This window comes from Myxocyprinus asiaticus, chromosome 10 (genome assembly GCF_019703515.2).
Source record: "Myxocyprinus asiaticus isolate MX2 ecotype Aquarium Trade chromosome 10, UBuf_Myxa_2, whole genome shotgun sequence".
Lineage (NCBI taxonomy): Eukaryota > Metazoa > Chordata > Actinopteri > Cypriniformes > Catostomidae > Myxocyprinus > Myxocyprinus asiaticus.
Window position 1 is genome coordinate 30,379,042 of NC_059353.1, and position 123,513 is coordinate 30,502,554.

At 37.4% G+C, this 123,513-nt stretch overlaps 7 protein-coding genes across 14 annotated transcripts in view; 3 read left to right on the forward strand and 4 right to left on the reverse strand.

The window, feature by feature from the left end:
- Positions 1–95, reverse strand: part of LOC127447656 (discoidin, CUB and LCCL domain-containing protein 2-like) — a 32,023-nt gene extending 31,928 nt beyond the window's left edge. Inside the window, exon 1 of the mRNA XM_051709626.1 lies at positions 1–95. This exon is cut by the window's left edge and continues 191 nt beyond it. The gene's annotated coding sequence lies outside the window, so the exon portion shown is untranslated.
- Positions 96–20,857: 20,762 nt separating this feature from the next.
- Positions 20,858–36,910, forward strand: LOC127447654 (collagen alpha-1(VIII) chain-like). The gene is made up of 3 exons (XM_051709624.1): positions 20,858–20,970; positions 33,596–33,815; positions 33,898–36,910. The coding sequence occupies exons 2-3, from the start codon at positions 33,599–33,601 to the stop codon at positions 35,820–35,822; spliced, it is 2,142 nt and encodes a 713-aa protein (XP_051565584.1). The 5' UTR covers positions 20,858–20,970; positions 33,596–33,598; the 3' UTR covers positions 35,823–36,910.
- Positions 36,911–40,620: 3,710 nt separating this feature from the next.
- LOC127447664 (protein jagunal homolog 1-A) lies at positions 40,621–43,779 on the forward strand. Its single transcript, XM_051709644.1, has 3 exons — positions 40,621–40,732; positions 41,936–42,040; positions 42,137–43,779. Exons 2-3 carry the CDS (start codon positions 41,952–41,954, stop codon positions 42,597–42,599), a joined length of 552 nt encoding a protein of 183 aa, XP_051565604.1. The 5' UTR covers positions 40,621–40,732; positions 41,936–41,951; the 3' UTR covers positions 42,600–43,779.
- A 4,722-nt stretch (positions 43,780–48,501) lies between these two features.
- LOC127447659 (protein TFG-like) lies at positions 48,502–65,174 on the forward strand. 3 transcript variants are annotated; one of them, XM_051709631.1, is made up of 8 exons: positions 48,502–48,622; positions 51,778–51,965; positions 52,240–52,323; positions 57,852–57,998; positions 60,190–60,339; positions 60,558–60,710; positions 63,820–63,903; positions 64,258–65,174. In XM_051709631.1, the coding sequence occupies exons 2-8, from the start codon at positions 51,782–51,784 to the stop codon at positions 64,641–64,643; spliced, it is 1,188 nt and encodes a 395-aa protein (XP_051565591.1). In that variant the 5' UTR covers positions 48,502–48,622; positions 51,778–51,781; the 3' UTR covers positions 64,644–65,174. The 3 variants fall into 3 exon arrangements, with proteins under 3 accessions (XP_051565591.1, XP_051565594.1, XP_051565593.1); XM_051709634.1 differs by having other exon boundaries at positions 64,261–65,174; XM_051709633.1 differs by having other exon boundaries at positions 48,519–48,622; positions 51,781–51,965.
- On the reverse strand, positions 54,544–57,814 carry LOC127447661 (uncharacterized). Of its 3 annotated transcripts, none has more exons than XM_051709638.1 (2): positions 57,400–57,814; positions 54,544–57,109 (listed from the first exon to the last, which is right to left on the reverse strand). In XM_051709638.1, exon 2 carries the CDS (start codon positions 56,319–56,321, stop codon positions 55,380–55,382), a length of 942 nt encoding a protein of 313 aa, XP_051565598.1. In that variant the 5' UTR covers positions 56,322–57,109; positions 57,400–57,814; the 3' UTR covers positions 54,544–55,379. The 3 variants fall into 3 exon arrangements, with proteins under 3 accessions (XP_051565598.1, XP_051565599.1, XP_051565600.1); XM_051709639.1 differs by having other exon boundaries at positions 54,544–57,196; XM_051709640.1 differs by having other exon boundaries at positions 54,544–56,423; positions 56,670–57,814.
- A 2,405-nt stretch (positions 65,175–67,579) lies between the features above and the next one.
- Positions 67,580–112,511, reverse strand: LOC127447651 (target of Nesh-SH3-like). Of its 4 annotated transcripts, none has more exons than XM_051709616.1 (22): positions 112,233–112,511; positions 107,814–107,993; positions 107,673–107,741; positions 105,422–105,554; positions 103,336–103,517; positions 98,579–98,628; positions 97,943–97,988; positions 97,764–97,847; positions 95,413–96,609; positions 94,964–95,038; positions 94,363–94,521; positions 92,124–92,192; positions 90,575–90,616; positions 90,307–90,432; positions 89,598–89,669; positions 89,211–89,420; positions 88,246–88,351; positions 87,804–87,883; positions 82,406–82,435; positions 82,112–82,270; positions 81,891–82,013; positions 67,580–70,011 (listed from the first exon to the last, which is right to left on the reverse strand). In XM_051709616.1, exons 1-22 carry the CDS (start codon positions 112,306–112,308, stop codon positions 69,896–69,898), a joined length of 3,384 nt encoding a protein of 1,127 aa, XP_051565576.1. In that variant the 5' UTR covers positions 112,309–112,511; the 3' UTR covers positions 67,580–69,895. The 4 variants fall into 4 exon arrangements, with proteins under 4 accessions (XP_051565576.1, XP_051565575.1, XP_051565578.1 ...); XM_051709615.1 differs by having other exon boundaries at positions 89,598–89,687; XM_051709618.1 differs by lacking the exon at positions 94,964–95,038 and having other exon boundaries at positions 89,598–89,687; positions 94,363–94,517; positions 96,024–96,609.
- Positions 112,512–122,868: 10,357 nt separating this feature from the next.
- LOC127447572 (interphotoreceptor matrix proteoglycan 2-like) overlaps positions 122,869–123,513 on the reverse strand; it is a 15,422-nt gene continuing 14,777 nt past the window's right edge. The window contains exon 17 of the mRNA XM_051709523.1: positions 122,869–122,997. The gene's annotated coding sequence lies outside the window, so the exon portion shown is untranslated. The remainder of the gene's footprint in view (positions 122,998–123,513) is intronic.

Below are 123,513 nucleotides of genomic sequence, written 5' to 3' on the forward strand. Positions count from 1 at the left end.
ATGTGTACTAACGGGATGGTTTTACTGACGCTTCCTGAACTCTTCTGCGGCTCACCTTTAGAACAAACACGGGCTCTTCATCCCCCAATTCTATTGCACGACTTCCTCAACTTCCGCTCCTCCCACCACACAGCGGCCCCTAGATGGGAATTCTGTGGTATTCCATGAATTGTTGTGGATAGGGAAAGATCAGTGGTTTGTTTTTGTTTTACTGAAAGATATACTCTGAACATTGGACAAAAGTTCAACATTATGCAAGAAAACAAATGTGTCATTATCTATTATAACAGAAAAGTAATTTTTGTATGTAAAAAGTGCATAAATAATCTATTTTTATGGCCTTGTTAGATAATATATATATATATATGCAAATTTAAATCAAATATAAATATAAATGTCACATTTCTCTAAAAACAACAGAAGGTTTTTGATTGTATAATATAATATACTATAATATACTCTGAACACTGAACAAAGATTTAACGATATGCAACAAAACACATTTTCCATGGTTTAAAAAAATAATTCTAATAGTAAAGTAATAATGTATGAAGACAAAAGTTGTACATAAATGATCAGTTATTATGGCCTTGTTATTGATATAAATGTCAGAAGACATTTTTTGATCGTTAAAGCCACTGTAAAGAACATGATATTTCAAAAGATTAATATCAGAGGTTTGTTTTTGTTTTAATGAAAGATGTACTCTGAACATTGGACAAAAGTTCAACATTATGTGAGAAAACCAATTTGTCATTAGCTATTATTAATAGCGAAGTAATTTTTGTATGAAAAAATAATTTTTAAAAAAGTGCAAAAAAGAATATATTTTGATGGCCTTATTAGAAAAATAAATAAATATGCAAATGTAAATCATCATCATCAATCATCATACAAGAAAACAAACTTGTCATGGGTTAAAAAACAAAAAACAAGAATAATAATCATTCTTGGCCTATGAATACTTTAAAAGCTGTGCATGTGTTCTTATGCCCTTTGTATTCGTGCTTAGAATGGTGGATGTATGATGTCCATTTTCTCTTAAGAATCACTGGGGGAAAAGTTTTGTGATTGGTAGTTCATGTCTTTGAATATAACATTTAGCTAAAATAATTATAAGATTTATTATAAATGGGATCAGTGCTTTGGTGAGTCCTTGTCACATTTCCTTGAAAAGTGTAAAGAGAAAAAAGTGCAGATGAAAAAAAGAAGGAAAAAAAAAGAATCAGATCCTTCCAATCAAAGAACCCTTGAGTAGTTTCAATACATCTGCATGGGCTTTGATTGTTAACACATCTATTATTTTAGTGCAAATTCCAAGTTACGTTCCACTTATATACAAAAACTCTCAGCCACAGCACAGATTCATGATTTTGGCCACATCTGATACAGTATGTTCAGAAATTTCTTTTGACAAACTAAAAAGTCAAGTAAGATCAACAGAAGAATATTAAAACGAGAAGGTCATTTTTTTTCTCTCTCACACAAAGACAAGTTTATAATAGTGGCAAACATTTCACAATTTCTTGCTGTTACAATTGTGCCATCCTTCAAAGAATCAGACAGTGATGAACTTCTGTTACTGGTATAAAATGATATTATTTCTCCTCTAAACACCTCATATTAAATGAGTTTGTTCATAGTTCATGAGTTTGTGCTAAGGCCTAAGATGTTTGACTTTAAGAGGTGTTTAATTTTTGTGTGTTTCTCTCCCTTGGACCAAAGGAAGGCCTTTTCCTTTTCTCTCTTTTACTCAGTGCCCACTAATTCTTTCTGTCTACTAATTTCCTTTCAGTATTCTGACCTTGGGATAGCTCTGTGGTGAATCAGAGTCCTTCAGCCAAGGCTGTTATCTTATCAGTCTTCTCTCTGTACGTCCACATTTTGTGTGTGTGTGTGTGTGTGTGTGTGTGTGTGTGTGTGTGTGTGTGTGTGTGTGTGTGTGTAGGGCGTCATTAATTATAAATCCTTACACTATGACGCCATCTAGTTGTATAAGTCTGCTTGTCACCTTGTTGAATTTCAAAGAGAATACGACTGCCACATAGTGGAAAGATGAGGTAAGGCAGACAGTCTGTCAGTCTGACATGTTGTACACATTAAATATTTCAGCAGATCTTCTATTAAAGCAAAGCAAACATTAATGTTTTGACGTGCGACCTTTCCATACAGCCAAGATAGCTTCTCCTATATGAAATACAGCCCAGATATTCTGAATATGATCTGTCAATACTGAAAACTCATTTAGTAGCAGAAACAAATAGGACAATTATTGTATAATTAGTGTACATATACAAAAACAACACATTTAAATAAGTTACAAGCATTTTATTCCGCAAAACTATTAGGACCCTTATGCCAAGCCTAAAGTAAGATAGCTCAAACATGCTTTTCAAGCAAAACATTACACAAAAAGAAATGAGTTGGGTTTCAATTTATAAGAATAAGTATAGACTTTGGTTACACTTGGTTTGATGTTTTATTATCTAATGCACATGACATTCATTTATGTTCTGGTGTGACGTAAGTGTCCAAATATTTTTATACTAAATACACATCTTTGACAGTTTTACTTCAAGCACTCACACACATACACAAATAGACTGTTGCTATGATCTTTGTGTTGTGGTACAGTAGCTTACAGACACATTATTGAAATAAAAAGCTCAGTTTAGAGTTTCCCTTGTTCTTTGACAGCACTCCTTGATGTCTGCTGTAAAGGACAGAGCTGAAGAGCACAGACATGTCACATTACACTATCCTGCTGTGCATGTCAAATATAGATGAGCAGACTTTCCATTAATCTTTTTCTCTCTCTTTCACTTGCTAATTCAAGTTCTTTTTGCTTCAGTAGCTCCAGGACACCATAGAAGCCATTCAGTCAATGAAAAATCTTCCAAAAAGTACCGTTTTAGACATATAATACCATGTTTTTGGACATGTACCTTTGTAATACAGTGGTATATTTGGAAGTATCTTAGAGTATCAGGTAAACATCATGTTACAAGAATAAGTGTCTTGATATTTCTTAGAGTACCAAAGTATTTCCATCTGATACCATCACTGTACCATGGTCCCGCCACTGCACTTTTGTTTTTTTGTTTTTTGTTTTTTTTTGGTTAGGCAGGCCTATCTTACTCCAAAGCATTAAAAAAATATCATGTTTTTCACCAAATTAGACAATAATAGAAATTGCATTTCCTACTGTGTAATCACTTGTGACCAGTGATGAGAAACTACCCTCTAGTGGACAAGTGGACAAATTACTTAAACTTCTTGGAATCTTAGAAAGTGGATTCATCGCTGCAGGCTGGGGAAACACTTAAGAGATTTAAAGCATTAAAATTGTGATAATGTAAAAAAAAAAAAAAAAAAAAAAACCGTTTTAGTTAGTGGTGCTTGGTAAATGAAAGCATCACTATTCCTAATCCTATTGCTATTGCTATTACAATTACTATTACTATTCAGCTTTGGCACCACTCACAATTACTTTAGAGAATCTTAAATTAGTTTTAAGTTATTTTAAAGGTTAAGGTTGGAGTTCTTAGCAAATTCTATCATGTGATGAGATACTGTGGGGTATATACACTACCGGTCAAAAGTTTTGAAACACTTGACTGAAATGTTTCTCATGATCTTAAAAATCTTTTGATCTGAAGGTGTATGCTTAAATGTTTGAAATTAGTTTTGTAGACAAAAATATAATTGTGCTACCATATTAATTTATTTCATTATAAAACTAAAATGTATTATTTTTTATTTATTTATTTTTTTTTTTTTTGAATTGATGACTTGGACCAAATAATAAAGAAAAGCAGCCAATAAGTGCCCAACATGGATGGGAACTCCTTTAATACTGTTTAAAAAGCATCCCAGGGTGATGCCTCAAGAAGTTGGTTGAGAAAATGTCAGAGTACATGTCTGCAAGTTCTAGGTAAAGTGTGACTACTTTGAAGATGCTAAAATATAACACAGTTTTGATTTATTTAGGATTTTGTTTAGTCACAACATAATTCCCATAGTTCCATTTATGTTATTCCATAGTTTTGATGACTTTACTATTATTCTAAAATGTGAAAAAAGAAATTATAATAAAGAATGAGTAAGTGTTTCAAAACTTTTGACTGGTAGTATATTTCATTATGTGCTTATTATGGCATTTGGAATCCACTGTTTCATATTTTGTTTGTAATTTGTACTGAATGAATACAGTATTAATGTAATCACATGGTACTTTTAGCTGCTTTAAAAAATAACATGTTACAACCACGGTACATGTCCAAAAATTAAAAAAAGAACATGGTATTGCCATGGTTCGTGTCAAAAAATCAAACATTTTGATATGATAAAAACCATATTATTGCCATACTTTTTGGCACTTTTTGTTTGTGGAGCCATTGACCACATGGCATCATAAACTGCTCTCCAATCTCTTTAGGCACTCTGCCTCATTAGTTTAGAAGAGATAGAATGAATCTCTTCTGCTGCTCTGACCTCTAAGAGTCTAAATTGATAATCGGCACCATGGTAGCTAACTTATGGAGTATTTCAAAACAAAGAGTTCAGCAGAGCAGCACAAAGCATGTAGATCAAGCAGTCTGTTTTTCAGTGCTGCTCTGCAGCTGGGAGACACTGAGTACATTAGTCAAATGACTTAGCTTTGAGCGTTCCATTGAATAGTACACAAAAGGTCCCAGAGTATATAATGTGCTCCTACCGTGCTAGATATGGCTCATAATCTCAAAGAATTCTGTCTCAATTTTAAAAGGTTAAAAGTAATATTCCAAGTTTAATACAAATGAAGTTCTATCAATTATATCTTAACCTTCTATTTTAAAGCTGCACTATGGAAAATATTTTTAGTTAAAATGAACAAAAGTCCATTACTGAGCGAGCACATAAAAAAAATCTGTGTTAAAAACCCTTTCCTTTCCTTACCCTGATTCACTACTTTGTCTACAATAATGATTTTTATTCTGAGCTTTTGAGTCGAATTTGTCGCGAAATCACAGGCTTCATCGTCATTCATCCATGCATAGTTACGTAATGTCCATGAGTACAGAAAACAAGAGCCTGCTACTGTGTGGCATGTGTGTGGTGGCTGGGGAAGATACGGCTGTTCAGTCAGTCACAGTTCAGGACAGCAGCGACAGTACAGCAGTCTCTGGATGGATGTTTAATTGTTAGCTGTTTGGCGAAGTTGCTTGTTACACTGCTTGAATATGTTTTCTGGTAGGGCTGTTGAAGCCTACAGTATATTGGTTGTCATGCTTAAATTACTCAAACATTACTCGGGAGATATTGTGTTTAATAGTTTTAGTTTTCAGGTTACGTTATGAGGTTATGTTAACATGTTTACTAACATTCCTGACTTATGAGTATTTTATAACATTACTGTATTATCGAGGTATGTGCTGCTGCTTTCTCATTTCTCAGTCGCAGAAATGTACATGTAGTTCTATCACTTTCCATTGCCTTTTTAGCAAAAAATGCAGAATGAGACTTTTTTTTCTGCAAACACTTTTCATGTGGAGTTCAAAGCGGCCCTTGAGGCTGGTGCTCACGCCCTGACACGAATCATGAACGCGGCTTTACGATTGCGGTAACAAAGCGGATAGCCACAGTCTGCAAGCTGATTAATATTGGAGGATGAGAGTTTAAGAGATTTAATGCGCATTGCAGTGAATATGCAACCTATGTGGGGACTAGTTTGTTCAATTAGTCAAACTCCCACTAGACTTTGGGAAATGTTTAATGTTACTCGAATTGGTGCTATTTTAGTCCATTTCTATCTTTATAGTGTGGAAGGCCTTGTTTGTAAAATGTTAATAAAGCATTATATTGTTACATATTGTTTTGTTTTCTTTCCTAAGAAGGAAATAAATGCATTTTGATAGGAAAATACGTATATTTAGAGTCAAATTTCAGCCTTTTCAAAATCTGCGATTAAGCGATTTCAGCGTTCTGAAGCTTTCACGTGACTGAGCTGTTGAATTAGCCATGCCCCCTCATTCGTAGGACAATTTTTTTGCATACTTTTCCATGAAAAAATTGCTTACAGCACTTTTAATCATGATTAACTGTGAAAAATTATGCAATTAATCGTGATTAAAAATTTGAATCGACTGACAGCACTAGTTTAAACAGAGTGGACATGTTTAAACACAGTATCTGCTAGGAGGGCAATGGAAAGTGAAAACCCCTCAATATCTGAGCAGACAGTGGTCACCTGTGGACACAAAAGTGGTCATTGTGGTATATGTTTCTGTATGTGCATGTTCTTTACTGTCAGTTGGGTGGCCCCTCGACTGCTGATTGTGCATGCTACATTTGTATTTATTTATTTTTTTCAAACCAAATGAAGCCCAGCATGGTGGGTGATCCGAAGTTCATTCATTACTGCCACACGCATGCTTGCACGCACACATACACACACAGCCATCCATGCATACATCTGTTTAGTGCTGTCTTTTAGAAGGAGCAACAGATGGTATGTGATATTTGTGGCAGGGCCGTCACTTAAATTCATATGGTCCAGGAAAACATTTTTATGTTAGGGGTGCATTGAGTCGGCTATACATTTACACTAATGCATTTATTGCAGGTAACACTATCACTATTTCTCAAAAGTTTAGGGATTTGAACAAACCCCCAACCCTAAGCATTAAACTTCGGCACATAATTTGTCCTGCAATCTTTGTGCTAAGAATATAAATGATACAGTACCTCAAACTGTGCGGCTTGTTGAGGAGAGAAGAGCTATTACAGAATGCTATTTATTAAGTGATCAGACTTATGATTTTCATCTGTCAGATGATGAAACAGGCAATAAACGTCCCATTGACTTTTGACTTCCATCCAAAAGCCCCTAGCAAGCAATACCCTAGAAATCCCCCAGAAAAAAATAAAAATAAAATCCCCCTTAGAAAAAACTCTAGTAAAAGTTCAATAAAAATTCTAGTTTCCAAATGTGATTTTCTCTCAAACAATATCATATAACATGAAATACTCCAGGATTTTCAATGCAAGCTTTAACAAGGGCTTTAACATCTGTTGGGGAGGCCCAGGCACAAAAGATCTTTTCACTGCACATATGGAGAACACATACATACACAAACAGAATACAGTTCACTAATATCAATACATAAACACAACAGAAGACATACACATACACACAAATCCCCAGTAAGTTCACAATGGGCGTGGGAAAAATACAATCATTAATCATTCTTATATATTTCTTGCTCTGTCTCTTTTTCTCTCTATATGTGTATGAGGTATGTATGGAACAGCATTTCTGTGTGTGTGTTCCACCTGTATGTGTGCTTGTCCATCACTGCTAAAAAGGACTCTCCAACTGTCACTCGCACAAAGAGTGTGGTCCATTTCAGAAGTTCATGTGTCACAGTATCTTCTTTTGCTCTCAGGGAGAATATTTATTGATTCTGTCTGTTCTGGAGGATAGACTCAGATGATGTCTAAAACACTTCCGCAGCAGTATTAATCTAATTCACATAGCACGAGTAAGACATCTCACATGGAATTTTCACTGATAAAGGGTTCAAGTAAGGATTCATAATTGTGGTGTAAAACATTTGATTTTAGAAAAGTAGACCTTATTGAGGTTAGCCGGCATATTTAATTTGCTGCAAATAATAACAGTTTGTTCTTATATTTCTATTAATCAAAAACAGTGTCTCAAAATGACTGGTTTTGGTATCCGCTCTAAAGTGACGACACTTTAGAGCAGGCCACGCCCACAACTGGTGACGGACTCCACCCTATAATCATAGATCCTCCCCTGAGTGATCGACACACAGTCCGCCATTTTTTTCCACGCTGGAGCAGCTAAAGTGAGAAGAATAATGTCTCAGCTTCGTAAGCGTCATACGTGTTCTGTTATAGGCTGTAAAAGTGAACATAAGAGTCTTCATGTACTCCCGGCATCAGAGCCACTGAAGACGCAGTGGACAAGTTTTGTTTTTGAAGAAAGTGTTCCCCAAAACATACCAAAATTCGTGTGTGTTTGAGCAAATCATTTTACACCAGACTGCTTTGTGAATGAGGGTCAATATAAAGCAGGCTTTTCTAAATATTTGATTCTCAAGCTTGAATCAGTACCAACTGTTCGTGTTCCAGCTTTATATCCTGAAGATGTAAGTATCGCACTTTATATTTTGTGAATGTTTGCAAATCGCATGATGCAAGACAACCCCCTAAAATATCATGTCTCGTTATAGCGCATAGCTAACGTCATTAGAGTATATTTTGTGTTGCTCATCCATCGTTGCTAAATGGCTGAAAAAAACTCTGGTATTTATGGTGTCAGTCATATTGGTCCTGATTTGTTGTTGCTATAGTATTCGAAGCACCAGCTGTAAAGACACAGCCCTGTTCCGCAAAGGGGGCGGGAAGCAGCAGCTCATTTGCATTTAAAGAGACACGCACGAAAACAGCATGTTTTTGATTCCACCCAAAAAGAGGCATTTACAACATGGTATAATAAATGATCCGTGGGGTATTTTGAGCTGAAACTTCACAGACACATTCTGGGGACACGTGAGACTTATATCACATCTTGTAAAAAGGGGCATAATAGGTCTCCTTTAAAAAAAGCAAAAATCGAAATTACAGTGAGGCAATTACAACAGAAGTAAATGGGGCCAATATTTGGAGGGTTTAAAGGCAGAAATGTGAAGCTTAAACATTTTAAAAAGCACTTACATAGTTAATCTGTTAAAACTCATGTATTATTTGAGCTGTAAAGTTGTTTAAATTGTAATTTTTACAGTCATGTTAGGGTTTTAGGATTTGTTGACATTACATCGTCATGGCAGCAAAGTTGTACAATTGGCTATAACAAATTCGCTGCAAACTTGCCACAAATTCGCCACTGATCATTTTCACATGCAAATGAGCTTTGCTGCAAATTTGCGGCTAGTTTAGATTTTTTGTAAGGGTAAGTATTTTCAGTAATTTTCTCGTTTTGAGTAAATATGATAAAAATTCTAAAAATGCCTCAATTGTACTATACCTAATTTTTTGCTAAATAATTTTAACATGATAAAAGTAAAACTACAGATTGTCAGTTCATTAACACTTACTTTTCACCCTAATCCTCACACAGCGTTATCTTATGACATCTAAACACTTTCATTATAGTGCATGATTTAAAAAGCAATATATTTTAACATTTGGATTACATAAAATGTACACTAACAAGCTTGTTCTCGCACAGTTAAATTGTACAGTAGCTCAACTGAAGCTTTTGCCCTTTTTAACCTTTAACCTTCAAAATCTCATCAGTTTTCTATTTCAGATTAGCTTTTTAAAACTTGATAAGAGCATAAACCTTAAAACCATCATCTGATTTGGAGAAAATGTTACTTTTTTAGCACCACACAGTCCCACACCTTGGAACTGCCGTGACATGAGAAATGAAGCAAGTAATATCATTATGCAGAAATGTCGCCACAGTCACTTAATTTTCAAGAGAATAGGCTGAAAGTAAGTCTTGAGGCACAAAATGTTTCAAAAGTCAATGGGTAAGACAATATTCTCAGTGCTCTGGACATCTGTTGATTCTTATTAGTGAACATGCATGAATACTACATGTATAGACTAAATACAGCACATTCCCTCTGAACTCCAGGCTGATGTGAACATTCTCTATATGCTTACATTTCTGATAGAAAGTCCAGAGACTTGGAGCTCACACTTTCACATACGCCCAACAAAAGTTACCACTTTGGCCACTGGGGGCATTGTTTCGCCTTTTGGTAAGCACAGACCAATGAAAAGTCAACCTATTTTTTCCAAAATCACTGTGAGATCAGTCTGCTTGTTTCATATTATACTGTCACAATGATTTTAGTATTTATTATAGGGGTGTGTATATTTGAATTATAAATGAAGGTTACTTAACATATTCATTTCGTTACATTTGATAAATATCAAACAAAGTGGTTTCTGCAAACAAATGATGCCATTGATAACTTTTTCTCAGCCATTTTTGCAGTTACTTTTAACCAACTGGTCCCAAGGTAATTTTTAGTGGATGTATGAAGTAAGTTGCCCTCAAGTTCTCACAGGTGTCCTAGCAGAGTAACCACAGGTGTAGTTCATCTATGGACATCTCCACTAAGCTTGACAGCCAGAAAGTGTCCAAATCCCCTTTGTCTTAATTTTGTACTGTATATATTGTTTTACATTTTAAAACCTAACAAATGTCATTTGGTGAGATGTTTTGCTTGAAAACTGTGTGTGATTTGATATTTTGTTATTTAATGCAATGACATTCATATAGTTTAAGCGTGACAAACACATCAGCCACTGTATGTGTATTGTTACGTTTAGAAATAAAACGGCTAAAGTTTTCTTGGCTAATATGGATGCTTAAAGTTCAGGAAAGGGATTTGCTATAGTGTATGTATCAAGTCAATTCAAGCCAAACATTATTTATAAAGCACATTTAAAAACAACAAGAGTTTGTGTGCATGACATATGAATTATGACTAAGTGAGAGCATGCGTCTGGTGGTATTTGGTTTCAGTGTCACAGTGGTTATGTCTGATTTGTTTTTGGGATATGTATGTGTAAAAGTGTATGTATGTGACAGCAGTTTTCAGGGTGATTACATTAAGGGCTGAAAAAATATGTAAGCTGTACAAAAGGGTTAAGGTCACCCCAAGGGATTTCTCTGAGGCACAGAAATTCAGATTCAGAATTCTGACAATTGGCATAAATTCTGGTAGGCCCGCCCACTTGGAGAGCAATTGACTGTCTGACTGACATGAAAAGTGACCGACCCCAGCTCGTTTTGTTTTTAGATTGTGTTTAGGGGTAGGTTCATCTGAAACAGATGACACCACAATGAAAGATCGAAGTGGAGAAAATTATGAAAACAAATTATGTCATAGCAGTTTCTGAGAACAGTTGTGAAAAGAAAACACAGGAGAAATTAATGGAAAATGTGTGTAGCCAAAATCCTTTGCAGTCAAAATCTCTGCTCATCCAAAGGTAATTAGTATTGATTATTTCACAGAGAGTAAATAGAAAGATTTGCCAAAATACCAAAATCAGCAATCAAAAGTCAATATGAAATCAAACATTCTTCATGAAGTTCTTCCAAGACCAAATTATCTGAGATATATCAAAATTAAAGGAATAGTTCACCCAAAAATGACAGTTCTTTCATCATTTACTAACCCTTATGCTGTCTCAAACTCATATGACTTTCTTTGTCCTACGGAACACAAACTAAAATATTTTGATGGAGCCATGAAGGTTTATATCTATACAGTGCAAGTTCTGTCAAGATGTCAAGATTTATAGTGAAAAGGAGTTACGTTTTGGTTAGTTTCACACCCCAAACTGATCGGATCGCTTCAGAAGACATGGATTAAATCACTGAAGCCATATGGATTACCTTTATGCTGCATTTATGTCCTTTTTGGAGCCCACTGACTTGCATTGTATTGATATATTCACATCATATCTCCATAAAAATGACTTGTTAGTGTTCCGCAGAACAAAGTAAGTAATACAAGTTTGTGATAGCGTAAGGGTGAGTAAATGATGAGAGAGTTATGCTGCTTTTTACGCTGATATTTTTACTTAGTATCTATGATCTCCGACCACAAAGGCATTCCATTCTCCGATGCTCGAAAGATGACGTGCAAGGACACAAAACTGCAATGCTCCCGTGAGCTTAGCAGGTGTTTGACTGTCACTAGAGATGAAACCTAGCAACCCAATTGACGAACATTGGTTGCATTTGTGCTACAGGTGTACGCTTATCAAGAAAGTATAATTTGGGGCCTGGGTAGCTCAGCGAGTATTGATGCTGACTACCATCCCTGGAGTCACGAGTTCAAATCCAGGGTGTACTGAGTGACTCCAGCCAGGTCTCCTAAGCAACCAAATTGGCCCGGTTGCTAGGGAGGGTAGGTCACATGGGGTAACCTCCTCGTGGTCGCGATTAGTGGTTCTCGCTCTCAATGGGGTGCATGGTAAATTGTGCGTGGATCGCGGAGAATAGCATGAGCCTCCATATGCGGAGTCTCCGCGTGATAAGATGTGCGGATTGGTGGTCTCAGAAGCAGAGGCAATTGAGACTTGTCCTCTGCCACCCAGATTGAAGTAAGCAACTGTGCCACCACGAGGACCTGCTAAGTAGTGGGATTTAGGCATTCCAAATTGGGAGAAAAGAGGATAAAAAAAAAAGAAAGTATAATTTACTATGTTTTGTACACCTGTCTCTGCAAACGTTTGTTAAACAAGTTTTAATATCATACAATGAAGGAACTTTAACTCAATGATCAATATTATTTAATTAAAAGGGAATGTTTATAACTCATTTTGTACATCTCCCTGGGTGCCGACATGTTTGTGTGACGTCACGCACTTGCATCTCGGCGAAATTGGAGATGAAGATTTCCGCACTAGTTTCCAAGTTGGAAGTCTAATTTCAATTGCCGTTCCATTGCACTTTTCCTAGTGGAAAGCTGGAATTTCCAAAGTTGAATGGAATGCAGCATTATCATTTTTGGGGGGAATTATCCCTTTAATTTTTATAGCTCTATAATCTTACTGGATGTATTACTGTATGCCAACAATTGTCTCATTTGTGTCTATTTTTGGATGAGAATCATCTGATACAAATTTGATAAGTAAATAATTTAACTGTGATCTCCATTAAGTTGCCTGAGCTTTGAAATAGCAACATCTGACCAAATATTACCCTAGGCACTGGTTGGGCAACTTACTCAAAAACAAAGAGCACACTTTACCTGGTCATATAAACACACTAACAAAGCAGAGGGCCGATAAGACCAAACACACCGTTGTCTTCTGTCTTTTATATTCTTTGGACAGACAATTATAAACCAGTTATGACATGAGAATGTTAGTAAAAAAGGTTCACTATTTAGATTTTGGTTATATTGCTGTTGCTATGCAGGATATTTCTGAAATATTCAGTCAATCACTATCACTAATCCTGAATACTAAAGGCAGCATCTACACACAGTAAGGTGTGCGTGCGTACGTGGGTGTGTTTAAGTGTGTGTATGCGTGTTTGTTTCAGGTAAACATGCTGGACATTCTCCACATTTCTGCACCCCAGTGTTATTCAAAATCGTCCTTCTCTTCCAAATGAACATGTTTATTATTATCCACAGAGTGTGTGTACTTGTGTACGCACGTGGGTGGGTGGTCATGTGTATGTGTAAATTAAAATGATTAAGACGTCTGTTGCTGAAAGTAGCTACCATTATTTAGAAATGTCAAATATAATTTAATCATACAATTCATAGTATCGGCATGTAAACCACATAAATGTCTAATAAAAATATTATATTTTGTAAACTACATATAATGCTTCATTTAGATCACATATTTATTCATTTTATTCACAGTCAAAAGGCCTAAATTTTTAGGTCTGTTTATTTTATTAGTGTTTTAAGCACCAGTATTATGGTGTTTGGATTGTCCAAATATTAGATAATGTGCGTGAGCATAAGTCATTTTTACTTGTCATTGCAGTTCAGGATTCTTGTTAACATTTGCCCTTGCAGTCTAGCATCATACCAATGGGTCATGCCATTTCATTTCCAACTTTCTGCAGTGAAGAGCTAAGGTCCAATCCAATGAATTATCAGATCCAAGACACCACATCAGTCTAATTAATACACATGCTGTTTTTATGTATTTCTTTGTTCTACCTGTTTCCTCATTGCAGAAAATGGCATTCTTAAACAGTGACTGTCTTGTTTTCCAGTAAAACTAAAACTAAATCTAAATGTCTTTAAAACCTGAGAAATCCAACTGAGAAAAAATGGTCTGGATTATGAAAAATTGTCTGGATTATGATTTATCAGAGAATGTATGTTTTAAGCACCAACCTCACTCAGTGTATTATTATTATTATTATTATATTTCAGAGTTACTTTTGAAGTACTTGTTTTTCATTAGGCTATGCCTTAAATGTATTTAATAAAATCTGGTTATAAATATTTGGCTGATAGGACGGTCACCACTCATGAAACAGACCCAAGAGACTTAGGTGTATCTGTGTATTCAAAGTTACACCCTCTATATACTGAGAGTGAATGAGTTAAGACTTTATGAAGTTAAAACTCTTCCCACATCACGTCAAAATGCCACATCTGTCACACGCTTACCAAAGCACTGAATCAGAGGAGTTGCACAAATATTATGCAGCAAATCTGACATCAACCATGTACTCAGACTGTAACATGCTTCTGCACAGGCATAGTAACTTACACACATATAGAACGATACAGACAGACAGGAGTCCAAGATGTACAGGTATGATTCTGTGTGGGAGAGGTCATTCATGTTATCACAGATGGCTATAGGGTGTGAAACTACAGCAGAGTGTGCTAGATGTAGTTTTGAGTCATATTTCACAGTGACTGCAAGTCCATCTGAGAAGAGAAGGCCAAAGGGTATCTTCCCTTACCTACTTCTAACATAAGTGATAAGGCATCAATAATAATGAATAATGGTTTGAGCATTGTGAGCAGCTAAATATTATAACCCTGGATCTGAACTTTAAAATAATACATTAAAAGAAATGTCAAAACATCTTCAAACTAAATAATAATATCCATCTCTATCTTGAACTGTAACGATTCATAATGAAAGCCTGTTTTTGATTCCCGGTCTCTAGTGTTCTAACTCACATAGGAATATGTTATAAACAGATATGATGTTTAGCATATAACATTTTTAAAACTTGCCAAAGAAGCATGTGGCTCCATAGTGTGGATACATTACCGAGTCGCCATGACCATCTTTTGGCAGTGCCTCACCCGTCAAAGTGGATGAGTGGGTGGATGATGTGAAGCTATGGGCCCAGTTTAGTAATGTTAATAGCATAAAAAACTTTGAGTTGATAAGGCAGCCAAAAATGAGCCTGAACTCATGTTTACTCCCAACAAACATGTATTGTTGTTGTTCTCCATTTGGAATGCTCGCATTAGTAGTTTTTATATTGCTTCTTGTGGAGACCGGAACCAGAAAACAGTCCAGCGGCAATTAGAATAATCAAGGCACCGCCTAGGTTGGTCAGGAAAACTGTGGATAAGATAGAAAAAAACAACAGAATATGAACTGAGGCCGGCTGGAACTGAATATGCCAGCTGGTAATGTTAAATGTTCCTTATAAAAAATTTAGAGTTCTGACAAATTTCCAATTCATTATTTTCACTTATTATTTTCACAAATGAGCTTGCGATTCACAGCGAATGTTTGCCAGAGGTTTGCAGCTCTTCACTGGTAGTGGTGAACCTGCAGCAAACCTTCGACGACAATGAAGAGTTTGCCGCAAAGCTCATTTGCATGTGAAAATAATGAGTGGCAAGTTTGTGGAAATTTTGCAGCAAGTTTGCCAGAACTCTTGATTTTTGTAAGGGGTGGTATATCACAAATATATTAATTTATTACACAACTTTCTGGAGTACTTGATTCTGACTGGCAAATCAAGGTATTCTAATATAATCAATCAGTTTGATCGAAATGCTGCTGTTGTTTTTAGTCAATAAAAGGGAACAGTATAACTTTCTTTACTTATGTTTTAATGCTTTGATCGGCACCTGTTGAAAATGTTTTAGATGTACATGCAGTTTCCCTCTTGTATTCAGTCATGGCATTCTGCCATCATATCTAATGACAACTAAATTGTATGATTAACCGTTGTCCCAGGCAACCGATTCCGTACATATCTGTGCCTCATATTATTTCTATCAGTATGTCTATTTATTTATTATTTGATGAGTAGCCATGTAATAAGCAGGATAATGTATATTCAGCCAGTCATTATCACAAAATAAATTCTGATCACCCTGTCAGGGTTTATTTTGCACTTATGATCGCTGACTGATTGTCTCTTACATATACAGTATTATTGAGATATTACATTGTATAAATATAAATATGCCAAAAAATACATGTGAAAGAGATAAAATATTGATTTTACACGTCATCTGCTAATGCTATATTCACATCTTGATATTGAAGGTGTGACTTTTCATACATATGTTAAACATCATATGGCAGTATTACAACATCATGAAACCTGACATGTCCCAATTTTTTGTCTGAATGTGTAAAAGTATTTAGGGAGGTGTGAGGGGTTTGCCTGTCCAACCTAAATGAAGCATGGCGGCCATTTCCACGGTTCCCTGAGAGCCCTGTGGCCACACACACACACACACACACAAGCACACAATCAAACACAAAGTCACAAGCTTAGGAAGTGTGTGTTGCTTATAACATGAACATGTTATTTGACTTTCTAAATTTCTTTGTCAAAATATTATCTGATGACTTTGTCATTTATCTTGTGCAAAATGGCTCCAGCACTATTAGTAGTAGCTTTTCACACATGTGTGAGCACAGACACATAGACAGCGATGTCTCACAGGGCAATGAGGCCCTTACATTTACTCACAGAGGCAAAGATGACAGCAATGGGAGAAACTGTGGAAGCGTGTCAGTCGCCCATCTGACGGGCACCAGGTGGTTTATTCTTGGTGTGTTACAGGGCCAATGTATGGTTTAGCAAGAACGATAATGCAATTATTGACACTTGTTTCATTCAACAAACATCAATACAAATACAATTTTTATAATGGTTAACATGAAACATTATACAATAAAGTATTAAACATCTAAAACAAAAACAAAAGAAAAAATGCCATGTCAGGCAAAATACAAAAAGTACATATATAATTCAAATAAATAAGGTGGTGTCAGATCCAACTGGGCATTTCCAAAATGATGATGTCACCTTCTCCATGGCTGGGCTCAGTGCTGGAATGTTACAGGCTGTTGACTGAGGCAAAGGAGTCTGTGTAATGTGTACGGAGGAACATGAAGGTGAAAGGGCTCGGCCATCTGCCTCACACTCACAGTAAACTCGTACAGCTAAACACACAACCTACCCACCTACTGCACACAGTACACACATACTCACACACAGCAGGCAAACATGATGGCACCAATAATGCTTCTGTATTGAAGCAATTTAAACAATTTTGTTCCTTGGTGATACCACACACAGGGTTGTACAATAACTTAATGACAATGGAGGATGCAGTTATTACTAAAGGTACTGTATGTCTACACTGTAAAGAAAATTTGTAAATTCATAGAAAAATTCTAACAGCAATCTGCATTTCTTAAATACATTAGTTTGCTGTCAAGAGCAGGCTCAAAAGAAAGTGATTAGTTTTACAGTATATAGCTGTTATTTGCAAAGCATTTTGGGAAAATTAATAATAAAAATCCCAGTTCCATCTTGGCGAAAGCTAGTGACGTTTTGAACCATATATTTTAAAACCCCCAAAGATTAATAGAGCTGTGGCACATTGTTAGTAGCTGTTGGCACATAGGGACAAAACTGGTTCCAATCCAGCTATTCCGCAGGCGTCATGTGTCTGTCTAAGTGCAATTAAAAAAGGACAGTTCAGTCTGTGGAACATTGTTAATTCACTGTAAAATATTGCCACGTTTTAACAGTTTTTTTTTTCTCTTCAAAAAACACATACTGCACTGCAAGATGGACAGTGAGTGTGCGGTGGAGGAAGACAGTAACACGGTAATGTAAAATACATTAGTGTGTTCCTCTGTACACATCCAAAAATATATAAAATAAAAATAAACACACATACTCATACAGACACGTTATTATAACATTTAACTTCTAAAATGTCTTTTTCATATAGCTGTGCCAGACACAACAAATAAATAAATGTTTTGTAACAACTTGTAACGATTTGTTTGGATTTGATTTTGTTTACAAAATCTTCCTCCTTATAGGAGATTATTTTAGTCATAAATTATGTATAATGTAAGAAGAAAATCAGAGAAATACTATATAAATACCAATATTATATACAATTTGGAAATATGGTTGTCTGAGTGATTTAAATGTATAAAAAGATATAGATTATATACCATGTGCTGTGTACAATTTTAACTAGACTTCTGTGATTTTACTAATGGGCAAGGTTTACAACTTTGAAAACTGTCACCCAATTCTTAAAAAAGTATAAAAATACATTGTTGTTATAGCTGTACAGCTACAAATGGCACATGAACAATGGTAAATTTTTCTCAAGCTGGTTTTATGAAGACAGTGTGTAATAATGTATGTGTTATCAAGTGTGTGTGTGTTTTACCTGTGCAATATGAAGTCATTTCATTTAATTTTTTTTTTATTTATTTTTTTAAAGGGAAACTTTTAAAACAACCACTGGGACCTCTAAATCTTACAAGTGACAGGTTAAGGTCTCCATGGTGATGGTTTACAAGTCCCAGAAGGGGCAGCCAATCAGACACAGTTCTGCAGAGCTTGAACAGACTCAGGACAGGTCAGCATTTTAGGACAAGGGGGGTGGGTGGTGGTGGTGGTTGGGGGGTGCTTAGACCCCTCACACAATCATTCGAATGCACACACAAACACACACACTCACACTGAAATTATTATTTTTTTTCATTTCCAAGTAAAAACTGGGCCTGAACCACCTGCACTGGACTGATTTTAATGATGTGTACGGTGTCGGGTACATTTAAAAAAACTGATTTTTCAGCCACGAAACTGATTTGCGCTCTGTGATTTGCCATCCCATGACAGGTTTCCGTGGCAATGACTGCATACTTTCTGCATTCCGAGGCCTCAATACAGAACAACAGCAGCTGTGGGAAAGTTAACATTTTTCAGACATTGTTGACTATACAATCTACGAAGACCCTGTCACCTTGGCAACGTAGCTTACCAACAAATTTAACATAGCTAATTGTAAAGTGTACAAATATTTACACATGATTATGAAGCTAACCAGCTGCATTGGCAAGCTACACTTTAAATAATTTTGCTAATTTTTCATGGAAAAGCTAAAGAAGTTTTAGCATTTGAACAATATGCTTACAGGATGCTATTAGCATGAAAGGCTAAACTTTTCATGAGGGCCATGACCATGCTGTCAGGGTTTATTTCACGATAATGACTGGCTGACATGTTAATTATCACTTACAAAACTAATGCCATTAAATTATGTACTCTTTTATTTACTACCTGCTGTAGTTCAATTATGACGCAAAAGAAGGCTACATTTGACAGAAAAATTTGGAGACTTCACTTCTGAAAGTCTCCTAATCTTTTGTTCATGTCTACATACTGTACACTCCCTGCACTCTCTTTCTCAAACTTATTTTCCTGAGGCCAAACCGTAAACAGATGCCAGGACAGTGTGTGTAATTAGCAAACATGCTCACAGCTAATTGAGTTTTGCATCTTTGTGAGAGAGTGTGTGTATGTGCACAGTACCAGGTAGAGTGCTATCCTTAGAAAACAGACATTGTGGCAATTGTATCTAAGTGATCATGTTAAAAACTTAAAGACCATCAGAAGGGGTAAACACAATTAATTTTGAAGTCATCCACTTGAACTGTCAGTTAAAGATCTGTTTCTGAAAGGGTCCTGATTGTCTATTTGAGTGTTTCTGATATAATTCACATGTAGGAAAAGGCATGTTGCATACATTAGCACTTCATAACACATTTCCTGCAGGTTTGCTTCATACAGCTGTCATAGCAAAGTTTAATGACGTGTTAGTTGAAAAACATACTAGGCAGTGAATGAATGAATGGAAAAGCTAGGCATGACTAAAATACAGAAAACAGACTACAAAACTACAACAGAGTCCTTCCTGCAAGGCTCAGAAACCAACTAGTTTTACAAGGCAGCGTCACAATGGACGCACTCTACCCCCGCCTTAGTCTACAGCACCATATTTCACTGTTCATTAACACAGTGTTGAGGGCAATATCAGCCTGTTTCCCGCACTGTTTACCAGAGGTAGGCTAAGTACACTGATTGTACCCGTCCCCCTAAGCAGCCCTAATATGCAACCCTAATATGCTTGACTCTGTGGTGGTTGCTTGCAACTTGATTCTGCCAAGTTGCAAGAAAACCCCTTATAAATAGAGTATAATTGTCAGCTTATTGTTACTCAGGGTTTTCTTACCTTAAGGAGTTTCTTGCTTCTGGGTCCAGATAACTAAAGAATGAACTCTGTTCACTCAATACTGCATACTGCAAAAGTACAGTATCAATATTAATGATGAAATACCATAAAATGAAACCATTTTCCTGTTTAACCCCTTTAAGGCACCATCCAATGCACAAAATCATATGCCATTGACTATGCCATTGACAAAAGATGAGGAGATATCAGTAGGTCAATAGAATGAAAGGAAGGCTATATTGGTCAAACAGATAATGTGACTATACAGTATAAACACATGATTATATAATAGCTAAGATTTAGCAATTTATTGAATGAACAAACAAAAGCTATAGAAATATTCCACTTTTAATCTTAAACTCATCATTATTTTAGTGGACTACTATAGCCGCTACACTAAACTCAATATTTCACTCATCCTCCAATCCTTAAGAAATAGCTGTTCCAAGCTTCCAATCTGGAATCTTATAACTGTCCAATTACAGTATATCCCTAACAGTGCAGCCCAACTTCAAATGAGAATGTAGTGACTAAGCAATGAACAGGAAAGGCTAGACATCTTGTACCACAGTAAGGGTGTAGCTGTCCTCACTAGACAGTGATTTTGGAAAATCAAACAAAATCTCAGTGTCTACCCTGAAAAAACTGCACCTTTATACAGACACATGTTCATCCATACTGTAGCAATCTCTCCCTCTATCTGTCTCTCTTCCTCCCTCCCCTGCTCTCTGGCTCCACCCTGCTGTGGATAAAAGGTGGCCATCTCCAGGCTGTTTCTTGTTTAAGTCTAGTTTGCATCGTTCAGTTGGTGAAGGTGTGTGTGTGTGTGTGTGTGTGTGTGAGTAAGGAACTTTCTGTGTGTGAGCTTGAGAATCCTGGAGACTATCCCCTCCCACAGCCACTCAAAGGAAAGGTAAGCAGAATAAACTCAAATTCATTCATCATTTCATTAGTCTATCAGTGTATTCTGTGATTCACTCTATAGTTTGCAAAACTGTTGTAAAAGTGATGATCAAGGCAAGTAATGAGAAATGAGGAAATTGTTGGGCCTTCACTTAAATTGAGTAAATTTACACAATGAAATAGCCTTTCCTAGTTATTATTAGAGTGCTTCTGCTAAGTGTCATACTGTATCAGTGTTTGAAAGAGTTAGTCTGCATTTAAAATCAAAATGTTACTTTATTAGAAACCACCCAACTGCATTCATTGTAACATGCATGTGAAGATGTGAATTTGCATATGATTTCAGGATGCAAAACAAATTAAGCTTATGAATTTAATGAAGAAAATGTAATGTGAATGATGTAAAAAGAAGCTGCCTTTTAGTTTGTTTTATGCTTTTTTGGTGATTTATACCAGCGATTCCCAACCTGGGGTATGTGCACCCCAGGGACTCCCATAGACAATTTTACTTTGTTAAACTTATAAAACAGAAACAATAGAGTAATATAACTAATTGCTATGAATCTATTGATTTTTCTGTTCACAAAAATGTGTGTAATATGTGCAAGTTTTTTTAATTTTGTGTTGATTTTATACCTGTAGCAGAATATATGTGCTACTATGTGAATCTGGTTTTCACCCAGTATTGGTTGTCTTTTTGTTTAAAGGTAACTTTAATAATTTAACTGATGATAGGATAATCAGTGTAATATGAGTTAATAGGAAAACATATCTGGCTTATGTTGATGAAGGGGTACAGTACTTGAGCCTTACTGATAGGGTTGTGGGTAGGGCTGTCACAATCATGAAATTTGGCTGACAATTCATTGTCAAACAAAAAATTGCAATTATGACAATTAATTGTCTGTTTTAGGGCTTTCATTGTCTTACAAATTGTCATACTTGGTGTGCTTCATACACCTTAAAAAGTCATTTATTCATATTTAACTTGGAGCACATTATAAAAAGGGATATATAATTTCCTTTAAAAACTTGTGTGAAATGAAAAAGAAAATTTTAAATATCAAAATATTTCCAAATACTTTAAATATGTCTTTCTTTTTTGGAAACTTTAGTCTTGGTCCAGTTTACACTGTAGTTTTTGGTACATTATATTATATTACTTTTTACACGTTATTTTAAGGCTCTCTCATTAAACCCATGAGCCCTTAATTCACATTAAGTGAGACGTTTGAGATTCTGTGTATTTGAATATTTTTCTTCAGTAAGCAGGCGTCTCCTCCTCTGTGTCACTGCATGTCATAAATACTGCGCGTATGAACCCGCAATGACCAAGAACATTTGCTTTCACTATCAAAATCTTGTTTATTTTTCGCTGTAGTTTGGTGTGAACCAACGCTGACGGCGCATGCATCAGCGCTTCAGAATCGGTTTATCTTCAAGTGCTCTTCAGGAGCTGCTCTCAGTGCGGTCTGCAATGTGACTAGACGGTGGGTCGGAGTTCAATTGAATGAGATACTCAAACCGTTCATTGCATCTATATATTAGCTTACAATTCCCTTATTTGGACAGTAAAATGTGATTGGAATTTGAAGTGCATGATCAAACGATTATTTAATAATTACTACAGGCCTAGCTGTGGGGTTATATGACAAATAAGGCTGAGAAGCATTGGTATATACAGTGTCAGAAGTGTGTTAGAAGCAAGTAGTTAGTGTAGCAGCATTGTGCTGTTGGGGAAATTATGCTCACATACAGATATTATTTTTGTATTATACAATACACATATTTTACGTCCATATTTTATACTCTGACCAATTTTAATACAGAAATACTGAGCTTTACATCATGTTAGCGTAGCTTTAACAATTTTGAAGGGCACTGTCCAGAACAATTTGTTAGCTCCCCATTCTAGTGAAAGCCACACAGGGTCTTTGCAAGTATGTGTGATTGTGATAGTGTTTCTACAGAGCACTGTTAGTTTAACTCTCAGCTGTAAGAGGAAGACAAAGCAAACAACCATTAGTGGCGCAATGGGATGTAGAAGGCAACTCTGTCATTGTCTGAATATTCATATTCAGAAATATATATATATATTTTTTGTTGCTGTATGCAAAATCATAAACACCATACAGTTCTGTTGTTGAGACTTTTGAATATTTGAGCCAGGCCAATTAATCAGCCAATTTTTACAGTGGGGTTCAAAAGTCTGATTTACAGATTATACGAATTATATTATCAGCATAATAATTTGAGTGGAAAATTCAACAATAATTAAATTAACATTAATTTAAGTATTTCCCTCTTTTGCCTTAACCTTTAACCTGAGACCCAGCCATTCATTTTTGTCCTCTCTAGAGGATATTTTGGTTTATATATATATATATATATTATATGGAGACCATACATGCCACAGTTGTACATCTTAGGGTCGCTGTCATAAAGTGGAATACCTGGGCTGTTCAGAGTTACCAAATGTTTAGGGGTTTGGCCTCGACAACTTCCTCTGCTTGGTCTTTAAATATGTCACAGTTCAGCAGATTTTATGGAAAGTATTTCTCTTTACTTATAATTCATGTTTGATGGATTATAAAATTTTTTGCAAATAAACACCTCAAGAAACATTTGGTGAGTTTTCAAAGCAGGATACAATTTTCTTTGAAAGAAAGACATTGATTTCTTCAATGTCCTCTGTAAGGAACATCAGGACTTAGTTCATGTGCTTTCACTTATTGGGTGACACATGACACTGCAGGTGAATAGGGTAAAACAAAAAATATCACTATATTTCTGTGAAATATGAAGCACTTCCGAGTGAAGTTCTAGAGTGAAGTCAAACACTCATAATTAAACATTGCTGAAATGCTGGTACTGCTAATTCATTTGTATCAAGGTGAATAATTAAAATTTGGCTGACATTAAAATATTTTTTTTTTTTTTTTTTTTTAAAAAGACAAAATATAAACATCTTATATATACACATTTGTTTTTGTTTTGTTTTTGTTGTTTTTATATATAATTTTCATTCAAGCGGTGTTGCAGAGTGTGTTAAAGAAGAAAATTAGCTCAAAACCTAAAAACTGGAAAAAACATTCCTTTATTTAGGATAGGAATTTAGTTCCTGATGATTTGTACAGAGGACATAAAATATATATATATATATATATATATATATATATATATATATATATATATATATATATATATATATATTGTGATATGTTTTTTATGCACCAGATGTAAATTAATTTACATTACATTAATATTTATGTAAAAAATAATAATAATAATTTGAACTGCAAAAACAAAAATTTGCTGGGTCTCAGGAGGTTAATGACATAATTCTCTCAAGCTGGCATAGACTCCAACAACATTTGAGAATGTTCAATAGAGGCAAGGAAATCTGAACCTTTGTCACAATATCACAAGTGCTAGATCCTGAATATACTGTATTCATTCATCATATACGTATACATAAATATACTGTATACATCATAACATTTCTTTATTAGCATCAGCCATTCAAAAACCAATAATAGTCGACCACTAGTTGAAAGTGGTGCCTTTGGTCGTTTGATGTATAGTATTCGGCACCCTTGTTCTTTCTCTCTCCTGTCAGAAAATGTCAGAGGCAGGACCTAAACGCAGAGTTGAAAATAAACAGGGAATTTATTAATACAATTTAAATAAAAAACAAACTAAAACTCCTACAAGGGGGAAAAAACATACATAAACTACCCCTTAGGGGGAAAATGTATCCAGGTTGGGGCAGAGGGTAGCGGAGAATAACAGGACCGACTGGACTGGAAACAGAAACAGGGAATAACAAGAACACGAACCAAGACACCGACCAACAGACCGACTGGAAACATATAAGCACACAAGACTGGAAACAAGATGAACTGGCACCGTACAGCAAACACGAGGAGACAAAAATAAGGAGAGAAATCAACAGGTTAACAAGAGAGGGCAGGTGTGACTAATAAACTAATAATAGGCAAACAAGGAGGCGGGGTATGATGTAAGACAGAGAGACACGAGACGATACAGAAACAAAACAAATCCACGTGCTCTCACAAGACAACATAATACCCGACACCTTAGAGCGAAGTGACAGAACCTCAGCACAACATGAAAACAGCTCACGACCCGTGTTCGCGAGAGACAAACTACTGACGCGAGTGCATGCTGCCAAGATGACGTAAGCGCGATGCGCCCACGTCAAGACAGACATGGAGCAAGATCCTGACACAGACCAAAAACCGAACCAGACAGGAAGTCTGGATCCAGACACTGTGCTCTCAACATGAAACAAGACAGACTGAAGAGCATCACTGTCCTGTCACTCTGTCAGTGTGGGGTTTTGTCTGACAGGACCGTGGCATCATCGTCCCATGTCTGTCTTGTGTCTTTGTGTGAGTGCACAGTTTCGGTTGTATTCCCTGCCATGCGCTCACACAAAGACAGACACCGAAAAACAAGACAGTCATGGGACGATGATGCCACGGTCCTGTCAGACAAAACCCCAGACTGACAGAGTGACAGGACAGTGACACTCTCCCACAGACATTCTTCCGCTTTCTTAATCTCACTCCCTCTCTCCTTAGACATGCACACTGAGGCTAGCAGGCCCTTGCTGTGTTTCTGCTGTTAAAATGCTTCTAAGTGACCCAACAGATGCGCAGAGAGAATGAGCACCTTGTTGTACTTCAAAATGGCCTGTCTGTTTCACAGCTGGGCAGCTATGTATCCCAATGCACTATGATCATCTTCAACAACATACAAATCATACAAAGCCACATTCTCTTGAATTGCATGGATTCTTTGAGCATCCTCTAATTGGTCTGGTACAACACAAGAACAAGAGATTTTACAGGTGGCCCAGAATTCATTTTCTCCCAAGATACTGAATGACCAAACCAGTTAATTGCAAATGGACATTTTTCAGACATCCTAAACTATTAACTGTGATTTTTTAAATTTTTATTTTATTTAAACCCTTCAACTCTGGTGCATTTTTGGGCTGCTGCCTGCAGTTTTTCACACTCAAATTTAAAAGCGCACTATTCACACATACTGTGGACTAATTGCAAAAAAGTTGTCTCACTTTTTCCGAACACCTTCCAAATAAAAAAAGAGACTCCAATTATTCATTAAAAAAACATTGTATATGTTTACAATTTTATGATGAAAAAAAAAATCTCAGCCAGTAGACTAGAAGCTCAATCTAGGGGGTCATTAGAAATGAGATTCTCCCCTTTGCGATGATATTAAACATTTTATCACCAATAGTTGATTGCATATTTTTCAGATGATTTGTTTAGCATGCTTTTCCTGCTGAACTGCATATTTTGTTCTGGACATCTTATATTTAACATTGGATTATTCACACATGCAAGCTCACAAACAAGTAAAAAATGGCTCATTTTTTAGAAAGCAGATATAAAGTTTTTGGCTACTTGGGGCTTACTGTTGCCTTGATCGGTGCGTAAAAGAGTGATTTGTATTTGATTTCTTACAGAAATAATATTTCATTGTATGATTTTTTTAAAAATCTTTTAAACTGTGGTATTAGGGCAACTAAATAAAGATGGTAATTTTGATGGTATTCTATGAAAAGTTAAGATTCTAAGCTTTCAAATGATCCCCCATATGCCTGACTTATGTATCCAAGGACTGTAACGTTTTAAGCATAAACTTATTTCACGATATAGTGCCCCGAGCTGATCCGAAGAGTTTAAGGGGTTTGAAATGTCTTTGCCTCAATATAATCCACTATTTCTATTAGAGTAACATCTAAATGAACCTGCTGCTAAAAGCTTTAAAGGGTTTTCTTTAACAACTCTCAGTAAAAACAGTCAATAAGTATTTTGCTCTATTGCCATTAATGTGAGTTGCAAATAACCTAACTACCATGAACATTATAACTCTTCATTAAAAGGTAAATTACAAGCCAGATCGCAATTACAAACAACAAACTTTAAATGTGGCCAGTTGATCCAATTAGATTTCTTTAGTTATTTGCAGTATCATAATGGAATAAATAGGCTTACTGCATTTTGGCCTCTTAAAGTCCTTCCATTGTGTGCTCCAAGGATCACCCCACTATCTCCTTTTCTTCCCTTAGAGAGCCAGAATGAAGGTTTTGTCATTGCTGATTTATGTGTTTCTTTGTGGACCCCTTGCTCTGTAAAGATGGGAGAGAAGAAGTGTGAGAGACACAATAGAATGAAAGACAGAAGGGAAGAATGAGGAAATAGATGGACAAGAGTATGGCAGGGATTTCTGTAAACCGTGGTCAGCTGTGTCTTAATGGGATACTGTGTATGTGTGCATGTTAAACTTGACTTATTTGTTATGTTGTTTATTTTATAAGGTGCGATTAGTTACGGCAATATTTGAGATTCCAGAAGAGCTCTCACAAACAGCACATAAGAAGTTTTTACTAGGGTCAGATGTCACATTTAAGAGTGGGCTAAATTTAGTCACTTGAGAAAGTCATGTCATCTAATCTTGTTTGAGTGAAATGTTTGAAGAAGGCTTGAGCAGAATGCCCAATAATGGAACGTGATGTTAATAATGCAATTGATTAGGGCTGCACTGACAAGTTTAGTTGCACATAGAGTGCAGTAATTTTTGTTTTTAGTATTTTGTAATGGATAAAATTGTATTTGTTTGTAATACCAGCCGTCAGGGGTGGACTGGGAAGAGAAATCGGCCCTGGATTTTAAATACATGCATTTAAATTACATGCATATCATTTATGTCTTGTGGCTATACTTTTGAATGGTGAGTATTTTAATGTTCAAAAACTGGCCCCAAATTTACTTCCATTGTAAGTGCCTCACTGGGACCAAGATTTTTGCTTTTTTAAAAGGAATGGAGGGATGAGTAAAAATAATGGGATTGTTTGGGTAACATTGCTCAAGGCCCAGACATTAAAGTTGACCCATCTCAGTTATAGTTCACAAAGAATTCCACAGCCACTAATTCCACTAATCTTCCCAATCACAGTCACATCTCTAAGGACTGAAAATTGGGATTCATGGAATGACAGATTCAGACACCTAGTGTGTGTGAATGGGTAACTACTCCGGCTTGAATGTTGTGACCTTTCTAAAAATACTGAGTGAGTGTTAAGGACTGGGAGAGCATGTGAGAGTGAAAGAGAGAAAAGAGGCCAACTGATAAGGTAAAAAGGTCAGAGTGTTTTACTGACTGCAGTTGTAGACTTTATTCTCTTTCATCAACTGAGCTTACATTCCACTCTCTATTTTTTCTCTTTTGCTCTCTCTCTCTCTGACGTGGGAATGTGCATTATAATTGGCATGAGCATGTTCACAGGAATAACATTCCTCAACTCAATATCACATCCTTGCAGACCTGAACTAGAAATACTTTATCATAAAATCCCATGTTAGCAGTCACATGCACAAACACACATATGTCTGAGAATGTATGTATATGTATTATTTGTAAGTTGTGTGTGCTGTGAATGATTATGAAGCTCTTAACCATGTAACATAACATTGTCATATCTTCTGATATCAAACATTCCATGGTACTGTAAATGTTTTTAAAGACTTGCTCATGTTGTTATCAACTGACAGATAGACATGCAGACAGACAGGCAGACAGATAAACAGATAGATAGATAGATAGATAGATAGATATTGATCACATGCAGTCATTTGGCATTTGTGAGCACATTCTGATTGGTCTTTAGCCTGAAACTATATTTCTACATCTCAAAGTGTGGAAACCTAGAGTGCCTATGGCATATCTGTGTGAAAATCACCATCAGTCTGAGAAAAGGCTAAAGGTCAACAGCGTTACATCCCATCATCTTCATCTTCAGATTCCAACATCTTTGTCTTATTCATGTAAAAGTTGGTATTGATCTTCATTAAAAAATGAAAGTATCAAAATACTGTATTCTGTAACTTTTTGGTAATTTAGAAAGGATTTGGACCTTTCAAAGTAAAAAAACAAAACAAAAAAAAAAAAAACATGAAATACAATCACACAAATGTACACATACATGAACACACACTGTTTACTGCCTGTGATTCCAACATATCCCTGCAGTGTCAAAGGTAAGTTGCTGTAAAGTTGTTCCAGATACTAACAATAGCAGACATTCTTAGAAGTGAGACATTCCCTAAATACAAAGTACCTTTAAGACAAGTCAGCCTACTTGGCAGCCATCTTGGCAACGCCCCTGGGAAATCTCCAAAACTGTTGGAAAAAACTTAACGTTATAATAATATTTCGAAACACCCCAAAAATCTAACAAAAATGGTATTATAAATGTTGTTTCTTTAGCTGAAATCAGGCTGTATAACTTAAACATTGGCCCTCCATTCCTACAGCTGCCAATTTTAACATTGTGATTTCCCCCATTAATTTTTCTACAAGTCGCCATTCTCCTAATCCTTGCAGTCTCTGCAAAATATCTCTGTCCAGTCCACCTGATGTATACATACGTAGTTAACGCAAACAATACATATACATAAATGCATACAGGATAGGCAAACATATATTCACATACTTACCAACTCTTTTTAAATGAAAAATTTTGTTTCTGGAGTTTAATCATGACTAGGCAAACTATTGTGTTTATTTAAATACAATGAATATGTAACCAGTCCTGCTCGACTCACTGCGAGCAGGATTCAAACCAGGGTCTCCAGCATGGGAGGCGGATGCACTAATGAGAAGGCTAAAGGCTACAACCTTGTCAGTCACTAGTGTGCATCTTGAGGCCAAGGGAGTGAGGTTTACACACTGCACAGGTCTGCCAGCTGGCTACCATTACAAATACACTGAAAAACTAGCCTCACAGTGACTACATTTACATGGACACCAGAAAGCGGCTTATTACAAGAAAGTGGCGTTCCCATTTACATGCATTGTATAAGTGGCATACTCTTTAATACCGTATACACCAGTAAGCAGCTTTCTCCACAAAAACATAATTTCCCTGCGCACATGTGTAAATAAAAAACAAGGCATCTGAGGAAGACTTCGCTATTTTATTCTCCGTTGCTTCGCTTTATTTCCAGATGTTCCAGAGTTGTTGCTGTGTTTGTTTCCTTAACTTTCCATTGCGACCTGCAGCCGAAATACGCTGCAATAGTGAGGTTTCCCTCACACGTAAAACTAAAAACAAAAAAAGCACATATATACGTGAACATGAGGGACAATTGATATTTTATAAGCAGTATTTGCTAAGTGTAAATAGCAAAAAAAAAAAAAAAGCATCTTCGCACTAAGTGCAATTAGTGTTAGATGCTATTTACACCCTGGTACAAATAGTGGCAGATACTATTTGCACTTCTAATTAAATACTAACATACAGTATCACTGCAGTGTGTTTATTGTGTTTATTTAGAGTCCCACAGCCACCCTACTCCAACCCGTACCCCAAACCTTACCTTACAAAACTGTACCATCATTTTACTACAGTAATCATAGTAAATCATAGTAACCACAATATTAAACATGGTTACTATATAAACACCATATTACTGTAGTAACACCATGGTTAATTGCATTACTACATTATTACTATAGTAAAACTATGGTTAATTTTACCCGGATCAAACCTTTCTCTCAACTCCCCGACCGTCACTGGACTAAATCACTGTGAGGAAATCTTTATATCCTTTTTTAAACATTATTATAAGTGGTATTAAAGGAAATAATAAGAGTGGAAACAGAAAGCAGTTTGTCTTAAATTTCTGTGTTTCCATCAGACTATTTGAGTGCAAATAGCTGCGCTGTGTGGCAGGTGTTATTTACACCCAGTGCAAATAGTCACTCCGTATTTTATATTGGTGTGTATAAATGGGTATAGTTTATAATGTATGTACTTTTCCACTGTACTCCAAAAATTTTTTTCATTCTTTCCGCTGTGTTGACTTGTTGTGGGGCTCCATTTACAACCCCAATTCCGAAAAAGTTGGGACAGTATGAAAAATGCTAATAAAAACAAAAAGGGATGATTTGTAAATTATATTCACCCTTTTCTATATTGAAAGCACTACAACTACACATTATATGATATTTAATTGTTTTTTGAAAATGTACAGTAATTTCAAATCAGATGATTGCAACACGCTCCAAAAACTTTGGGTCAGTCGAGTGTTTACCACTGTTTAACATCACCATTTCTTCTAATAACACTTATTAAGCATTTATGCACTGAAGACACAAGTTTGTTAAGTTTAGAAAGTGGAACTTTCCCACATTCATCCATTATGTAAGTCTTTAGCTGCATAATTGTTCGGGGTCTTCACTGCCATATGGTGTGCTTCATAATGTGCCACACATTCTCAATTGGAGATGGTCAGGACTGCAGGCAGGCCAATCTAGCACCCACACTCTCTGCTTCACAGCCATGCACTTGTAATCCAGGTAGTATGTGGTTTGAAGTTGTCCTGCTGGAAAATGCAGTGATGTCCCTGGAAAAGACGGTGCTGTATGGCAGTATATGTTGCTCCAAAGTTTTTACATATCTGTCTGCATTCATGGTGTTCTCACAGATGTGCAAGTTACCCATGCCATGGGCACTGACACACCCCTGATCCATACATACACTGGCTTTTGGACCTGATGCTGATAACAGTTGGATGGCCCTTTTCCTCTTTGGCCCGGATAACACAACAGCTTTGTTTTTCAAAAGCTTTTTGAAATGTGGACTCTTCAGACCAAAAAAACACAATTCCACTATTCTACTTTACATCTAAGATGAGACCAAGCCCAGATAAGTTGGCAGAGCTTCTGGACAGTGTTGATGTAGGGCTTCTGCTTTTCATAGTAAAGTCTTAACTTGCATCTGTGGATGCAGCGGCGAGTGGTGTTGACTAACAAAGGTTTACTAAAGTTATCCCAAGCCCATGTTCATGATATCCATTACAGATGAATTATGTTTTTTAAGTCAGTGACATCTGAGGGATCGGAGATCACGCATATTCAGAAGTGGTTTTCATTTTGCCCTATACGCACCGAGATTTGACAATATTCCTTGAATCTTTTAACAATATTGTGCACTGTAGAAGGTGAAATGCCCAAAATCCTTCCAATTTGTCTTTGGGGAACATTGTTCTCAAAGTGCTGGATTGTTTACTGAAGAATCTGTAGGTAAATTGACAAGTCTCGAATGATCATTGCTTTTGAAGGACTAGGCTGTTTTTGGAGGCTCCTTATATACTATGACATGATTGCCTCACATGTTTAACATCTCTGATTTCACATCACCTTGTTATTTTAACTTGTCAAATTTGTATTAGTCTTAAATTGCCCGTCTCAACTTTTTTGGAGCGTGTTGCAATCATCTGATTTGAAATTACTGTACATTTTCAAAAAACAAGGAAATTCACAAGGAAAACCTTCATATAATGTTTAGTTGTAGTGTTTTCAGTGTAGCAAAGGGTGAATATAATTTACAAATCACTCCTTTTTGTTTTTATTAGCATTTTTCATACTGTCCCAACTTTTTCAGAATTGGGGTTGTATGACATTAGTTATCCAGTCTGTTTACACACATGTGCACTCTTTAAAAACCTGTAAGAGCCCTTCTTATGCATTTACATGTCCACTAAGTTGCGTTCTCCGGGAGAAACCTGGGTGTGTTAAAAAGCATTCTCTTAATCCCTTGAGTGGCATGAGGAAAATGGCATTCTTGTTTACATGAAGTTTCAGAATGCCGCTTTCTGCAGAAAAACCTGAAATGTACACATGGTCAGTCTTGGGAAACAGAATTCATAAAATATACAACAGACAGGGCTTCATCTACTGTAAATAGTGTGATTGACATTAATGGACAACTCTGTTTAACCAAAACTGCTGCAAGTATTTTTCCAAGATTTGATGCACTCTGCTTCCTGCCCTTTGACTTTTAATATATATTATAAAATAAATGCCGTGGTTCTCTAGATTTTTTTCTAGTTATCTACTAAAAAGTGGCTTACATTTAAAGATCAAGGTTTTATTAGAGTTTATATAGTTTTATAGGGTAAATATTTTTTGTTGTTAAACAAAAACTTGATTATGAAAGATACTTGAGCTTGATACAATCATTCTATCTGAAATGCTTTCATATGGGTGACTGACAGCACCGGGAGATTTTGGTTGGAAGAATACAAAATTAATTATTAAGCATATAATTCTACCCAGCAACACATCTTCATTGCCCTGCTATCTTAGTTGTGCCTGCTGAATTTCTGTGATTGGATGTTTCACCCAGCTGTTCTTATGTTGCTGAATTTAAACCAAACTCTTTCTAATAAACAAATGAAAACAAATTAAATAAACAAATAACAAAGATGACATCCTATGGTCAGATTTATACCTCAGTGCACTCAGGCTCTATTGGACACTTTGGTAGAGTTTTGGTGGTGTAATGTAACATTGTAGACATTTTTAATATTATTATTGTTTGAAAATCTATTTATTTTTTGGTTGTTTTTATTTAATATCAGACAGCAGAGTGTACTTTAGTAAACATAATTAGTTGAAATGATTAATCATTTAGATGATAAAGATGATTTTTTTTATTTATTAATTACTTAATTAAATAACTGATTGTCTGAACAATGTTTTTGACCCCTAAATTGATTGATTTTTTACAGGACATGGCCATGGCTGCTTTCCTGATAGCTTTAGTGCAAATGGCTCTGTTGCCATCAGCTTTTGGAGGTGCATATTATGGGCACAAGCCACATCCTCAGCAACACAAACCTATACCACAGATGACTCACCTGGGCATGGGAAAGGATATACCACACATGCCATATCCACACTACAGAAAAGACATACCTATGCACCTAAACAAAGGCAAGGATGTCAAAGGTATGAATGATTTTTGATCTTAGAACATCTGGGTCCTGTTTCTTTGTTTACCTGTTTCTGACCCTGCTTTTCCTTTGCAAAGGTGAGACCATTCCCCAAGGTGAACAGAGTACTCCAGGGGAAATTGGACCTCAAGGGCCCCCTGGCCCACCTGGACCCCAAGGACCTCCTGGGCCAAAAGGTATTGGTATGCAAGGCCCTCCTGGAAAGCCAGGGCCTTCTGGTCCTTCAGGATTTCCTGGAGTTGGTAAACCAGGAATGCCAGGTATGCCAGGAAAGCCAGGAGGTATTGGGCAGCCTGGGCAGCAAGGTGGACAGGGACCCAGAGGTGCAGAGGGACAACCAGGCTTGACTGGGCCACCTGGCCTCCCTGGACCCCCAGGCCTGCCTGGAATAGGAAAGTCTGGTGTGCAAGGATTACCTGGACAGCCAGGAGGTAAAGGAGAGTCAGGACATAAAGGTTTACCTGGTCTACCAGGGTTACCTGGTCCTAAAGGAGACAGGGGAATAGGACAACCAGGCCCACTAGGGCCCAAAGGGCCAACTGGACCACCAGGACTCCCAGGGCAGGCAGGATTACCTGGATTAGGTAAAACTGGTCTTCCTGGTGTGTCGGGTCCACCTGGTTTGCCAGGAAAAGCAGGACATCCTGGGGAGCCAGGTCCAGAGGGTCCACCTGGTGAACAGGGGCCACAAGGGCAACAAGGGTCCCCTGGTATTGGAAATCCAGGACAAAATGGATCCCCAGGCCAGCCAGGTGTGCCTGGTCACAAAGGATTAACAGGACCACCAGGGTTACCCGGAACACCTGGATTACCTGGATTTGGCAAACCTGGATACCCTGGCCAAAAGGGTGACAAAGGGATTGGAGGACCACACGGTGTTCCGGGACCAAAAGGAGACAAAGGTTATGGTGGTCAACCTGGCATGATGGGTCCACCAGGTCCAACTGGTCCATCAGGCCCTCCAGGACCAGTTGGGCCCCCAGGTGAAATTGGCAACCCAGGACTAAAAGGAGAAGGAGGTGCAGAAGGAGCCAAGGGAGATCCAGGACCTATGGGGCAACCAGGTCCTCCAGGTTTTTCTGGCCAACCAGGCCTCCAAGGTGAGGATGGAGAATCTGGGCCTAGAGGGCTACCTGGACCTATTGGTCCCAAAGGAGAAGGAGGACAAAAAGGTCTACCTGGTCCTCCTGGTCAAACTGCCCTACCTGGTCCGAAAGGAGAACCTGGTAAGTCTGGCCTCGAAGGGCCTCAAGGTCCTAAAGGAATTCCAGGACTTGCAGGGCCAGGAGGACCAATTGGACCTCCAGGACCCGCTGGGCCAAAAGGAGAAGTTGGTCCACCAGGTCAAGCTGGTCCACCTGGTGAAGGCAACTCTGGTGTCCCTGGTCCTCTTGGTCCTCCAGGTCCACCTGGCCCAAATGGCCCCCCAGGTCAACCAGGAACTCCAGGTCTTCCAGGACCTCCTGGACCCCCAGGTCCACCCCTTTCCCCTGATCTGATGGGTGTTCTTCCTGAGATGGGCCCAGCCCTGGATGGTATGAAAACTGGTGGGTACAAGAAAGGGAAGTATGCAGGTGGAGGTGATATGATGGGTGCCAGTGGTTTGGAGATGCCTGCTTTTACTGCCCAACTGACCACACCATTCCCTCCAGTTGGCACACCAATAGTGTTTGACAAACTGCTGTATAATGGGCGTCAGAATTACAACCCTCAGACAGGTGTGTTCACCTGTGACCTCCCAGGAATCTACTACTTCGCCTATCATGTGCACTGCAAGGGTGCCAATGTCTGGGTGGGGCTCCACAGGAATGGGGAGCCAGTCATGTATACATATGATGAGTACAAGAAGGGAAACCTGGATCAAGCATCCGGGAGTGCTGTAATTCCATTACAACCAGGAGACACAGTTTACTTACAATTACCATCTGACCAGGCAGCTGGATTTTATGCAGGACAGTATGTCCACTCCTCCTTCTCTGGCTTTTTACTATACCCAATGTAAACAGCAAGAATAAATGAGAAGTAAATTGAAGGAGAAATTGTAAAGGATGGACTAGCATTGAAATGTTTGACTTTTATAAAATGTCAGTATTTTTGGTACACTCTCACAGGAAAGAAAGAAGATGACCCATAGAAACAGCTTCTTTAAATGCAACCCAACTATATTTATATACAGGCTGTACGAGTATATGAAATGGTAAATAACAGAGTTCCGTATCTATAAAGATACGACTACCTGCACAAAGATGTGTAAAACAAAAATTCATTGCACCACCACATTTAAAGAGAGATTTTTGAAAAGATTGTACTTGCAATGTATTTGTTGAATTGATGGTATCCAACAGGTATACATGCTTTAAAATGTTTAAAACACTTTATTGTATGTCACTGTGACATTTAAATGATAACAAAACTAACATATATTATTTCAGAATGACATGAAAAATGGCGGTTTTAAAAAATTTTCACACATTAAATTGTTTTAAATGTTATAGGGTTTTCACACCTGTAATACTGTAACACAAGCTCTGCATGAACTGCAACCAATTTGTGATTAGAGAAAGAGTTGTGTGTGTGTGTGTGTGTGTGTGTGTGTGTGTGTGTGTGTGTGTGTGTGTGTGTGTGTGTACATGTTTGTGTGCTCAATCTGTAATACTCTGTTATTTAATTGTTTTATAGTAGATTGTCTTTCTCTCCCACCCCCGAAATTATTACAGTTTTAAACTCATTTATTCGAAAACCACTTCTGTTTCTAGAATGACCAATCATCATAATGATTATTCATTAAATAAAAAACAAAAATAAATGAATATTTTTGCTTAGTTTAACATAGTCTCACTCACACATTTAAATCTCAGTCATGAGCTGAATTCAGTGGCTAGCTTTTCACTTGAAAATGTACCTTTATATTTCATAGCTGTTGTTTGACTACTAATTGTCTTGCAGGCAAATCTCTGTTTTAGATATGTTTGTCACTTTTACAGCAACAGTACTAAACTTGTAAAATACAATGAAAAAATATGTTATGAGACTATCTTTTTTATTTCCCTTTATTTTTTGTGTCTTTTTCTGTGATTTTTTTTTTTTTTTTTAAATAAAGCTGGTTTACATCCAAACTCATATGTTAAATTCTTGCATTAAATATTCTAAGTACATGAAATAACAGCATATTTATAAATATATATATATATATATATATATATATATATATATATATATATATATATATATATATATATATATATATATATATATAAAATCACCTAATTATGATTACATCGAGTGTCATGTAACATGACCAAAATAATAAGGTAAAATATACTTAAAACCCTCTTTAAAGGAATAGTTCACCCAAAAATAAAAAATTGCTGATAATTTAATCACCCTCAGGCCATCCAAGATGTATCTGAGTTTCTTTCTTCATCAAAACAGAATATAAGATTTTTAGGATTCCATTTCAGGCCTCCTCCAAACAATGCAAGTGAATGTACTCCATTTTTTGATGGTCCAAAATGCATATTTAGGGTGCATCAAAATAATCCACACGACTCCAGTCCACAAATAAAGTTCTTCTGAACCCAAACGATTGATTATTTTGAGAAACAAAACAATACTTATATACTTTTTAACTACAAATATTCGCTTCCGTACATCTCTGTGACGTGCACTCATGAGAGGGATGACGTAAGTTTGTTGGTAAGGTCACGCATCACGTGGAGGAGGAGGCAGGAAGCGCGTCACTGTTTACAATAGAAACTTGCAAAGACCACAGACCAAGCGCTGTTCACAAACCAAAACAATTTCAAAACAATATCAAATAAAATAAAAAAGTCATTTCCAAATAATAATAATAATTTAAAAAACATTACTGCAGTAAATAACCATCCTTTATTTCGGAGCAATGCCATTGCATTATCTACTTGTGCTTTTTCTTTAGCAGAACTATATAGGCTATATGATTGTCAAGAATTCAAGCTACACAAGTGTGAGAGCGTTTACTGAGATTCACAGGAATTACAGGGTTTACACAGTGAGATCAATGGTACAGGTGATATCACACAGAACAGAAGCTTCACAAACTTATTTATGCAGGCAGTGATGAGTGAATGAATTGAGTGCAGGTGCGGTGAATTAGAAATCGGGTGATGAGGAACAGAGCGCTGAGGGAGTTACAGAGCCCGAGGGAGGCGTGACAATGACAACGTTTTCACACATACCTGAGTTCGCTGGAAAAACAGCACGGGCACAGCCGATGAATTCAGATATCGACCCTTTGTTTCTTTCGATGGTCTGAAATCCTCAGGGGTAAAATGTTCACTGCACACGCTCCATTTGAGAGAATGTAGGGGTGTACTGATATCCAGGTTCAGCGCGATAAGCCAGAGCTTCAATTGCTCATGATCATGTATAAGCAATCGATGAAAAGTTAATATTTTTCCCGGTGTGCATTTTCTTTGGGGTTTCTGAAGGTTGAAGCATCCAGGTTACACACGCCAAAGGACCATTTTGAACAATACACTTACACAAATACAAATCTACAGCAAAGACAATTAAACTTTTGTGGCATCCAGTGACCTTACCAACGAGCTTACCTCATCCCTCTCATGAGCGCACATCACAGAGATGTACGGAAGCGTTAAAAAGTATATAAGTATTGTTTTGTTTCTAAAAATAATCAATCATTTGGGTTCAGAAGAACATTATTTGTCTACTGGAGTCGTGTGGATTATTTTGATGCACCCTAAATATGCATTTTGGACCGTCAAAAAATGGAGTACATTCACTTGCATTGTTTGAAGGAGGAGGCCTGAAATGAAATCCTAAAAATCTTAAATTCTGTTTTGATGAAGAAAGAAACTCAAATACATCTTGGATGGCCTGAGGGTGAGTAAATTGTCAGCAAATTTTCATTTTTGGGTGAACTATTCCTTTAACTCTACTCACCCACCGGCAGGTCCGTGGGTAGTGCCAGAAGCATGCAATGAGTCCCCATTCACAAGTTACTCATATGTGGTACCATTTAAAAGCTTATAATCTGAATTATATTCTATTTCATAGAATACCAACATTTGTAAAACTTTTGTTATTTATAAAATAACAAAATAAAATCAGTAAACCTCCTTGTCGCAAATGAGTGCCACCTAGATGTAGAAATATGAATTAATTTTTTTTTTTACACATAGCAATTAAATAGGCAAGTCATATATCAAATGAAAGCTCTTATTCTCATGAATGTGACTATACTGTTGCCCTAACAACATACTGTAGTTCGAATGATTATCAAAATAATCATGAAGTGAGATATGATCTCTGTATGACAACAAATATAACTGTCTCATGTCTGCTCCGATCACTGCTTCTGTAAGCCACAAACTTCATATCTGCTCTTACCATAGGTTGTTTTCTTCAAAATGAGCCATTTTTAACTTGTCTGTGTTGATTAAATAATCCAATGTTATATCTCAGATGTCCAGAATAAAACTGAAGTCCAGTAGAAAAAGCATGATAAACAAATCATCTGCAAAATATGTCAAACATAATAGCTGTGTCTCATTTCGAAGGCTGCGTCCTTCGCATTTGTTGGACACATAGGTCATTGAGGCTCAGTAGACGGGTGCAGAGTATATAATATGTGTAATTATAGTAATATATAATTAAAATAAAGTATTATAGACTAAAATTACACCTGTAAAATCTATTTTCTTTTCTCTCTACATAGTTATACTCACCTAAAATGTACCTCATACATTGTTCCCTTTTCTCTCAAAGCGCTTTTGCTTGTTAAAGAGTGGCGATCCAAAATATACTGGATGTTTATTGTGTGAGTGCTCAGCTGCATTAGAGCGCCACCTACATTCAGATCTGTATATTCCTAGTACTTGTTGCCATCTAGTAGAATGAAATAAGACTTTCTGTTGGTAGACACAGCAATCAGATGAGGAACAGAGCGCTGAGGGAGTTGATGATAGCTTTTGACAACTCTATAACCTGTAAATCCACTTTGCTAGCTAATTACACTTTGACATCAGCATCATAGATATCTATACAGAGCCGCCTGAACGGAAGTTCCGAGACAACATTTTCAAGATGGCTGCGCACTAGTTTCTCTGGTGCATAAGGCTAATATCAGACTTCCTTCTTGTACACACAGGGACTGTATTAAGCAGCACATAACATTTTCAAATAAATAATGTTTCTGGATATTATATGTAAAATTAAAACATCTGTCTATCTTAATTCTGTCTACACTTCATCTGCCATAAAGGGAGCAAACATTGCGCGAGATGCCGTGACTAATGTAGGTACAGCACACAGATACATTGGGTGATTTGTTCATCATATATACATTTTTGTAGAAAAGCAACATATTTTAATTACTGTCCAACTTGACAGCACTTATTTCACTCCTTCCCTGACTGCAGCGCTTACTCTTGTCTACTCTGACATCTCAATAGAGCATATTTATTCTTACTATGGCGAGGGCTTGGCTTATGAATATAACATTTTATCGAGCTGACGTACCTTGGTAACCTTCCTGTACTGTCCAGTCACCTATCCTAATTATTCAATATTCTAATTATTCATGAGTCAAGATTCCACCAGCCTGGCTTTCATTTAGCAGCCTCTGCGTTTCAGCAAAGACTCGGTGAACGTCCCAAACCTAATTAATATTAATTAGCCAAGCCTTCGCGCACTGCTCAGATGCTGAGGATGCGCAGACTGAGATGCTACGCTGTCAAATCTCATCCCGCGAAGGGGCGGAGAGATTATTTTATTGCTCTGTATTGCGCATGAGCAGCATCTATTCCATTCATTGGTAAAAACAAAAACGGCTTTGTGTTTTAACATTTCCTCCCTAATCTAGGCCGAATCACTGTCGCTTTTGGCCGCATATCATCCATCGACAGTACGGTAAGTTTTGTCTTAAAAGGCGCGTCGCATGAAATAAAACAGACTTGTCTAAAAGTCCGTCTGCCGGTCAAAACGAATGTATCATTCATCAGGAAGCCGACAGGCAAGATTTGCCGATATTTTCTTTATATAGACCAGCTCTTTGATAATCTGAGCCCAATAAGCATAGAGGCTACATGTATTTGTTTCCAATACGTTTCACGTTGCATGTCTATGTCAGAGCATATGAAATTTATAAGCGTATAATGGAGTGTGATTGTGTGTAAACTGTCCTTGTTCAAAATATTTAGATGCTGTGATATGACAGGACTATGCATTCTCTCTACTAGGCCTCAACATTAAATAATATAGTATTTACCTATGTCATATATTATGGGATCCGATATACATTACCCGCTGAATTCTTTATTTTAAGGTTTGGGAATAATTCAATTTCCATTCAAAGATTAATCAAACTGAAGGTCCTTAACTGATTAATAATCTTTTGTATGAAAAGGTCTGTAACCGTCTTAAAGGGATAGTTCACCCAAAAATAAAAATGTTCTCATTTACTCACCCTCATGCCATCCCACATGTGTTTGACTGTCTTCTGCATTAGAGAAACAAAGATTTTTAGAAGAGTATTTCAGCTCTGTTGGTCCATACAATGTGAGTGCATTGTGGCCAAAACTTTCAAGCTCCAAAAATCACATAAAAGCAACAAAAGTAATCTACATGACTCCAGTGGTTTAATATATGTCCTCTGAAGCAATGCAGTCACTTTGGGTGAGAAACAGATCAATATTTGAATCCTTTTTTTTACTATAAATCTCCACTTTCACTTTCAGAATGTGAAAGTGAAAGTGGAGATTTATAGTAAAAATAGGATTTAAATATTGATCTGTTTCTCACCCACACCTATCATATAGCTTCTAAAGATGTAATTTATCCACTGGAGTCATATGGATTACTTTTATGCTGCCTTTATATGATTTTTGGAGCTTTAAAGGTTTGGTCACCATTCAGTTGCATTGTATGGACCTACAGAGCTGAAATAATCTTCTAAAAATCTTCGTTTGTGTTCATATATATATATATATATATATATATATGTATATGTAATGAGAGATTAGAGAGAATTTTTATTTTTTTAGTGAACTATCCCTTTAAACTGCTATGTCTTGCACTGGGGTCTGTGGGTAACATTTGGTTTGATGTTAGCAGTCATCTGGATATTGGCATGGCATCACGTGCAGGCCCTAGAGCTGCAGGGACTGATGGGAGTGACTTTAAACACAGAGAGAAAGTGACATCTCCCTATCAGATGAGGTAACTGTAACCCCATGCTGTTGCAAAATGTATAACATGACAAATAATTGCATTATCTATTAGAATATGTATTTGTAATTTAAATATGTCTTGCAGTGCTTCACTGAAATCAGAGATCAAGAAACTCACCGTAGTGCATTTCTTAATATGGGTACTGGTGGCGGCTCAGGTGGTTGTAAGTCACCTCAACCTAGTGTCACATGACCTGGTGGCCTTGCCCTATCAGTGGGAGTACCCATATCTTTTGAGTCTCCTGCCCTCGTTGATTGGAGCATTCTCCATGCCAAAGAACAACATAAGCTACCTAGTGATCTCCATGATCAGTGCTGGTTTGTTCTCTGTGGCACCCTTGATTTTTGGTGCAATGGAAATGTTTCCACTGGCCCAACAGCTATACCGGCACGGGAAAGCTTACCGCTTTATCTTTGGCTTCTCGGCTGTCTCTGTGATGTATCTGCTCATGGTGGTAGCTATTCAGGTACATGCATGGCAAATCTACTACAGCAAGAAGCTCCTGGATGCCTGGTTCAACTCAACACAAGAGAAGAAGAAGAAATAAATACGTTATTGTAGGGGGACTTGAATTTACCTATAAACATAATCTCTATTGCTGTTACTCTGCAATGCATGAGAATATACATAGATTAAAATATAGACATTTGTGAGCCAACAAGCATACCTCAATGTTGACATTTTACCTTTAACATTTATTTACGTTTTGTTTGAATTATCCTTTTAACGTGATTCAGTGCTTAACCTAAAATTCAGTTACACTACAAACTGCATCAAAAACTACATGGGTAGTTTGGACATTTGACATTTCTTTGTAATGTATTTCATTAATGTATTTCATACAGATTTCATCATAAGATTTTTTTTTTTTTTTTTTTATCTAGCAAGGTATAATATAGGCATATCTGTCATTTTAGCTAACATTATTAATATACATCTAAATGTGTAACCAATTTTCAATTATTCCTGCAGATAGAGGACTCACCTGATTTGTTTAAAAATACTGAGTTGTTCTACATTTGAACATATTCTGTTTTCCTATTAAGGAAGCACTATCCCTGTTTTTCATCTTTTTTTCTTATATATCATATTAGCTACATCACTCATAATGCTATTCAAATATGTTTTGTTTGCATCCAGAAGGCATATTAAAAGTGTTTTAGATCATATTGCTTTTCTCTTCACTTTATGTGACCTTGAGGTAACTAAAAGTAATTAAAAGTAATCCAATTACATTACGTTCTTATTGTGGTAATTGGATTAAGTTACTTATTACATTTTACTAAGTAATCAGTATTTATAACGGATTACATTTAAAAAAAGAACCCTCCCAACCCTGGTTTTCAATTAGCAATGCCAATGTAAAAATGTACTATTTTGTATTTTTTTTTACTATAGCAGTATCCTTGCGATCATGATTTCAAGCTTGGTTACATTTCCTAAATTCATAAGTTCTTTAACTTATTAAAGGTGTATTCAGTAACTTTTGTCTTTGTGTCATCTTGGACTTACTGACACCTAGCGACTTGGATAATTTAAAATCAATCGTTTTTAGTTTCAGATGCCATTGTAGAACTTAAGTATTCACAGTCAGCCATGATTGCTTTAATCAATGAGTGAATGTGTCAAATAACTGGACGGTTACTGAGATTAAGCAAGTAGTATTTGGCTGGTCATGTGATCCTAACATGGCGGCCCCCATGTGCAGACCTTCTCCATGAAGAATAAAACAGCTTTTATAAGAAATGATTTGACTTAATTTTAATGTGAGTGGTCATGACTTCCTACATACATTGCAAAATTACAATTCACGTCCTTTGAAGGCTGCAGTATACCGATTGTCCTCCTTTAAACAAGCCTAGTTCAAACGAGACGGCCTTCGTAGGACAAACAGAAACAAAACTTATCATGGTTGCTATGACAGCACGCCACTCTTTAACAAGCGCAAGCTGAGAAGGGAACAAAGTCCATCTGGAAGGGAATGTATGAGGTAAATTTTAGGAGAGTTATAATGATGTAGAGAGAAAAGAAAATAGATTTTACAGGTGTACTGGGGCCGTTACACGACAATGTTTTCAACTAAAAACGGAAAACTTTTTTTTATGCGTTTTGGCTGTTCGTATACATGACAACGGCGTTTTGGGGCCTGAAAACGCAAAACGGGTTTCAAAGTGCACGTTTTTGAAAACGATGCCGTTATCGCCTCCGTGTAAACGTACAAAAACACAAATTTGTGAAAACGATGACGACATGCGCACGTGTATTACATGTTATATAAAGAATGATGGATTGATAGGCATCAATTTGAGATGTGTAATTATCAGTATGAATACTGGTGTCTGTGCAAATAACAATAATCTAAAACTATTAATTTGGAATGTTTTGTATGGAGTGTGAACATTGTACAGTAGGCAGAACCTGCTATTTGAAAATCTTGAAATTAATGTATGGATTCAGATGGGAAAAATTTATTTGTATTTTAAATGTTATTTATTTATTTACTTAATTTTATTTTATGTACCTTTACCCTGCAATTTATTCACCCACCGCTTATGTATATAGCCTATAGACAGAGATGTGATGCCATGTACAGTATTCAATGATATGCTTAGAATATGAAAATATGAGGCAGTGAAAATGCATGTTAGATCCAGTCTCAGTCAGAAGATATCCATATATCAGAGTTCTGTCTGATATCCAAAACCAGTCAACATCAACAGCTTGTTATGTTAACTTACTCTCATACCAGCCCAAGAGTCAGCAGGGTGAATACAGAAGAAGGCAGGAGACGAAGTGGTGGTAAAAATAAGCAGAGTTTATTGAATAATCATGAGAGTTCAGTCTATAGGCACACATACACACGCACACGCGCGAGACATTCAAAACCACAATGGCGGACTACAGGACTGTGTTTGTACTGCTCAAGATTTTGAGTTTACTGATGCTTCTCCAGCAAAGTGAAGATTTACTGCATCACTACTACGACTAACAATCGCCATCTTCATTGTTTGTATTCACCGCTCTGTGGAAGAATGCTTATGTGCGCAGCCGTGTAGTGTTTCTTTACAAAGTGACATCGCCAACTACTGGCCTGGCATGCATAATACAGCATTTTTAGTAGTTTTCGCAGATTCGTGTGAACGGGCATCAACGTTGTCGTCTGTACGCGAAACTTTTCAAAAACGCAAAGGAAAAACTTTTCCGTTTCTAGTACATCGTTGTCGTGTAAACGTACCCATAGTCTATAATACTTTATTTTAATTATATATTACTATAATTATACATATTATTTCTCTGCATCCGTTTACTGAGGTACGTCAACTGTGTCTCGTTTGCAAGGCTGCATCCTCCGGAGGTCGCATTTCTCGGCTGCATACGTCATCGGGGCTGTCTCGTTTCATAAAACCGAGTAGGAACTTCGAATGCGACCTTCTTTCATGGGAATTCAGAGGATGCATGAGGCGTATCCTTTGTGGTGTCAGTGCTCGGATTCAAGCCTTCATTCATTGTTTTTTCCCGAAAATCGATATTCTTCGGATGTCGATTTTCCTAAGAAAACAATCTAATATTGAGACTGTTATACTATCTGGTTATTAGTCCCTGATTCCAGGGTGGTGCCCCGTCAATGTTAATCCTTATTAATATTCTATTGATTTTTGATAATTGATAATTATCTTTGATGATTGTTGAATTTGAATGATCAATAAGCTAGTGTTAATTTTAATTAATGTTTCATCGATGTTAACAATTAACGATTATCTTTGATAATTGTTGATTTAAAGGATTAGAAAAGCTAACATTGATTCTCATCAGTGTTCTATTGATTTTAATATTTGATAATTGTCTTTGATAATTATTAATTATTGCTAATAACCAAACCCGCTCCTAAACGTAGCGCACTACATTTACTGGAGCCCCATATGAGGTTTTAATGAGTTAGATTCAATTAATTAATTTAAATATTAATTAATAACTAAAGAAATATTATTAATTATTTCTGATAGTAACACTGATCTAAACAACCAGTAAATCCCTACATAATAATTGGTGCCCCTTGTGAGGCATCCTACGTGCCAGTTCTGTCACAGTGTGTATGCATAAGAATCCAAAGTAATAACTTGAATCGTTACTTCAAACTTTGGTTCTGTTTGACAATTGACTTCTCAAAACTTGCCAAACATAAGCCAGTGTGGTGTGAAAGTGCTCTAAAGAGAGAATTAGGGGTTGGTAAATTTACTATAGTCTGCTTAAAATCTGCTGTTGTTGTTATTTAACTCCTAATGCTTTCATCTAGATGTTACAGAGAGGTGCCAAGTCACTTCATTGACGTCCACCAAAGAGAGAACACAGTGAAATTCGCACATTACACAACAGTAGATCGTAAGCCACAGGTCGAAGCCTCTCACCTGTGCGTTCGTGTCAGCATTATAGAAACCGTAACTTTGATAATTATTAATTATTGCTAATAACCAAACCCGCTCCTAAACGTAGTGCACTACATTTACTGGAGCCCCATATGAGGTTTTAATGAGTTGGATTCAATTAATTAATTTTAATATTAATTAATAACTAAAGAAATAATTATTAATTATTTCTGATAGTAACACTGATCAAAACAACCAGTAAAGCCCTACAGTGGGCACTCACAACCCACAGTTCTTTGCTTCAACGGAAATGTCTAAAAAAAAATAACGGCAATTTGCCCATAAATATGATGTTCAAACAAGTAATGTCAATTCCCAAGTTGAAGTACCTCAGTAGATGGGTGCAGAGTATATAATATGTATAATTATATTAATATCTAATTAAAATAAAGTATTAGACTAAAAGTACACCTGTAAAATCTATTATATTTTCTCTTTACATCTTTATAACTCTCCTAAAATGTACCTCATACATTCCCTTCCAGAGGGACTTTGTTCACTTCTCTTCCACTTCAGAGTGGCATGCTGTCATAGCAACCATGTTACATTTCGTTTGTCCTACGAAGGCCGTCTCGCTTAAGATTTGTTTAAAGGAGGACGCTTGGTATAATGCAGCCTTCAAAGGATGCATCCTACCTAGCACACAGCCTTCGAAGCGAGACACAGACTAGGGAATTAATATTACTTGTGTTTGAAGGTCATATTTTCGGGCGAATTGGCGTTATTTTTTTTAGACATTTCCGTTGAAGCAAAGAGTTGTGGGTTCTAAGCGCCCACAAAGGATACACCTCATGCATCCTCCGAATTCCCAAGAAAGAAGGTCACATTCGGAGGTTGCATTCAGAGTGTCCTACTCGCTTTTCTGAAACGAGACAGCCTTGATGATGTATGCGGCAAATGCGACCTCCAGAGGATGCAGCCTTCAAAATGAGACACAGCCTAAGGCTGCGTCTCGTTTGGAAGAATGCATGCTAGGTAGGACACGTCCTTTGAAGGCTGCAGTATACTGAGTGTCCTCCTTTAAACAAGCCTCGTTTAAATGAGATGGCCTTCGTAGGACAAACGGAAACGGAACAGAACATGGTTGCTTACAGCACACCACTCTTTAATGAGCGCGAGCGCTTTGAGTGAGAAGGGAACAAAGTCCCTTTGGAAGGGAATGTATGAGGTACATTTTAGGAGAGTTATGATGTAAAGAGAAAACAAAATAGATTTTACAGGTGTACTTGTAGTCTAATACTTTATTTTAATTATATATTAATATAATTATACATATTATATACTCATCTACTGAGGTACTTCAACTTGGGAATTAACATTCCTTGCGTTTGAACATCATATTTATGGGCAAATTGGCTTTTTTTTATTTATTTATTTATTTTTATTTTTTTTTTTTTTTTTAGACATTTCCGTTGAAGCAAAGTATTGTGGGTTATGAGTGCCCACGAAGGATACACCTCATGCATCCTCCGAATTCCCGTGAAAGAAGGTCGCATTCGAAGGCTGCATTCGAAGTGTCCTACTCACTTTTCTGAAACGAGACAGCCTCGATGACGTATGCGGCCGACAAATGCGACCTCCGGAGGACGCATACTTCCAAACGAGACCTAAGGTTACTCAAAGCGTCTCACTGTGCATATTATCCGTCGTAAATAGTATGTGAAATGAGAATTAGTATGTCTCAAATCACTTTATGTTTAAAAAGGTATGCCAAAGTTGCGCGTATGGTCTACTATTTCCGGTAGATTTTCAAAGTGTGTGATTTTGAATCGTATATCCTAAACCTGTTGGAAAAACAATAAAGCACTGAAAACGTGAAGTTTAAAAGGAACTGCAATTTATGTAAAATATTGTTTTTTTTATGTCAATGGCTATCGATAACATCTTGTTCTAATGGCATTGAATAAAAAATAAATAAATAATAATAAAAAAACTCATCAGTTGTGATTACATTTCAAATATGTGCAAAGCAGTGTGTAGACACCGCGCATGCGGGTTTTTTTTTTTTTTTTTTTTTTTTTTTTTTTTTTTTTTTTTGCCACGTACAGTGTGAGGCGTTCCTGATCATTCAGTCAGTCAGGCGTCGTTTAGCTGAAGTCCAGGACACACAGGCTTGCTGCTGGGATTAACACGTCCAAACCACCAGGTAGAGACATGAGACCTCTCTTATAAACATTTATATACTTTATATGGTCATTTTAGATGTTTGTAGGGCGCATAAAAAAAATTAAGCATTAGCAGTTAACTGGATGTCAAGCTAGCTAGCATTAGACTAGCTTAGCCTGTTTGAAACTAGGGCAAGCTAAACAAAAAAAAAAAAAAGAGGTTTTGTCTACTAAAGTCATTGTTTTTAAATCACAGTATGACGTGCTACAATAGTAATCTGTAAAACAAGGGGAATGGTCGTTTTAATTATTTGCTTTAGATTTTTGTACAATCTTTTATCCTTTAACGCCGGTGTCATGACTTATTGTGCTAAGACCCTGATTTGGCAGGAAGTTGCTGCATCATCAGGTGCATGAGGCCTGTTGGTTTGTTTTAAATGGACCATCTTTTGGCAAGACTTTTGAACGGTGGCCTGATATCTGATGCAATCAGCTTTACAACCCAGAAACCACATCATCAGCCGGTCTAAAACGAATTTCAGTTAAAAAAATAAATAAATAAATCTGAAATAAACTTAAAAGGCAAGGTATCAGTGCAAAGGGCTGTTGGAAAAGCGTTGCGGGCATCATACAGTTTCTAATAGCATGCCAAACCAGATAAAACTTTCATAGATATTAATCATTATTTCTAGAAAGTGTTGTCTGCTAATACAAAGGCAAAGCAAGAGTGGTAATCGGGGAAATCTTGCTGCTTGTCTTTTTCTTTTTTGAGCCTTCATGTTATGTCACCAGTTGTTTATGGTTGTCAAGCAGACATTCTCTTTAAGGATTTGCAATTTTCTTGATCTATTCAGCAAAAATGGTCAAAGCACTTGGTTCAAATCATGGTGCTGTTATCAGTAACTTCCATTTGTTCTTCCAGTTTGGTTAAATACAGGCCTGTCTACAGGGCTAGGCTGATGCAATGGGTAAACTAATCAGAGGAAGACTTGTGTGTATTCTCCTGATAAATTTGTCCCTGATCGATCATGTACACACACTCACTCTCGAGTCTTTTGTATTTTAATTTAAAACACAATCTTTCTTTTACAGAAGCCAAAGTCTGTACTTGGCTGGCAAAGATATTGTGCCATCCACATGTGCCAAATTATCTTATCTTATGACCCTTAGACTTATATAAAGTCATAGTATGTCCCAGCACTGTACAGTAGCCGTACAGTGCTGGGACATGCTTACATTTTTATGACAATTAGTTTGAGGCTTTGCACAGTGCTTTTTTCTCACTTTATTATAATTTGGATGAGTACATCTTGCCTAATTAAGGTGAAAAGGTATTTTCAGAAGATCTCCCACATGATTGTATTATTCTAGTCGTAAGATCCCTCCCCACAATGTCATATGGAGAATTACATAATTGATTATTCACTTTGTAACTGTTGTGACATTTTTGTATCAATAGCAAAGGCATGAGAACTAGCTATGGGTAAAGAGACACTCATTGAGTTACAACTATCACATTTCATGGTTAATTGTAGCATGTGGTCTGGATGGAAGTGAAAAATCCTGTGCTTTAGGTAGAAGAGATAGTTGTGTCCTTACAGATCGTGTTATTGATTTTACTCCGAAGGGCTATTATTTCTATAAGCGTGTACATTTAATATACACCGATCAGCCACAACAATAAAGCCACCTGCCTAATATTGTGTAGGTCCCCCTTGTGCCACCAAAACAGCGCCAACCCGCATCTCAAAATAGCATTCTGAGATGCTATACTTCTCACCGCAATTGTACAGAGTGATTATCTGAGTTACCGTAGACTTTGTCAGTGTGAACCAGTCTGGATATTCTCTGTTGGCCGCTCTCATCAACAAGGCATTTCCGTCCACAGAACTGCCGCTCACTGGATGTTTTTTTTGTTTTTGGCACCATTTGGAGTAAATTCTAGAGACTGTTGTGTGTGTGAATCCCAGGAGATCAGCAGTTACAGAAATACTCAAACCAGCCCGTCTGGCACCAACAATCGTCCATGCATTTATCTAATCAGCCAATCGTGTGGCAGCAGTGCTGTGCATAAAATCATGCAGATACAGGTCAGGAGCTTTAGTTAATGTTCACGTCAACCATCAGAATGGGGGAAAAATGTGATCTCAGTGATTTGGACCATGGCATGATTGTTGGTGCCAGATATGTTTTATATTTTTATAGTATTTTTAATACAATAGTAAAATATTTATTTCCTAATTTCTTCATTTTCACACATTATTTTACTGCTCAGATTATTAAACCCACAAGTCTTTATTTGTCATGAAGCAAAACCTTTGAGATTTCGTTTAATAATTTTATTACTCCACAGAAATTGAGTAAGCGTGCAGTCTTTGTCACTGTGTGTCAACAGCTCATCTGAACCAGGAACATTTGCCATTACATGATCGTTTAAAGTGAAACCGGAGCACTTTGCATTCACTATATCAAAGTTTATACTTGTTTGTTTATATTTTCACAGGAGTTTGGTGCGAGACTCTGCTGACAGCATGCGCATCAGAGCGCTTCACGCGCTTTTTTTGGATAAGATCTGGTTGATGACTGCGGCTCAGTGACGCTCGGACTCTGAGTTTAACTGAATGACACACAAATGCAGCATTCTTTGGATTTAAACCGTATATTCGCTTAAAACTCCCTTATTTGCACATTAAAATGTGACTGGAATTTGAATACCCAATAATTGCGGTTGTCTGAAATAACCGCATTTAGATCAAATAACCGCGATCAGATGGTTATTTTATAATCATGACAGGCCTAGTTACTTAAGTTCACTATCAAATGTTTGCCTGAAAGAACACAACACGTTCGGGTGCCTTGCACACAATTTACACGTGATCGGGAGCAGGTGTAAATTTAGTTTGTAACTACTAACATTTTGAAAATACGAAAGCTTTCATGAATCCAAGAATTTATGTCAGAACGGCTTTATGAACGATTTAAACAATGAATTCTGCTCGTGTTTCAGCAATGAGGCCCTTTGTATAAATATTTTGTAAAATTGTGCTCATTTAATTTGACAATTTTATGTGCATCTCATTTGCCATTGTAGTACATCGGCCACCCTTCACTTTAGATATCAGCAACAAAAATCAGCCGTTAAAAAAAACGGTACCAGTCATCCACGAGCATCTAGTAAAAATGCTTTTTTTTCCAGCAGTATGAATGGCCAGCTGGACCTAAGCGGGAAGCTGATCATTAAAGCTCAGCTGGGGGATGATATTCGTCAGATCCCCATCCACAATGAAGACATTACCTATGATGAGCTCCTGCTGATGATGCAGCGTGTCTTCCGTGGGCAGCTACAAAGCAGCGATGAGGTCACAATCAAATATAAGGATGAAGGTCAGTTATAGGCTTTAATACATGCATGTACCATTCACACAAACGTAAAGATTGTTTATGAAAACTGTGCACACCAAGCATATCTGTGTATTTCTTCATATGTATGTCATGAGTCATTTAGCATTAAACTATAATATCTATGACAAACTAATCTCTTGGTAGGTTTATACCTTCATAGACTTTGGGCTAGGAATGCAATTGCAGGAATGTACTCCTGCTTGTTGATCCATTCTCTAAAATTTATTTCTTCATTCTTTTGTCCATTCTCTTTCAGATGATGACCATATCACTATATTCGACAGTTCTGATTTGTCCTTTGCAATCCAGTGCAGTAGAATATTGAAGCTCACTCTTTTTGGTAAGAAAACAGCAATCTTTATGGATTTTTGCTCTCCCTGACATTAAAGGAATGTTCCAGGTTATTTACAATTTAAGCTCTATCGATTATCCAAAGTTGTTTGTCCTGGAATTTTCTTCAACACTAGATCACAACAACACCCTTAACATCAGTGCTAATCATGCCCACAGTTAAGGTCATTGAGCATGTTGGGTTTACCTTACCTGTAGGAGGATCATATTCCATAAACGCTTCAGTGGTAGTGGTGTCTGTGCAAAACAGAATAACAACAGAAACAGAAAGGTATACTGGACTAAAACTAAGCAGCTCATAAGCAGCCCATAGTCCTTATGCACTGTGTATGGAGTTTTTCATACCAATATAAAAGAGGCATATCAAGTTAAGCTTCTCAATTCCACACTGTGTCTTTGTGACCCAGAAAACAGTGTGTTGTAATGTAACCTTTGGGTTAAAATGGACTTTCTGTTAAGCAGATAATACCACAGCAGCAGGATAGTGCAATATTGTAGATTTAAGCTCTTTTAATCTTAAAAATACTGTCCTTGGTAATATTTCTTTAAACCAGGAGATTTTTGAGACTCTGTGGGTTAACTCGTCTGAAGGTTTTGGTGTCCAGCAGAGGGCACAGGAGAACAAGACTTAAGTTGATATTGGGTCTGTGTAGCTGGATGTGTAAGGTTATCCGTGTACATCATTTACTGTCAAATGTTGTAAAATATTAAAGGGTAATGATGATGGAAAAAAATCAGACTACAATAAATCAGTATTTAGAATAGTCATTTATGGCTAAAACCTTTTTTTCTGCATAGAATTGAATGGAAAAATTAGCTTATTTTTCATAAACGGTATTATTGTAATTAACCATTGGTTAAATCTAACAAAAGTCAACAAAACAGTATGTTCAGTGACTCAAAACTATTTGGACAGTGAAGTCACCTAAACCTAATGGAATTGATTGTAAACGAAAGATAAGAGGTCTTTAAGAATTTTTTTTTTTTACTAAAAGCATGTAGGTTATTAATGATAAAACGGATATACTCTTTGAAATGAAAACAAAAAGTAGTTGGACAGGACAGTGGAGGTGAACTGACCTCATACATCCACAAAAAATTACCTTTCATACTTTTCATTCATTTTAAGTGTGGTCTAAGTGTCTTTAGGGCCACTGTAATATGGCTTAGCAGGACAGTTTTTAAATATGAAAGATTTAATATAGCACTATAAAATGGACATTTCCACAGCTCTTCAAGAATGTAAACAATTTATATATCTTAAGTTATCTGAAAGTTGGGTTAACTTTTAAACTTTTCATCAATGTAAGTAGCAGGCTCATCATTTTAGTTCTGTTTGGCTGTTGCCTGTTCTCAATCACATAGTGAAAAAAATCTACTCTCTTTTCACACTAGTATTTAGCAAATAATTATTTCCAAGAGAAGCAACTTAGACCAAGTTTCTCGCCCAGTAATGTCATCCTGCAATGTTTGGCTTATTCAGGTACATCTGCAGTGCAGTTTCAGAGCCAGTTCTCAGCATGTGCCCAGCTATTCTTCAAATGGTTTCACAAATGCTACAGAGGCTAGAGTTTTGGGCTGGTTCACTAATGCACTATTTAACACAGTGATTTATTTGGCAGGCCTAACCAAACTCAAGGATTGCAATATGTGTGGGTGCAACAAAAGCCAGCAACATGGCAATTTATCTTTTATATATTCTCATCTTGAAAATGTAATAAAAAACAATTTCACATACTTAAAGATTGGACCTGTGCATCTCTCCTTTAAAATAAACACAATAATATGAATTTATTTTGGTCTAGTCTGCTGTGTTGTCTTAAACTGTCCAAAGGCTCTGTGCTCCAGCCAAATAATTTAATGTCCAGTCCTGTGTTTGCAGATGTAGCTCTGCTCAAAACACTCTAAAAGAGTGTTTTGGGCAGAAGGTAAGGAAAGGGAGAGTGATGTGATTTTGGGAAAAGCATTTATAGATCTCAAACGTACTGGTTCATAGTTGAAAAATGTCACATACGTGTATACATCCCAAATGTGTGGCTGGCGCCTAGGGGTTGGGTTGGACGCCTGCTACAGCTCATGTGATCTCTGAACAGCCTGGAATGGTTCAAGCAGCAGCTGATCTCACACATATGGACTTGAGAGAGAGCATTCCGAGGTCAAAAACTTTGGATTACCTCATCATAGACATAGTCTGCTTACCTAAATTTTGTTTTAGCTTGTTGGCTTTGACACTGTGACCTAACCAGTTGTAGTGGAACAAGTCTCCAGTGTTTTATAATTTTTGTCTTCACAAAAAGCCAAAATGCTGCATAAAGTAACAACTGAACAACTGTGATAGAATCACAACAAATCATTCAATATGTGATGTTTAATATGTAGAGCAGGAGTTTGGACCAATAAGATTTCACTGTGGCCGGAGATACACAGAGTGAGGCTCCGAATAATCAGAATGAGCTTTATTGCCAAGTGTTCTCACATACACAAGGAATATTTTTTGGTGATAGGAGAAACAAGTGCACACAACATGTAAGAGACTTACAAAGTGAGACACCGAAACGAGGTAAAAGTCTAAATAGACATACAAATAATAGGACACATAACAGAATGGCATATATACATGTGCAAGTGGTAATGTAAGTGCAAGGTAGGGGTATGTACAGTTATTGAAATAAATATGTGAATTTTTATATGTACATGAGATGTATTTACATTATTGCACAATGGGGGAGTCCTGAGGCAGATTAATTGTTCATGAGGAAAATGCATGAGGGTAAAATCTGTTCTTTTGCCTGGATTTCCTGGCGCTCAGTGCCCTGTAGCACCGGCCAGAGGACAACCGTTCAAAGAGGGAAGTGGGCAGGGTGTGTGGTGTCCAGAGTGATTCTACCTGCACGTTTCCTCACTCTGAAGAGAAACATATTTTGGAGGGTGGGCAGGGGGGCACCAAGAATGTTCTCAGCAGTTCTGATTGTCCGTTGTAGTGTCCTTCTGTCTGATTTGGTGGCTGAACCAAACCAGACAGTTATAGATGTACACAGGACAGACTCAGTGACGGCCGAGTAGAACTGTTTCAGCAGCTCCTGTGACAGGTTTAACTTCCTCAGCTGGCGAAGGAAGTACAACCTCTGCTGAGCCTTCTTCACAATGGAGTCTATGTGGGTGTCCCACTTTAGGTCCTGATAGATGGTAGAGCCCAGGAACTTGAATGACTCCAGTGCTGTTCAGGATGGGGGATGGAGGGAGTGACGGGGGATTCCTCATGAAGTACACTGTCATCTCCACTGTTTTGAGCGTGTTAAACTCAAGGTTGTTGTGACCGCACCAGACAGCCAGCTGATCACCCACGCAGACTTTCAGACAGGCAGGTGAAACACCATCTGGGCTTGAAGCTTTCCTAGTCTTTTGTTTCTGAAAGACCTGGCACACATCTTCCTCACAGATCATAAGTGCAGATTGAGTAGCATGAGGAGGGGTTCCAGTGTGTGTATGTGTGAAGTGAAGATCAGAGTGGGGGAGGGGTGTGAGACTGGGCTTTTCAAACCTGCAGTAAAACACATTCAGTTCATCAGCCATTAGTTGACTCTCTACAGAGCGAGGGGGAGGTGTCTTGTTCTTGATGATGCTTTTTAGGCCTTTCCAAACAGATGCAGGATCTTTGGCTGAAAACTGCTTTTTCTGCTTTTCAGAGTAGCTTCTTTTAGCCACTCTGATTTCCTTAGTAAGTGTTCCTGGCCTTGTTGTACAATGTTTTATCCCCACTTCTGTAAGCATCCTCTTTGGCATGAAAAAGCTGTCTGAGTTTTCCTGTAAACCATGGTTTATCATTATTGAATGATACAAATGTCTTAGTAGGGATGCACATATCCTCACAGAAACTGATATATGATGGCACATTATCTGTGAGCTCATCCAGGTCTGTGGCTGCAGCTTCAAAAACACTCCATTCAGTGCAGTCAAAGCAGGCTTGTAGTTCCAGCTCTGATTCATTGGTCCACCTATTTACAGTCCTTTCTACAGGCTTAGCTGATTTTAGTTTCTGCTTGTAGGTCGGGAGATGATGAACCAAACAGTGATCAGAGAGTCCTAAAGCTGTACGTGGGACAGAGCGATATGCATCCTTTACAGTGGTGTAGCAGTGGTTCATTATATTTCTTTCTCTGGTGTGGCATGTGATGTGTTGTTTGTAATTTGACAGTTCACGGGTGAGGTTAGATTTATTAAAATTTCCCAGAATAATAAGTGAGTCCGGGTGTTGTTGCTCGGTGTCTGTGATGTGATCAGCCAACTGATGCAATGCTGCATTCATGCATGCTTGTGGCGGGACAAAACACTCACCAGAATAAATGAGGTAAACTCCCGTGGCAAGTAGAAAGGCTTACAGTTGATGAAGAGCACCTCTAAATTTGAACAGCACATCTTCAACGCTGTTACATCTGTACACCGACTTTTGTTGATGTAAAAGCATGTTCCACCGCCTCTCGTTTTCCCCGATAACTCCACAATGCGATCTGCTCTGAACAGCTAAAAGCCCAGCGGATGTAACGCGCTGTCCTGGATAGCTTCACAGAGCAGCGGAGTTAGAAAAGTCCTCATTTGTTTGAGCAGAAGCAGTTTGTCCGTTTTGTTGGCAAGGGAGCGGACATTCGCCAGATGAATACTCTGCAGCAGAGACCTAAAGCCGCGTTGATTAAGCTTCACAAGTGCGCCGGCTCGCTTCACTGGCATGCGTCTTTGGATCGTTTGTCAGATCACCGCTGTGTCTCCAGCTAAGATGTCTTAATAAAACGTCAGAATAATCAAACGCTTGCAAAAAATTATCAGGTATGCTGTGCCGAATATTCAGCAGTTCATCCCTGGTGAAACTGATTGGGAAAGAGTGACAAAAAATATGACAAACAAACAAAAGTAACAAAAATGCTAGAGAGCTCCACACCGAAGCAGCTATCTGCGGCGCCATCTTTTTCAAAGCACTGATAAAGAAACTAAATGACCAACAACATTTTTTTTCACGGTTAAAGTTGCTGTAAGTGATTTCGTTTAATGAAATGCAGAAAATGCCTCTTACCTGTCAGATAACAGCCTTAGGCTGGGTAGACAGTGGAGGACAGATATCCATGGTCAGATCATTTGTTTAGCAATCAGAATACTTGCTGCCTGTAAATCATAGAGCACATTCACAGAGTTGTCCTTATATGCTTGTATAAGTGCTGGTACGGTGTCCTGTTCCTGTGAAACGGTTATGGATGGCAAAATGCTACCCCCCTCCATAGGCTCCAACGCAATGCAGTCTCTAGTGTGTTTGTGTTTTTGCATCTTTGGAGTGCAGTTTTGCAAAAGAGGGGGCGTAGCTAATTTAACGGCTAGTCTGGTAGACATTCCAGGAGGGCAAAACTCACTTACAGCACCTTTTAAGGCTTGTTAGAATTAAAACTCTTAACATTATCATGACGTAATTGATTTGGACATGATGTTTGACCTTTCAAAGTGCTGTCAAAACTCTTGGTTGTGTTTTTGCAGTGAATGGGCAGCCTCGGCCACTGGAGTCGTCTCAGGTGAAGCATCTGCGTAGAGAATTGATCCATTTGAGGAATAAAGTTAACAGCCTGCTGGACAGCCTGGAGCCGCCCTCCGAGTCTGTCCCAGGGAGCAACAACCCAGCAACTGGTACATGCATACATGCACACTGCTTGTTCTTCATATCCAATACTGTATCCAAAGCATTTAAAACACACAAAACCAAGTGTAATAAAGTCCACTATATAAAATCATTCAGATTATGGTAGTTGGAATATTTTAAAGTTAATTCACAAAATAAAGATTCTATTATGTGTGATTTGTGTGCTATATTCCAAGTCTAGAAGAAATTGTATGAAATAAAGCAAGTATGAACATTTAGTATTTCTGTGTTTCTTGTGTTCCATGGAAGAATGGCATACAAGTTTGAACAACATGAGGGTGATTTAATGACAGAAGTTTCATTTTCCAGGGCTCAACGCTAAGGATTTTTTCTACTGGCCCAGTCGGGACAGTGCTTCAGATTTTTACTGGCCCTGCCAAAATTTTCACTGGCCCCAAAACAAAAATTATAAATAGCTGTTTTTACCATCATGGCTATAAAATGTGTCCAAATATAATTATTTGTTTACATTTATTATGTTTTTAAGACAATGTTCCCCCAAACTGAATCACATTTATAATTTGCAAGATATGATTTATGCCTTATGTAATCCCATATAAGCACTTTACAGATATAAATTCATAAGTACATCATATTAACCTCAGCCGTCCTGCCATTTACACATGAGTTTTTAAGTGAAGAGTTCTGTTGTGCAGATGATGGGTTTTCGGTCACCCGTTTATGCTGTCATGCAACTTTTGGCCATGTGTAGTGTATTCACACACAGGATCAAAGATTTAATCACTGAGTTAAAGATGTGATTATTGGCTGAATGTAATAAACATATAAATCCCTGAGAAGAGACTTGCAACCAAATCTGTTGTGACGTGTAATATACATTAGGGAGATATTAGGCCTAATCTGTGAATTAAGGATGTGTATATAACATGAAATCAGACAACCTAAAGACCAACACTGACTGATGCACAAAAACAAAAATACCTGTACGGTCCAGAAATTAGACATGTAACAGGTGTTTTATGAGGATGATATAAAGTAGACTGTTTCAAATATTCATCTTCACCCTGCAGCTGAACAGCTCTGATAATAATAGCCTAATTGCCATAGTGATTTTGTTTCTTTTCATATCAAACACCATTATGATTTCGAATTATTTCATTTTGAAACTAACCTAATTAAATCTATACTTACACTTTGGATATTGAGCAGCTCATGATTTCCAGACACGTGTATAACTGGGGTTTAACAAAGTTTATTACGTCTCATTCGGCGCTTCATCTCTAAAGGCGAAGTAATGAGAGAAAATGTGCTTTTTTTTTTTACAGTGGGAATAAAACTAGCGCTCTGTCCCTTTACAAGAGCATATGCATGATAAACAGCTACGCTGCACAGAGAGAGAGATGATGATGAGACATATCCACAGAGAGACATGGATTTTCAGTCCTATAGAATGAAACTGTTGATTTTTTTTGTGTTCCAATGTGTGGATTACTGCTTTTCACATTAAATCCCACTACGAAATTCATTAAGTGTTTTTTTTTTTTTCTTTCTTTCTTTTTTCTACACATTGGTAATAGCTGCTGCTAAGACATTTGGAAAAGAGCGAGGACAGTGCTAGGAGAGTTGGCTCGGTGTCTGCACGATCTTGTGCGTGCACAGGACTGCGCCTTGGCGCGTCCAGTATATTGTGCAGTCGCGCATCTTTGCGAGATAAATATACTCGCGCTTGCTCCTCGGTTAGAAGACTTCGTTCGCTCTGTGTAATTTTTGTGCACTCTCACTTGTTGTTTGCTTGCACTAATGTTATAAATGCAGAACTGGCCTGATCGGGCAATTGACAGTTCTAGCAACTGGCCAGAATCTCTCTCACGCTGGCCCCGGGCCATTCGGGCAGTCCTTATTGTCCAGCCCTGTTTTCGGGTGAACTATTCCTTTGGAATCAGACCTCATAAATGTGTCTAGAGCAGTGGTTTCCAACCCTGTCCTGGAGGCCCACAAACACTGCACATTATGTATATCTCCCTTTTCTGATACACCCAGTTCAGGTCTTGGAGTCTCCACTAACAACCTGATGAGTTGAATTAGGTGTGATTGATTAAGGATGCCAAAATGTGTAGTGTTGGGGGGCCTCCAGGAACAGGGTTGAGAACCACTGGTCTAGAGAGATGATGACAGGCAGTACTAAAGCTGTCTTGTTCTTATATCTGTTTGTGACAGAATGCATGAATGAAGCAGTAGATTCAACAGTGAAGCTGGCTCCTCCGGTGAGTGCTGCTAGCATGTCTGCGTTTGACCCGCTGAAAAACCAGGAAGAGGTCAACAAGAATGTCATCTCAGCATTTGGCCTGTCCGAGGAACCTGCCCCAGGTACATAGACACTGTATTTGATTTTACTTATCTTCAATTAGAAATGTGTTACCCAAGTTTTTGAACTTATTTTGGTGGCCATTCTTTAAGCCTAGTTTATGATGTCTTGGTGTGTGTTATTTTACAATGACTTCACACATGACTTATTCTGTCAAATTTTATAACCAGAACTGTTTTATAATGAATGCTTTATTCCTTCTCCCTTCCTTGTATTTCAGTTCCTGCTGTAGCTGCCACCGCTACTGCAGAGGAACGCTCTGCTACTCCAGACAGTATTGGCTCTTCATCCTCAGCAGCACCTCATCCTGTGGCTCCCCAGGCCCCCCCACCTTACTCAGGGGTCCAACAACCTTCCTCTGCTGCTGTGGATGGTAAATGTGCTTATGGTACCTAATGTCTAAAAATCAGTTTCTATTGTGATTTCTATAAGAAGTGGAGTGTCATTAGGAAGGAAATGCAAAAAAACACCAGGACTGAAATAAGTAATTCAGACCCAGATGTTTGTTATAGATCCCATGAAATCTCTTGATGAGTGCAGTTTTCTTTTTCTGTGTTGACATTTATTTTTGAAACGGGAAGTCTGGGGTGGAACATCTAAGGGCAGGTGGCATTACCAGATGTTGTGTATATCTGCTTAAGGTTAACTTTGTCAACTTGAAAGAGTACACTAGCGTATAGATGGTGTAAAATAGATATGGACTAAAAGCCACAAAACTCAGATCGTCTTACTGTAGTGCAAGATGGGACCAGTTCCTGCAATTTTCAAAGGATGTGTCATAATTAGCTGCCTACTTCAGTAGTCAGGGCACTGGTCAGGTAGTCCATTTCTAACGTACACTCCCTAAAAGTTCCCAGAATGTATTATAAAAACCAGTGAGCACTGGCTGCTCACCTTGTTTTCTTACCGGCAATGTCGTCATGTCTCAAGTCTCAAGGATGCGCGCAAGTGTATATATACTATGTTATTGTAATGTATATACAAAATTGCACGTGTTTCATACAACTGTTGATGATAGTCTAAAGGCGTAGTCACATTTACCACATTTTCACACACACTGTGAAATTCTGCTGGTGAAATACAGTCATAATGTGAATCTGCGTGTTGGACTTCCGGTGGTGAGGAATTTCCCTTCACGGATTTCGCATGGAGTTAAAGTTTGGTGAACTTCGACAGGCAAATTCGCTGCATTGACCAATAAGTTGCTTGGTTTGGCAGTGACCTTTTTGTGTGCAGTGCTTAGTACACAGCTACACTGAATATTCACAATGGACAAGGATATCATTTTAGCAGTGAGTTTCTTTTCATTTCAATCTCCCAGAGTATAAAGTGCTTTAAAAATAGACTGCTTGGCAATTAGTGTTTTGCTGGTTTAATACGTGCTTCACATCCACCATGCCTTCTGCGCCCGCAGAATTTCACTGTACAAAGGTAAATGTGACTGCGCCTTAATGTAATAGTCTAAGAGACAAGATTGTGGTTAGGGCAGTGTTCTAATGCACATTCTCACATGCTCATACACAACATTTAGGGAAATCTTTACTGGTTATGTTAGTGCTGTATAAAAGCCCCATGCAGATTGTCTGCCAATGCTCTTGGCAGAGATTCCAGCAAAAGAAAAATGAACAATGGTTCAACTGGCAAGTCTTTGTAGTGGGTTCAGAGCATACTTTCATCCACTGGATTTGATCTCCCACTCTGTTTTCCAAACATCCACATCAGCCCAGTGCACAAGTGGAATTGTACAGAGCTAAATCTAGATTCGGCAAATCATGCAGCTGGTTTCCATGGTTGCACAGAGTTGTGGATCTGTGATGCCTCTCTTTGCTTTATAATTTCCATCATTCATCGCACTGTGGGGCACGCGCACAGCCTTTCCTCATTAGCTTCTTGGTTGTGATGCACACAATTAATTTATGAGCCTTGGAGTGTGTGTATATGTGGCTACAGGGTTCCCGCGGATCCTTAAAATGTCTTAAATACAGTTTTCTGAAATTTAAGGTCACAAAAAGTCTTAAATATCTTAAATGAAACAACAAAAGTCTTCATTTTTATTTAAACAGGTCTTAAATTTGGGGGCGGAATGACCGAAATTGTGATGTGACCTAATGTGATTATCAGACTTCAAAAGAATAAGATTTAATTAAATAAATGCATGCGCTGTATCATTCAAAGTGAAAACGCAGCACTGTTGTATTTTCTCCAAGCACGCAGGGGCTTGTGAGTGATTCCTGCTGTTGCAGAGCAGTTCACAATCATTAAGCCATATCGGAAATTTGACAAACCATCACTAAATATTAACTGTTGATGATGATGATATAGTGTTGATGAAATATGACAGTGTTTACTTTTAATTGTTTATATTGTAATACGTTATAGATTATTGTAGGCGTGCAAGTTTTATTTATCTGAATGAGCAGATGCAACCATAAAGTGCATCTGGAATTTAATTCAGTTCTGTTTGGCCCTCCCCATCACTGGAAGGAAAGACTAAGAACATTTAGTGTAGGCTACCAATTAAAAAAAAAAAAAACTATTGGCAGGCTAACTGGCTTTCAGCACAGTGCAATATCTGTCAATCTCTAATTTGTATTTATTCAAATAATGGTACATAAACCAATTTTAATGTGATATATATGTGAAAAACATGTTTTGAGTATTTTAAACTTGCATATAGCCTACCCTGATTTACTTCTAAGCAATGTTAAGGCCATGTTGAATGTGTGCCCCTGCCTGTTTAAGTAAGAGTCTGTGATACATGATTTATTTCGATATTGTGTTTGTTCTGGTATGGGGATATGGTATTAATTTTATTTATTCAGGTCTTGAAACAACCTTGGGCTATTGGATGTTGGTCAGAGGTCTCTCCTCTACTTCTGTCAAAAGCTGTGCTCTGCACAGATGGTCAGTAGACTGTCACAGGCCAGTGTGTGGATGATCCATGCTCCCTGTCTATCTGCTGTTTGTTTGTTCATTATATTAGTGGCTTTTAGCTTTCTAATTTGTATGTTTCCAATCAGCACCTGTGTATTGGCTATGTATTGTTGATATTCCTAAGGAATCTGCCAAATATCCCACAGTAATATATATCACTACACAGAGAGAGATCAGTTGGTTATTAATATTTATAGCCCTCTGGTGTCCCAGCTATCTCTTAAACATTTACAATTAGTCATTTAGCAGATGCTTTTATCCAGAGCGATTTACAAATGAGACACATAGCAAGCAATTTGTCATACAAAGTTTAACAAAATATGCAGTATAGGACTGCCAAGTTCTCACAGTGTCTGGAGTAGTGAAGATGCTAGCACATTTTTTACATCAGTAACAGTGGGATATCCTCACCCTAATCCACCAGCTGTATGCCGATCCTTAAATGTCCTGGATTTCTTAAAGAAATTCCCTCTCTGTGCCCTTAACACTCTGACTCATATGAGAACTCATGTTGTCTTAAACTGAAACCTTTTTGCTGTCATTAACAGGTCAGATGTATCAGCAGTATCAGGCTCCAGGTGGATACCCTCCACCAGCTGGACTCCAGCAGCAGTACGGGATGCAGTACTCTGGTAATTCTCTTTGAAATGCATAATACTGAGGCTTTTGTACATTAGAGCAGAACTTTTAGCTCTGTCCAATGCAATCTTTGGCAAACAGTTTTTTATTATTTAAGTTAGTCCAATATCAAATTTGTCATTTTCAGAAATAAAGGCTTAGATACCTTAAGAATTGTTTGACACCTTTTGTTAAAAAAACAAAACAACAACAACAAAGTAGTTTTAAATGGCTTCAATAAGTTTCAATAAGAGTATGCCTCTTTAGACTTTGAATTACAATCATATTTATAGTTTACTTTTCCACACTTGACAAATAAAACTTTAAAATTAACCTTTCTGTTTGCTTTATTACATTTTTTTTTTCAGCAGGTTATACACCTCAGCCTGGTGCTCCCCAGGCTGCTGCTCCCCAACAGCAGTTCCAGAATTACCCCACCCCTACTTCTCAGGCTGCTGGTGCTCCTGGCTCCGCCCCTGGGTTTTCCGGCCAGTCACAACCTCCTGCTCCCCAGGGACCAGCCCAGTACCCACCCGGAGCATTTCCGCATCAAAACTACACATCCCAGGCCTCTCAGCAGCCAGCTAACTATAGCCTGGCTCCGACCTCCCAGGCCACAGGGGGTTATCAACCCCGCCCTGGATACACCCCTCCGCCTGGTGCCACCCCTCCTCCCGGGAGTGCTAACCCCTATGCCCGAAACCGCCCCCCTTACGGCCAGGGCTATGCCCAGCCAGGCCCTGGGTATCGGTAAAAGCCCTTTAATGACCCCACAGCACCTGTGGTCTTTTTTGTGTCTCCAGTGCATCGGCCCCTCTGAATCTCTGTGTTTGACATCCTAATATCATGTTTGTTTGTGCTTTGGGTGAATGTTGATGGATGTTTGAAAGAACAAGAATGAGCTAGTGCGATTGTATATGTGTGTGTTTGCACACATAGGAGACCAAACGGTGTGGTAGTGTGTCTGTTGTATGAAAAGTGAAAGAATGTGTTTTGTGTGTGCATTTTATTTTATCACCAGTCTCATCGTTGGTGTTATTTTGTCATAAACCATGTCATTTATATGGTCTCTGTTTAAACACTATAAAATAATAATCTAAGGATATGACATTTGTTTAGTTTTCTCTCTTTCTTTACTTTTTCAAAGCCCTCTGTCCTGGTTTTACTAACCCCTGACTGGCCCTCTGCAGTGAAGCCTTTAATTTCTGTATAAACTGTAACATTGTTTTCAGGAAGTTAATAAAATCTTTGAGAGTGAAAAGATGGGAGATTTTTTTTATTTATTAAATCATAGAATTAAGTTTTGTCTGCTGTTTAGATCTGATTTTCTATAAATTGACACTTTTTTTTTTTTTTAATTCTATAAAGTACTGACAATTTATTTATTTTTTTTTCAAATTCCAAATAAAAATATTGTCATTTAGAGCATTTATTTGCAGAAAATGACAACTGGTCAAAATAACAAAAGCTGTAGTGTTTTCAGACCTCGAATAATGCAAAGAAAACAAATTCAAATTCATTTTTAAATTACACAATACTATTGTTTTAACTTAGGAAGAGTTCAGAAATTAGTATTTGGTGGAATAACCCTGATTTTCTATCACAGCTTTCATGCATCTTGGCATGCTCTCTACCAGTCTTTCACACTGCTGTTGGGTGACTTTATGCCACTTCTGGTGCAAAAATTCAAGCAGCTCGGCTTTGTTTGATGGCTTGTGGCCATCCATCTTCCTCTTGATCACATTCCAGAGGTTTTCAATGGGGTTCAGGTCTGGAGATTGGGCTGGCCATGACAGGGTCTTTCCTTCTTCTGGTGGTCCTCAATCTACACCCGATTCCAGCCTTGCTGTAGCACACCTAGATCTTCACCGATCCTCCATCTGGTCATCTAATGGTTAGATGGAGAACTGGAGAGGTCTTCAAGCCACAGTGTCTCACACCCACTGTGAAATTTGGTGGAGGATCGGTGATGATCTGGGAGTGTTTCAGCAAGACTGGAATTAGGCAGATTCGTCTTTGTGAAGGACGCATGAATCAAGTCACGTGCAAGGTTATCCTGGAAGAAAACGTACTTCCTTCTGCTCTGACAATGTTCCCCAACTCTGAGGATCGTTTTTACCAGCAGGACAATGCTCCATGCCACACAGCGAGGTCAATCAAGGTTAGGATGGAGGACCACTGGATCAAGACCCTGTCATGGCTAGCCCAATCTCCAGACCTGAACCCCATTGAAAACCTCTGGAATGTGTTTTCTTTGCAATATTCAATATCTGAAAACACTGCATCTTTTTTGTTATTTTGACCAGTTGTCATTTTCTGCAAATAAATGCTCTAAATTACAATATTTTTATTTGGGAGAAATGTTGTCAGTACTTTATGGAATAAAACAAAAATGTTCATTTTACTCAAACACATACCTATATATATAGTAAATCCAGAAAACTGATCATTTTGCAGTGGTCTCTTAATTTTTTCCAGAGCTGCATTTTTTTTCTCTTAAACAGTGGTTTGTAAAAAAAATTCATAAAACATAAAATACGCTGTTTGTGCTTTTATTGGTAGAGCAGATTCAATTCAAACCACATAAAAATCAAATGAGTTTAAGGAAAAACAAGTTTATAAAATTTGGCTGTTATAAACCTTCCCTGGAAATCATGAGTCATTGAACTTCTGTACAAAACAATTAATGAAGTGATTCTTGTGATTTTTTTTATTTTTTATTTTTTTTTATTCCTGGCAAATACAAAATATACTTGCACCATGAAAGGTTTAAGACTTTAAATGAGTAAGTCACCCAAAAGGTAATCATTTACTCCCCCTTATGCCATCTTTGATGTGTATGACTTTCTTCTGCAGAACGCAAAGTTTTAGAAGAATATCTCAGCTTTGTAGGTCCATACAATGCAAGTGAATGGTGACCAAAATTTTGAAGCCCCAAAAAGCACATAAAGGCTACAAAAAAATAATCCATAAGACTACAGTGGTTTAATCCACGTATTCTGAAGCGATCCAATCTGTTTTGGGTATGAACAGACCCAAATGTAACTGCTTTTTCACTGTACATCTTGCCATTGCAGTCTCTAGGCACGATCATGAGTTCAAGCTTGATTACATTTCCTAGTGCTTGATGCATGAGTGTTAGATGGCTCTAGGAAGTGTAATCGAGCTTGATCTCATGATCGTGCCTAGAGACTGCAATGGCAAGATGTACAGTGAAAAAGGAGTTACATTTGGGTCTGTTCTCACCCAAAACCCGATTCGATCGATCGCTTCAGAAGACATGGATCAAACCACTGGAGTCTTATGGATTACTTTTATGCTGCATTTATGTGCTTTTTGAAGTTTAAAGATTTTGGACCCCGTTCACTTGTATTGTATGGACCTACAGAGCGGAGATATTCTTTGTTTGTATTCTGCAGAAGAGAAAAAAAGTCACACATCAGGGATGCATGAGTGAGTAAATGATGAGAGAATTTTCATTTTTGGGTGAACTGTCCTTTAAAGATCTGTGTATGTTGAGAATATATATGGCCAAGTCTTAAAATTCACCTTATTAATATTGTGTTTGGACTGTTAAGCTTGCATTTTTAGCAGAAAACCAGAAGTGAATCCACCAAGAACAGTGGTCACAGCCATACAACTAAAAGGCTGATTTAGACAACTTTACAGCTCAAAAAACACATTTCAATGGAAAAATTAATATAACCGCTTTAATAAAAATATGAGATGCACATTTCAGCATTTAAACCTCCATTGTAGGTACATTACTGAACACCCAATTTTACAACTGATCATACAAGCTGAGGGACCAGTCAAAATTATTGTCTGTGATCAAGAGTATGTCACAGTTGTTCATAAAGGTTAACTTATACTGAACATTCGGGAAGTTGGAACATTCCTTTCAGTTTGGCAGGTGTGTTAATGTTTGTTGCCGAGAGCTTTGTGTACAAACAAACACTGTTAAATATGTAACTATTGCCATTTCAACATTTTGATAAATAATATATACTTTGCTTTAGCCATTAAAGGAGCCTGCTTTCCTTTATTCTCCCAAATTAAACTTCTTGCACATAATGGTAATATTTATTCCGTTTTCTCTGTTTAATGCGCTGCTTGAGCATATAAATAATTTTATATGTGCCTGATAACCAAAAACTTAGATGCATACTCAATCTACAAAATCATTCTATATACACATTAATCATGTAACAAGTCAGGTGTTGTGCAAGATTCTATTCCCCCCAATAATCCTACACCCCTTGAACACAAAGTGATTCTATTGGCTGAAAGAATTTCTGATTGTATTTGGTGCTTGATTATAAATTCAACAAAATCATTTTATGATGTCCATATAACCATATAGCCGGATATGGTTAATGGTTGGGCTACTAACTTAGCATGTTGTTAGCCGATAAAATAGTGCTAGCTGATTAGCCTGCTAGCTTAGCATATCACATATCTAGGGATGTCCCGATACATTTTTTTTTGAGAATGAGTAAGAGTTCCAATAATGTTTTGTTGGTACTCGCCGATACAGAGTCCAATATCTGTTTTTTATATATATATATTATATCTGAACTTCAAATGAAAGTATAACAATTAATTTTCAACATGATATTGTATTATTTTTTGTCAAATGAATTGCTTTTATACAGAACATGATGGTGTTTTTCCATGTACAAGCTCTAAATGGTATGAGCACTTTGTGTCTTAATGTCAACACAACACCGGCTTCACACATTCACAAGCACTCACATTTAAAATGCTGCACATACAAACTATATATTTAGCAAATTAAATCGCAGTTTTTGCTGTTTAATAATCTCACAATTACATGACGTGATTTTAATATGTACGCTGAATGTGTAAGTAATGACACTGGTAGGTCAGATGGTATTGGTTTTTGATATCAGAGCATTTTTAGGAGTACAAGTACATGAGCGTAGTCTGTTACCGGTATCGGGACATCCCTACACAAATCTATTCACCTGCTAGCCTAGCATATACCCTTCACAAGTTACTTTGTCAGTCTGTAAAAAAGGTTGCAACAGTATATTATTTGCGAACTGTCTATGCCGCTATTGGACTGGCGTTTAGCAGAGCATTTAGATGCATGCTGTCCTGTCAAGAGACTACATGTAAAACATTAACATTAAGATGAAAGTTATGAATTATTGCCTCATTCTATGAGTAGAATACACAAAATCAGGAAAAGAAGCTGTTTTAACCACTCTGTGATGATTTAAAGTAAAATATGTAGAAGATAATGTGTAATGTTTACATTGTGCATTCATGGTGCTAATGCTCACATGCTATACGTGGCCATAATATGAACTGGTTACCATTTAATATTGTATTTTATAGACTTTTGTAGACTCAATTTAAAAACAATCACAACATGGTCTTGGAAAATGGCTCTATGCAAACAATTGTCCAGATGGAGTTAAGTTTGCACTAGCTCAACAGCTCTGCACTGCAAGGTGTTCATATTTACTGATGTCAACTGAGTGGAGAAACGAACCAGAAAAAAATGTTGGCATCAAAGTAGGTAGGGCACCGGGTCACACCCACCTATAATGTGGACCAATCGCAGTAAGAATGTGTAACAATAGCCAGTACAATATTTTCCTGTGTTCGCGCTGGCAAGCTGTTTCAAACTACTGAAACAAACTTAAAAACATTTTTGGCCAGATTTTGTTTGAAATGACTTATTTTGTGTTCTTTCTTCAATTTTGCTAGAAGTATATTAAATTTGTATATCTTTGTAGACCTACTATTTATTATTTGTAGCTACCACTGCTACAAAAGGAAAACAGAAAAGGCTATTTTGATTATCTAGAACTAGATATCACAGTCTTGATACATTTTTGAACAGGCATTACACAGCTACCTCTTGGGGTCCATGGAGAACAGGATTCGGCGAGGGTATCGAATCTTGCACAACACCGCTTCTCTTGTGACCTGATGTTTCATATCAGTCGTATCTTCCATCTGTGCCTCAGGGTCCTACCACTTTCCTGGAATGGGGATCCCACACTCATACCAGGCCACATAGTTGATCTGGGAATTTCCTCCAATCTCCCCAAACCTGACAGGCTCTTGACGCATAGCCCGGAAATAGCCTTGATAAAAGAGGAAAAATCATCATGCCTCTTGACCTCGTCCTTATTTAAACTTGATATTATGATCCGTTTCAAGTGATCCAATTACAAGTGGACAGAACTAAATACAGGTGTAAACAGGGTGCAAAACATTTTGAGATCAGATCACTCAAACCACCTTTACAAGTAGTCGAAACCACTGCACTAAAATAAGGCTACGTGTGACATACTAACTGTCCAATAGAAAAAACCTACAACGTGCATGCTTATACATGCTCAAGACTTCATAGAACTTCTTTAGTATGGCTGATATCAACATGCAGAGATACAGATCGTATGAAGCATGGATATTCGAAGTTCATTTTATACTGGTATTCTGTTTATATATTTTCTGCTTGAAGTAGCACATTTGTAGTTAGATTAAAATGCAAGTATTATTGGGAGAATTGTGTCGATTTAATGCTGCTTTCTATTTCATTTTTTATTTTTTTGGAACCATTAACATACAGTACTGCAAAATTTTAATGTAGTAATTGATGTATGCAGTCATGAAATCAGAGACCTTCTTCAAGTGGCCACAGGATACGCATTTTTCCGGGTGTAAACGGTGATGTGTCTTGAATCCAGTGGCGGGCCGTGCATTTAAATTCTAGGCCTTCAGTGTGATTCATGCCATTAAGAAAACACAGTTTCAGAATGAATAAGCCTTTGGGCATCATACATTATGTCGCAGCTAACTAGTAATACCAATTGACATTTTAAAAACACGTTCATGCTCGAAAGCCAGAACTTGAAACGACACTTAATGCTTAAGTAAGCCTAATTGTAACTGCAGAATGACCATATTGTGAAATGAATGTCTCCCGAACAGACATTCAAAAATCATAATTTTTCATATGAATCTACCAAGGAGGTCTATAATACCTGGAAAAATCTATCTAATAATATTTGCGATTTAAATGTTGCTTGCAATAAATTTAGTTTCGTCAGGGTACACAGTTATGCTGCTTTCCATTCAAGTTGGATGAGGGATATTCCTACTTGATATCTCCGACCATAAATGCATTCCATTCCCTGATATTCAGAAGATGACGTTTAAGAAAACAAATCTGCAATGCTCCTGTTAGCTTAGCAGGGGCTTGACTCTCATTAGTCTCCTAGCAACCCAACTGATAAACAATGCTGCAGTGCTAGCATTTGTGCTTAAGGTGTACGATTATCAAAAGAGATTATAATTTACCATGTTTTATACACCTGTTCTGCAGGCATGTGTAAACAAGCTTTAATATCATGTAATGTGGAAACGAACTAATTTATCGATATTACTTAATAAAGTGAATGTTTATCACTTTGTATTATCTCCCTGAGGGTCGACATGTTTGTTTGACATCATGCCCCTGCATCTTGGCAAAATCGGAGTTGAGAATTTCTGCTCGAGCCTACAAGTTGTAATTCTGACTTCAAGATGCATTCCATTCCACTTTTCCTAGTAGGAAGTTGTCAAATCTGACTTTCCGAGTTGAATGGAACGCAGCACTACTTTTCAAAACTTGATTCGACACTGAATTCTCAAGCAGCCTAATTTACACTTAAAAAACTCCTGATGTTGCTATAACAATGCAAAAAGCACTTACCAATTTACTTGAAGTGAAAATCAGTCCTCCTTTCCTGTTTAATAAATTAAGCAATCACACGGTCATGCAGAACGTCTCGTGTTTGTAAATCCATAAGGATCTCTTTCTCAATGGCAATAACAGCAGTGACAGCCGACTTGTCAGCAAGATCTCGCGCTCTTCGCGCTTAAAGCGTGATTGCATCACTCAAGGCCAGCTAGAAGGCCTCGACCGGGAAATATCCTAAAGACCACACCCACCAAGAACAAATAAATCAATCTGATTGGCTGATTAATCTGACAATCTGACATTAGACGTGCATTCATTTGCACTGTTGAGGGATTCTGAAGAAATTCTGAAGGCCTGACAGGGTGGAGCTCAAACTCACCGGCTGCTTCGGGCATGCGATTTGTGAAACAGCCATCAGGCTTCGCATGTAAGCATCAAGGAATAAATTCTGACTGGATAAACTTTTTGTTTTTCTCTGTTTGTTTGTAGATTAATTAAGAGTGGAAAGCGATTAAAAATACATAGGCAGAAAGGTGATTAAGAATATTTATTTATTTGGCATGTTAGGCCAGCAGAGAAGGCTTTGCTGGCCCTGAGAATTCGCCACTGCGTGAATCCATGTATCTTCCGTTCATTCCATTTCCGTTTTGAAATTTAAAAAAAGGATAATGAAAAAATGTCACGGTTATGTACATAATCTCGGTTCCCTGAGACGAAGGGGAGTGCCTGCTTACAAGACCTAGTTGAAACCTCTCTACAATAATGCCAATATTCTAATATTGGCTATGGTGTTTGAGCCCCGCCTGTTTTAGCCCAAAACTGTCCACTATAAAAACAGGTGCACAAACACCATTTTCTCAAAATTTCTGACTGAGAACAAGGAGCGCATCACTCATACCTCAAGAACTCTGAGTCTTGTAGTGTGGCTGGCGTTCGTAATATCACATTCCCTTCGGCTCAGGGAACCAAGGTTACGGACGTAACCGAGTTGTTCCCTTACGACTCAGTACACTCGACATTGCATTTATTAACACATATGGGGAACAGAATCCCGTCACACCACACTACACAAAATAACCTCCCAGAAAAGAAGCATGATGCCGCAGTCTCATGGGATGGCTACCGACAAGAGTATGCCACAGTGAGTGACCCTCGTGTTGGGCAGGAGGGCAGCACTCAGGACAAATATTTGAACTATAGTCATATAGTATGAATTAACTCCTTCACAAACCCAGTGGGGAAGGGAGTTTATTTATAATGTAAGTGCTTGTGACTTACGGTAAATTGCAACGCCCTAATGCAGGCGGCTGTGTAAAAGATGGGGAGCTCATCCTAAAAGGGAGGAGCATAAGTATATATATTTGGCCAATGGATAGCAAGCTCTCTAAAGAGAGAGGACTTGTGAAGAGAGAGATGTTACGTCTAGGTTATAAAACCTTGCGAATGTGTTTTGAGAGGACCTTCCTGCTGCAAAACACATGTCCTGTAAGGACACACCATTCGTCCGTGCCCATGAGGAGGCCATGCCTCTAGTTGAGTGTGCTTTAACACCAATTGGGCAAGTCTTACCCTGCGACTCTTAAGCATACAAAGAGCTGATCAGACAGTCTGAACTGGTGTGTACGCTCAACGTATGCGTGTAGTGCCCGCACAGGGCATAACATATGCAATTATTGTTCCTCATCTGAATTAATGGAGGAGGGAAGAAGGCCTGAAGGTGAACCACCTGTGTACTGAAGGGCATGGTTAGGACCTTAGGCAGATAGCCTTTTCTGTGTTTGACAGTGGCTCTTGAAAGACTGGGGCCAAACTCCAGACATGAATTGTCGATTGATAGTGCATGTGAGTCACCGACCCATTTTACTGAGGCCAGAACCAGCAGTAGTGTGGTCTTAACGGAGAGCATGTGGAAATCAACAGAGTCAAAATGTTTGAAGGGGGGCCCTTCGAGAGCATTTAGGACTAAAGTTAAGTCCCAAGTCGGGACTGTAGCAGGCCGAGGTGGGTTTAATCGTCTTTCTCCTTTAAGGAACTTTATGATTAAATCATGCTTGCCTATAGATGCGCCAGCTTCATGTGCGTGATATGCAGATATAGTTGCCACATACACAATAGTTTATTTTTTATTTTTAGGTGAACGTCACTGGACTTCCTGTTTCTGTTGCTGATGGCACGCTGCGCGAGTGTTTGTAACCTGCTAGCCTGCTTAGCATTGCTTAATCTTAATCTCATACGTTCGTCGTTTTATCCTTTGTCATTTTACCACGTGTTTCGGGTTTTTCCGCTTTTCTACTGTTTCATCTGTGTGTATTTTACCTGTTGCTGCTGGCGCCTAGATCGAGTCTGTGTTTGTAGCCTGCTAGCTTTTTTAGCATTGCTTATCTATCAGTTTTCAGCTTTTAATCCTTAACATCTGCCATTTTTCAGCGCGCATCGGGTTTCCCCCACATTATTCTTTTATCGCGATTCAACTGCATGCATTTTCCACGTGCATCAGCTTTCTATTTTTATCGTGATTAAACTGGGTGCATTATACAGCACACACCTGTTTTTCTCCTCTGTGTTACACGGATTATTACATCGATCTCAAAGCACCGCTTATCAAGAACAACCATAACAACAAACAATTGCATGAGGGATTCACATCGATCTCAAACCCTCACCGCTCAGCAACAACAACAATCAATTGCGGTAAGTCATGGCATCCTCTCATGTTATTTCTTCCTGCATTGCATGTCACATGTATACAATAGCTTCTTCTGTCAGCAGTGAGGGATTCACATGTGATAAATGTAAGGAATTAGTCAGGCTGACGGAGAAGGTTAATGAGTTAGAGACACGCATCCGAATACTAGTGGAGGTCAGTGAGAAAGAGAAGCCGGAAGATACTGTTTCAGATACGGGCAGTACAGAGAGCAATACACACACTTTTGAGGCCCCGCAGCAGGGCGTTTGGGTGACGTCTCGGTGGCACACTCGCTTAGCAAAGCGACATCACTGTCCCGTTCCTGTTAGGGTTTCCAATCGATTCTCCCCACTCAGTGATTCACCCACTGAGAATCATGTTGAAAGAATTGGTGATTCTATTGTGAGGAATGTGGAAATAGAGATTCCAGCCTCTATTGTTAAATGCATTTCAGGTGACAGAGAGTCTGACATCAGATCAAATTTACAAGTGCTGGCTAATGCTAAACGTAAATTTTCTAAAATTGTTATTCATGTCTGCACTAATGATGTCCGGCTTTGCCAGTCAGAAATCTCTAGAGATAATGTTAAAGAGGTGTGTGAATTTGCAAAAACTATGTCAGACACTGTAATATGCTCTGGCCCCCTCCCTGCTCATCGTGGTGACAAGGTTTATAGTAGATTAATGTCACTGAATGGCTGGATGTCTGAGTGGTGTCTGGAGAATAGAATAGGATTTATAGACAATTGGAAGAGTTTTTGGGGTAGAACTGACCTGCTAAAGAGAGACGGACTCCATCCCTCCAGGGAAGGTTCTGCTCTCCTCTCTAGTAATTTGGCTCATAGTCTTAATAATGCTAATATTTGATTAACTGAGGCCCATGTCAGTAAGCAGACAAACTGGTTAATCCGAACGTCTGCTAGCTGCATTGAGACGTCACACAGGCCACATAAACTACAGCACATAGAGACTGTATCACCTAGATATCACATAGAGACTGTGTCTGTTCCCCGAACTATCAAACACAAAACTCTCACTAAATAATTTACAACAAATTGTGTTAAGGGCAAACTTGAACAAAACAAAAATAAATAAAGATAAACATCATATTTTGTATGGCTACTAAACATTAGATCTCTTTCTACCAAAGCACTAATTGTAAATTTAATAATTACAGATCATAGTTTGTATGTGCTCTGTTTGACTGAAACCTGGCTTAAACCGGATGAATATATTAGTTTAAATGAATCTACTCCCCCAGGTTATTGTTATAAACATGAGCCTCATCTGAAGGGTCGAGGAGGAGGTGTTGCTACAATTTACATTGAAGTTTTTGGTGTTACTCGGAGAACAGGAATGTAAGTCTTTTGAACTAATAATGCTTAATGTGACACCGTCAGATATAAATAAAAAATCTCTGTCTTTTACCCTTGCTATCTTTAGGACATGTCCCAAGAAACTTTAAAATAGCAGTTATCAAACCACTTATTAAGAAGCCACAACTTGATCCTGGAGAACTGGCTAATTATAGACCAATTTCAAATCTTCCGTTTATGTCGAAACTACTAGAAAAGGTAGTATCCTCCCAAATATGTTCATTTCTACAGAGAAATAGTATATATGAACAATTTCAGTCAGGATTTATGGCTCATCACCGTACAGAGACTGCACTTATCAGAGTTACAAATTACTTTTTTCTTTTTTCTGACTTTTTTTGTCTATGTAAATGAGGAATTGTCAAACCAAACAAAAGTAAAGTATGGAGTGCCACAGGGATCAGTTTTAGGGCCTCTGCTTTTCTCCTTGTATATGCTTCCCCTGGGAGATATTATCAGGACTCGTGGAATAAGTTTCCACTGTTATGCCGATGATACCCAACTTTATATTTCTTCAAAACCTGATGAGATTTCACAATTCTCCAAATTAGCAGTGTATCAATGAAATCAAAGATTGGATGGCCAGAAATTTCCTTCTACTCAATTCCAACAAAACAGAGGTACTAATGATTGGACCAAAAACCTCTAAAAATAAGCAGCTAAAATATAATTTGACTCTCAATGAATGTACTGTTACATCCTCTTCAACAGCGAAGAACTTATGTGTTATATTTGATACCAAGCTGTCCTTTGAAAATCAAATTACCAATTTTTGTAGAACAGCATTCTTCCACCTAAGAAATATTGCTAAATTACGACACATGCTCTCTGTCTCTGATGCCGAAAAACTAATTCATGCGTTCATGACCTCAAGACTAGATTATTGTAATGTATTACTGGGAGGATGTCCAGCAAGATCAATAAATAAACTTCAGTTGGTTCAAAATGCAGCAGTCAGAGTGCTGACTAGAACCAAGAAATGTAAGCATATATATTAGCCCCATTTTATCGTTGTTTCATTGGCTACCTGTTAAATTTCGTATTAATTTTAAAATTCTGTTAACTACGTACAAAGCTTTAAATGGTCTAGCTCCGCAGTACTTAAGTCACCTTCTATGACGCTATATTCCATCATGTTCACTACAATCGCAAAATTCTGGCCTGTTAATAGTTCCTAGAGTATCAAAATCCACAAAAGGAGGTAGATCCTTTTCATATTTGGCTTCTAAACTATGGAATAATCTCCCTAACACTGTTCGAGATGCAGACACACTCACTCAGTTTAAGTCTAGACTAAAGGCTGCTTTACTTAGGTCTGCCGGAACCAGAAACCAGAAACACTGATCGTGATCTATAACTCTGCAATAAATTGAATGGCATCTATGCTAATATTATTTATTGTTTCCCTGTCTCAACCTCGGGACTCCTATCCTGAGGTCACCAGAACCGACTGGATCCAGCTCCATTCCTGCTTCGTGTTGGGACTCCACTGCTACGTGTCGCTGAGTGATGATGACTAATAGCAGCTGGTGCCAGCCAAACATCACTTCAGTCTATTATGTTGGACTTCAGAGGATGAACTGATGCCAACACCAACCATAAGACATGAGATACTTCATATGCCATTGCCTGAACCTTGGATTTAGGATAGACCTCACCAAAATTACCGGCCAGGTTGAACTGCGATGCACCTAACTGATCTACCTACATCACCTCAGTCTAATGATGGACTACACTCTTGAAATGGCATACATAGACTATCAATTAATTGCCAACAAAACCCTTCATCAGCCAACTAACAAGGACAATTGCATCTATGTGAACTTCTGCAGTTAATCCAGGATGGACTTCAAAGACATTAGTCATTAATCTTACAGTTCATACAAAATCTTTGTTTAAACACTGACCCTTAACACTTACTTAGTTTAATAATTTTAAACCATGACTTGCACTATACATAAGTAATATTGGCATTATAATCATGATGTTAGCCAGGGGGGAACTGGCCCCTACAGTGAGCCGGGTTTCTCCCAAGGTTATTTTTCTCCATTAACCAACATTTTATGGAGTTTTGTGTTCCTTGCCACAGTCACCTTCTGCTTGCTCACTGGGGTTATAAATACAATTATTATTTAATTACTTATTTTTAAACACAATTCACAATAGTATTTTATCAAACGACACAATGATGACTCTAAGGCATTATAGATATTACAGTTTAATTTTCTGTTAATGCATGATCTTCTGTAAAGCTGCTTTGAAACGATGTGTGTTGTGAAAGGCGCTATACAAATAAAAATGATTTGATTTGACACACTTTGAGCGTTGATGGGGTGAGTTCTGCATCTAATCGCTCTTGAAGAAATATGAGAATTTCATGTATGGGGCAGTTTTCTGGGTCTTTGCCAAGTGAGAGACACCAATCGGTGAACACCTTCCATTTTAGCACGTAGAGGCGTCTCATGGATGGTGCTCTGGCCTGTAAAATGGTGTTCATGACTGAACACGTCAGTTCTGGCACGTCTAGTGCGCTCCGTTCAGGGGCGACACATGCAAGTTCCACATCTGGGGCTGGGGATGCCAGATTGTGTCTTGTGCCTGAGAGAGGAGATCCCTCCTCAGCGATATTTCCCATGGCGAGCTGTAAAGCATCTCTATCATTCTGGAAAACCATGGCTGGTTGGGCCATTTCGGTGCAACTAATAGAATCGTTTCCTTGTCCTCTCTGACTTTACATATGACAGAGTGAATCAGGCATACCGGGGGAAACGCATATTTGCATTTCGCCAGCCATTTGTGTGCCATTGGGCCCACTCCCTGCGGGGCTTGGAACTTCGAGTACCAGAGGGGACAGTGGGTATTCTCCACTGAGGCAAATAGATCGATTTCTGCTTTGCCGAATACTTCCCAAATCCTCAGTACAGTTTGAGGATAAAGTCTCCTGAATTCTGCCTTGGTGGTTTATTTATGCAACAACTGTCATATTGTCTGTGCAAACCAGGACATAACAGTTCGCTATTTCTGACTTGCACCAGCACGACACCTCATTGTTAAAACGCAGAAGCTGTCCATGGTGCTAAAGCAGGATGCCATAAATCCCAATGCTTTCTGAAACAGCTTCAGTGTGTTGGGCCTCATATATTCAGATAGAAGACAAAGGCAGGCCTAACAGTCGTAAAAGCCTGACCACATACAAAGTCATAAATCTTACTGATATAAAACCGTGCCAAAATCAAACAAAGGGAGTCCATAACAGACTTCAAATCCTATAAAGCCTTGCTCACTAAAGGATCGAACTCTCAACTCCTATTGGATGAGGCACACAACAGAACGGCCCTAAACCATGATGTCATCGGGAGTAGAAATAACTCTGAGCTGCTTCCAGGATTTGCTTCCAGCAACTTTGCTCGCCGTGTGTAGATGCAGCTCATCGGTGCTCTCAGGTGTAGCCTCGTGGCACAAGGAAGTAACGTCCGACTTGAAACTGTGGCCATACAATCTCCATCTCGCTGGACGAGTTGAGATTACTCTGTGTTCCACTGAATGAACGGATGTGAAGGAGACCGCTGAGCAATCCGCATCTACATCCGTTTGCCTGCAGAAGTGAAGAGAGAAAAGATTTCTCTTCCATCTTCAATCAAGTCGACATCGCTGATTTCTCCGCCAGTCCGCCGAGAATCAGCAGCTGTTCCGCCCGCTGACAGAGCGAGAAAACGGCCTTCCGTCATCACCCAAGCCTTGAGGAACCAAGTCGGAGTTAAAGGACGGATGAACACACATACTAGCTGCATCCTCATGCGATTCAAGTAAGAGGTTTACATCTGGGCAGAGATAGAATATTATAGTGTGTTATTCTTGTGTATCAAGGTTATTGCTTGTACAGTTTACGGACCGCCGAGTCCGCTCATTGCAGCTAATACTCAAGGTATTTAATTATCATGAATGAGATCTGCTGTGTTGTAGTCCAACCACATTGGACTGTTGTGCATTTCCGCCATCGCAGGTGAGACCGGCACACTGATTACGAGCCAACCACCGCGCCTCTGAGTGATAACTAGCAGCTGCTTTCTCTCCCACGATCGCGAAATCGGCTTTGGGGCTGTCACTTTACTTTCTCTCTCTCTCGTACTAACCACACACATGCGACCCCTCACAAACATTCTCGCACACACTTTTGGCTAGTAGATAACTTCGTGAAAAAGCTCAGCTTTGTCCCTAAGTTATCGTATAAGCGGAGACACGCGGTAAACTGGTAGGCGCCATTGACTGGTTTCTCTCTGCCCACATTCGCGGCCATATTCTCTGGCCGGAAGGCTCGCGTGACATACTCTCCACGAGAGTCACGTCCGCCATTTTGTGTGCATCCCTCCTTACACATACACACACACACACTCTCTCTCTCTCTCTCTCACACACACACACACCCTCATGTGTTATAGGATTATTTTGTTTACCATATCTAATCGTATCACTGTTTAGTTTGTAGTTTGTAGTCGGAAGTTTATTGACTGCATTGTATTAATTATTAATTGATATTACTGCATAAATAAACTTTGTTATATTTCAAAGAGAAGTGTTTTGGTTTGTTTTGCATACACCTGTGTCAAATGCTGACGGGATGTCAGTGCTCGGATTCAAGCCTTCATTGTTTCTTTTCGAAAATCAATATTCGGATGTCGATTTTCCTAAGAGAACGATCTAATATTGAGACTGTTATACTATCTGGTTATTAGTCCCTGATTCCAGGGTGGTGCTCCGGCAATATTAATCCTTATTAATATTCTATTGATTTTTGATCATTGATAATTATCTTTGATGATTGTTGAATTTGAAGGATCAATAAGCTAGTGTTAATTTTAATCAATGTTTCATCGATGTTAACAATTAATGATTATCTTTGATAATTGTTGATTTCAAGGATTAAAAAAGCTAACATTGATTCAAACCAATGTTCTATTGATTTTAATAATTAATAATTATCTTTGATAAAGTGACTAAGCGATGTCTGCAGAAATCACAGAGATGGGTGTGTCTTCTGCATTTACACATTGTCACCACATAACTGACCGATCAGAAAATGTATTGCAGTGCATTAATTATGGAGGAGATTTAAACAATTATCATATACTGCATCTGGGATTATTAGAAGAAACTGATTGGAATATCTGGCAAAATATAACAAAACTGGTGATATTAGCGAGCCTGAAATCCTATATTACACTTTTTAATAAAAATATGGACAATCCATTCACATTATATTTGTCCCTCTGCAAAATATGTACTGAAATGCGGGGCCAAATCACAATCTTACATGCTTGTGTATCTTCACAATTTTCATGCATAAAATGCTTGAGAAAAGCATGCATCAGTCCAAATGCAACAGCCAGCATTATCTGAAGTTCATCTGAAGTGAAGTGCGTTTTACAGTTTCTATTGTGTTCTCTTCGCCAACATCCACTTCAGGCACATGAATAACTCGAGAAACAACAAAAGTTAAAGGGTTCACAGGTTGGACAGTGCAGATTCAGTGGCTTTTTACCAGCATGTCAGTTTGCACATTAGGGGTTATTTTTACAGGGCGTTTTATTGCAGGTAAAATAGTCAACGAGATAATCTTCACTGGTGTGTGAATGTGCAGTTCGTAAAAATTACTGACATGAACAATTCGCACAGGATTAAAATCAGGGAGTCTCGTAATTAGTACCTTTTCCCACATCCCCATATAAAACTAAGTTCCAGCATCTTTGATCCTCACAGGAACAGCAGAAAATAAAGTAGGTTAAAAGCATCAATCCTCATTAGCCTTTACGTGAACTACCGTGGACATTTCGGGAAATAATAGCCTACAGATGAGTTACAGAAAATTGGAAAAATCTAATTTACAAAATTTACAGTATTAAGGTCTTTTTTCTCAAACTTAATTTTACGAATGCATAATGCATTTTTTAGAAAGGGAAAAAACTTTAGTAAATAATTTACCAAAGCAAATAACTGCTAAATAAAAAGACAAGTTGTCTTTTCATTTTCCGTTTTTTGATTTCAAAACGGATATGAAATGAACGGAAGATACACGGATTGTCTTGCCTGACCACTTGTGATTGGCTCACCCGAGATGGATCTTAATATCAGGTGTAAACGGGGCACTAGTGTGATATTGTGTGTATGTTTTTTTTTATTTTTTTTTTTTTTTTTTTTATAAATGCTCTTGTTAAAAACCTTGTTTGGGTGGTAACTGTTCTGGTGAAAGAGGACCACCGGTTCGTCCATCTAGGAACGAGTCAACAAACTGACAGTGGTCCTCCCCATACCCTGTCTGATCTCCTATGTTGTAGAACTTCCCTAGAGACAAAAATGATAAAACAAGGGAAATTGAGTAATGCTGCAGAAGTTGGTGTATAAATAACTGGTCTGAGTCTGTAAATGGTAAAGATACTGACCAGTGAGAGAGTCACTCAGGTAGATCTTATATCTAAGAGAGTTGCACAACTGGATACCCACAAATTTGCGGTACCAGGTTCGCTTTATGAACTGCCTCCCGTTGCACTCGGAGTACGAGTCTGACTTGAATGGAAATGATGACCAGATGGCAGTTTTACCTGCGAGAGCCAATACAGATCAGATAAACTTCTACACTATTGATATGTATATACTGTATTATAGATATTGTTAGATGGCAGATATTGTTTCTTAGCATTTTTTTATTGTTTGTTCAAGATTTATAGAGCACTTACCAGTAGGGACCTCACTCACACGAGGATCAGCTGCAATACAGAGAAAAACATGATGTCACCCTAACAGTAATGCATTCTGTCAATCTGACATATACAGTTATGTTTCCCATGGAATCTAAATCTAAGTATTGTGGCTTTTAGTCCATGTCTTTGAGACAAAATGAAATACAAAATAAACCTTTAGTAGATAATTTTTTTAATGTATTTTTTTTTATTTATTTTTTTATTTTTTATTCACAGCCTTTCTCTTCTAAGAAAATGGACCAAAAATATTGGTGACTTGTTATGTATGCTAGAGAGTACAAATGTTTGTCCAATAAAATAGAACAATAACTCTATAGAATGAGAATCTCCCATTCCCCTAATACCACCTTCAACCGATTATTAATAGCAAGCAACACATCTTGGTTTTGGCTATTTGGATCAGCCCTTTGGTATGTCCCACTTCCTGTTTCAATAGGAAATACATAGGATGCTTCTCATTTCTAAAACTGTGCATCCTCATTTTCTTTCCTTGCATCCTTTCCTCACTTCCTATCTCCTCCCTCTTAGGAAAAGAAGAAAGGATGCAAGGAAAGGAAACGAGGATGGAGCAATCGAAGCAAGATGTATTTGTAAAATTGAATGTCGTTGTTCACTCAAGCATCACTTCAGAGTGCCGTTATTTCGCAGCTGCATTACCTAATCCTAATAAATCAAGATGCATTGTTTAAGTATGTGACAATTATGATTTATTTATACAACAAAAGTGAAACATGAATTAAAACTGTAGTGCCAGATGTGAAGAGGGAGGAGAATTTATGGGTGCGTCAGGTGCTTTGACAAAAAAGACTCTCTGTCCACGATCCTCACCTCCTCGTGGTGCATTTAAAGAATTTATACTACCTTCATGATGGCGGACTTCGATTGGTTTCTGGGTCACAGTCAAGGAAACGAGGATGCACAATTTAAGAAATAAGAAGCACCCATTAACACAGAACACAAACCATTTCATTGGGTCTGTGGACAACAGCACTGGGAAGTGACTTCTGAGCTAATGTGAAACTATTTTAGGGATTGTCTTTATAATTATTTTTTCCATTCTTTTGCAACAATTGCACATTATTTTGAATGATCAAATGATCAAATGATTTTTTTATAGCTTCAATAAAACTACATACAGTACATGAATTATGTTGATCCAAAGACATAACCATCTGTAATCTTCAAAGGTACATTTCCCTGAAATAAAAGTCAGACCATATGATATTCAGGTACAAAAATCCACTTAAGGCCTTAACATAGTAAAACAGAGTGTTTTGGTGCTTATTTCTGTTAAATTCTAAAATCCCCAAAAATTCCCCTTGGTTGTCTTAACTATCATAATGTACAATTTTCCAGAGCTTGTGTGTCAGTATCCTTATGGTTTTTATTATTACTTGGCAGCCTTACAGGGCCCCTGTTTTGCAGTTTTACCTGAATGACGGCAATGGACACAGAAACATAATGAAACTATTAGTTTAACATTAGGTACATTAATCTTACTACTGACAGTAATGTTTGTGTGATAATTATACATAGACATTTCAGGAACAGTTCATTGCCATTTTCGCACACCTGTAAGCTTGATCTTTAGCTCTCAAGTTACCTTGACCTGCCTGACATTATACCAGTTTCTTCAAATTGTTCAGTGTCTTCGCCACAGCGATGACATTTCTGAGAAATTACTCAAATGATCTAAGAAATATTATTTATGGGTTTTCAACAGGATTGAAATGACACTAGGGTGTATAAATGATCACAGAATTTTCTTTTGGGGGTGAACTATTCCTTTCCTTGGTGGCGTAATAAAGTGTTACACACAACTGTTTCAACCTCGTACGACCCTGTTTATACATGCATGTACGTTATATTTTGGCTTCACTATACGCAATGCATAATTTAAATGAATTTAAACTGACTGAATACTGTTCACAACACTTAAGACTGTCATTTACGGGTTAAAATTCTGATGCATCGAGTCATGTGACACAACAGCATGGCGTTGATTTCAGTACATTTACGGACGCAGAACCAACAAAAGTGCCTCTGGTAAGAAACCTCTCTATGTTTGTTTTTCATTGAAACCTGTTTGGGTTTAAAGAGCAGCGTCTCTAGTTTCGTGTGATATGCTGCTTTAAAAAATGTATTTATTCTTTGCTTGCTAGCGCGATGATAAACATGATGTACACATGTGTATTGTGGGACATTATTCCCTCAAAAGTTGAAAAAACAAAACAAATCTGTGGGTTATTTCACTTCATTTTAATATACATTGTGTAATATTTTATTTTGTTATCACTGTACAATATGGTTCTATTCATTAATATTAGTAAATGCATTCCTATATTTACTGTGCATTTTCACATTAAACCTAAAACAGGCAAGAGTGGAAAATTATTAGCAAAAAATAATTTCATGTCACTTTTTATATCATTTGGAATAAAGTAAAACATATCCAAAGGAATTTTTGATATATTTGATATACTTTGGATTTTATGAGTTGGATCTCCCAGGATACATTGCCCTATTAAGGTACAAAAAAGTTAAAGTCATCAATATTTCTGTATTTTATTTGATGCAAAAAATGATACGTTTCCGACTTCCCCACTTATTTTAAAACATACGTGTGTGTGTGTGTGTGTGTGTGTGTGTGTGTGTGTGTGTGTGTGTGTGTGTGTGTGTGTCTGTGTGTAACCAGTGCTGGGCAGATTACTTGTGATTGCAATCAAATACTGATTACAAATTCCATGACAAAAAAAATGAAATCAGTAACAATAATCTGATTACTTTTGGATTACTTCCAACCTAATTCTATTTTATTTGATGTCATGCATTTGAGTAGGAAAATCTTGTATCATTTTAACATAAAAGTACAATAAGAAAATGTATTCCATTCTTTATGACAAACTTAAAGAGCCTCACAAAAAGAAATCCTTATGACATTTTTAAAAAGTGCATTAAACAGTTCATGAATGAACATACAATAAACATTAAATCTAACAGCAATGACAGTGCATGGCCAAAGTTCATAATTCAAAACACTGAGACTTCAAGTTAATTTTAAGTGCATAAAACATTAATTGGTCACAATATCAACATAAAATTATTATAAAATGAACATAAATTAGTGACCATAAAATCAACAGCAATGACGTTACTAGGTATATCAGCAGTATGCTGATTTAGAATGAAGAATGCAAAAGACTGAATAAAGAGAATGGTTAGAGTGATCAATAAATTAACAATTTACTGTCGTTGCCTTCTTAATATGTAATCATATAATCCATAAAAAAGTAACTGTAGTCTGAATCAGAATTTTTTTTAATGTAATTTATTCCAATTACAAGTACTTGATTTTGTAATCTGATTACATAATACAGATTACATGTAATCAGTTACTACCCAGCACTGTGTGTAACAAAACTGAGAAAAGTTTACATTTAAGGTTGCATGTATGTCATGTGTAAGTGGGACCCACTTTATTTTAGGTGGCCTTAACTACTATGTACTTTGACATTCGATACAATGTACTTATTATGTACAAACATGTTGTTGCATTGTAATTACATTAAAAGTACTTGCATTTAATTACATTTGTAGTTACACTGTTAACATGTTAACAAACATGTTGTTGCATTGTAATTACATTAAAAGTACTTGCATTTAATTACATTTGTAGTTACACTGTTAACTTTACCCCTAACCCTAACCCAACCCTTATCCCAAAACCTAACTCTAACTCCTAATTCTAACTCTAACCCACCTTTACTCCTAAACCTACCCGCACCTCAACCTCAGTAGCAGCAAATGTGGGAATTTTGCAGAGCAACATGTAGTTACACAGTAAATACATAGTCTTGTATGTATTTAATGTTAGTACACAGTAGTTAAGACCACCTAATACAAAGTGTGACATGTAAGTGTAATAAATGTGTATGTGTAATATTGTGGATTAACCCTTTTTCTTCCCTTAATCTGGCAACATATCTCAGGGGATATGCACACTTCAAAATGTGCTAAATAAAAGCATGAACAACATATGACTTAATTTTCTGCTTCCACATCTTAAGACAATGTTTACAATTAATATATTATATATTAGCAGTTTTATTTATTTATTTATTTATTTTACTGAAGAAAAGTAAGATTAATATATAATTAATTATCACAAAGTCAGCATGTCCTGCACCATGTTGGTTTTAGGTCAGGCTGACATAACGATCACAGAAAATTTTAACGAAGTCATGTGACCCACATACTCAAAACAGACCTATCTATGATAAATGATAACAAGATTGTGTGAGAAACTCTTTCTCATACCCCCTATAAGAAACTAAAGAGTATGTATCTTGTAGTGCACGTTGCCTGTTTTAGGGTTAAGAATCAACAGGTTCATCCAAAAGCTGAAAAATTTAGCTTTCAGAGGCTTTATATGGAGTTAGGATGAAAATAAGGTGCTTTTCAAACTGTTCTGAGACCAGTGCAGACAGACAGCACACTGGAGGTTAAGTCATTCACTAAATAGGGAGCAAGAGAGCATACTATATCTTTCTTTGCAGCTAAGTCCATTCACTTCTAAAATCCGTAACAAAGTTTAGTTTCAGGGTGCAGATGATGTTTGGACCACTCAACATTTTTGGCAGACATGGAACAATGGTAATCAGTACATAGATACAGAATTTATCATGCTAAATTTTATTTTAACAGGATTGGTAGTGATTGGATGATGTTGGCCATTACTTTGAATCAGAATTAATTATGCTAATTCTGTCTGTAATGTCTCAAAAACATGAATAACCAACACTCCTGGAAACATAATAAACAATTTGATGAAAAAAATCTGACTTTCTATAGCTTGGTATTATTTAAAATTTCCCAACTTAGTCCTGCTGTCCACATATGTGAACATCAATGTTTAGTTAAACTATTTGCTCTAGACATTTTTTAGTTACAAATCAAAAAGGGAAATGGAAAATGTACACAGCAATCACGCTTGGGTCTCAAGAGGTTAGAGAAAAAAAAATTATTGAGATAAATATATGTGGTAACTGTGGTATAAGCGGAATAATTGACCATTTCTTACTTGAATAAAAAATAAATAAAAAAAAGTTGGAAATTTTTTTAAAAAATTAAAGCAATACAAAAGCTTGTCTTATTTATACAATTGGAAACATGACACATGGAACAACAAGAGCTCAAAATCTCTGGCATTAATGAGCAAGATGATTTCACAATATTTCAGAAGAGTCTGTGGTTTGACCTCAGGACTTTTTGGCTTAGTTTCTTAGATCTATTCTGAATACACCATGTATTCATAAAGAAGAGCGAATGGACAGATTAAAACATGACTAAATATTAACATTTCTCCTCCACTTACCCGACTCTGTATTAAAGCTGACTGGATCACTGGCTGGCCCTGAACCAAGCTCGTTCTTGGGTGTCACTTTGAATTCATAACTGCAAGAGAGCTGCAGTAAACTGATCGAACTCAATATTATGTTGATTTGACAACCACACTTAGAGACAAACAAACAAAATCTTTGGGTGTGTCTTCTTGTTTTTGGTCTTATAAAACCTTTAAAAAACCTATACATTATGGGGAGCTACCTATACCTTGTGGTCCCCACAATGAAAGTAAGGTACCAAATTACAGATATCCCATGTAAAAATGGCAAAAGGTGTGGTTAGGTAGTTTTAGGGGGTAAGGTTATCATTATAGCGTGTTCTAATTATAATCAGCTTAATTTAAGAATTATTGTAGTTAATGAGTGGTCCCCACCATGATTTTGCCACTTTTATATGTGTGTGTATGTTTATACCTGCTCTCTGGTTTCAGGTTTTCCACAGCTGTATGGGTTTGATTTGTTATCAGGATGGACACCTCCTCTCCATGCAGACCCTTGGTGGAGGAAGAAACCTCATATTCTATTGTGACCACAAAACAACACAACCAGTCAACAATACATACCAATCCCATGTTATTTATTTAAAAACAATTAGCTAGGATTTCATATGTAAAATCTTTCAGTGATTAAACTTTTCATTTCTTCGTCAGTGGGTTGAGTTAAAAAAAAAAAAAAAAAGTTAAACAAAATAAATAAAGGAGTTTTAAAGAGCTCCAAACATTATGTTCATGATCCCCATAATAATTTGCTATTCCAAACACAAATTACTTTCTTCACTGGAACACAAAAAGGAGATGTTTTGCAGAATGGCTGAGCTGCTTTTTGCGACATACAAAAGTGAATGGTGTGATGCATTTTGACATGCCAAGTTTCAATATGTGCATGGACAAATTAGATTTTAGAGCATGTGTGCTTAAAACATGCCGCTCTAGGTGAATAAAGTGAAACAGGTTCTGATGCGTCACATACTGGAATATTTTTTCTTTTCTTCTTGGAATCGGAGGTGTTGGAATGCGTTTCAGACAGTTCAACTCCAATTTAACTCCGGTACGGCAGAGGGTAAGATTTTCAGTGAATAACTTGCATTTTGGTCTGTTCCTCACACAAAGCGGTCGTATGTCTTATGAAGACTTATGGATTAATTTTATGAAACTTTTATGATGCTTATTTGTCATTTTTGGTCATTGTATGCTTTCACTGAATGAGAGAGTTCAATGGAAGAAATAAAGTCATAAGTGTTTGAAGCAATATGAGGGTCAGTAAATGATGACAGAAATTTCATTTTAAGTTGAACTAATCCTTTAACTATCGGATATCTTGTTCAATCCAACTTAGGAATGTTTGCATCAGTAATGACATTAATTAAATGCTCCATCTACCTGTAGTCTCATTGTCTGTATTTTTCCAATCAAGGACGATGAATGAGGGGCATCCCTCCACTGTAACCACAGTAAGATTGGAGGGAGGGGTCTTGGGTGGGCCAGTAACATTCAAGTATCCCACTTCCTCATCAGGAAAGAAGCTAAGCGAGTGAGTAACAGAGCAGGGCTCCTCTGGACGTTTGTCGGTTCTATAGATCACGTGAGGTGCTGTAAATAGGGTACAGCCAATCAGTGGTCCAACAATCATTCTTAAAACACTGTGAATTGCAATATAGACTCCTCAAATGAACCTCTGTCCCTTCAGGTCAGAGTTAATTATTCAACATTTAATGTCTTGCAGTGCTATAAGTGCAATATATAAGTGGTTTTGGCATGCATTCTTACCTACGAAACGTGTCTTGCCCATTGCATCCACCTCAGATACGGGATGAGGGCTGAACCCAGAGGAGTTATCACCTGTGTCAAAACGACTACCTTAGATTCAAAGACAGACATGAAACGGCAGAGATTGAGGAATATCAGTTTCCGAAACATTAACGTGTGGCTGTGTTTTCCCAGTAGTTCCATTTGGCGCTAGAGTTGGAGTCAAGACCAGAACCCCTAAGACCAAGATTAAACCCCCAAAGACTTGGACAAAATCTAGACTCCTCAAGGCCCAGATCCAGACCAATATCTAAGCCTAGACACAGGTCCAGATTTTTCAGTCAAATAACCCACTTTTTGGTCAAATAACCCAGCTTTCCACTTTAAATAACTGAACTGATTGCAGCCATCATGTTACTTGCTGAGGCATTTTTTCAGTAATTATCGCACTGAAAATAAGTTGCAGTCTTGTGTGAGACCATAAGACAAAACCCAGATCCAGCCCAAGAAGGAGGCCCAGACAGAATTATGTGGTCTTGAGAGGACTCAAAACCAAGACCACAAGATCAAGACTCCCATTTTCAACACATCTTTTTGCATCTTTCCATTACTGTAAAAAAAATTGCGGATAAGCACACAAACATTCTTATTTCACCATCGAGTGTGTTGTCTTCAACGTAGTTCTCTGTGAAAGAAACCTAAAAATCATAAAACTCGTATTAGAGCATACCGTTAAAAGCAGATTGTGGTGGTGTTGTCGGAGTAGGCTCTCGATTGGCTGTTTTTTCAGTAGTGGGAGAAGCTAGAGGTTTCAGAAGTAGCACTGGGTCCACCTGCTTCAGATCAATAACCTTTTCTAAAGAATAACAGAGTATAGGTTTCATTAATTGACCATGGAATATGGGCACATTAATTTTGTCAGTGTTAAAAAGTGTTAGCAGTCACAAAAGTTTCTTTACAAGTCTAACAAGACTGTTCCAGAATCTTAATGTCCTCACCCTTTTCTTTAGTCTCTGAGGCCTGGTTCAGCTTCGTCTTCACTATAAAAGAGGAGGGCAGATTAGTAGGAGATCCTGACAAACTGAGTTTTGGTTAAGCATATGAACAGATCCTAATGGGTGAAGTGAGACATCAAGTTTTACCACAACATAAAACATTCAACCACAAACAACATTTTGCTAGGACCTGCTGTGGCCTGCTGATTTCCACTTTTAAAATCATAGCAGCCTAAACAAGAAGCTAATTGACATGATCCTTACAATCCAAGGCCAGACATCATTTAGAAGTGAAAGTAAAGTATGTTCTGAATAATATTCACATAGTTGGAATAAGAAAACGCTGCATGTTGTCAGGCCAATGTCCACACAGTCAAATGTGTGAGCCAAATGGGATGTTTTAATGCTGGCAAGACTCTCAGGACTGCAAGCTCTCCAAAAGAGCTCTGAGGGACAAATACTTTGACAGAGTGCAGAACTACATGGCTATAACACTGGATACTCACTCAGAACAGAAGTACAGGACTATATTGACCAAAGCACATCAATAAATTAATCCCACAACATAATTATTTCCAACATCCCATCTCTCTAATGGCCCATTATTGCAATATGCATTTTTCAAAATATCCGCTCTTTTTATTTTTGAAAGAAAAGTTAGATGGAGAACAATTTAGTATTAGTCTTTCTTCAAGTAATCGTATGGCTGCCAAATGTTTTAATGGGCTGCAGACCTTCTTATAAAAGTAGTATTAGATGGATGACATGAGCAATTGGGTAAGGATATAAGGATTTGGCTCTCCGTTGTTCAGTTTTAATGTTGTTTTTAATTGGGAGAGCATGTTAGAGAAACTGAAAGACAGAGAATATAAGAGAGAGGGTGCTGGGTTCTCATCAGTGGTTGGCTAGTTTTTATCAATGGCTTATTTGTCATGCTTTTCCAAAGAACCTTAAGCTCTGAAAATCCATTATGACATGAACAGCACATAAATATTTTCCTTGGCCTAGAATTATCATGAAATCCAGCTGTGAGGGAATCATTCTCTGCATAGGAGGTGTTTTCTACCAAACAGGAATATCTGTCTCAAACATCATGCTGAAGCTGTATCCAAGCACTAAGTACAATTGCATTCACAGTTTTCTGGGACAGTGACCACAAAATAGCCCTATAACCTCAAGAAAACAAAACAACACCAGGTGTACAACTTTGTATTATTATCTTTGAATCTAACATCACATGGATTGTGATGGACATGTGATAATGCAACCACCATACGTGAAAAAACTAAGGTAATCTATTGACATCTAAATCTACGAAGGAGTTGCAAGTGTCTTAAAATAATGAGATTAAAACCATTTATAAAATAAAAACTATTGCAAATTCTGGACAGCATTGTCAACTAGAACTAAGAGCACTGTCAGTCCTACAACATACTTGGTTAACGATTATTTGTACCAATCTAATAAATGACTGTCAATATTTCATACAAACCATACAAAAGCAGATAGTTTGATAATGCATAGTCTCACTTTAAAGGTGAGATTAATTTACCCAGATGCTTTCTGGGCTCCTTCGGAGTTTTGGCCCCCCAAAGGCCTATATGACGCTCACCACTGGGCACTGTCACACAAAAAAAGGCTGTTACAGGCAAATAAATTGCAAATCAATAGCCATCTAAACCACATGTCATACAATGTGAGCATCCAAGAGAAATTACAAAAATGTTCTGAAATGTTTGTGTTTGATTAGGCATGTTAGGGTAAGAGATCAGGAATTAGATGTGAAAGAAAAATAGATTGACTAAAATGAAAAAAAAAAAAAAAAATTAAAGATAGTTCAGTTTAGTTGTACAGTTGTCGTTGAAATATCAGGTGTCACAGAAGTAGTCAGGTGTTATGCAGAATTAAATGACACAGTGAGGGGACAGGATGAGAGACAGAGTTCTGACAGAAGAGGTAGACCTAGTGTGTGTGTGTGTTTTCCCTGTAGCTAACACATGAATTATGTCAGATGGGAGGCTGCTAAAAAGTCAATAGAAAATCCACTCTTTTTCACAGAAACCTAAGAATGTGCTAAGAAGAATAACTCTGATCTATACACATTAATAATCAAATTTGCAGGGTCTAAAAGTAACAATTTACCACATCTAACAATGGCAAGGTAATTTGAGTAAGTTTACCAGCCATAAATATATACAAAATAATTACCAGCCAGACAGTATTTTTCTTTATTTCTTTAAAAATAAACACTCAGTGAGCACTTTATTAGGAAAACCTGTACACCTACTTATTCATGCGATTATCCAATCAGCCAATCGTGTGGTACCAGTGCAGTAAAATCATGCAGATGCAGATGTTCACATGATCAACCATCAGAATGGGGAACAAAACATGATCTCAGTGATTTCGACTGTGGCATGATTGTTGGTACCAAACGTGCTGGTTTTAGTATTTCTGCAACCGTTGATCTCCTGGGATTTTCATGCACAACAGTCTCAGGTTTACTCAGAATGATGCCAAAAACAAAAAACAGTGATCGGCAGTTCTACGGAAATGCCTTGTTGTTGAGAGAGGTCAGCTGAGAATGGCTAGCTGACAGAAAGGCAACGGTAACTCAGATAACTCTGTACATTTGTATTGAGCAGAATAGCATCTCAGAATGCACAACACAATGAACCTTGAGGCAAATGGGTTACAACAGCAGAATACCATGACAGTTTCCACTTCTGTTAGCCAAGAACAGAAAGCTGAGGCTGCAGTAGGCACAGCCTCACCAAAACTGGACAGTTAAAGACTGGAAAAACTTAGCCTGGTCTGATGAATCTCGATTTGTGCTGAGGCACACAGATGGTAGGGTCAGAATTTGGCACCAACAGCATGAATCCATGGACCCAACCTGCCTTGTGTGTAATGGTGTGGGGAATGTTTTCTTGGCAGTCTTTGGGCCTGTTAATACCAATCAATCATCGCTTGAATGCCACAACTATTTGAATATTGTTGCTGACCATGTGCATCCCTTCATGGCCACAATTTACCCATCTTCTAATACCTACTTCCAACATGATAAAGCACCATGCCACAGAGTAAAATTTATCTCAAACTGATTTCATGAACATGACAATGAGTTCACTGTTTTTCAGTGGCCTTCCCAGTCACCAGATCTGAATCCAACAGAACACCTTTGGGATGTGGTAAAACAGGAGATTCACAGCATGAATGTGCAGCTGACAAATCTGCAGAAATTGCATGACGCAATCATGTCAACATGGACCAGAATCTCAAAGAAATGTTTCCAAAATCTTGTGAAATCCATGCCACGAAGAATTGAGGCTGTTTTGAGAGCAAAGCGAGGCCCTACCCAGTATTAGTACAGTGTTCCTAATAAAGTGCTCAGTGAGTGTATAAAGCCTTTATGTGTCCATATGACAGTAAACAGTAGAGGTAAAATTTCATTTCTTTTATTTGATTTTGCTCATGTCACTTATGTCAGATTCATAAAAAATAAAAAAAATCCTCACATCCTCATGATTTGGAAAAACAATTATGGGCAAACTAATCAGTAACTCCACTTTATTTTTTTGCATTTGGTAAGTGCCAATTTTGGACCCTGCTTACACAAATACAGTACAAACTTAAGAATTCAGACAGACAAAATGAATCAATGAATCAAAGGATTGATGGCTGGATAGATCATTGGATGCATGACAGGAATACTTGATAGTTAAGTGACTCCACTTGAAAGAAAAATAGTGTTTGTGTCTGTGTGAGAAGAAGGCCAGGTTTTTTTATACCCCTTTTCCTGTTGAGGGTGGAGTTTCGATACACAGGGGGTGGCTTGAAAAACTTTGTTGGGAGATTTGGAGGGACACGAGCATGAGGCCTCTGTTTCTGTGTCACATTGCGTGCCAAGGGGCGGGAAACAGAAGAAGAGTTGCGGAAGATACCTCTGCCTAGATAAACACAAACACAGTCAGCCATGGGAAAGAGAACATGATTAAAGGTTATGGCAACAGATCTGTTGATAACTGAATGAGGAAAAATCTTGGAACCCTCAAAAAAAGAGCACCAGCACAGAAGCCAACAGATCTAGAATGAAAGGTGAAGGAAATGGTGTGCGTAGCATCAAGACAGTGGAAGGGGTGGACATTAAGTGGATTTAGAAGTAAATGAATGGTATGGTGTGATTTGAGAGCTCGTTTATAGACAATTGTGGAGCAGTGCTGGGTTTGTGAAGTGGCCAGCATGATGACATTTGGAAATGGTGGTGATGATTGGTGGTAATCCAGAATTGGAACAAACATGGCGTTACTGTGTACAATGAGGATTTATGTGGTTAATACGAACAGGTGACAAACAGCACACTTAGGAGAAATACATTTGGAGCATCATTACCCTGGTTCCTATTGGCCGCCTCATTTGTAAGTGTTGGCCATGACAGAATCTGTTCGTCCTTTGGCTGGGAACTTGCTGACATACAGAGGCAGTCTTATATAAGTCTCATACAGTGTGGAATATATTAGCAGGTTAATTTAACCTTGGTTTTCTTTTTTAGGTTATCTTATTTATGTTTCTTATTTATGAGTGATAATAATGTTCTCAAAAGGCACATGGACAAAAATTTCTAGCCTGTTTAGATTATCTCTGACTGTTACATAACTTTTTGGCAGTAATATTTCTGGCACCAATCAATTCAATACATGGTTAATGCAAAACAGGTTTCATTACATATATTTTACACTAAACAAAGAACCTTTAAAACAATACATTTTAGGTTGCCAGCTTGCTATTACTATAATTTACTAGAACTAGTCTGTTTCCTAGATAAATGTCAGAGAAGTTACCCGTTTGTCCACCTGGTTGATTCTTCCACTCTGTTACCTTCTCTGCCACAGGGGAGTTTTGAATGGCATCAAATATGGTTAAAGGCTTTGACTTTTTGGGCTTCAGGGTTGGCAACTGTTCTTTAGGATTAGGAAGTAGATTTGCAACATGGGATTCAGTTTTGGGGTTATATTTAGCAGTGCTAGTTTGCTGTTTAACTGTGCTGGAATGCTGTGTTGTGGTGCTGGGTTTGGGCTGGTACCTAAAGGGGGTGGGTAGCTGTATAGGGTGTGGAGTCAGTTCCTGTTCATTCTCAGTAAGAGGTGGTTCTTTAGTTGTAGGAAGGTGATTTGTAGAATATTCTTTCGTGATGGTTGGCCAAGTACTAAAGATTGGTTGTTTGCTAACATCAGTCGTCTGCAGTGACACATAATCATTGTGCCTGTTTGCTAAAGTAATGGGTGGAGTCAAAGATGTGGTTGTTGGTGAATGGCCATTTGTGGACAAATATGTGTGTGTTCTTGGTGGTGGTTTAGTGTTTGCCTGTTGTTCAGAGAGTGTGATTGCACTGGATGGATAGTGAGAGGTAATTCTTGGGAAATGGTAAGTGTTAATGGTTTGGTGTTTAGACGTGCCTTGTGAACGAGGCGTGCTGGGCTGAATTTCTCCTTTATGGCGACTGTCTTGAGTTATGCTGTCCTGTTCCTTAGAGGGGTTGGGATATTCCTGGACAGTGCTAGGTAGGACTTTGTTTGTGGTGTGTTGTTGAGGTTTGATTTGGGGAAGTGGCAGTTTGGTTGTGGGTGGATTTTGTGTTGGTGTGGTGTTAGATGTTGTTTCACTAAACTGTTGCTGGGTTGTGATTGTTTGCTGCTTGGTAGTATGTGGTTGTTCTTTGGTTGGGATCTGTGTTTTGATGGAATATTCTTGGGTTGTACTGGGCTGTTGTTGGGTTGTGCTGTGTGCTGAAGTGCTGGTTTGTTGTAGGGTCGAGCTAGGTTGATGGGTAGTTGTAGGTTGTTGTGGGATTATGCTAATATGTTGCTGTTTTATGAGACGATCTGGTTTGTTTGTACTGGGCTGACTTTTGGGTTGTTCAACTATGCTTGTGGTCTTTCGTGTGGGCAGGATGATCGGTGTGGGAGTGGAAGGAAGGGCCTGGGTAGAGCTGGGCAGATCATCATGAGAGATAGAAGATGCCATGGGATTCCCTGCTCCTGTTGGGAGAATTTTGAAATTTTTTGTCAAAAAACAGGGCACTTGCCAAAAACAGAGTACAGACACAATTTGTATAATAGACGTTGAAAGAAATAAGAAGACATTAATTTCCATTTGTTGATCATGACAAATGGCATGTAGATCTCCTGTCACAGGAGTTAAAGTCAATATGAATCTCGCAACCTAATTTATTTCCTTAATGTGATATATTTCTGAGTAAAGTAGGATATTCAGTGAGAAAAATTTGTATCTATTGGGAATTTCCTGGATTATGAAAAGTGGGTGGTACATGTCAGAATGGACAAAAATGAACATGGATGGTTTCTTTGTTTAGAAGAAAAGTGATTACAGTCATTGGTTTATTCAGCCATTCAGGTTGAATTTCAAATGTAATAATTTTATTATTGCACACATGATTTTTTGAGCTGCTCATGCCAACCCATATACTGAGACATAAGGGAAAGACAATGCTGAATACTTCCTCCAATTGTCCCACTTTAACAGAAAGTTATCTCTTTCACATGGAATTTTGATTTACAAAAAGGACATTTATCCTGAAAACTAATGTGACAGGAAACCTTTAAACGTACGAGCAGCCCAAGAAAAACATAAGGCACCTCACTGTGCAGGATCAGGAAGGAAATGTTTAGTTAGTTTTACTGATGAACAATTTTTATCAGTTAAGTCGTACAGATGGACCATGTACTTGATTTGTTTAGTAGTAAGTTTGATGAAGATTAACATCTTCATTTGGAAGAAGCATAAATATTTGGAATAGGAACCTAGGTGGAGAAGAAAACAGGTTAGTTTTCTTCATTTCAAGCTCTCTGTTTTATAAAGAAAGCCAGCAGTATAGAACTAGAGCTTGGTTTTAAAACAGATTGATTGTTTTGGATCCAGAGAGAGGCAGAATTGTTGCCTTTATTTATGTAAGAAGAGGCAAGTTCTAGAAATGATACTTTCTTATATCATGAAGGGAAACTATTGGTTAAGAAAAAAAAAGACATTAGACAAGGCAAGTTTGAAATCATATGGTAGAAAAAACGCGGAAAGAGAGAAGGGACAATAGTCATATATTTATATAAAAAATTTACTATAATAAATATATTCTGTTTGGCTTCATATGTTAGAGAGTGTCATTATAGGCTTTTACCTGAAGTTTTCCATGGTTCTGGAAGGGCAGTTTGTCTGAGGAGGGGGGTGGGTAATGCTCTGGTCTGGGTAATGTTGTACAAGACTGGGAAAAGGCCAAAAAGTCATTTCATATGTCAAATTGATTACTAATAGGCCTACAATTGGCTGTGTTCAAGGAGAAAGAGAAAGGTCTTTTACCTGGTACTGGAGGCAAGAATGATGGTCGACCTGGTAAGACTGGCTTCTGTATAGAGTAAGAGAGGGAGATGGAGAGTAAGAAAAAATAGAAGATTTGCAACCATCCACTGTTTTCCTGACAAACCACTAGGCACCGGCATCACAATTCTGTTGCCACTGGAGTGTTTTCTGGTTCCGGTCTCCATAAGAAGCAATGTAAAAACCACCAAATCGGTTGATTCAGGTGAAGAACAACAATCATTTTAAGTGTTAGTCAGAGTAAATGAGTTCAGGCTCAACTTGTGCAGTTGTTGGCTGTCATAACAACACAAAGTAGTTAATGATATCAACATAACTAACCTCGGGTCGTAGCTTGATGTCATCTTCCCACTCAATCTACCTACCTAATTTGGCGGGTGAGGCACTGTCAAATGATGTTCATCGTAACTCTGTAAAGTATTGGCACTATGGAACCCCATGCTTTTTTGGGCAATTTTTACAGATTTAGTATGCTAAACATCACATTATCCACTAAGAACATATGACGATGCGAGTGAAAATACTAGAGACCAGAAAACAAAAACAGGCTTCTGCTAAGAATCAAAGGACACTTTCGTGTTCAGGAAAAAAGCAGATTCAGTACAGCTATATACTCACCTCAGGTTTTGCTTGATTCAGTTCCTCAAATGGCTCATTAATGATTTGATCTGTATAAAAACAAAAAAGCTTTTAAAGAAGCACTTCCAGATGATTTGCAATCAGTATAACATTTATTGTTGCTCTTTCATATTTCTTGAGACATAATGGAGTTCTCAGTTATGTTCAGTGTTGGGTGTATCTGATTACAAAGTAATTAGTTACAGTAATCTAATTACTTTTTAGTCAAAAATGTAGTTTAACTCATTACATTTTACAACCCCAATTCCGAAAAAGTTGGGACAGTATGAAAAATGCTAATAAAAACAAAAAGGAGTGATTTGTCATTTATATTTACCCTTTGATATATTGAAAGCACTACAACTAAACATTATATGATGTTTTACCTTGTGAATTTTTTTTAAATGTACAGTAATTTCAAATCAGATTATTGCAACACGCTCCCAAAAATTTGAGACGAGGCAATTTAAGACTAATAACAATTTGACGAGTTAAAATAACATGGCAATGTGAAACAGGAGATGTTAAACAGGTGAGGCAATTGTGTCATAGTATATAAGGAGTCTCCAAAAACAGCCTAGACCTTCAAGAGCATGGATCATTCGAGCCTTGTCAATTTGCCAACAGATGCTTCAGCAAATAATCCAGCACTTTGAGAACAATGTTCACCAAAGACAAATTGGAAGGATTTGGGGCATTTCACCCTCTACAGTGCACACTACATTTAAAAGATTCAAGGAATCTGGTCAAATCTTGGTGCGTAAAGAGCAACATGACTTCTGAATGCGCGTGATCTCTGATCCCTCAGACATCACTGTCTTAAAAAATATAATTCATCTGTAATGGATATCATGAACATGGGCTTGGGATTACTTTAGTAAACCTTTGTTAGTCAACAACACTCGCCGCTGCATCCACAGATGCAAGTTAAGACTTTACTATGCAAACAGAAGCCCTACATCAACACTGTCCAGAAGCGCTGACGACTTCTCTGGGCTCGGTCTCATCTTAGATGAAAAGCAGAACAGTGGAGTGAGTCCATATTTCAAATAGTTTTTGAAAAACACAGCCGTCGTGTTCTCCGGGCCAAAGAGTAAATGGACCATCCAAGCTGTTATCAGCGTCATGTCCAAAAGCCAGTGTTCATATGGGCCAGGGGTGTGTCAGTGGCCATAGCATGGGTAACTCGCACATCTGTGAGGGCACCATTAATGCAGACAGATGTGTAAAAGTTTGGAGCAGCATATACTGCCATCCAGCATCGTCTTTTCCAAGGACTTCTCTGAATTTTCAGCAGGACAACTTCAAACCACATATTGGCCGAATAAGCAGAGAGTGTGGGTGCTGATTGGCCTGCCTGCAGTTCTGACCATCTCCAATTGAGAATGTGTGGTGCATTATGAAGCGCAGAATACGGCAACGGAGACCCCGTACAATTGTGCAGCTGAAGACCTGCATAATGGATGAATGGGGGAAATTCCACTTTTTAAACTTAACAAACTTGTGTCTTCAGTGCCTAAATTCTTAATAAGTGTTATTAGAAGAAATGGTGATGTTTCACAGTGGTAAACACTCGAATGTCCCAACTTTTTTGGAGTGTGTTGTAATCATCTGATTTGAAATTACAGTACATAAAAAAAACAATGAAATTCACAAGGTAAAACATCATATAATGTTTAGTTTTAGGGCTTTCAATGTAGCAAAGGGTGAATATAATTTACCAATCACTGCTTATTGTTTTTATTAGCATTTTTCATATTGTCCCAATGTTTTCGGAATTGGGGTTGTATATTATTGTAATCAGATTACAGTTACTGACTTTCAATTAAAGTAATTACTTTTAAGTACATTACTTGCACTAAACTAATATGTATAATGCATTTAAAATATGAATTCATATGTACGTCTGTTAGCGTGACAGATGAAGGTTGTGCAACAATGAATAAGGTGGAAATATGGATATTTTGAATTTGAGTGGAAAACCAAAAACTTTTCTAGGAAAAGTGATTTATAAAGTATTTAAAAGTAAAATAATTGGGGGCCTGGGTAGTTCAGCAAGAATTGACACTGACTACCACCCCTGGAGTTGCGAGTTCGAATCCAGGGCATGCTGAGTGACTCTAGCCAGGTCTCCTAAGCAACCAAATTGGCCCGGTTGCTAGGGAGGGTAGAGTCACATGGGGTAACCTCCTTATGGTCGCGATTAGGGGTTCTCGCTCTCAATGGGGCACGTGGTAAGTTGTGCGTGGATTGTGGAGAGTAGCCTGAGCATCCCATGCTGTTAGTCTCCATGGTGTCATGCACAATGAGCCACGTGATAAAATGCGCAGACTGACTGTCTCAGAAGTGGAGGCAACTGAGACTTGTCCTGAGACTTGATTGAGGTGAGTAACCGTGCCATCACGAGGACCTACTAAGTAGTGGGAATTGGGCATTCCAAATTGGGAGAAAAGGGGATAAAAAAATAAAAAAAAGTAAAACAATTAGGAATGTGATTACTTTTTAAATCAAGTAATCAGTAAAGTAGTCATTTTTAGATAAGTAATTAGTAATTTGTAGTGGATTACTTATTTTTAGTAACTTTCACAACATTGATTACACTATGTAACACAATTTTTGTTCCTGGGTAGTAAGTGTTATTTCCTAATTGCTTATGCCTCAAAAGTATAGAAAATGGCTATTATTCCCCACAAACTTTGCTTTTGTGACCAGGACAGTGATATTTTGAAATGTACCAATTTCCAATGAGAAAACGGGTGAATTTGTGTATTTTCGTTCACATACAGTCAGAAAAAAACAACATATGAATCCAAATTAACATGTATTTATACTAAAGTAACACAAATATTATTACAAAAGATTTAGAAGTGAGTAGTTTTTCGAGATTTAGGATTATACTGAAAATCACTTTCACGAATCAGCCCCCAAATGTACTCATCATACTTCAAGGCATCCAGCAAGGTCTTGATGCTGTTGTAATCCTCTTTGAGGTGCTCCGAGTGAGCCAGGGGAAGAGATAGGTAATTGTTACCATTATGAGCAGTATGGCTTTGAGGCTCCTGGATGAGCTGTCAATGAGGAGGCGCTACTCCTTCTGGTTACAGGCGATTCCGATTGCCTCGAACAGACTGGTCACATTCTGGCAGAAGCAGAGCCCATCTTGACGGTTGAAGAAGCTGGAAAAAGGTTGGTGACGCTTCCTCTGATCTGCGACTTGCACGCTTTCATCCAACAAGTTCCACTGCTTTAGCCTAGACATCAAAAGCTCGGTATTGGACTTGGTGAGACCAACATCTCTAATCAAGTCATTGAGGTCTTTTTAGTTGGGGAAGTATGGGTTTCTCTCCTCAGCTCCACCTCTGAAATTGTCATCTGATTCTACAACATCTTCCTCACTCTCTGACTTGCTGCTCTCTTCTAAAGACGGCTGCTCTCTCTCTGGAGGAGTGGGTACGGGGAGCTCATGGCAGTGTGGCATCGGGCGATTTATGAAGGAAGGTCCGGATACGTGATAGCAGGTGCATTCTTGCCAGTCTGACGTTTGGAAGGGTCCACCATGTAGAAGTAGCAGTTGCTTGAGTGGTCAGTGGGTTCCTGCAAAATTCTTGGGATAGCGAACTTCATGGCTCTCTTATCCCCTCTGTACCATCCTACAAAAATACATTGATTTCACCCATGACTAATGTGTAAGAGATGCTCTCAAAAATGTTTCATATATGATATATGTTTTCAATAACATTGGAAATTGTAAAACATTTTAAAATGAAAAACTTTTACAATTTAAAAAATAAAATTTTTTTATAACATAAAATTTCCGAGCAACAATTGTCCATCTTACCTTCCAGAGTTTTTTTGCAGTGCTCGTAGGTGAAATGAGGTGCCCAGGGTTTGTCTTGTTCCCCGACAGGCATGCCAAAATATGCCTTGTAGGCCTCACACATCTTAGCAGATGCTTCCACGGAGTACTTTTTCGCTCGTCTTGATAAATTGGCTGCAAACATAGCAAAATGCGTCTGCCGGATGCTTGCAGTCTCTTGATGCCATCTCAGAAAAATGCAGATATGTATCCACTTAGGCAGCTGGAACTAAACTGAACTGGTGGGCTTAAGGCCCCTGTATTTATACTACTATTTATATTACTGGAAAGTTCTAGAAAGTTCTAGAAGTTACTCTATCTGGAATGTTCTGGAAAATAGGTACATTTCAAAATATTACTGTCCTGGTCACAAAAGCAAAGTTTGTGTGTAATAATAGCCATTTTCTATACTTTTGAGACATAAGCAATTAGGAAATAAAAATTTTTTAAAAATTGTTACACAGTGTTATGTTTCATTTAAGTATCAATTTTGTGTCAGAGTTTTTGTCTCTTAAAATTCCTTGGAAGAACAAATGAGACAAATGTTGACATAAAGTAAGAATATATAGCTAAAAAATAATAAAGGATCAGATATTGTTGTTGGATTCAATGAGAAATGTTGGAGTTCATATTGAAATCCCTGATTTATGATTGCAGACTTTGCTATCTTGACAAATCTGAGCACACTTTGTGGCTTTGTTAATAATATCGCTTCAGAAACTCAATAGAAAAAATCTTTCGGAGACTTGAGGAAAATCTCATTGCTGTTTAAGATAATCTAATTTGATATTTTTCATTCAGTACAACCTTGTCTTAGTACAACAGTCTTCAAAAGAGATTGTTTTGTCAAAACACATTTATAAAGAATGAGTAAAAAGGGACGAGTTGTGGTGGGACACACCGGCTGTGTTATGGACGGATGGGGGGCTCCAGACTCCACTAGTGGTGTCGGTGTCTGCTCGGACCTCAAACTCATACAGAGCATCTGGTTTGAGGTTGTCGATGACAGTGCTGGTGGTTGGACAGGTTTGGTAATTCCAGATTTCGCTGGGTTCCTTTTCTCTATAGCGCACTGTGAACTGTCTTAGAGGAGATCAAAGAAAACCACAGACTAGATTTGCATTTTCTGAAGGAAATAACAATAAAAGAAACAATAAAATCTTAGGGTTTAGGCTTTGATTCTACATAAATCAAATGCTGCATCAGAGCCGCTTTGCAATTGTCAAGACACTGAGTGTGTGCATTCACATAATGTGTCAACACATAACATGACTTCTTGGATGGATAAACAGATGTAAGAAAGAAAAGAACAATCAAAATGTTTTATACAAATAGATGCAAGAAAGAAGACCAATCCTAATTCAGTGTTCAAATATTACAATGATGTTATGACTATCGGTTATTATTTAGAACATTGATTTAACACTTAATGGAAGTTAATTGATGATTTTCAGACTTTATTCTTAAATGTATTTTTTAACACGTTCAATTAATTAAAAAAGTTTAACGCATTAATTTTTCTTAATCACAATAAATGCATTTACCGTTAATAAAGCATAAAAGCATAAACACTTGTTGGAAGGGCGAAAACTTTGCAATGTGCCCGCCTGGAGTCATTACATTGACAGACACACCACAAACACACACAACAGTGATTCAGTGTCAGTGATAAAATGATGGAGAAAGGACCTCTTAACGCTATTTGTTGTACAAAACAAGCACAGATGGGACTTGTGATAGAAAGAAAGTATTTTTCAGCCTAAGTAAGGCGTATTTTAATTACCACAGAAGCACATCAAGTCTTAACTATCACCAAAACGCAGAATGAGATGTTTTTGTCTGCTAGTGCTTTTCATGTGGAGTTCAAAGCGCAGCTTGACACTGGCTTTGACGCCCTGATGTGAATCGTGAACAAGGTTTCACGATTGCTTTAGCAATGTGGATAGCCACAGTCTGCCAGCTGATTAGTATTATGGAGGATGAGAGTTTAGGAGATTTCATGCCCATTGCAATGAATACTAAACCTATGGAGACTAATTGTTTTAATTAGTCAACCTCCTACTTAGACTTTGGGAAATGTTTAATGTTACTTAAATTAGTGCTATTTTATTGCATTTCGATCTTTATACTGTGGAAGGCTTTGTTTCGTAAATGTGAATAAAGCATTATATTGTTACATATTGATTTGTTTTCTTTCCTAAAAAGGAAATAAATGCATTTTGACAGGAAAAGAATTATACACAGAGTCAAATTTCATCACTTTCAGAATCTGCGATTAATCGCGATGAACTACGAAAATGTATTAGATTAATAGAGATTACAAATTTTAATCGCCCAACAGCACTATTATTTTCAAATCTTAAAAAAGTGTAAAGTTTACAAAAACCAAAAACAGGTCAAAGCCTGCAATAATCTCCAGAAAAAAAGTTTGAATGGAGTGTCTGTTTCTCTCTCTCTCTCTCTGGTATTTAAGGGCTTTTAATGTGTTAGAAGTATCAGATGAATTGTTTAATAGTGGGCTGAGGTTAAGCTTTCCACTTGCTTGCCCAAAGTGTGTGTATTTGCCTACGCATACACACCCCACATTACTTTATTCCCAAAACATCTTCTAATTGTATTACTATGTCTTACTGTTTCTTTTTTACTGTTTATTTATTTATTTTATTTTATTTTATTTTATTTTATTTTATTATTATTGTTTAGTTTACCCTATTTAAACTGTGGTTTGCAGTCTGTATACTTTTTAAAGCCTGTTTCTTTGTCCCTTAGTTTGTGTGATCTGTTTGAGTGGCTGGTTGTTCTCAGGACCACATAGCATCTGCACAAATTTTTTTTTACCTGCTCTTTGTCTACTGTCAGTGAAATAATTGCACATCTTGAAAAACACACTGATCAAGCCCAGACAATGCACACACTTGGTACCTCGATATGCACACACACACACACACACACACACACACACGTGAATAACACATAAGAACACATACCCCTCATCTATACAATCATCCAGAATAGAATCCATGAAAGAGGTTGTCAGTATTGTCCCCCAGGATAGCAGCACAGAGGTTGGTGTTACTGAGCCGATTACAAGGTGTAATGGCTTCTCTAGATTCACCTTCCCTACATGTCAAAAGTCAGCAATCAGTTAAACTTCTTTATACAGAGGCCCAAAGAAGTATTTGGACACTTATGCCACACTAAGTATCTCATTGCAATAGGTAACAAAATATAACAAACAAATTATGCTAGACCTGTTTTCAAAACTAACTTCACTTTTGTTAGCCATATTTGCAATACTGTTAACCAATTGCTCCCAAAGTCATTTTTAGTGTATGTGAATTCAGTTCCCCTCAAGTTCACACGGGTGCTCTAGCAGAGTAAGCACAGGTGTATTTCTTCACATTAACTATGGACTATTAATATTATTACTACTCCACAGATACTCTGAATAATAACCAAAGGTGGCTAATAATATACCTATTAACAGTGACATGCACAAACCTTAGCAGGGGCAGGGGCAGAAGGATAAAAAAGGGCACTGATTTTCTTTGTTTTGTTTTTTTGAATGAGTAGTTGTAATTAAAAATACTTAACTAATTTATTTGCTTTTTGAGTATTTAACCATTTTCTTGTATATACAGTATATACTGTACACAGTGACGTGCACAGACCTTGGCAGGGACAGGGGCAGAAGGATTAAAAAAAGGGCACTGATTTTTTTTTTTTTTCCTTTCTTTTTTTAATGGGTATTAATTAAAAATACTTAACTAATTTATTTGCTTTTTGAGAATTTAACCATTTTATTGCATATACAGTATATACTGTACATATTTATTATTTTTCCCCCCATGGTAATACACTTGTTTATTTATTTATTTTCAGACATGGTCTGTGATAACCCCATGTTTATGACATGTGTCATAGTAAAACCATGGTATTTTTTAAAGTACCTTGGAGTACCATGACAGTATCATGAAATATGAACATGATCAATCATTCAGTACCATGGCATTACCCTGGTAACATGGTGCACGGTGCGAAGGCACGATGAAAAAGTGCAAGCGTGAGGCGATCGACTGTGTTCAGCGAATGCTAAAGGGTCCTTGAATAACGTATAACATGTGAGGTAGGGCAGCGGGTGGAGTTTCTGGTACCCTCCTAGGGAGTTGGTGCCTTACGCAGACTGCGTAATATGCCTATAGGGAACTGTGGTACTGTGGTTGCCTAATGGTATTTTTCTGAAAGTGATTAGTCTAATGGCTTATTAGTTTCAACAAAACAAAACTGGCTTTGGCTGAACCTGACAGCTCCTTCGGTTTATGTCAATATTTTATAAAAGACAGATTTAATTTATATCACTGAAAGCGATGCGACCGCTCCCATTATAATTAATAAATCTGTCCACACTTGTGTCGGAAATGCAGTAGTAATCGAGTATTATTCTTTTGATGAACTTACAACACAGTACATGGAGTGGACATTTTATCTGACCCGTTACTCATCTGAGGTAACGGCACTTTGATGTTCCGGGGCGAATTCAAGATGGCATTTTTTTGCTTCCTTGAAGGGCACTCCTGCGGGAGGGGATGCCACTCGAAAGCTTATTCAAAATGAAAGTGAGAAAATGAATCTTCCATAAGACTGTTAGCGAAGGGTACATTCATACAGTAATGCCATGTTTCCTTCAGAGTACTCACTTTAAGGGCTCTGCAGTTCGGAGTGAGTACAGGGCATAGGGAGGATTAATTGGTATCCGCCCCCGATCTGCTGTAGCACGCACTTTTAAAGGCACCTCCGCTTAATCTTCTTTAGTATGCCCACGATTTACAAAGAAATCTCATGGTTACTGTCAGTTATTGTGAGATTATGACGAGATTTTTTTTATTTGTTTTTTATTTAACTATTTTAATTTAATTATTAAAATGTCTCCCCTTTTCTGGACAACCAAAAGGGCACCTTTAGATTTGTGAACGAAAGGGGCTTGTGCCCCTGCTGCCCTTGTTCTGTGCACGTCAGTGCCTATTAACTATTAATTTTGAATGGTGTCTATTGTTTGTCAAAAGCTTGCTTGTGCTACCATTCTTTAAAACAACTGCCAATTGGTTTGATATTTTGTTATCTAAAGCCATGGCATTCATTCATTTTGAGTGTGATTTAAGTGTCAAAATACTTTTTGAGGCCACTGTTTGAGAAAATGACAGATTGTTGTTTGCTCTTGTGGTGGTATGGTAAGCTTACCTGTGCACTCTTTCTTAGGTTTATCAGCTTTCACTGACTGCAATGCGAGCAAATATTTTGGCTCAGCATCTAGAGGAGAGAGGAGAACCACTAAAATAAAGAACAAACTCTAAGAATGAGGGTTTATAAGAAAGATTGTACCTATTTCAGTTTCATAGGGTTCTCCATTCTTGGGTAGCTGGATAAATTGTTTGGAGAACATGCTGCTGCCATAGCCCAGGATGTATCCCTCCAATCTGGTGTCCAATTGAGGCTGCATAAACTTGAATATAATGGTGTCTCCAACAGCACTGATACGCACCTTCATGTTTTGTCTTTGCCCTGGGATTCAAACACACACACACACACACACACACACACACACACATGTTGGTGAGGCTATCCTTATGAGGGCTCTCCATAGACATAGTGATTTTTATACTGTACGATCTATAGATTCTATCCCCTAACCCTACACCTAAACCTAACCCTCACAAAAAACTCTCTGCATTTTTACATTTTCAAAAAAACAGCGTTTAGTATGTTTTTTAAGTGATCTGAATTATGGGGACACTAGAAATGTCCTCATAAACCACATTTATAGCATAATACCCTTGTAATTACCAGTTTGTAACCTAAAAAAATGTCCTCATAAACCACCCAAACCCGCTCACACACACACACATGTTGGTTTTACTTTATTAGAAAGCACATCTCTTAGATGCAAGATTGATTATATTTGCAATAGCCCAACCTTAAACTACCCCTACACCTAACCCTCACAAAAACCAATAGCAAAACGTGATTTTATTAACCTTTCATATAGTGAGGGCCACTTCAAATCTCAAAAAGGAGATTCTCTCACATGTATTACAAAACCTGTGTACACACCCAAACACACACAAAAAGTTATCTCAGATTCAGTTAAATCCAGTGCATTCAATAATGACTTCGGTTAGGACCATTCGCTGACATGTGGCTGTATCTACATTTTTGCCAAGAGATTTGGAATAACAGTCAGTCCAGTCAGATTTTCCACTTTCTGAAAGCTCCACTTCTACAACTACAGTATTTTGTCATACACCCATGCACTTTCCATCAGTGCCGTCTCCCACACAAACATCACGTTCAGTCGTTAGAATTACCTAGTTTTGCTAACTATGACAACGAAACACAAACATCTAAAAGAAGACCAGTCCAAGACCCAAGTGGTTTTGTTCTCATAAAGGGTGTGCATGTCCCTTCTGAAGAATAAATAATGAAAACAGCATCCTATGCCAGAGTTAGAGGTTACCGCTGTGGAGGAAATCCCTGGCATTGAACACAGAGCTCCATAGCACACAAACAGCCCATTTATTACATCACTGTATTGCTCCCTGAGGGATTAGCAGATAAACTGCTGTTTTGCGTGTCAGAAATCATGTGTGGGTATGACTCATAATTGTATAGCAATGTTCTCTTGTTGAAAAAAAAAAAGTAAATTTAACCCTCATGCTGTTCCAAACCTATGATTTTCTTCCATGGAACACAAAAGGAGATGTTAGGCAGTATGATAGACCCAGTCACCATTTACTTTCATTGCATCTTTTTTTCCACTTAAAGAAAGTAAATGGTGACTGAGGTTATCATTCTGACTTCATTCTTCTGTTGTGTTCCACTGAGAAAAGAAAATTATACAGGTTTGGAACAAAATGAGGGTGAGTAAATGATGCCAGAATTTTCATTTTTGTCTGATCCCTTTAAGGAATTTTAAGAAATATATCTAAGATACTTTAAATAAATATGAAACGTCATTCACTACCCATTTTACTCCAGTAATGTGACGTTTTTCCAAAAGATATTCAAGAAAGTAAATAGGGTCTTCATGTTGACTTTAGACAAAACATAACTGATAACTCTTTTAAAGGAATAATTCACCCAAAAATGAAAATTTTCTCATCACTCACCCTCATGCCATCTAAGATGTGTATGACAACACAAACAAAGATTTTTCGAAAAAATATATTTTAACTCTATAGGTCCATACAATGCAAGTGAATGGGTACCAACGTTTTGAAACTCCGAAAGCACATAAAGGCAGCATAAAAGTAATCCATATGACACCAGTGGTTAAACCCATATTTTCAGAAGCGATATAATAGGTGTGGGTGAGAAATCAATATTTAAGTTATTTTTTACTATCAATCTCCACTTTCACTTCCATATCCTTCTTTTGTTTTTGGCAATTCATATTCATTGTGCATATCACCACCTACTGGGCAGTGAGGAGAATTTATAGTTAAAAAAGACTTAAATATTGATCTGTTTGTCACCCACACCTATCATTTCTTTTCTGAATACATTGATTTAACCACTGGAGTCATATGAATTAATTTTATGCTGTCTTTATGTGCTTTTTGGAGCTTAAAAATGTTGGTACCCATTCATGCATTGTGAGGACCTACAGTACTGAAATAGTCCTCTAAAAATCTATCATACACATCTGGGATGGCATGAGGGTGAGTAAATGAGTTAACTATCCCTTTAAGCAACCTCTGAGCAATAAAAATGTCATCTGGGAAAGTGTGCAGCACATGAGAACGACGAAAGTACAAACACAAGGGCTTCCATAGCAACTAGGGGTTTGGAGAGCACTGAACTGACCATATAAGCAGATGGGTGGCCTGGTGCAAATTAGTCAAGGATAAGGTGTGTTACAAAATAAAGAAACTAAATGGCCTCTCATGAAGGCAGTTTTCACAGTCAATTCTTTTGATAAACTGAAAAGCTAGCAGGCTGAGTACATTTTTCATTATGAGCCACAGGTCATTTGCAGAGAACAACATCACCACAGACAGACTCCACACTCAGTTATCACAGATGAGTTTAGTTTTCTAACTGTCTATGAAATGAGCTTTATTTCAGTTGGCAGAATATGCAATAGCCAAAGATCTGTTCTTATGTGCATCTTACACATAAAATAAAGGTAAAGGGGTGTGCTGAGGCCAAAACAAATCCTGGGACTGACACATTGACGAATGACTCAATATTACACAATAAAAGTAAACTAAAACAGTTCAGATCCAACCTCTGGCTAACGCCCATGTACTAAAGACTTTCATGCTCTCAAATTAAGTTTTTCTTTTCTTCTTTAAAAAAAAAAATAATAACAATAATAAATCCAACCTCACAGTTTCAAGTTTTTAATGGATAGTTTACCCAGAAATTAAAAGTCTGTCATCATTTATGCACCCTCAGGTTGTTCCAAACTGCATGATTTTCTTTATTTCGTGGAGCACAAAATGAGATGTTCTGCAGAATGACAGCCTCACATTCACTTTGTATATATATATATATATATATTCAGTGAAAGTGAGTGTTGACTGAGGCTGTTACTCTACCTCCTTGTGTGCATAGAAGTAAGTCAGACAGTTTTGGAACAACATGGGTGAGGAAATAATGACAGAATTTTCTTTTTTTTTCGGTGAACTATCCCTTTAACAGGAAACACACACACACACACACACACACACACACACACACACACACACACATGTTGGTGCAGCTATCATTATGAGGACTCTCCATAGACATAATGATTTTTACACTGTACGAACTATAGATTCTATCCCCTAACCCTAACCCTCACAAAAAACTCTGCATTTTCACATTTTGAAAAAAAAAAAAAAACAGCGTTTAGTATGTTTTTTAAGTGATTTAGATTATGGGAACCACATAAACCACATTTATAGCATAATACCCTTGTAATTACCAGATTGTAACCTAAAAAAAAGTCCTCGTAAACCATTTAAACCTGCCCACACACACACACACTCTCTCTCTCTCTCTCTCTCTCTCTCTCTCTCGCTCTCTCTCTCTCTCACACACACACACACACACACACACAAACACACTCTCTCACTCACTCAAACAAATTCTCTCTCTCTCTCTCTCTCTCTCTCTCTCTCTCTCTCTCTCTCTCTCTCTCTCTCTCTTTCTCACTGCATTCTTTTTTCAGTGCCATGAAATCTGTTAATTATGTCCAATAAGAATCACTTTGACCTCCAAATCGACATTATACCTTCAAATTAAAATCTGCAAATATGCAGTTAATATACCTAGAACAAATTATTTGCTCAGTATTTATGAACATCATTAGAAAATATTTAAGTGCACTCTATGATGGTTCCAATTACAGCAAATTATTTCACAATCCTAGTCAAAAATGAAAACACACAGATATATTGACAACAGCTGAACTTGCATGCTCAAACTAAGATCATGCATACACAGCATACCAGACTTGTGACTTAAATAAGATCACATTCCAAAAGATATATGCAGAATTTCACACAATTTTCAATGCAGTTCATCCCATAAGTTTATATTCTCAATCAGTATATTGTCAATCATGAGAAACCTGTTGAGAAGCATTAGAAACCTGTTTTTTTTTTTTTCTTTTTTTTTTTTTTCTGTTTGATATTACAGGTAGAAAGAGACAAAACTAATGTGAAATACAGTCAAAAACATATTATTCCTAAATATAATGGTCTGAACATTTATGATCCTAAAACTTTAAGTGTAATTGATTTGTTTTGGTACCTCTGAGTGTGGTTGTGGAGGTCAATTTCAGCAGCAGCATCTTGCTGAGGAAGAGGAGGAGGAGGAAGGCTTGCATTTTGTCCTTTTTTCTCAGAGAAAACACAATACAGAGCTCCTGTAGTCCACGCAAACCTCTTCTCTAAACTTTGACCAAAGTGACTTAAATCAAAAGTTTTTCTCTGTGTCCTTGCAAGTGACCTCAGATCAGCTAATGTCAATGCAAAGAGTGTATGAGAGCAAGTGTGTGGGTGTTGTGTGTATGATTAGTGTGTGTGTGTGTGTGGTGTGATGTGAAGGGGATTATGAGAGATTTTTGAACGACTGCTCCATCTATACTGGAGTATTAACAAAAGGGAGGGACCCTATGATGTCACACTGTTGTTGTTACATTTTTAGCTTATCTCTCCCTCTCTCGCTCTCTCTCTCTCTCTCTCTCTCTCTCACACACACACACACACACACTCTCTCTCTCTCTCTCGCTCTCTCTCTCTCTCTCTTTCTCTCTTTCTCTCTCTCACACACACACTCTCTCTCTCTCTCTTTCCACCTCTGTCATTTCAGCACTCTTGGGTTCCCTTCTTAAACTGTATATTTTCTTCTACCTCACTTCCAGTTCAGTTTCAGCTTGTGGGATCATGCTTATATAAAAATAATTAGGTTGTAACTGTAAAGAATCACTTGCAGCAGGTACAGCAGATCTCATTTTGAAAAATGAAACAAAAGCTGTACATTCTGCATTACATTTCAGCAATTAAAACAAAACACCTGTAGTGGATAAATATAATTCTAAGCTAAGATCATCAATATGAGGTCCGTTCCTCACTATACAGGTGTCTTAAACAGTTAACAATTAATTTCCACAAATTGTACAGCATGTCAGAGTACAAAGTGTAAGCGATAAAGTCTGTTACTATTCATAAAAAGCTCCAAAAGTACTTGCATACAGTTTTCTTTTTCTGCAATAACAGTTATTGTGATAATTGTCTAACAGGATTGACCATTGTTTGGCAGTTACGGACTCTGGGCGATGATGAGAAATGCTTGTTGAATCTGATAGGTGAATGCTAAAGTTGTAAAAGTTTGCACATACAGAAATGAATAGCACTTTTTGCATATTTATATAAAATGATATACTCACATTAAATGAAGACTCCAGGCATATCAGTGAGGCCTCAAAAAGCTGTTTTGAACATGGAGTGTGAAGCAGCAGCAGTTAATAAACATTATGCATCCACGCCAATAGGTGTCAGTATGAATTCCAATATGCTTGGACAAATAAGAGCCTGTGAAACATACACAAAATGCACAAAATGTTTTTGTTAATATTAGTATTTAATTTTATAATGCATATTTGCATTATTACAAATGAATACCTATAATATCAATGTATATCATTATGTATAATGACATTACATTATATATAATGTATATAATGTACATTACATTATGTATATGTATAATGTATTTATATTTATTATGTTTAGATTAATGATGCATTAACTGCAATGTACAAATTTAACCAAGATATTAAAAATAATTGTTAACACAACAATGACACAAAACCTCAGACAATTTCCAAATCAACAGCACTACCTTTTTTAAAAAAACAATTATAAAAATAATTTTCTGCCTTGTTTTGGTGGCTTGGATGTTTTTAATGCATAGTTTTGTTACTCTCTCTGCAATGACATCATTTTGATTTCTGTTTAATATAAGAAAATGACTGAATTAAGAATTGATGCAGAACAACAACTGCATGTGCTCAGTGTATAATTAAAGGAATTTTCTAAAGTGGCAAAGATACCTTCCCAAAAGTGTCCCAATAATCAGCTGTTCAAAACTTATAATGTACGTAATTTAAAACCATATTTTACCCCTTTCTAAGACTAAATCAATCTAACCACAGCTAAAGAAAAGAAAAAAAAAAAAAAAAAACATGTCCCAACAGTCACACCATTTCAGCTCAAATTCCAATAGAAATGTTTCAACACTTTGAAATTCCACAATTAATAACATAAACGTGTTATATCAACTATCTATTCTCAAAATCCTCACCCTCTTACTTTCACTATATTCGTTTTCAATTTAATTAATAGAAGGGATCATATAATCAGTTCAAGTATTTATTTATTTGATTAAAAATAAAGATAGCACTTTACAATAAGGTTCCATTTGTTAACATTAGTTAATGCATTAGGTATCATGAACAAATAATGAACAATATATTTTTACAGCATATATTAATCTTTGTTAATGTTAGTTAATATAAATACAATTGTTCATTGTTAGTTCATAGTACATTAACTAATGTTAACGTATGCAATTTTTATTTAAAAAATGTATTAGTATATGTTGTAACTAACATTCACCAAGTTTAGTAAATGCTGTAAAAGTATTGTTTATTGTTAGGTTATGTCAACTAATGTTAACAAATGGAACCTTATTGTAAAGTGTTACCAAAATAAATATATTTAACATCTGAGAGGTGACTAAGGGTTTGACCGATATCAGGAGTGCAATAACAGTGATTATTCATTTAGCCCAGCTTCAAATATACAAATATGCTTGTTTGAATTATTCTAGTATTAACCTTTTGTTATTTAAGACAATATTATTATAATATTAATCACTAATTACTTCCTAAAAGAGAGAGACCAAGGGATTTCCATATATCTGATATTCTGTCCTTTCTCATGTTTGTAAAACAGGCATGAGACAGGTGCTGTGTAACCCCTGTGCCCCGTAGGCCCAAGAGCTACCTATACTTAGGATACTAAAGTCAAGAATGGACTTGTGTATCCTCTTACACAGATGTACTCTCAAGAGAAAAGTTGTGCTGGCCCCGAAGTATTGTACTCATGGGCTGTTGTGTATCTGTGTGTTTCATTCTAGCAGAGAAAGCCTGGCTGGGTCTTGATGACATTCAACATTGAGAAAACAAAGAAGATCTCTCCATCTCTCCCTTTGTCTCTATCTAATGTGATTACAGGAATTGTTGGAGTAATGGTAGACAGGGGATTGGATGACGGAATCCTGAGCAGTTGCCTTAGGTGCCGATACACCTAAAAGAAGAAGAGTCCTTCCGAATTTATGAGTAACCTATGACCCTTACCTTATACTGTGAAGTTAGCGTGTAAGGATAATCAATGTTATGTTTCTAGGTAACAGCACTTGCGTATTTGCACAGATCACTATGTGTGGACAGTTTCCATAATTATCTGTATGGTTAACCTATCAGAATCCTGTAAGCTAAGGATGACATAAATTAATTTGCATATGCATATAATTATTAGTTTTCATAATGTAAGTTAGTTCTAAACCTGTTCTCTGAACTCAATTCTGTACTGTTTTCTTCTGCCATTGGATGCTCTAAAAACATTGTCTTCAGGAAATACTTTTTATTGATTGAAACGCAAACCTTGACTCCTGGGTAGGGTTGCATCAACTGTGCATAAGGTCTCAATTAAGTTGGGACGTAAAGTTCAAACTAAGGGCTTAGTAATTTCTAGTTAGTTTGTAACTAAGTCAGTGTTTAATTTGGTTGCACCACCTGTTCTTAATGCAAGACTAGTAGGCTAGTAGTTCGTAAGCTCTCCATAAAGCTAAAACAATGTATAGTTGCATAATATGACATTTACATTTATTGATCCAATAAGCAGCCTTCAGATTGCTAAACAGAAGCCTTGCATTTCAGTTTGATCTACGGTTGAGGTTCAACCTCTATGTCTCATATACTCTAACTGTCAGCGATAATATAAAAAATAAATATGTAAATAATAATATTCACAAACTGTCTCTAAAATTTATAAATGGCAAAAAATAAATATTCTACTAATACAGAAAAATTTGGAAAAATTAAATTGGAAAAATTATATTCATTTTAATATCTTATATATTTTGTATGTGTTGAAACTTTGCATGCCAGTGACACTGGGTGACGCACACCGGAAAGTTTACTGTTTAGATCAGTTTTATGCTGAAGAGCCAGTAAGTAATTTTAATTATTATCATAATGTTCTCACTCATACATTTAAACAAGTGTAAATATAAACATCATCATTTATCTCAACTGCCTGTCATGCCAAACATGAGCTCAATTATGTAATTTAATCAGTGTGCATTTTCATTCCAGCTGTTACATCCTGATGGAGGCTTTCGTAAATATTTAGTTTATTCATAGGATTATGTTTCACCTAAGTTTAATGATGCAATCCGTAAATATTTAGTTGTGCAGAAATTGTAACATAGTGCCTATTTACACTTTAAATAGTCTAAGCTGTGATTTACGCATTGCTGGTGCAACCGGCCCCAGGTCTTCATTGTCTCTACTGGTACTGGGTTAAGCTGTATTCCCTTAGAATTCTGACAAGAGTTTACAAAACAACAAAATTGTTTCCACATGATTGTCACAACCAATGACTTAATGATATGTTTGTTTGTATTTGCGGTCAGATTTCTAGGTGGGCTTCGAACATGTAATACTCATAAATATTCATAAAACATATGAAGATTTTTAGAAGAATATCTCAGCTCTGTATGTCTATACAATGCAAGTGAATGGTGACCAACACTCCAAAAAGCACTTAAAATCAGCACAAAAATAATCCAGAAGAGTCCAGTGGTTAATCCATGTCTTCTGAAGCAATCTAATCGATTTTGAGTGAAAATAGGCCAAAATGTAACTCATTTTTTCACTGTACATTTTGCCATTGGAGTCTCTAGAGGCAGAGTGCTAGATGGCACCAGGAAGTGCTTACCATCATCGCCAAGGATACTGCTTATGTCAAGATTTATAGTGAAAAAGGAGTTACATTCTGGTCTGTTTTCAACCAAAACTGATTGGATCACTTCATAAGACATGGATTAAACTACTAGAGTATTATGAATTACTTTTATGCTGCCTTTTGGAGCCTCAAAGTTTTGGTCACCATTCACTTACATTGTATGGTGCTATAGAGCTGAGATATTCTTCTAAAAATTTTGTGTGTATTCTGCAGAAGAAAGTCATACACATCTGGGATGGCATGGGGGAGAGTAAATTATTAGAGAATTTTCATTTTTGGATGAACTATTCCTTTAAGTGTGACTTAAGTACCCAGATACTTGTTGGGGGCCACTGTATACAGAACAGGCCTATAATAGGAGGCCAGTGACTTTTCAGCTGCTGCAAAGCTGTGCTGTTTGTGTGACATGTCTGAGTTTCCGGATATTTATGCACAAAAATTAATTGTTTTCAGTGCTGGTGTGTCTCTGCTGATGGCAGTGGCCACATGTTTAAGAATGATGCTTTGAGATGTCAGGAAAATATGGATCAGTTCTCTTTCTTTTTCTGTCTGTCAGCTTTCCATTTTCACTCTGTCTTTGTTTGATGTGCCGGTCACTAAGGCAGATGTGCAGGACTGCATCTGTCAGACTCCAGAAAGAACAGCAATCAAGAGGAGAGCACAGAGCCCTCACGGGACTCCTGGCAGCAGGATAAAGCTTTCTGTTAATCAATCATATTGATGGATACTTTTTCTGGGCACATTGTGAAAACAATATGCCAAAAGGTGTCAAGAGGATGGATTAGGGTTATGTATAAACTTCCAAGATTGTCACAATGCCAAGATAGATGTCACTGAAATGCATTAAAGCTGCACTGCCAGCATAAAACAGAGCTCTAACAGGTCAGATGTGATGTTATTACATAAAATATAAGATTCAAGCATGATCCTCTGATATTGTGTGATGATGTGGTGCTGAGGATTATGTATTTTGCTCTGCAGCTGTGACTGACTCAAAGGGAGAGTCGTTTGGAACCAGATAACCTTCGTGCACATGTTCCTGCAGAACAAATTTTTGTCAAGACACAAATATAAACACACACACACATACAAATCAACAACATGACAAAAACATAAGCAGATAAAAGACAAAGGTTTCAATAATGTGCTTTTGCACAAAGCAATGTGCTGTCAAATTATCAATGATCAATTTGTCCTTTCATATTAGTTTCATCATTCTATGCTTGTTAGTTTTAGTTTCTGCAGTATTTTATAAATTCAGTTTAGTGTATTTTAGTATTATAGTTTTTATTTGAGTATTTTAGGGCTGCCAAAGTTAATGCATTAACTGATATAATTTAAATATGCGTTAATCATTATTTAATGCTACTAGATTTCTCAGTATTTTCTTGCTATCATTATCAAATGGCATTTTCATATTTAATGAAGGCAGGTTGTAATAGTTTGAATTTAATAATATACCTTTGTGACACTCTCAGGTCAGCTGAAGGGAAATGAGGAAGCGGGAACCAGCTTGCACTCTTTATGGTGATTTATTTCGCTGTCTCTTTCCAGCTTAAACACAAAACTCATCAGCTTCACAAACATAAATTCACACTGCAGTCCATGCAGTCGTAAGACTCAGGGCCCTCTCTACCAATTGTTGCTCTGGCTGCTCTTTATCTCTCTCTCCAGCTCTTCACTTTTTGTGTTACAAAACAGTTGACAACTCCCCAGTTGTCAGTTCTTACCGTTCTTCCTCTCCCGGCCTTACTCTCCACAGACATCGCTCGGCCACACCCACATCATCACAACCGTGTATCAAAAATTAAAATGAATATTTATGTCATCAAATCATTCATATGTACTGTATTTTAGTTTCATTTAAGTTTTTCCAATTATATGTTTTTTTTTTTATTTATTTTTTATTATTATTGCAGATGATGAAATGTTTTCATTTACTTTTTTAGTTTTCATTAACCCTGGACATGAAACGAAATAGTCCATAATTCACTGAAGGGAGACACAATATTCCAAAGCTTGGTCATTTGTGGCCCTAGCCTCACTGTGTGGCTACATCAGTGATCAGTGGTGCTAAATGTTGTGTGAGATTTTATGTGCATGTGTTTCTTCAGAGGAAGACAAAGTGAATAAATGCAGCTGTTGGCAACACATATGTGTGGGGGGGGACTGATTAATTTTACTCTGGAGAGCAATTCATTATTAAGAATGCCAGAAAAGTCGAAGAGCACAAAATCATTAGGGTTTTAACATTTAAAAAAGTTCTACAAATGTGACCTCAAGCAGGACATTTATCAAATTTATCACTAGATGCACACCAACAACAGGAAACCTCTTTCCACTTCGGCAATCTCAAAAACTATTGACAAACACAGAGTATGCCAGAATGTTTGAGACATTATACTGTGTCCTCGGTGTCCACATCACTGAGGAACTCACATGGTCCATTTACACTGAGGCAGTTGTGAAGAAGGCTCACCAGCGCCTCTTCTTCCTGAGACAGCTGAGGAAGTTTGGAATGAACCACCACATCCTCACACGGTTCTACACCTGCACTGTAGAGAGTATCCTGACTGGCTGCATCACTGCCTGGTACTGCAACAGCACCACCCTCAACTGCAAAGTCCTGTAAAGGGTGATGCGAATTGCCAGACACATCATCGGAGGTGAGCTTCCCTCCCTCCAGGACATCTATACCAGGCGGTGTATGAAAAAAGCTCGGAGGATCATCAGAGACTCCAGCCACCTGAGCCATGGGCTGCTCTCACTGCTACCATCAAGCAGGCGGTATCGCAGCATCAGGACCCGCACCAGCTGACTTCATGACAGCTTCTTCCCCCAAGCGATCAGACTTTTGAACTCTTGATCAGTCACGATACATATATCAGCACCGCACTTTATTAGCCTCAGACTGGACTCATTTTATACTTCACTTAATAACACACTGGCAACTGACTATCAACTGACTGTCAACACAACACTTCATATTTATTTCCATTGATTACATGGGGGGGTCTCCTTATTTTGTATACAGTCTTCTTATTTTGAGTATACTGTATATATATATATATATATATATATATATTGTATACAGTCTCCTTATTTTGTGTATACTGTATATTATATATTATTAGGTGTATATTGTATATTGTGTTGTGTAAAAAGATGTGTAAACTGTTTTAAGGGTAAATCAGATATTTATTGTAATTGTTGCTTGGAACTGCACCCAAGACTTTCACCCACTGTTGCACTTGTGTATATGGTTGAGTGACAATAAAGGGATTTGATTTGATAGATAAAAGTATCTGCAAAACAAAGTTTGAATGGAGCTGAATAAATCACAAAACATTTTGAAAAATAATTAGAATGTTTGAGAAATTTTAATATTGCGCTGCCTTGCAAGAACAGCTGTACTGTAACAACCATGTACTGTATTTATCCATGGAGAAGGTTAACACCTGTCTCATAGCCAATACAGCACTAAAAAGAGAGCAAATATGGGAAATTTGATCACAGGATCTTTTCTTTGAAACATTAAAAGCACATACACTGCCCCCTAGTGGCTTAATTGTGTAGAGTAACGTTGACAAAGTCACTGGACCATCAGTTCCCAAATATACTGATATTGCAGAGAGAAAAACACAATTTTCTTTGCAGATCAAGTATCCAGTCATGGCTTTCTCTGACTAAAACACTAGTAAACTAATGATGCATTTAACATGTATACACATTGCCACATGGGCCTCCATTTATTTCACATAAAAGTGATCAAATGAAGAATGCAACTCTGGGGATCTTTTTATTGCTAGTCAAGGAATAGTTCCCCCAGATATGAAAATTCTGTTTGTCCGAACAAACAGATTGGCAGAAAGGAGATGAGGTGGAAGATAAATTATTAAATCATTATCTTGGAAATTCAAACTGGTGCCAAAGACATTACACACAGACATTTGTAACCATTACATCAGACTACTGATTACTGCTCTGTCAGTTAGCTGATGCTTTTATCAAAAGTGTCTTACAGTACACTTACAGAGACAGCTGCCACAGACCAGAGTAACCCAGGTTTAAGTGTCTCAAGGACACAACAATGAAGGTTTATGTGTTAACCTTAGCAGGGCTTGAAGCTACAAAATACACTTGCACAGAAAAATGAATATTAAAGACTACTGAGATCACAGTGGTTTATATAACACTTTTTTTCTACCTCTTTCCTCAAAAATAAGGCTCTGGGATCAAGCTGACATCACAGGGACCTTCCTGCCACTGTAATATGGAGTAATTAGAAGTGAGCTGCCAATCTACATTAGCTGATTCACATGAAGAACAGTTTGTTGGTTAAATCTCTACAACACACTGAAAGAAACTGATAGCATATAGATCCATAATTATCTCTCAGTCTTCACTTTCTGCTGCAAGCTGCTCAATTCAAAATATGCACCTATCATGATATCACTGTATTATACTGTTTTGGCTTGTAGCACTTCTTAAAAAACTTTCAATCAGTGTGTGGTACTGTAAAATGTCACACTGTAATTTTCCTCACAACAACACATATTATAGTATTTCGGTGGTAACAGAAACTGAAAAGCACATAGATAGTCACATCAACATGCATAGGGGTCAAGGTAAAGCCCTGTAATCTGATCTGTAATCTCTGCTTTGACTAACTGCAGTGAGCCCTCTGTAATCCTCATTCAACTCTGATACGTGGAAAACCCCACCAGCCAGCACCTCATAGTTAAAGAGCCTGATGTCACAGATGTCCCGCACTGCATACTAAATTAACACTCACATACAGACACCACTGCAATACAAACCATTTATACTGTTAACAATGGTTTTGGTCATTCACTCAGCACCTGTAATAAGAGGTATAAAAGTGCTCAGTATAAAAAGTTTTATTTGTTTGTTTTTTAATTCTCACAAAAACACTTAGAGATATAGTTTACCCAAAAATGAAAAGTCTGTCATAATTTACTCATCCTCATGCTGTTACAAACCCATATTACTTTCTACAGTGAATCACACGAGGATTTAGCAGAATATCCTAACCACTCTTTTCCATACAATGATAATGGATGTCATTTTCAACTCTGTGTGAGAAACAGAACGAAACTGCAATTCACTGAAAATCTTCCCCTCCGTCATGGCTCTCAAATCTCATTTGCGTGTATGCATACACTGCATATGAGATCTGAGAGTTACGCAACCATCCCCATTCATTTTCATAGTTTGCAGGACATCCAGCAAAAAAAAAAAAAAAGAAACAGCATTTGGAATGACATGAGGGTGAGTAAATGATGACAGAATGTTTTTGAATGAATTTTTGTTTGGTGAACTATCCCTTTAACTGAGACAATTTTAAATACAGTAAATACTGTTTTAAAAAAAATATATAGGCTACAATGTGCATTACTGCAACAGTCAGTAAAATTGCTGAACTTTTAACTTCAAAATACAAAAAAATTAAGATTTCAAAAATGAAGATGCATGACCAGAGACAGACAGGATAGAGAGGTGGAGACACAACACTCGTTGAAAAATTGGGAGAAATCACAACGCTCAGTATGAATGGAAGTCACACATTTCAAATTTCATTGCTGGTTTTACATTGACATTATAAGAAGTAATACTGACAAAAAGTTTTAGAGATTTCATTCTTTCCCTATTCAAGTAAATAGGATCTGAACTTGATTGATTGGCTGAGAGCTTGGCCACAGCTGTAAGAAGGCACTGACATAACATTTCCACCAATGACAAGGACATATAGAGCAAAGAGCAAAGACATATATGCTCTTAAACAACAGATAAAGCAAAGAAAAGAAAATAGATAATAAAAATAGGAACAAAACACAGATTGTTCTTTCTTAAACCATATTTTTAGAAAGATCTGTAGATAGATCTCTAAGAGGAGAGGCTGATAATGGAAAGCATTCTGGAATCACCTAGATGCCATTTCCCAAAGACAAGGCAAGTTTCTGGAAGAGGTAAAAGTAAGTTTATCACACATCAAGCACATCAACAGAAGTGTTTAGAGAATTAAAGAAACAAAAGGGCTTTTCACACTTGAATTTTGTTAACCCAGGGTCATTTTTAACCTTGTTTCACTCTGTATACTTTACCCATGGTAAAGTATATCAAACCTGGGTATTCATGTTTCGAGGCTTCACAATGTAAATATTTGTATAACCTGGATTATCTCTTATTTACATATTCATGAGGTTAATAATTGATTGGACATGAGTACATTACGAGTATGAGTATATTTCGAGCACACAACTGGTTTTGAAGTGGTCATTTCATGAGGAATCACATTTTTCTTCTGGTGCTAAACTACATTGAAGTATGAAAACTTGTTTAACTAGGGTTAAAAGTGGCCTTAAAGGAATAGTTCACTCAAAAATGAAAACTCTCTGATCATTTACTCACCCTTATGCCATTCCAGATGTGTGTGACTTTCTTTCTTCTTTAGAACACAAACAAACATTTTTAGA

What these genes read in the sequence shown, in the direction of transcription:
- LOC127447654 (XM_051709624.1), top strand. Translation starts at nt 33,599, where the DNA reads ATGGCCATGGCTGCTTTCCTGATAGCTTTAGTGCAAATGGCTCTGTTG. An exon ending in CAAAGGCAAGGATGTCAAAG is followed by an intron (nt 33,816 to 33,897) that starts GTATGAATGATT and finishes TCCTTTGCAAAG; the next exon opens with GTGAGACCATTCCCCAAGGT.
- LOC127447664 (XM_051709644.1), top strand. Translation starts at nt 41,952, where the DNA reads ATGGCATCACGTGCAGGCCCTAGAGCTGCAGGGACTGATGGGAGTGAC. An exon ending in ACATCTCCCTATCAGATGAG is followed by an intron (nt 42,041 to 42,136) that starts GTAACTGTAACC and finishes TATGTCTTGCAG; the next exon opens with TGCTTCACTGAAATCAGAGA.
- LOC127447659 (XM_051709631.1), top strand. Translation starts at nt 51,782, where the DNA reads ATGAATGGCCAGCTGGACCTAAGCGGGAAGCTGATCATTAAAGCTCAG. An exon ending in AATCAAATATAAGGATGAAG is followed by an intron (nt 51,966 to 52,239) that starts GTCAGTTATAGG and finishes ATTCTCTTTCAG; the next exon opens with ATGATGACCATATCACTATA. An exon ending in GTCCGAGGAACCTGCCCCAG is followed by an intron (nt 60,340 to 60,557) that starts GTACATAGACAC and finishes CTTGTATTTCAG; the next exon opens with TTCCTGCTGTAGCTGCCACC.
- LOC127447661 (XM_051709638.1), bottom strand. Translation starts at nt 56,321, where the DNA reads ATGAATCAGAGCTGGAACTACAAGCCTGCTTTGACTGCACTGAATGGA.
- LOC127447651 (XM_051709615.1), bottom strand. Translation starts at nt 112,308, where the DNA reads ATGCAAGCCTTCCTCCTCCTCCTCTTCCTCAGCAAGATGCTGCTGCTG. An exon ending in TCAACCAGGTGGACAAACGG is followed by an intron (nt 95,039 to 95,412) that starts GTAACTTCTCTG and finishes TCTGTATGTCAG; the next exon opens with CAAGTTCCCAGCCAAAGGAC. An exon ending in CAGCTTTAATACAGAGTCGG is followed by an intron (nt 82,436 to 87,803) that starts GTAAGTGGAGGA and finishes TCTGTATTGCAG; the next exon opens with CTGATCCTCGTGTGAGTGAG.